General features: G+C 34.3%; 4 protein-coding genes, 1 long non-coding RNA gene and 3 other non-coding genes across 11 annotated transcripts; 4 read left to right on the top strand and 4 right to left on the bottom strand.

The window, feature by feature from the left end:
• The first annotated feature begins 1,872 nt into the window (after window positions 1-1,872).
• Trnas-uga lies at window positions 1,873-1,954 on the top strand. Its single transcript has one exon. It is a non-coding gene; the product is annotated as a tRNA-Ser (tRNA).
• A 1,947-nt stretch (window positions 1,955-3,901) lies between these two features.
• Trnas-uga lies at window positions 3,902-3,983 on the bottom strand. The gene has a single exon. It is a non-coding gene; the product is annotated as a tRNA-Ser (tRNA).
• Window positions 3,984-14,080: 10,097 nt separating this feature from the next.
• LOC124533440 (probable GPI-anchored adhesin-like protein PGA55) lies at window positions 14,081-60,278 on the top strand. 2 transcript variants are annotated; one of them, XM_047108695.1, is made up of 6 exons: window positions 14,081-14,282; window positions 40,258-40,334; window positions 55,143-55,187; window positions 55,553-55,732; window positions 56,217-56,408; window positions 57,048-60,278. In XM_047108695.1, the coding sequence occupies exons 1-6, from the start codon at window positions 14,275-14,277 to the stop codon at window positions 59,273-59,275; spliced, it is 2,730 nt and encodes a 909-aa protein (XP_046964651.1). In that variant the 5' UTR covers window positions 14,081-14,274; the 3' UTR covers window positions 59,276-60,278. The 2 variants fall into 2 exon arrangements, with proteins under 2 accessions (XP_046964651.1, XP_046964652.1); XM_047108696.1 differs by lacking the exon at window positions 14,081-14,282 and adding an exon at window positions 31,012-31,091.
• On the bottom strand, window positions 27,237-27,318 carry Trnas-uga. Its single transcript has one exon. It is a non-coding gene; the product is annotated as a tRNA-Ser (tRNA).
• A 1,352-nt stretch (window positions 60,279-61,630) lies between the features above and the next one.
• Window positions 61,631-66,392, bottom strand: LOC124533869. Its single transcript, XR_006966708.1, has 3 exons — window positions 66,254-66,392; window positions 62,240-62,311; window positions 61,631-61,820 (listed from the first exon to the last, which is right to left on the bottom strand). It is a non-coding gene; the product is annotated as an uncharacterized LOC124533869 (long non-coding RNA).
• LOC124533868 lies at window positions 66,319-69,177 on the top strand. Its single transcript, XM_047109415.1, has 3 exons — window positions 66,319-66,457; window positions 68,288-68,450; window positions 68,568-69,177. The coding sequence occupies exons 2-3, from the start codon at window positions 68,310-68,312 to the stop codon at window positions 68,709-68,711; spliced, it is 285 nt and encodes a 94-aa protein (XP_046965371.1). The 5' UTR covers window positions 66,319-66,457; window positions 68,288-68,309; the 3' UTR covers window positions 68,712-69,177.
• Window positions 69,178-80,594: 11,417 nt separating this feature from the next.
• On the top strand, window positions 80,595-94,637 carry LOC124533577. Of its 2 annotated transcripts, none has more exons than XM_047108950.1 (11): window positions 80,595-80,699; window positions 89,682-89,732; window positions 89,829-90,041; window positions 90,185-90,265; window positions 90,347-90,571; window positions 91,221-91,430; window positions 91,496-92,246; window positions 92,316-92,746; window positions 92,824-92,937; window positions 93,007-93,201; window positions 93,294-94,637. In XM_047108950.1, exons 1-11 carry the CDS (start codon window positions 80,645-80,647, stop codon window positions 94,265-94,267), a joined length of 3,300 nt encoding a protein of 1,099 aa, XP_046964906.1. In that variant the 5' UTR covers window positions 80,595-80,644; the 3' UTR covers window positions 94,268-94,637. The 2 variants fall into 2 exon arrangements, with proteins under 2 accessions (XP_046964906.1, XP_046964905.1); XM_047108949.1 differs by having other exon boundaries at window positions 90,338-90,571.
• Window positions 94,638-94,693: 56 nt separating this feature from the next.
• LOC124533578 (protein rhomboid-like) lies at window positions 94,694-113,586 on the bottom strand. 2 transcript variants are annotated; one of them, XM_047108951.1, is made up of 7 exons: window positions 113,375-113,586; window positions 98,068-98,172; window positions 97,271-97,639; window positions 96,894-97,046; window positions 96,362-96,537; window positions 96,063-96,241; window positions 94,694-95,960 (listed from the first exon to the last, which is right to left on the bottom strand). In XM_047108951.1, exons 2-7 carry the CDS (start codon window positions 98,095-98,097, stop codon window positions 95,836-95,838), a joined length of 1,032 nt encoding a protein of 343 aa, XP_046964907.1. In that variant the 5' UTR covers window positions 98,098-98,172; window positions 113,375-113,586; the 3' UTR covers window positions 94,694-95,835. The 2 variants fall into 2 exon arrangements, with proteins under 2 accessions (XP_046964907.1, XP_046964908.1); XM_047108952.1 differs by lacking the exon at window positions 113,375-113,586 and adding an exon at window positions 101,310-101,446.
• Between the last annotated feature and the right edge of the window lie 9,624 nt (window positions 113,587-123,210).

Genomic DNA, 123,210 nt, shown 5'->3' with positions numbered 1-123,210 from the left:
TATAATAGAAATTACTATTTTAGCGTACATTAAGATTAGTGATATGTTATATACATATATGGATAGACACTAGCTGACCCGGCGAACTTTGTTCCTTAGAAGCAATAAATAAGAAGATTTTGGATATAATTAAGTCCAAATATTATTAAGACAACAAATATAAATAAGAAAATTGAGTAATTAAATATTTTTTTTGCCAGGTATGTTGTGTTAAGGCACCCTTCAGTGAAGCACCTTGAAATAGACAATGTTTTATTAACCATGAATATATGTGTAATTGACCATGGGAAAAACAAGGGTTTTCTAGATTCAGACCACAATCTTTTAAAGATTGGCACTATGATTCAAGTTTTTCTTCTAGTATCGTTGCGTAAATCATATTCTTCATCTATAGACTTACCATCAAACGCGTTCCGTTGCTCGGTTTGGGTTGGTTTGTGTTTCGAAGCATGATTACCACGGAGCCAACTATTGCGGCATCCAAGGAGTTTATTTAAAAATTAAATTAGATAGTTCATGTTCTTTAGTTACACGGTCAATAGATTTAAATGGCTGCATTATTCCAATGATCTCATTCATGATTTTGTAGCCAGCTACATCTTTATACTAAGCTGCCAAACTTGCACCCTCACTCAACATGATGAGACAAATTTACAGAAAATCTGAGGACATAAGATCGATTCCCTCGATTCGTTGACGGTTACTCGGGCTTTATAGATAGTAATTGCGCAGACAAATCTTCACTAGCGCCACTTCACATAGTACCATAGATTCGATGATTTCAGGCAAGCGTTTATTTCGTCTTTATCTAGGCTTCACTTGCAGTGTTCGGCGGAAATCGTAAGTCAAACAGTAAAATAATTGCAAGTACAAAACGTCTTGCGTCATTGTGTAGATCTTTCAATGTTCGGTTAAGTGCTTCTATTGCATATTTATACGCCATTAAGCATTAAAATATGATTTTTGGCACTGATCAAATTTTGACCATTGTGGGGTCTTTTGCGATATTATATGTTGGTTCTTCAATAGTTTGGCTGCTATTCCACAGGAAGCACCTGCAACCGCAACTGGATCTCAAGAAGCAAGAAGAAGCTAAAACTACTGACATGAGAGTGAGGGCATTCAGGAAATATAAACTACCGTATCCATAATCAATTGCCTTTATTTATACAAACCACAAACTTCCATTTGTTTTGGATTTAACAGGGTTACATTCGTTTGAAATACTAAATCTAATTCCTGGTGATCATAATCACGTTCCTATTTCGAAACAGAGTAAAAATGTAATTTAAAGTAACAACCTGTAAATTTCCCACTGCTGAGATAAGGCCTCCTCTTCCATTAAGGAGAGGGCTTGGAACATATTCCACCACGCTGTTCCAATGTGGGTTGGTGGAATGCACATGTAGCAGAATTTTGATGATATTAGACACATGCAGGTTTCCTCACGATGTTTTCCTTCACCACCAAGCACGAGACGAATTATAACACAAATTAAGCACATACATAAAGTGGTGCTTGCCTGGGTTTGAACCCGCAATCATCGGTTAAGATGCACGCGTTCTAACCACTGGGCCATCTCAGCTGTAAGCTAAAGCTAAGCTAAATTCTAATTCAAAAAATTTAGAGCCAAATTGGTTCAACCGTTGTCAAATAATGTTGATTTGTGTATTGTATTGTAGTTTGTTATGTGGAATTTTTAATTCTATTTGTTTATGTTATTGTTTAATGAGCTGTCAGAATACATTAAATACGTAAATTAGTTGGTTTTAAATACGATATTGGTTATGCGTTAGCCACACTTGAATAAACACGAGACTTTATTTTATTTTATATAAATTTTATACTATATATTTCAGTGTAGTAGTCACAGCTGAGGTGTCCGAGTGGTTAAGGAGTTGGACTTGAAATCCAATGGGTTCTACCCGCGCAGGTTCGAATCCTGTCCTCAGCGAGGCTTTCGTTTTGATTTTAGTAATGATATCTTATCTTTATAATGACTCTGAATTGGCTAAATGGAAATAAAATAATATATAACTACAAATTTGTTTTTAATTGCCTTAAGTATCTAGGTAAATACGAAATACATTATATTTATAGCACACCTTAAAAATGGAACGATCGCCTTCAGACATTTTGTAGTAAGTAAAAATAAAAATACTACTAATGTTTATGCAGACCAGATTGGGTATTATAAGTTAAAACGCTGAGATAAACCTACTTTTTTAAGTATATACCTATCTATAGTTAGACCTTCATGGTTAATAATTAATTAATCGTCTCCGTTAACACCTAAGCTATTAAACGTGATAATGATCATTCCACTGTAAACACATATGATACCAACTTATTGATTACACGAGCTTGCAAGCAGGTACACAAAAACTTATTTGCGCGAGATTATTATACAATACACATATGTGTCGGATTAACGGAATGCCTACAAAAAAGGATTCCGTATACGAGTTTTTAGCACTTCGCACTTCTTTTTAATCACATCATTGGAATATTTAAGAAATAAGAACTCATTTTTGGTCTCAAAAGTAATTTAGGACATATTCACAAACATCACGAGTGCAAAACTGTGACTTGATACTTATGTATCAAGTAACAGATGTATATACTTGATCACAAACCATATTATGTCAGATTTGGATTAATTTATGGTGAAATGAAATGAAAAGCATTCGTAAACATTTAAATACACACAATCAGATAGACTTCTCGCTTGCATGAAGCTTGTTGGATAACAAAATGAAAAATGTTCAAATTAACTTTTAGAAGGGGGCCCATTCTATAACTACAGGGTACCTTGAAATCTGAATTTATTTCTTTTAAGATAATAATTTGCCAAATCAATTAATAAACGAACGTACTGACGAACTTCGTTTTTAAAGTTGGTTACAAAAACATTGTAACACGCAAAGTAATATGATGGCTCTAATTATGATTACTAAGCATTTTTGTTTATTTTACTAAGTCTTTCACAATATTTCATCTATTTAATAAAATCGTTTTGCAGAGAGACGCCAATACAATTACAACGTCAGTAAAAAACTTGGTAACGATAGGAAAAATATATATTTTAAAAAACGTTTTGAGAGTGTTAATATTTATATTAAAAGGAAAAAGTCGCATTGTAGATCATTCTGTGAAATTTACTGAGTCATGTTTTAATAGCTTCTAAGAAGCAGCGGTCACAGGATGCTGCGCGTGCGCGTGTAGGGTTCCCATCTTTTGATAACATACGATTTTGTTGATTCTGTTTTATTTAATTTCAATCAATTGCTTTAATGTTTGGTTTTGTGACAAATCTTTAATTTCAATTCGGAAATAATGCTTATCGCACTATTTTTGAATTGTTTTCGTATTAATAGAATTGTTTTCGGTTCAATCTATAATAATTATATGTTACTAAGCTTTAGCACTACTGCCTTTCGTTCTGGAAAAGTGCAGCGAAACATTTCTTGCTCATGCCTGTCTTTTTAGCTTTAGAAGTAATGGATAATATCAAATCAAATCAAATCAAATCAAATCAAATCAAATAATATCATATCATCGTAATACATTTATATATCCTCCGTGAATCTCCACGATTACTAAATTCATACTTTTTATCATACATCAGATATCATATGAGTAATACGCATTATATTAAAGGCCAAAATTCAGGAGTGGAACCTAGTAACGACATGTGGGAAACCCGCTTACATATATCGACATATACCATGTTAAAATTGTTATACAATTTAACATATAATATAAAGGGATGCCTTTACATTATAAATGAAATTTTACAATCTATCCTTTAAGCCGGAAAACAACTGTACCAGTTTCGTAGATTAGAAAATCATTGCTACAGTTTTCCATATTGACATCATTTTTTCCAAAACGAAAGCCTCGCTGAGGACAGGATTCGAACCTGCGCGGGTAGAACCCATTGGATTTCAAGTCCAACTCCTTAACCACTCGGACACCTCAGCTGTCGACGGTACAACACAATTTAGATATAGCATGCTCTTAGTTAATTGTTTGTACAAGTGGGCTAATATATTCAATGGGCACATATTACAACAAGCATTGCTAGTTTTGCCAATATATGTGAAAAAATTTTGAAAAATTTTATATGTTATAAAGGCTATGTATGAAGTTATATTTCAAAATTGCAATGATTCTATTTTTAGATGCAATGTTTAATACACATTCACTCATAAATAAGAGCCGCATATACAAAGTAGGGCAAATCCTTAAAATGGCATCGTTTCACTTAGTTAATAGTATATTATAATATTTTGGCTTCATTTTGGTAAGAGACCGAGAAAAAAGGACTCGAAAAACTATCCGTCACTGCTTCCGGAGCTCCTCTTAGCTTCATTACGAAATAATAAACGCCTCGTTGTCACTCCTCTCCATCTTCATTGCCGCTAAAATACAGAACATATAAAACACTTTTAATAACATTTTTAGGATAAATATCAACATCTGAACATACTAATCAACTGGTTTTTATTAATTAATTGTACTAATAGTTTGTTTGAATTTAGACTAAATATTATACTTAATTTATAACAAAATATATTTAACATTATTACATACATTACATTTCATGTAATGTCGTAATTTAATCCATGTTTGGTGGTGTAGTTTGACACGGAATCCACGTTTTGAAGATTATGGTATATAAATATTTTCATGTATTAATTCTATTATTTTATTTGATCAATTTAAGCTTCTAAGATCTAATTGATAGTTCAATTCCCAAATCTAGTCTTTTTTCTTTCTCTTGCTCTCTTTCTGTGTGTAAATGTTTTTTCTTAAAAATATTGTACAATATTATAAGATATCGGGCTGGTTACGGGTTATTTGTAACAGATCTTATTTCAACGAAAACGGTTTAGTTTGGTTTTTCCAAGTCCCGCAAAACTCCTGCGATTCGACTCGATTCGTTTGCAATAAAGCATCGATCCTTGTCAAAGTCAATGGCATATACTTTTAAAATATTTTCCTTAAGCAAACATATCCGGTTACATCGGTATTTAGGCCAGTTTTGTTAGCGTTGGTGAAAGAAATTTTAAGCAACACATTAAGAAAAAAACGCGGATGGTGTACATTGGATATCTGAAAAACACTGCGTGGGCATTTCTTTAGCCCTTTCTTGTTTAGTTGTTATTAAGCTATGAAGTTTTCTTAAATATATATTGTTTAAATATCATCTGACGAAATATTTTAAGGTGCACCACATGCACCATTTTGTTGCACGTTGTTAGCGAATCTCATATGGTGACACGTCTTGAAAATATATTTGTATTATTGCGTAATTAAAATAATCCAAAAAGTGATAATATGTATTTATTTCGAGGGAAATCCCCCTTTTATTCTAGATCAGCAAATTACACTCTGGGTATGCTAATTAAGTACAATCGGCAAAAAAACATATTAGTAAATACGCAAACACTGATATTTAATTAAAATGAAAACGAAATACGTTGGGGTAATTCTAATCATAAGTATTTAGTGTTCACATTAATTTGGTGTATCTGTCGGCAACTGATCAGATCGTATCGATGGAATTGGTAAAAATCGAAATCAGAATTCAATCACTTTGTTTTACAACAGGAAAATTTTAAAGACGGTAGGTATTTGTATAACGTCACGGCGTTTTAAATTTCATTAAATACTATATTTTGACATTGTCCGTTGAAATATAATTAAAGTTATTTGTACGTAACTGTACTTGTTATGACAGAATTCGTTTCATGATTGCATATATTTGAAATTCGACTCCAAGAAATCTGTCTAAGCGTGCGTCAGCGAATAGACCGTTGATAGGAATAGCAAATGTGGCTAAAATGTAAAATTAATCATCGTTGCGTAATCAGATCAATAATAATCAATTTATTTAAAATTAAACTTACCTCAATACTTCTTGTAATTGTGATATAACATGCTATCGCTATTCACTTTACCCTTCTCGTGATTTCTTAGGTCGTGGATCGGGTTACAAAAATGTGTCTTGAATTATGCGATTTTTTTTTTATTTCTTTGAATAACAGTTTGTATTTAGTTATGTCTTAAATCTTTCTATGCTAAATAAGGTTACGTTTACCAAGAAAATATCAGCATCGATTGGCAACTTAAACTGGATTTCAACCAAAATATACTGTTTTTTATGATCGTATCTTTACAGACGTAGTTACTGTACGCTTTCAGTATAGGCATTCTGAAGGAAGATACTCGTACTCGAAAGTCACCTCAGAACACGTACAAGAGCGTGAGATGGCGAGATACAACTATAATTACAATTTTAAAATGTAAAGGATGCACGTATCATTATGGCATATCACTGTAAGTCAGTCGTCAACATTTCACAAGTGAGATATGGAGTGAATTCCTACAGAATCGCACTGCAGCTTTCAACTGGTCAACCGATCATCATAATATTTTGCACACACCTTGTCCGGGGTACTCGAAAGGCAACGGATACGCAAGACTTGTTTATCCTCAGGCGCGGGCGGAGTCGCGTTCGGAAACTAGTATAAATTTGAAAACTTACACAAGCGTACGTGTTAATGATTAAATAGCATAACTCGTCTTGAATCATAATAATTGTATGGTCGGTTTGACGTCATAGACGCACGCACGCACACAAATATTTCTATTGTTATAAGTTGACATGCTTAATCGATTAATAAAACTATAATAATTAGCAATAAATGAACTGTAATAAGACGCAAGATGTTTCGAATACGTAATACGTAACTCGATTTTAAGTTCTACTTCAATGTTGAAAGAAAATACCAGAAAAGGGGAAGCGTTTTAAAGGAAATGAAGTTTGGATACGCCATCTTACATCAGAGATCTTTTCTCAGAGAAAATGTTTCCATAGAATGTATGAAGCTGCTTCTTTAATTTTGACTTCTGGCCTTAAAAAGTCATTGACCCTCGATCCTTAAGACATTGATAAAATAGATTCTAGGAAGTACTCATTACACGCAAAAACTGAACTATGAAAACGTTATCTATTGTTAGCTGTTCGATATTAAAAAAGGTTGCATAAGATTCAATGCAAGTCAGCGTCAACGACCCGCTGACTCAAGCGGCGGTCACGCCACCTCTCGACGTCTAAACAATCCTATTTCTAAAATTATATTTATGGCCTTAATGCGACATGTGCATAATTATTAATTAACGCTTTATTCTTATTTGTTATGATTAAATATTTTTATTCAAATGTACTTTAAAGTAAATGATGACTCAGTCTATCTGACAATATGTATATCATAATGTTTTAATGTAATAAGTAACTTATATTTGGTAAAATTAGAAAACATATAATTTATATGTATTTTAACCCAAACATGAGGAAGAAATACTTTTTATGCTCAATTTTGTTTCAAATTTTCATTTTCACATTATACAACACGTTGTTTTAAATTTCAAAGCGGACATGATTAAATATATTAATAAATAATATTGGCGTGATTAAAATAGATAGGTATATTTATATATAGATGACATTTTGAGATGAAAGTTCATCCACTTGCCGAGGCGTGCTCTCATCCTGATCGTTTAGCGCCAGTTCGACCGTGAAATTAGCTCTCTAAATAGTCACCTGCGTCTGAGGCTGACGTTACTACGTGTCACTACGTTATATAACCCGTAAACCCGTTAACTTTATCGCAATTTGAACTGTTGTGTTATAGATATTAGTTTTTATTAATAAAAATGGCGTGCTAGGAAATCAGCCATCTGTCGGAAGATCAGTTGTCCAACGCAACAACAGTCTGTAAATTCCCACTGCTGGGCTAAAGGCCTCCTCTCCCTTTGAGGAGAAGGTTTGGAACATATTCCACCACGCTGTTCCAGTGCGGGTTGGCGGAATACACATGTGGCAGAATTTCTATGAAATTTGTCACATGCAGGTTTCCTCACGATGTTTTCCTTCACCGCTGAGCACGAGATGAATTATAAAGACAAATTAAGCACATGAATCAGCGGTGCTTGCCTGGGTTTGAAACCGCAATCATCGGTTAAGATGCACGCGTGCTAACCACTGGGCCATCTCGGCTCTTCTCTTCTCGGATCAGTTGTCCATTTGTTATTAATTTAAATAATTGTATTAACTAACATGACTGCATTTTTTTAAATGTTGAAAAGAGTAACTACTACATTTCTTGCCGGTTCTTCTCGGTATAAACTACTTTCCGAAACGGAGGTAGCTTCAATAAATTGTTAAATGACGATTCAAAAGTGCTTGTAAAAGCCCACTTGAATAATGTTTATTTTGATTTTGATAGGTTTTGTTATCGGCGGATTTATAAATTTGCCGCTAGTAGTCTATTCAGTTTTTTCCGCCCCTACTGATTTTTGGAAATTGTTGAATTTCGTTAGTTTAGTACCCAATCATATTAATTACATTTATTCTGAAATTGCAACTTTATGATCTGTATTCTATCGTCCTCATTAAGCCATTCCATCGGCTTTTTCCCGTTATTATAGTTACTAGATATTTTTTGCAACCCGCTATTTAGTGACTAGTAAACGGATTACGGACTTAATGTGTATTACATATAATTATAATTATTTATGTAAGATAAAAAAAATTAGGCTAAATTTGCCGCCCCTCTAAATCTGCCGCCCTAGGCTCCAGCCTACATAACCGATTGGTACATCCGCCACTGGGTTTGGTAGTTGAGATTGTATGTTTGTTTCGTAAGACTAAGTTCTACTGATTATTATGTATGTAAGTAAATCCTCTCACATAATGCAGAAACATCGGTTGAGCTGCATATTAGGATACGAAGTTATTTTTTTTTCCCATACACAATTATGCCTATTTTCATGTTATTTCAATGAATTCCTATACTCATTAAATATCATATTAAAATGGTAAGTGGCTATGAAATACTTATTTGCGTCTAATGGAATTTTTAACTTGTTTACATTTTTTTATAATATGCATACGTAACGCATGATTTACGTAAATCGCGGTACTTATCTCTGTTTTTAAACAAAACATTAGGTGCGCGTGCGCAGGGGTCGCGTGCGTCCTGCGGAGCGTGGCGCGAGGCCGCACGCGCCGGTAGCGTAACACTGACGAAATCAATTTAGAAACAAATTTTACTCACTTTTGGACGAACTCAGAATGACGGTCAAAGGTTAATTATTTTTACTTGTTGATTAAATAAGCAACGTTCAATTTCGTCTACAGATTACAATTTAAACTCTCAAGGCACGGGGCGATAAATTGTGACGAAGTTTGTTTACCCTCGTACTGACTGAGGCTTTGTATAATAAGCTTCAGTCAACTTTAGTCGGAAATTTGCAAATATTGGAAAATTTCACGCACAAATTATTTTCATTTCTTCCTCGAAAGTACGAGTACATATAATAAAAATAATACAACAGCGGCTAGAACACGTGATCTTAGCTTAAAGTCTGTGGGTTCAGCTCTAAATTTTCATGTGCTCGGTGGTGAAGGAAACCGTAAATTTACAGGTGACCGATGGTTCTACTACACGTGTATCCACCAAATTGCAGAGCAGAGTGTCAGAATAAATTCCAAACCGTCTCGCCAAAGAGAGGAAGCTATAGCCTAGCGGTGATAAATTCACGGACTGTCAGTTTAATTATTTATAGGTATATTTTATTTATTTCTTATTATTTAACATAAAAAGTAAATTTAAATCTTTAATGTTTAGTACATACATATAATAAACAACCACAACAACACGAACATCCTGTAAAATTCCCACTGCTGGGCTAAGGCCTCCTCTCCCTTTGAGGAGAATGTTTAGAGCATATTCCACACTCTACTCAAATGCGGATTGTTGGACACACATGTGGCAGAATTTCGTTCAAATTACTCACAAGCAGGTTTCCTCACGATTTTTTCCTTAACCGCCGAGCACGAGATGGATTACAAACAAAAATTAAGCAAATGATAATTCAGTGGTGCTTGTCGGGATTTAAACTCGTAATCACATGTTAAGATGCATGAGTTATAACTACTGGGCCATCTCGGCTCGCTAATAAACAACATATGATTATAAAAATGTAAAAGCTCAGTTCTCAGTATAATAAATTTATAGGAAAATACTTTATTTGTGTCGATTTACACAATCTCTTGAATCCTAGAAGTCGTATATGAGAAGATCCGGCATATAACAATGCCGTTTTTTTTTACCTTGCATATTGATAATAATTCCAAGTCCTTTTATGATCTATACAATTTTTATCCGGTAATATTGACTGTGTGTAGAAGAAGTAAAGTTAAATTATTTAGTAAATAGAAATTATATGATATACGACTACTTAAATAAAAGCACAAGTTTACACAGGCACCATACAAGTGTTTCAGATTTATTTTGCAACCATTCGTCATGTAACTCAAATGTAACTGTAATAACTAAGTATATTAATACTCCTTCTGACATCCAGACTAAATAATGTCCTATTCTTTACACAAGTTATATTTTTCTAGCTCCATCTGGTCTCCAAAAGGAGTATTGTTGCCAGCTGGTCAAAGCCGCCTCAGCAACGTGCACCCGATGTTTTTCAAGTGTCTAGTAAAGTAAAAAGTAAAGTAACAGCTTGTACATTTCCCACTGCTGAGATAAAGCCTCCTATTCCATTAAGGAGAGGGTTTGGGACATAATCCACCATGCTGTTCCAATGCGGGTTCGTGGAATGCACATGTGGCTGAATTTCGATAAAATAAGACACACACAAGCACGAGATGAATTATAAACACAAATTAAGCACACATATATATATATATATATAGTGGCATCATCGGTTAAGATGCACGCGTTCTAACCACTGGGCCATCTCAGCTCATTTCAAGTGTCTATATAATATTTTTATGTACTTCAGCGGTTAGTTGATAACATCTAATACTACAATCTTAGTAACCGCCTATCTTCCGTTACAGAGACCTAGGCAGACCTAGGCAGAGATGTATCAACACACATTACAGACGTGTTCCGCGTAATCAATACGGATGGGCATCTCCGCTGCGACCGCACTCGAGATCACATTACAAAATACCCCAGTGGCATGGGAATTGCAATCTATACATAAAAATGTAGCCCTATCTCGGTGTCTGCATTATACTTGCAAAATATTTAACGTGGTGAGGTGATAACATGATACTACCATAAGTCATTACTAGACAAAGTTAAAATATTATTTTACAAGTAAAAGATGGGAGTGGAAATCAACAAATATTTAGCTGTAATTCCATTTTATTTATTCATCATCAACGGCAAGGCATATATGACGAATTTTCTTGGACCATTTCAGTAGCTGAAAGGCGTGAATTTTAATCGAAGATGCTAGGTTGAACCTCTCAGGCACCATTGAGTCTTCATAGGTTAATTTTTATTCAAAACTCTTCCTGAAGTGGCTCGATATCTACATATCTCCACTAAATGGCATTAGAGCAGCATGCTGAAATAAAATCAAAAAGTCACCCGAGAACTTGGCTTAGCTGTTGATGTTGAAGATTCAACTCCTCGTTGAATGCTGTTAGGAATCTTGGAAACAATCCACGCCATCATTGTTTGTATCGTTTTTTAATTTTTATTCATATATAGATACCTACCTAAGGCATCGTATAATATATAATAAATAATTCTTATGTAAATAGATATTCATAAAACTTCTCGTCGTTACATTTGCGTCTTTGCGATCCCACGTCAGCAAGGCTTACGCGAAATTATATTTCCCTACATTGTATTTGCGGTTGAGCTGAATGAGCCGCAGGGAAGTATATGGTGTTTAATCAGTAGTACGCCAAGTTATTAGAGTGATTTCCATCGCATGTACTCACGGTAAGCACATACTCGCAACAGAGTTACAGCCCCTTAAATTGTTGTACGCCGGTTAATGTTAATGCAACACATTCCGATGTCTAAGTCACTCAGAGTTCTTAATGTGTAATTGTGGCTCTCAATTATATACACCACCGCCATGGAAAAAAATTAATAGTAGTAAGTAACTAATCCTTTTTTATAAGAAAGTAAGTCATTAAAATGTTAGTTTATTCGAAAAATAGAGAGGAGACCTTAGCCCAGCAGTGGAAAATTTACAGGCTGTGGTCGTTGTTGTTGTGTAGGGTGTTAATTAACTAATATCCTTTGGATCCATTCCGGACGCGGCAGCATTTCTGAGCTTAGCCAAATGCGCTCGAGATAATATTAAAGTGCACAAGTATGTGCGTAAGATCGGGTGTAGTCTTTATAATGGTACTGACATCATACGGTGGAACGGTTATTCGATAAGAGTGAAGAGATTTTTAGCGCAGGACCAATGTCTTTGCTTTCCAAAGGCCAGGGGAATAAACCCATTTGCAAACACTGGCGAGAGAATCTAATCAAAAAAAAAAACCCTTTTTCTCCTTTGATGTTAAGCTGGTCTCTGCCGTGGAGAATCAATATATTTTTCTCTCCAGAATCTATACTCTTAGGTAGGAGGAGCTTTTATATTAATTTAGTGTAATTGTGTTTATAATAAAATGTAATAAACTTAAAAGCAGACGTGCCTGAAAGAAGTCATATAGCTATTATCATCATTATCATTATACATAATAAAACAAAACAAAAACAAAAAGTCGCTTACCGCTGTCTGTCCCTATATACTTAGATCTTTAAAAATTCGCAATTGCGGTTTTTTTTGACAGATAGAGTGATTCGAGGGGAAGGGTTTTGTATATAACACATGGACAATATAGTACATAAAAATAAAAAAAAATCTTTAGTATATTTAGTATCAGCATTGCACCCGTGCGAAACCGGGGCTGATCGGTAGTAGTATATAAGTTATAACGAGACTTCTGGTTTCCAAATTATGAAAATCAATGATACTGAGATTGATGCATACATGGTACATTTGCCTGCCTGCGAGGGAATGCGATCCAGTCGTCACTAACGGCTGCTGCTGCACTTGAACTAGAAGTCGCAGAGCTTGTTTGTGTCTAAACAATTTATGAGTATAATGACTTATTCTACAGTTGCAAATATTAGATACACATAATGTGTTGAAATATTTGTAATAATACAAATAGACAGTGTATTTGTATTATTCTGATGTCGGATACAACATTCCATTGCGGTCGGTTTACTTTATATTTTTAATAAAGAATGCCTTTTAAGTTGAAAAAACATACTTGGTATTTAATTCAAGTTAACTGCCTGTACTAATGACTGTACTCTCTGGCCTAGTGGATTTTATGAGGTTTTGGACGGTACGTTCCCAGGTTCGAAAAAAATAATTAGAACAATTAAATATTTATTTCGTTGGCTTAAACAATATGTTAAGTAATGGGATCGAATGTCTCGAGGTCCATTCGAATAAATATTTTTTCGTCATCTAATAATATAAAAAAAGTTTTTAAATACATATATGAATTTGTAGATTAATGTCTTTTTCTCCTTTATTTTGCCTTTAAGAATGGTGGCGTTTGGATAAATATATATCTATTCTTTGGTAACTAATGCGCAAAACATGTTTAGAATCCAACTGGAGATTTCCAGAATTCGGAATTAAAAATCGCGCCTATTGCAACAGCAAAAATCATAAAATATTCGCATAAGAAACACGGGTCAGGCCAAGCGTGTTTAAATAAATATATTTTCAATGTGTAAATTACTTATAAATAATTTAAATTAAATTTGATACTGGGAGATAAAATTGAAATATTTTCGATACATATTAAGTAATTATGTTTTTGTGAACTGGATTCAGCGTACAGACTCATCGCGTGAAAGCTTTCTGTTAACCTTATGTTGATTCCGATCAGTCACTCTTTATTTAAATAAATTATACTGTAATTCTGACGAGTGAAAAATACTTATTCAGATACCTTAAAGCGCATCTAGCAAATGATTGCAAGGCAATTGAAATAATTTCCATATATCCCACGTTGCTTTAGCTTGCATTCATTTACATCAATATATTCATTGCAATTAGAAATTAGGTAGGTGTCGATGACCTCCGTAGTGATGAGTCTGATCGCAAAATCCGCACTCCGCAAAATGCAGGTCGCGCTGCATGGAAGGCCGTTTCCGCGCAGCGCACTCGGCCTCAGCGACCCGCGGGCCCGCACTCGCGCCCCAGCTCTCGCCGCGCCCGCACGCGATGGCCGCGCCCTGATCGAACCGTCGTGCCACTCGTGCCACCCGTGCCACCCGCGCCAACCGTGCCAACCGCGACACCCGTGCCAACCAGAAACGCGTGTGCTGTGACTTATAAGCCATCCAGTACCACTCGAGCATGAGCCGGTAAGTTGACATTTCACCTTGTTTGTGTCCCCGGCGTCCCGAAAAATCGCAACTGCGCCTCTCGATTCCGGGCTGATTCTTTTTCTACAATGATACATTTTCACATGCAAATACGTATTAGGAAATCGAAATGCAAAACATATAATTCTTTAAACGAATACTTCGCGCGGTTAAATATTTCGCTGCACAAATTGTTAATATAATTTCAGTAATTGGACGCTCGCTGTCACAATAGCTCATGTTGTTAGTCTCGGATGACAGGAAAATGTGATGAAACGGTTCGCGGCATGCCAGCGGCTTGTATGCGACCATCAATATTAATTATTATCTATAAACCATTAGCTTACGTGTGACAATAAGACGAGTGCATCGTTTGCAATTGATTTGATTGCTACGTCCAACGAACGACTGACGATATAAAATTTTAAATATTTTAGATGAATTAAGATTACGCGTAGACAAAAAGATCTGTGACGTGAGGATATGTTGCTGTTATCATAAACTCGTGATTAGCCAGCGATCTCGTAAATCACGAAGGCTGCGCCGGCGCACTGCGCACGCGCTGCAGCGGCGAATTTTAGCTAGTGATGTAATGACCTCTGACATTTTTTGTGAAGAAAAAAGCAATAAGGATTGACGACTGACGGTATTAACACGTCTCGATTATGTTCAATACACTGTTTCAGTGTGAGTCATAATTCCTATAATATTGATTACGATTCACGTTTCAATAAAAAGAGGTTCAACGGTGCGCCTAAAATATGTTTTTATTTAAACTCGATTCAATTGTATCAGATATTTTTCTATATTTTTATTTATTATAATGTTTAAGTTAATAGATAGGTACTTGGCTTATTTTTTAATTATATTTAATTCGTTTAAAAATTTCGAACAGTAAAATATTCATAAATACAAAATATACTTTACAGAAACTTAAAAGTTATGGATTAAGTGCGTTCAGTTTATATATTTTTACTTCATTATAATTCAAATTTATGAATTTGTTTAAAATGCTTTCTGAATTTATAAGCTGAATTTATTATTTAAAGTATCTATTATTTAACCCCTGACAACACTAAACTGCAACAGTTGTCTGAAAGTAAAATACTAGATTGATTAATATAGCCATATCTTCATCTCCCGACTATTATCGCGTTTATATAACAGTCGGCCAGCGAGCCGTAGGATGTACGCGACCACTACATAGTAACGTGACAGGCCCTCGAGATCGGCTATGACGTTGATCTCCGCCTAAGGAAGGATGCATCCGCGCACCATTATTGTATGCAAATAGACATTGCATATCGTATTTAATGCTAAAAAGAAATTGGCCGTGACGCGCACAACTGACATATGTCGATAAATCGCTTATGCAATTAAAATAGTACAATTTAACGCCGGCGCGGGCGCATCGCGAATACCAAGTTTTGGTGCGCTGCAGAACGCGGATACTTGCGTAATGTAATTGTTAGCGCGCCCGCTGAATCGCGACCGGCGGCGCTGTAGTCTAAGAGATGGCCGTGCTACGAAATGCTATTACTTTTCTAATTAATCGTGATATTAGGTATGTTTTGTTAGAATATTCCACACCACTTATTCAAAACATACTAGGGATTATAGGCAAAATGGAACTGATGTTTGCTTGGTAAGATTTGAGCACTAGGTACTTTGATTTGGGTGCTTAAACAGCCGACCTAGTGCTCAAATTTACCCTACTGGGAACGACGCTTGACCTGGACTTAATTGTTAGATTTAATACATGTGTTATATAACAGAAACAATTGTAGTTTTTAAATGAACCCGGCATTTAGCACACGTATTCCCAGACGCGTCGTCGCTGGAGCGCGGTGTCGCGCGGATGTCGCAAGTCGCGGCGCTTGTCTCGTAGCTGCGTCCGCGCACTCGGAATTGCAATTAGACGACGACCAACTCCTTAGCGACAGATAACGACGACCACTCTCAAGTCGCCGCCACTCATGAGCCACTAATTGTCGCGACCCGTACTGCACTTTGTTTTTAATGATATGCCTCGTTATTTTGTTGTTATATATTCTAATATTTCACAGTTCACAATAAGGTAAGACAACGTAAGTTTGGTCGTTGACTTGATGTAACCGGTATTACTCAATTCTGCTAACATTTTTAGCTGAAGAGCGCCGCGGTCTTTCCTTTGAAAAATTAATGTTAAAAGCATCAAAAGTATCATTTTTAAAATCTTTTGCTTAAAGTTCCCTAGTATAGTCGTAATTGAATAATAGACGAACAAAGTTATTTTAGTAGACATTGGATTGGAAAATTGTGTACTTTGGTAGTTTTTGCATAGGTAAAAATATGATCACTTTGTTTCTCAAAGAGTCTCGTAACAGACCTGGATGAATATGAAAATCCGAGTCAGGAAAGCCTGTCGTCGAAGCTGGTTCGCCTTTGGTCTCGGTGTCTTATCTTCATCAGGCAGATTTAAATGAGTGCGTTACACGTTTATGATGAATGTAATTACAAATGTAAATTATTGTGTATTTATTGGATAATTTAATCTGCATATGTGCAGTCGTATCGTTAGGCGAAGAGTCTGCGGCGCAGGCTGTGAACTCATTACTTAACGTTCCAATAATTTTACCTCTAAACAATTATTATAAAATTTACATTATTGCAAAATATTTAATGTTACTTAAAACGTATTTATATAAGAATTATTAACATGAATGCCTTAACTATACACGTTACGTTAGTTAATGTATAATAGTTACTATAATATTTAATTTAATTTGATTACTTACAGTAAATATTGAAGTTTGAATGTTGAATTAAATATTGAATTTCGTTTCCCATATCTAACTGGTTATTGCGAATTTCCACCATCAAAACCGCGAGTAAAGATTCGAGTGGTATTGAATTAAAGTCTTTTTTCATTGGGGTTTGTTGAATAGGAAAAGTTCAGTCGAGTAGATGGCGTATTCGTCTGAAATCTATCAGGAGTGAAAGTACGAACAAGAGGTTGCGTAAATTCATGCTCGGTAGTTTGGTAATGCGACAATTATATGATTATCTGGTCTCGCGAGATGTGGACGATACCTTAATGCCCTCGCCGAATGGAATTTCAACGATAACCCACTTGTAACGTATATTTATGTTCTATTATTGCTTAATTTTACTTATTTTTGCTTCAAAACTTGAAGATAAGGACGTTTGTTGCAAGTTTAATCGTTCAATGTACCTATACAATTGCTTTTGCTGTTACGAATTTAATGGAACTTTGCTGTTCATATGTAATATATATATAATTTCTAAAAAATATCTCTTAAAATAAACACAACGAAGATTCAGATAGTAACATTTTTTTTAAATTTTTTTTTTATAAAAAATATGCATTTTAATATTCTTTTACTGTTGCCTGGACACGTGAACTTATTATGTGTGGGACAGACATAACGATCAGCTGGTTACCCATCACGATTATTGATTTCGTTGTTGCTATATATAGCCTATGCATTATAAACCGAAAACACTATTTATCTAAAAACAAACAATTATAAGCTTTACATGCTGAGATATAAGACTTGAAATTGAACAAACGAATGCATAATGTCTCTCAAATCGTGAAGCTTCTCCACTTTCCTTGGGCACACGATTGGAATAACCAATCTCCGTGTTGGTATGCGCGTACGCACGCTGCTTGACAGACACACATTCAAATACAAATGCAGTGTTAACAATCATACATAAATAATTGGAAAAGTACAACTTATAATTTCTTTACATTATGTCTAAAGTCAATCCTCACGCAACTATATGTGAGCGACGATTGATACGACTTAAAGTCAATAATTACGTTCAATATGTGTCTTGAATCAAGTACAAGTGATATATAATAGGCTCAAATAATAATGTTGTATTGTACAACGATTATAACCGAAGTGTAGAGAGAGTAGCCAATATATATTCTGGCGCACTCTTTCTCCCTGGTCGTTCTATGGGGGTAGTTCGACAATCAGCATGATAATTTTATTCTAAATATGAAGGTCTTTTATTTAATATTAAAACTTTTTAACTTATTAATAACAAATAAAGATCAATTTAACCTCTTTTACTGCTAAGCATTAAATATTGCCTTCATAGGTTTGGCTGAAATGTATAATCATATATATTTTTAAATAGACGTTAGCAAAACAGCTGAAATTAAATCTGTTTCGATAAGGAGATGGAGTCGGCCCTTTGTGCAGTACATGGTCAAAGGTCAATTCCCTTATTTGCCGCGATTTTGAAGCGCGTGAATAAGAGGTAGTATATTTACGTATTTGATAGTTCTAATAATAGTTGTGCCGGCTGTATAACAAAGTAAAATCACAAACCATTTTGAAGTAAGAGTTCCTCCGATACTTTCTTTGACTATTACGTGCAGACTTTATGGGGTAATTTAGCGGTTTAATGGTTTGTCTGAGTTGCTTTCTCACCGGCCAGAGTCAGCTGATACTGGCGAGTAGGAAGAATCTGTCTAATTTTTTATAAGTTTTGAATGATTGAGTCGACGCTGTATACGTACATATTATACAGCGTATTATTCAAGAGTACATATAAAATATCGTGTAAGCTTCTTCTTGAAAAATAATAAGGAAAAATGTAATACAATGAACTCGTATACTTATATTCAGAAAGATATTTCTGAAAATTACGATTCTATTTAAATGACAATAACATTAATTTCATTATATGCAACTCAATATTCATTGTAAAACCTTACACCGAAGGAAATTTGCAAAGTATAATACACGCCGGCTCATCTCTCCACCGGTCGACCTCTCGTGCGACCGTGAAACCGCGGCGTGGCGGACACCCTCGGTCAATGCACACTCGTACTTTATCTCGGTAATCGATGACGTTGCCAACAATGCCAGACACTACTGTTCAGTTGGCATGCCCTTTTTTGTGGAGTTTCCTGGGCGGCATGAAGAAACGCTTTCGAATTTATAAGTTTTTTTTTATCCAAAATATTTTAAGGCTCCAATCATTTATTTTACTTATAAAATACACATATAAATTTTAACGCCAAGTAGCAATACTTGGTATTCTTGTGTTTCGGCTTGAAGAAGCACGACTTCGAGAGAGTGCAGTGTAACTACAGGCACAAGGGACCTCACATGTAACGACGAAGTAAGGAATGGATAAATTATATTTCGGTCTATAGGTAGCGGTAACAACTTACAGTTCGAATATTTATAATTTAAGAATCGCATAGCAATTTATCCTGATACGTTTTAACGTCAATCATGTTTAAATTAATCATTCAATGAACAAACGAAATGAAAGGCTCAGTCAGACAGAGCCATCCGAGTGGCTGTGACAAGAAAATGTGTGTCATAATGATTCATAAGAGCTCAGGCTGCGACCGACGTGACTCACTCCGGCGGACGTCCGACTGTGTCTGTGCTCGTAATAAGCCAAGGGTTTCAAAACAAGGATTCTCGGAGCATTCGTTACCATTTAGGTATAGGAAGATATAAATTATGGTTCAAACCATAATATATAGCCATAGAATAATATCTAACATCAATTTTATATCGAAAGGTAAACATATATCGGAATAACAAATATCAAAATCTCTGTACTTACACTTTCACATCAAAACATTGTACACACAAAATATTCCAATAACCCAGAGAAGCTAATCGCTATTTAATAAATAAAAAGATGACTGTTCTTAGGCTACAACTAAGATTTAATGAGCAGAAAGGCGACCTGGATTCCTAGATACATGTTTTAGTTCAAGGTGAAGTTTGAGCAGGTGGAACGCACTGGGTCATTGTGTTTGAGAGACATCCACGTTAGACTCGTTGTCCATCAGAAGCAAAGCGAGACGCATTTATTGTTTAAACGTTAGGTCTGCATCTACTATATACTTGAAACAAAAATCTCCGTTTGTAATTAATGTTAATTATATAAATTATTAATAATGTGTGAAGTAATTTTTCGCATTAGTGAACTTATAATATTAATACTAAGAACGTAGTTTTATGCATGTATACGGTTTTAAAGCAGGATTTCTGGAAAACCGTCCACCCTGTTTCGTGCTAAAATTTATATATAAAAAGAAATAAGATGTTTCTGTGCAAAAGGATATAATAGAATAAAGTAAATGCTTCCTGGATATTTTTTTCTCATCTATGAAATTGAAAACCGTTATGATTTTACAAAAAAAGGTCCGTTGATATTCTCTCGCTAAACCTTATTATCCAAATCGGTGGAAGCTTTTACTACTAACACCATCAGCATTTGTCAGAAATGAAATAATTAATATCTTAATGTCACTAAATTTTGGACACCAAAAATAAAATACTTAATCATCACATTACTTGACATCTATCAAACAGTTAAGCATTCCTTAACTCAAATCAAATCAAATCAAAATAAACTTTATTCAAGGAGTCTTTTACTAGCAGTTTTTAATCGTCATTTCACAATTAAGTGAAGCTACCACCGGTTCGGAAAGTAGATTCTGCCGAGAAGAACCGGCAAGAAACTCAGTAGTTACTCCTTTTCAACATTTACATCAGACTTGCTGTGCTCACAATATACAAATAGAATTGGGTTATTTTCAACGTTAATCATGAGATGGCATGCACCTGTGCTCATGTGCCCTGTGACCTGTGACCTGCTTCCACATCTAATCACACGCTGAAACGAGCACATTAATCAGATGGAGTTTTCATCTGCTTACCAGCCTTTTTATGGGAAAGCATTTTTAATTCTAGATATTTTTAAAGGAACGCAACGTAAAATGATGTTTTTAATTTAGATGACTCTTAGATGTCGTTATGACCGCACACTCTGATGTCGCTTGGTTTACTATCCATTTAAAACATATTTTTTAAAAAAAACTTTAGAAGAGCTTGTTATAAATGTAGTGCGTTTCGACATGACATATATTATCAACGTCATTAAAAGAGCCTCTTTTGAATAAACGTTTTATATAAAACTTTTTTGGCGACATTTATAACTCAGTAGGAATATAAAAATTAATTAATAATTTATTTCATAATTACGCTAGCAATGGTCGTACTTTGAGTCCAGTGTGAAACTACGAGGGTGTCTTTTGGTGTTTGGTATATATTCTAATACTATATACACAATAGATACTCATTAATATTAGTAACGTAAACTGTCGACTTACACGTAACAGTTACGTATTTATAGAATACTGCCATTGTTTTGTCCTTAGACAATGTTTGCTTATTCCACACATAGTACGATTTGTTATTTTCCTAATTTATTCCCATGCTTTTAAATGTAAAATTACTTTTACGCTTCATATGCTACAATCTTTACTTTCTATTCATGAGAATTAAGTAGAATTCGTATAGAAAATAAAGTTTTTGGGTTATCTTTGAAGTGGACATAGTTATCAATTTATGTGTAATTCAAAATATTGTTTCCATGTCGAAGTTATTGACCCATATATCCAGTAGGTAAATACATCAAATAATTTTCAATGTCAGAGATCAGTTGTTCGTGGTTTTAATTTAAAACCGTTACGTAGGTCATTACGAGAGCTATCAATCAATGCATCGGGGGTACCGTTACGGGCAGTCGCGGGCCCCGCGCCCCGGGCTGCGCTGGCGCTGGCGTGTGAAAGTGCGACACTTTCGCGTCTCGCTGCGCCCGCGCCGCCGCCGTGACCTTGCCTCCATGCCGCTGAACTAATAACCGAAATTATTTATGACTTTTATATTAAGTCCTATATACAGAATTATGATTTTGGCAATAAAAATAGTATTCTTAAGTGTTGTAATCTACGGCGTGGTCTTCGTTTTAATTAATTAACTGAAAAAAAGTTATCTAATATCTCAATCAAACTTAGCTGTCAGGTAGTTATATAAAGAATTGCTGTTATATAGGAATGTTAACCTTGTTCAAGTATGCGTTATTTATATATCATATTGTTCATTTGTTTTGGATAATAAACCGATAAAAATGAATATAAGTTTTTATACATTTGTATATAATCAGCTTATAAACCTTTATCTACATTGCTTTATGAAATAACCATACCTTACAAGACCAATGCGCTGACAGCTTCGGGAATTGAGATCTTGTGCCCTAAACACAACATCACAGCATTATCTTTAGTTTCATCCTTTATATACGAGGACTTGTATAATGCGTGCCGTTTAATCTTTGCATAGACATATTGTATTCATACATACACGAGTATTTTGCATCGATTTCTCAGATTGATTCTGAGCGCTGAGCATCTATTAATAATCCTTCGCATTAAATGGCATATCTAACGTACAAATAATTATGGTAATCGCTTAGTTCCCGTCCGATTCTCCGATGATAACGATACAAGCTTTGTACTTTTTAACCAAGCTATTTATATTTATAAAAGTCTCCATCAGTTTTAAATACGATTGAGGTTTTTGCTACAAAATCTGTTGATTAAATATATAACATAATCTTAACCGACATCCTCGTTGATTTTCATACGATGCATATAAAGATGTTAATGAGAAGTTACATATATGTTAAATAAGTTACGAGTCAAGGTTTGAGCGAAGACTTGTCACAAACAGGAACAGACGCCGCGTGCCCTGACTCGCCAATGTAGTTTATTTGCTCTAACGAGCTGACGATCAGCCTCCGACGGCCAATTAGTATGTTTAGGAGCGTCCCGTTAGAACGTTTTCAGGAAACTGTGACTAACGCTGGGTTTTCCTCACAATTAGCGTTCAACCTCAATACATATCAATTTCAAATCTTATTTTGATTTATATCGTACTAAATGAACTCGCCTTGACGGAACCTTCACTCATGGTTATAATTAGTGGAAAACACGCACTATATCGAAATGAATTTCGAATGCAAATCTAAGCTTGTATAACAATACTGGCATAGTTTTATCTTCGTTAAATACCGACCTTGGTACTTTTTTAAATTTATTTATAATAGACGCCTATATTTTGAAACAATGTAAAGCATCTATAGAACACATAAAGTAACATTTTTTTTTAAATGTAGTTTAGTAAGGCAGCAAATTGTCGTACGAGACGGGAACATGACGCGGAAGTCGACATATGTTGAAAATCTGCCGCTCGTGTATCCAGCAAACTAACCCAAATTACAATGCGTGGTTTATAAAAAGACCAGCCCAGCAATGGGTCATTTACAAGCGATAATTGTTTTACTGTATTCGCATTGTTATGTGCATTTCGCAGTTATTACGATTACTTAATACGGTGCTCATGTAGCGTGTCATTACATATAGTTTATTTTTAACAGACTATAATCACGATTCCATTTAATAAATAGAGATACAGATACAATTTAACTCCTTTGCCTCCTGTGCCTCTCTGTTGCTCAGCACTCTTACAAAGCACAAAGGCCTACGGGCATTACAATTCTGTAATTCTGCACATTGTAATGCAGTTCTTGTTAAAAGGCAAAGCAGGCTCCGGTAAGAGCTATGCGGAAGATTCATCTCAGGAAGTTCACTTAGTGATACGTTGTTTATTGTTAAAAACTTATCACTGTGCTGTATTTTACGATACTTTTAACAATATTCAGTTTTTTTACAACAACAAGTTACCAAAATAAATAATATACTGTTTTTTTTGCATTTCGAAGTAGTATCTTGTAAATTGAGTTAATGCAATTTGAATTATATTTTCCCACAACATATTTCGTGTAAAACTGAAATACTCATACTATACTGACAATGTAGTGTAAAACATTTTGTCGATTGATCTATAGTTATTAATTTTTTTCACCATAGTTTTTCTTTCCGAGATTTTAATTGCAAAAATACTTTTATTTTTATATTATATCCAAATTACAAACTACAAATTGTAGGCATAGAAGTGGAACCAGTAATACTACAAATAACTTGGTTCTTTGGTGATAAAATGCCGCTCTACTCGCACTATCTGCATCTCGCAGACTTAGTCGCCTGGAATGTGCTCCACTTCGATGCCATCAATATCGGTCAATTAGCTTTTAAGAATAACTGTGAGTCGCAGTCACGACTTTTACTGCAATCTTTTTAGTCATACTTCTTTGTTGTTTTAAGCAATCATTTACATTCTTATTTACCGTTCGATTTTACGTTTTCTTTCAATATAATTTTGTTTTTCAACTTAATCTTACTTACAATGGCTTGAAGGCGATATTTTCTTTTTAATTTTACATTAACGTTCGTTAACGAATCATATAATGCGTTTGCTTTATGCCATAATACCGTATGTATCGCTATATAATACTAATACTATGTTACCTTGTTTGATCAGCGTTTTCAACTTTGTTTTTGGGTAGTCGTTTTAATAAGCCATATGTCATAATTTCTGCAAAATCTTTTACGTTTTTATGGTAACACACATCAATTTATTGAGAATAGTGGTAAATATTATTTATTTTCTAATAAATCAGAATTGCGATCTTCTCCAGGACAAATATCGTATTAATATGAGCTGCATAGTTCCTGGGTAGTAAGCCACAGAAAAGTAGGCATCTCTTTTTATTAATATGATTTAACTATAATAATTGGTAAATGCAAATAAAGCTTTGATTGAACGTTTGTCGATGACACTAGTGTGTTTGTGTTGTATGTGCAATAGGAAAAACCTAATGCGTAATTTCGGTTAATTATATATTCCTTATTCGCGCCGGTGAAGGTCGAGACGAGAAGACACTCGGCATACGGCGTCAAAAGGGTGTGAGATATGTACTAATTAAATTCGATCTACGTAACAGTACACCTTGGTATATTCTGGTGGTGCGCCCTGCGTTCTTTTCTATTTTACATTATATTAATGTTCATTTTGGATTGGATGGACCCGAGAATGATTTATTAATATTGATGTTCTAAATTATTAAAAATATTTGGTCATATAAACAACACACATACGCACAAACACACACAATTACTTCTATCGAAATGCAACTAAGTTTATATACCAATATTAAGCCTAAGATTAGGTCTGATTATTGTAACGGATTTTGATTATCAATAGCTCATGTACAACAGAATGTCTGAAAAAAAAGTCATCGCTGTTTTGACAAATTATAAGGAAATCTAATAGGAGTCCCACAGGGCTTAGTTTTGGGTCGTTTTATTAATAAAACCTATATTAATGACCTTATGTTAAAAAAAAAAAACTTTTGAGTGATATTACATTCTGTACACCATGTTTTTTGCAATAATAATAATAATTCATTTTAAAAGGCAAAATTGCTTATTGTTAACAATATTACTCAGTGAAATGGTCATTAGTCACACCCTGCTGGTAACATTACTACTACTAAATAAAAATAATGGAAGTTTAGGGGGAAGAAGGTCCTAGAAATCAAACAAAATTCGAGTGCAATTCCTTTACCAAACGAAAATTTAATAGATAATTGTTATAAAAGGATTGTTAGCATAATGATATAGGAAGGATATTTAAAGTTATAAGCACGCCGACGTGAGCGACGCACGGCCGCCATGATTCACGCTGCAGCAGACTCGTTGGCACGCCGGCCCGCCACGTGACGCTGTTACAATTGACATTGTTTATAGAAATACCGCTGATATCGCGTCAGATTCCAGCTTCGTCTGTCGTAACTAAGGCCCCTGTATATACTGTTCTCCAGGTATAAGTATGTACATTAACGACGTTTTAGTAATAATAAGATTTCTTCAATATTTGTGCCATTAATCATAGCATATGATGTAACAGTGGAATGTTGTGCTTTGTAACCTAAAATTCAAGCCCGGTTAATTTGGCATCATGTAAATGCTGTCTGAAATTTCGGAATATAATTAAGGCAGGAGATACTTTGTAACTCTTTCACTCGAAAATATGTCGCATATCAGAGTTGTAACACAGTGGCATGTTAGTGCTGATGTAAATATACACATGTTTAATAAAAACTAAATATGAATGAAATAAATAGTGGTACTGAAGTTAAAATGAATTCAGGAAATGTTATGATATATCTAAATTGTGGGAACTGTTGAACAATGTAGATATTCGTAGTTAAATGAAATTACAAGCTGCGTAATTCCTTGTTAAACCGCACTCAGATTGCTTAGGTGTTAGGGTCGAAACGCACTTGTACTTGTTTTAAGAATACTCATTGTGTGAAAGTCACTATATGAATTTATTGCATATAAAATGTGAACACAGCCTATTATTAGCATTAAACTTGGAACCTATCTTAAGTACAGCTAGTCAGGACCAAATTAATGACGATATTTTGTCAGTTTTTTTTCTGAAGCTTAATATTGCAAAGTATCTGAATACTGTGTTATTTAAAAAAAAATTGAATAGCGAAATTGGATCTTCATTTTTAAAGGTTAGATAAATTGAATGTAGAGCTAATACCTATATTGTTCTGTATTTAACTCGGTATCTACAGCACCGAGTAAAATTAAATCAAACTCAGTAGTTGCTCTTCATCTCAATTTTAATGGAGTCGTTTGTATTTGATATAAAGGAGGCGGTATGATAGTTTAATGAATTCATGACTAGCTGAACTACCCGTACAAAATTAACAAAATTTTATAGCACACAATTCGGGTGATATAACCAAATGCCCTTTCCCTGAACCCGAGCTATCAAGATTATATTGACGATAACGTCGTCGGCAAAAACATCACATTTGGCCGAAGTAAAAAGTATTCATTATATTAATTAATCATGGGAGCCGTTAATCGCGTAATTAATCTTGCGATTGTTGTCGAAGTCCAGATATGTCATTGTTAAGCAACGCGTGCTCATTCACGTGTTAAGTTATCTTTATTGAAATATTTGCAAACTATAAATACCTATATCATATTACATCAAGATATTTAATACTTATGGAATACTTTCGTTGTTGTCATAGCGCTGTGGGTGACTAATAGTCAATAAAATAACGATATCGAAAAATAATTATTTAAGTGATTTCTAATATTAATAAAAAAATAAAAAACAGAAATTGCCTCGCTGAGGACAGGATTCGAACCTGCGCGGGTAGAACCCATTGGATTTCAAGTCCAACTCCTTAACCACTCGGACACCTCAGCTGTGAAGAAAGCTGCGAAATACCGCAATCATTTCTACGTCACGTTAAGCAGTGCGATGACATTGGGCATGACGTCATACAGAGATAACTGAAATGGCGTTGGTGTGGCGTGAATGTTGAATACGATTACTATTTATTTTGTGTTCGCTATTGTGAGCATTACAGTTACAATGTCTGTCTAGCTATAATAACGTACTGTTCGCGAGCTCTTCGAATGAAAGAGATAACAAATCTGTTATTCTCGTGCAAATTTTGATTTGGTTCACTTTCACTCGCATATTGTTCGATGTAAAGTAATTTTATTGTATTGCTATTACTTTTACCGGAGGGCGTTACCAATAGAACGAGCACATATTGATGTTAACGGTTAGGGTGATTACACACTAGATAACCGCCACCTAATTCGCCTGGCTCGATTTTTTGGCATATTTAGGCGTAGGGAGGGATCATGTAATCCTGGTCGCTACCTACGCATAAATATTAGCGTTGTATGAAGTACTTTTATTATTTTCTGATTTTTTTTTCTATTGAATCTATACCGTTATTGTAGAGACTCAGGTACTCCTTTACCAACCAGTGATAGATTATTCAAAATCAATAGAGAACCATAACACTTCCATATTAAATAAAAATTTTGATGTTAACTTCGATAACTTTATTTTACTGTACAATTAATTAGTTAACCTAAGTAAGCAAATGAACAAAAACAAACTATTATATTATATATTAATACGTATTTAAGAAACGATTGTTTAACTCTTTGTTAACATATTTTATTCAAGATTACTTTTAAAAAAATATTACGCGATAAATATTACTACATCGTAGCAAGGTTACTTCGATATATATAAATAAAAATGAACAGGACTAAAAATTTAAGTAGGACGTCTTTTTCTAATTATAGGTGTTGAAAAGGGACAGTAGGTCTTCCAAGCCAATCTGCTACAGTGTATGGATTATACAGAACTATTAATACATACTATAGATGAGACAGCGAGTTTTCTTGTTTGTTTGTTACGTCTCCCCTAAACAAAAATCATGAAACGCTGTGTACCCGGTACTGAAAAGCACACAAGCTACCTGATGCCTGCCACCGCCACACGTGGGAGAATCCAATGCTGTTAGTGTGTAATTATGTGAAAATAATACATTGGATTGGTTGGTTGATGATTTCGTTTAAATATGTTTCGGGATTATTGAAACCTTGATAATGAAAGTGGAAGCCTTATTCCATCCAATAATTATCTAGTTATTAGGAATAATATAAAATTGTTAAAAATGTTAATTGTCGTACAGAAAGATGGATGATAATGGCTTCGTATTGTTTTAATATATTTAATTAGTTGATCGGAATGTTTGAACGCAATTACAAAAAACTGGAGATGAGGAGCATTCTTAACACTTATTTACTATCATGTGGTTCCGTACTGTTTTATTATACTTTAATTCTTTCGGTAGAGGTTCGATTAATCTTAGCTAGCTATCGGAAGTTTATTTTAATAAAACGGTATGTGGGTTAATTTATTAAAATGTGTTTTTGATATCTTAATTGCGCTTACGTTAAATGAAGTTATTGCTATTAAATTCGATTATGCTTATTACAATTAATTCATTCTTAGAGTGGCGTTGAGTAGGTACTAATTAAAGCCTTGAGTCTAAGAAAAGGTCGTAAGGCTAAACCTTCTTCGATTTCAAATTTAACACGCTAATATAACAAAGTGATTCGAGAATAATAATTTTATTAACTGATACATTGTTAAGTGTTTGAAACTTTACGGAGCCTCGCAATTAGCAGGTGTTAAGTTAGCCTAATCGCAAAGACAGTTATTGTCAAAAACTGGCAAGCAAAATTGATCCATCAGGACACGTACCAAAGCTGGTAATGCCTTGCTCTTTTAACGGATCATATTATTTTAAAAGCACGGTTGACAGACTACGGTTAGGCGCAGGATACTCCGGCTATTATAATTGCACATGAGAAATTATACTCTGTTGTATTTTAAAAAGGACGATAATGGCTTGGATGATTTTTGCTTGGATTGTCATTGCGCTCGGGGTTCAAGCTGGCAATAATAACATCCTAACTGGGTCATTGACAACGCTGCAGCGGACGTTAAACCTGCGTTTGTGACGATACCGAAATTGCAAGCGAAGGGATGTGCTGTCGTGACGTGTTTCCTGGATAACGATCTAAACGTCCGAATATTGAAAGTCGCATTAGTATTATTACCTCTCACATTATATACTCGTATAAAGGATTTTATTAGTAACATTTAAAATAATACCTTGAAATCAATTTGACAATGGACTTAGTCAGGACTGTAACCGTGACCTTCATTGGGTAATTTAGAATTAGAATTGAGATTAGTGAGTAATGTAATGGTAAACATTTGTTCCTTCTGTTTTAGTGCAAATTTGATTCAAGTAGGAGCAGCGAGCTGAATCTACCAACTGAACCCTAGTCTGCAGCAAACATCTAGTTAAGAAATAAGTTATTTGAACATTTTGAATTCTGTCGATGCGGCGAGCTGTGTTCGACTTCCTCGGTTTATTTTTAGTCATAAAAAGATCACGTTTCATAAAGTTTTTGCCATTCGAGGATGCCTTCGACATTCATCGCGATTATTGTTCAATTATGCGCATTGTTTCATCTATAATGGTTTATTAAAATAGGAATATGAGGTTTTCGCTATTTTACAAAAATTCCGTGTATTCAATTACGTACGAACGTTGGTCTCAAATAAATAGATAAAGTTCAAGGTTAGTTTCGTTGTGACAATAGTTCGATTTTATATTAATTAAGATTTGCTGATTAGTGAAGCATAAAAGGGAATTATGTATACATTTGTACTGAATGTAAGCAGTAAGAATTTAATTAAGCCTAATGCGATATGGGTGCATAATAACGGTGCTGTGAATTAATAACAGTGGAGCGTGATGATATAATAATTCAGCGATAATACTCCTAGTGTATATATAATTAGAGTGGCTTTGTTTACACTTAGCACAAGTTGTCGGGACGACTGTCACGCTGTAAGCTGGGAGGCCTGAGCTATACGAAGTAAATACGAAATAAAGCGAACGATTCCGAACGATTCACAATGCGATTAAGAGAATGGAAGACAATAAGTATTGTCTCTGAGCGCGAGCAAATTCGATATTGTTGACGTTCGTCACAGACCTGAGGGCATTGTGGAAGTGGCAGAGTTCAGCAGTACGGGTACATCATATGTTAAGCCTATACACCGATAAATAATCAATTACGTATTTAATATTCAACAAAAACTGAGATCATATATACAAGTAAGTACGAATTAGTTTGTTACATCGCCTAAATCTACAGCCTGCTTAGGCTGCGATGCGTTCCCGATTGAACTTCAAATATATAACGCGGGTGAATCGTTGTGTTATAAGAATAGGAAAAAGGCAACGAACGTACGTTTCAATTAGATCGCGATAAGTGATAATTTTTTAGTAGAATTGATCCTCGGACTAGTTTCGTCTTCCAATGTGTCTGACAAAAAATAACTACATAGAGGTCGACGAGTCAAACAAATAACAATATGAAACTTCTCGAATATTTCCAGTTCTGAGTAGTCGTCACCCGACGTCACAATTAAATATTGCAGAAGTATTTGCTCTACGTATTTTATTTAGTCAGGTGTGGAGAATCTTCAGTTAGGAAGTCCTCATTTTAGGTTGTGACGAGATTGTCCGGGTGGCGAGAGCCTTCCTAGACGTGTCGTGTGTCAAGTGGATTGAAGTATTTGGAAAGTGAGTCGTTATTTTTATTCACATATTTGCGACAAAATTATTAAAGCTTCTAGCATCAATTGTCAGATAAATAATGACGATATCATTGATTGAACGAGTGAATGAAAACCTGGATTGATTGTTTTATTGTTATCATCAACATGTTTATTTATACTTGAAGCGGTTTGTTTTATGACACAATATGAAAATTGTTTTAGTCCAACGATACTGGTAGCTATTAGGTGTCGCTACGCAAAAAAATACGGATGAATAATCAAAGGTTTTGAAAAACTTAATCGTCTATGAAGTATTTAGCTTCGATAGGTCATTGTCACGTTCGGTAGTCTTCACGGGTTTGACACATATTAAAAAGAATAAATTATCTAGTTAGAGAATTTTACTTTTAACTTCTGTATGAGGAAGTTAAATAATGTTGATTATGAAAAAAATATAATTGGATTTAATGATAATAAATTGATAATATTTATAATCTTGTAACTTCAATTATCTTTAAAATAACGTAGTTTTACCAAAGTTATTTCATCTGATGTAAGAATGTGAAATATTACGCAAGTTAACAAGTGATATGCTTCAGGTCAATCTTCGTTATATTCCAGATTGTAGTTTATTCCCCACTCGACCATCATGTTATTACGAGCCTTTGACCTTAATAGGGGAATATAAACTTTGTCAATCAATACATTTAATTTATGTTAACGGACAAAGCCTCAGGTATTTCGTTGATTTGTTTTAGGGTATGCAAATGAAATTAATAAAATACCACGCTTATATATGCTACCATACTATCTACATTCCGAAGCGATAGTGGCTTTAAAAGTAACACAAAAGTCATAACTTTCTGCGCAAGGGAAGAGGATATGATATACAAGGCGATAATTTTTAATGTCGTATATTTACCTAAAATATTTATACATGAGGCAAATCAGCCATCTTTTGTTAGGCACCCTTGATAGTCCATAGATATTGGCCCTGTAAGAAATGTAACCCTTCCCTGACATCGCCAATGCGACATAACCCAGAAACCAACATGTTACATCACTGTTAGCTCACTCACCCTTCAACTGAAACACGACATTCCTTAATATTGCTATATGGGGGTAGGTATGGGCTCGCACTAAGCCCTATCAGCAATTAATATATATTTAAAATTAGGGCGAATGGGTACGAATCCGTAACCATCGTTACAGCAATCCTCGTTAAAAAATAGTTTCAAGTATGGATACGTGCAAATACCTCGGAGCTAGTTCAACCTGTTGCAAAAAAGAGCTAAAAAACCCGTTGCGATCATGAGATGAGTCAGACGGTCTTCGCGATCGAGATGCGTAATCGCCGTGCATAACAAATAAAAAAACATATTATTAGGTAGGTATTTATAATATCTCTCAAATTTATTCGTTTAAAGGAATGCATACCCAATGTTTTTTTTATCTTTTTATTTAGTTTAAAACATTCAATCACTGATGTTTTTAAACTTTGCAACTATTTAATTTTTTTTCTGAATATTTAATTAAATATAATCTTGTTAATTAAAATAATTTACTACACTAATCATGATCAGCGTGGAATTGTGTCAAGAGTAGTGGGGTATATAATTTACCCGCAATTCACAAAAGTAACCAAACCTTTCCGTTCCCCTCAATAGGAATGACATACTTTAAATTAGTTTCCAGATAAAACTTAGATAATTACACATATTAAATATTTCGAAATATACGAACTACACGTATATTATATGAAAATGAGGTGAAGTCAAATTAAGAACGGTGTCACAAATGTGTCAACGGTAGTTGGTTTTTATTATTAGGACAATTACCTATAAATAATATTTTACTAAAATAATTATTTTTGTTTTTTCGTAAAGATCGATAGATTATATTGAAATGTTGTGTTTATCAAATATAATTGTTCAATGTAAATTATTTTTAATTTGACAATTAATAAGATTTAAATTAAATCAAATGATCTATCGATAAAAACAAAGCGTGGCATTAGAATTAAGATTTACAACCGACAATTAATTTAAATAAAACAGTGTGTCTTTCACCTGAGAAGAATGGTACCTTTTAGAATATACGTTTCTCGGTGGTAGTTTTATCACTATAATAGTATAACATTATTCGTTGTGCTTTTATGAGCATATTTGAATAAAGTAGGTATATCTTTATTTATTTCGGAATATAATTTGACGAAGTCTTATTAACGAAATCGTGGACAAACTAATACCAATATCTATATCCCTTAACAACAACGAAGGGACGAAAGGATATAACAGAGGTATACGATTTTGTCGTAAGTACTTACTCAAGGTGTATCACTATACGGCGTCTCTTTAGTTTCCATATATTACAAGAGTGCAAAAAATAAACAGACACTTATCATGTATCGTGTAATCTAAGGATAGAATCATCTCGGAACCAGTCGAACGTGTCTCAATTATAAATAAACCAATAATAAAAACGGTAGTCAGTAGTCCGGCGTCCGTCCGCAGACGTAACGCAGGTAATGTGCCGTGACGTCATCGAGATGAGCAATGCCTTGCGAAAACATTTATATTACCTTCTACAACCTTATTATTGGCTAGACGACTAGTATGGAAGGAATTCCATATTCGATCGATCAATCAAGATATACTTCGATCAATTAGTCTTAAGTAAGGCTTACAAATTACAAGATTCAATCACAGGGTTAGAAGTAGAAGAAGAAGGGTTAGTGTAGATTATTTTGAGTAGGACTATGATGGATTGTGTGTGTTCGGTATTTATACGAAGTTGATTTCGTTTTGATAGCATTGGAAAATGAAGTTGCAAGCTTCGCCAGACTCTATCGATATGATACTTTATTGAATTTCTAACTTCCCGATCCCGTTTAATAACTTTTTATGTAACAAATTCCATTAATATTAAGTTGAAGAGGATATGTAATGAACTCTGTTTTTCAAACATTACTATACGGAATAGTCATTTGCAGGAAATAACGATCATTATTATGTTATCGTCTGCTGTTTGGTCTCTCCGATGGCACACGACTGAGCTTGAGGTTCACCTATCTCTTTCCATTGACCGCCAGTCATTTTGCGTATATCTGCATACCACCTAGTTCGAGAGCGACCTACGTACGCTTTTTACGACGTTGTCTCAAGTCAAGAACACTTCTACTCCAAAGCTGAGGTTTTGCGACACATATGGCCAGACCACTGACACTTCAGCTGATGGCATCAGATGATATAGATAATAATAGGGTATTATTGTTACTTTTATATTATTTACTCGCAAGCAAACATAACATAAAATGTGTATTTTAGCATTACAAGCTTGTTCATTACCGGCAAATATATATTTCATGGACATATGTACATAGACTTATAACAACAATATACGAACGAAAAATTAGGTCAACGAAAGTAAATAAATTTTATAAATATAATAAATAAAATCAAGGAAACTATAAGAGCAAATAAATTATATAATCTTGTTTAAATAGGAAGTGAACAGTTAGCTGGTACTCATGCTAAGCCCCTACATCATTTCACTACATGACATGACTACGCGGCTGTTTGCTTACGTTTAAGCTGAAAGCCAGGATACATGGGTGTCGAGACATTGTCGAATAAACCGTTTAAAGCTCAAGTGAAGTTCGCCGTAAGTGTCGTTCACGCAGACTTTATACAACATGTTTAGGCAAATAATGTTATATTGGTTTTCGTCCTTTACAAATACGCGATTTTTTATCAGCAATTGTGGTTTAGTCGTTAAATTATATTCTTTAAATTTTAAAGCCATGATTTATTTGAAAAAATGAATTACCTAATATCGAAGGAACTCAATACTCGCTTCCTTTGTTTTTACTAAAATTAATGTATATTGTCTAATGTTATGGTAACTAGACTAATATTATGTTAAAATGTCCATACAAAAGTGAGTAATATTGTCGATTTTTAGAGGTTCTTACGGTTAATACACAGATACCTATTAATTCAAATATCTCCGTAATTTATGAGAGGGACAATTATTCAGGAGGTTCAATATTTTTAGCGTATAAAGGCTAACAATATTGAAGAAGTAAAAGAATGTTATAATAATATAATCTCAATACTGACTGTGTAACCAAACAACGGTTACAAAGTTATCCCACTCCGTGTTCGTTAAAACTTTGAGAGCGGTACATACTGTAGATTAGCACTATTCATGCGCTCGTAAATTCATAAATATTAAATACCATAAACACTTCGTGAACGACATTGTCGTAAAAACTAAAGTATATTTATGTGTCAAGAAAAACAAACAGTATTAAAATATTAGCACATTAAACAATAGCAAAATGTGTCATTATTCTTAACATCTTTTGTGTGCAGGCTTAGCTATTCGTCTTGCGGTAATTCCACAGAGTAAATACGATCTGTTTGTTTGGAATATTATCTTTGATCTTCTATATTTGCCGGTTATACTTCAGAGTTGTCAATATTTGGTGCCGAATCATACAGACCCAATATAACGAATCACAGCAATTTTAATTTTAAAAGTTTTTGAAAGCTTTAATAGCTATCTGAGTTCGTATTTGCGATGTAAAGGCTGAGCATACCTAATAAAATATAATGTATATTATATATAAATGTAGCTGCCTCTGTTTTTTACACTAAATTTATTTAAAGCGCGTGAATAATTGGATGTAAAACTAATTACGGAGCTGATAAAATGTCATTATTGCAGTATAATTGGAAAATATCAAAATAGACTTTTTCGCTATTGTCACAGGATGTCCAAACGAGTCTGCAAAAAGCAAGACCGCAATTTCTAATCAAGTCCTGAAAAAAAAAATCATGATGGCAATTGGTCGCGCGCTCGATTCTTTTTCGATTTCACGGTGGCGCCAAAACCGCTAGCTCCGCGTCGTTATTCATTTTTTTTCACACTTTATTGGGTCAATGATCGCCGAAAGCGGCGACAATCTCGGAATGTGTATCGCAAATTTTCCGGTTTTAAAAAAATAAATAAACGGTCTCTCGAAAACAGGTACAATATAATGTACGGTACCTTTCTTTATCATTCCGGATCGGAATTTTATTTTTCATTTAAGGTTTAATTTGTTTACATTCTTTTTTTTATTGAAATGATAGTATGAATCGAATTTTATAACTGACTAACTCTTTAAGATTCGTCATTTATGTTTGTGATATGTAAATAAGTGTGTGTGCCAACACAGACTAACTTGAATTGACTTTGACTCATACTCGATTGGCTCTGGCAATAGAAGATCAGAAAAAGATCATGCTAACGGTTTGACGTGCTTTCCGAACTATTTGAAGTGTAAAAAATCCTGTTTGAAAAAAAAAACATCGAATCACATTAAAGCTAAATTAAATCTCGTCATAATAGACTTGAATAATATAATTATACTTTTAACTATCGTCAATGTGTTTGTATACAATGCGATTTGAAATAATAACTCTTAAATCTATCATCGATCTGTTATGTAAACAAATCAATGTATGATAACAAATCTATGACACACAACAATGAGACAATAATGATGATTTCCTTCACTAAAACAAACTCAGTAAATGTGTTTATTTATATTCCGTCGCCGGAGACTGTGTCTCATTGAAGGGCTATTCAATCATTCGGATTTCTCTTCTATTCAATACGTTTCCTAGCTGCCTACTCTTTAGAATGACTGGGCCGGGCAAGTGGATTAAATGGAATTGTTGTTTTGTGTTCATACAATAACTGACGAAGGCTTTCGTGTTGTATAATAACATAGAGGCTTAGGAATCTCGTGTACCATTTTGTAGATGAAGCTTTATCATTTGCCATGTAAGTCGAAAAGGTAAATTAGCTTCTTGTTGTAATCCGTATTTTATTGAATTGTATTGTAAATTGTACAAGTGTAGTATTGAGCGGATTCTTATTATTCTGATTTTGCCCAGCGGTGGAAAATTTAGGTTTTGGTACTAATGTCTTGTAAATTTTGTCAACCTAAAAAAATATTATTCGTTTTAGTAATGGAATTCAATGCTTACATTTGATAGTCACATAATGATGACCTGATGGTGACTCAAAGTTGACCTAACGGTGACCAATAAATGTAGATAGGATAACCTAATAGTTAATAGAGCGTTCAACTTACTAACAATAATGAAGAAATGAGAAACGTAAACCGTCGATATTATCTTATAAAATAAATTATTTCTGTATACCCAAATGTAAATACTTATAATCATTTCAGATTTACAATAATAGGTTTGTTTGTGATACAATTGATTGTCCATGCAATATTTATTAGATTTACCTATTCTACACGTGTACATAAGAATTTTATAAAATGTTTCGTAACTATTCGTTTTTGATACAATATTCTTATTTCAAACTTTAAAGTATTCTTTTATTCAAATTCTATTCAAAAAATTGCCAGTAACATCAAAATTAAGATTTATTAACTGTTAAATATGCATCCTATTTTACGGCTTAAGACTCTTTTGTAGAGACGTGACCGTTGAAAAAGTCCACGCAAATCTCCTGAACTTTCACACGGAAGACCGATAGTGAGTGTTAGCTGCGATTATTCAATTGGGAGCGCGCATTGTAGAGATTGGAAAATGACAACCGGTCGGACACCCGCGGTCAGCGCGCGCCGAGCACACACCGGAACATAGGCGATCACAAGATATACAAAGATATATTCAATAGAGGTTAACAACAAAAAATTCCTTATCGTTGTAAAAAACACTTCATCGAGCAATAAACAAGGTTTTAATTATTATTTAAAATATTATTAAAAATAATTGCAAAGAGTATGGGCTATGGGACTAGAAAATGTTGATTGCTATTATATAGAATATTATTTCTGTCCGATGTGAATATCAAGCTGTATCTCTATCGGCGTCCCTTATCCACTGTTATAATTTACATTTATTTGCCGAAAGTTACAGTCTGGTCAACATGTTATTTATTAAAGAAGAATACCCATACCCCATAGACAACGAAATAATTGCGTTTAGCAATTTTGTTATTGATTGATGCGGGTACAAGTGGGTTAGGTTTGACAACACTAATATATCCATTCATATATGTAGATTTGAAATAAGTCTTAAATTTTAAGTGACCTGTGCGACCTGCACTGTTGGCTAAGCAGGCGTTGCCAACAGTGCAGTTTTTAAATATAATTTATTCGCTATTTATGAAATCTATGAAACCACCGATTCTAAGTACTCCAATATCGCTTTGGGTTATATTAGTGCGTTTATTGAGATATTTTATTTATTATACTCAATAATTATGATGAGACATCAGGACGGAACATTGATGGCGAGTATAAAATAAAAATTGTTATATTTTCAGTTAGTATGATTAACATTATTTATTAAATAGTAAGTCATATATAATATCACGTAGTTGATAGTTTTGCATCGCGTATAATATCTCAAGCGTGCAGTATAAACGCGGCTTCTTCCGCGTAACACGGTTCCCCCATTGTGATCGATTTGTTTCCATCAGATATGTGGGACATGAGATCGATCGGAACGAGGCTGATGAGCGTCACTCTTCATTCGGCCGTCTGGCCGGCGAATTGATGAAAGTGGAGTGACGGATGTAACTGTCAATTGACTTTTTTTGATAAATGTACTTTCTAATATCGTGTATCGGACGTGCCGTGAGCGCGTCGACGGGGTTGCTGTCTGTCATGATTAATATCAATGTACGCGGATTATAAACAGTTTAAACTAGTTTTGGACGTTTTGATGAATCGCCCAGTGCTCTTTGCTAAATTAATTTTTATTAATGATACCGAGTAGGAAAGCAAACGGTCGCATGCGTACTGCGGATTATAAGAAGTTAACCTAGTGGTTTTTCCAAAAAAATCAAATATGCTATATCCACATGCCTGTTGTTACACTGGCTCACTGATCCTTTTGAACGTAAAAAAACAATCTAATATCATGCGGTAACTGATGAAGCCGATATTGATCCAGTCCGGCTATCATATCCTCATTCATCCACCTGGAGTGAGCTCAAATAAATAAATTGAGTGTAAAATTTAATCCATATTTGTCCATTACATATACATATGCAGTTTGTTTTAAGACTAAATTATAATCACCTACGGAACCTTAAAAGGTGCTACAAATCGGAGAAGTGGTTTCTGCGATTAGTGCGTTTAACCACAATAACTATGTAATAATTACTCGCATATAATGAGCTGTGTTATAACGAGACTAATGACAGTTCTATGATCTCGATTAACGGACACAACAACCTGTTATAATTAGTGCGACTGGTAGTCGGATTAACTGCAAGCGGATGTTGTATTTAAAAGTAATTTTTGCGACCGTATTCATTCGATATTATTCTTCTTATGACAGTTCGCAGACTGACTCGTATTTTCTCAAATTCAGGTCTTGAAATCGAATACGTAAATGTAAAAGTAAATAAAAATGTAAGCGGAGATCTGAGTCTAGATAAGACAGTTATGAAATGTGTTGTTCTATAACCTGAGCCGAGATGCCTTCGCCCGCAGACTTGCTACGTATTGTTGGCCTCATCGCCTACTGTGGCGCAATTTTTTTGTTATAAAATATAATACGAATTTTGTAGGGTATTTTTCAAAATCTGAGTTTTAGTTTTGCTTGCTTTGAAACGCTAATTAATTAATATGAAGTCGATGGCGAGTAAGAAGATTCGTTATTTCTTAACACTTTTTGTATAAAACGTAATTTCTCAATATTTGAAGTAAGAATTTCTCGCTCGCCTGTGCGCTCCTCGGAGGTACGATACTTATCTGTATCTTGGTTTACAATGTTAGTTGAGTACAAAGCAATCATTACGTGGCGTTATAGACGTGCCTGGCACAGGAGCGCGTTACGTCAGGATAGGCTGATCTAGGCGGTCAGCCGGGGGTCAGCGACCCCGCCCTTGCCTGCGCCTGCGCATCTCGTTAGCCTTTTTTTGCGATGCATCCTTTCGAATCCAGTTTATCTCGAAGCGATTACGTCTAGAATTGCAATGTTGTTTTATTATTGCATACCCACGTACTGACTTATTGATTGAGTAATTAGATTTTGCAATAATACTGGCGATTTTAACTTTTATTATTTCTTTAATGTTTATATTCAACTCGAAGGTAATAATAAACATCCATGGCTTTATCTCAAGAATGTTGTTCATTGTTTCAGGTCGAAAGGCGACATGGCGTCGCCTGGACATTTGATTCTGATACTAGCTGCGCTTTACTTCAGCTCGTGTACTGCAGGTGAGTTAATGTTCCAATATTACAATAGTGTATCCGTCCCATCTCTGTTTCAATGTTACTAGGTTATTTGGCATTCCAAATTTGAAACATTTTAAATCTCGAAATCAAGACAATTGGCAATTTGGATTTTGAATTAAAACGTGTTTTATGCGTTTGTATTAAAAAAATCTATAATTAAAGTTTATTTTTTGATTTTCTATCAAAATTAAAAATAAGTACATTATATTTATATACTTTGACTATTACAATGAAGCTTGAGATGTATTACGGTGAAGAAAATGATATTTATTTATTGATAAAACGGTAAAATACGCTCATAATAATTTAACACTAAACAACTACCCTAGATAATCCAGCTCAATCGTTAGTGCATATTTAAATGATCCATTCTCGTTAATTAGAAGCTGTGAGATTAATGCCGGCAGGTTCAGCCCTCTTATATAATAAAGAAATCCAATCCAGATCAACATTTTAAAAATAACTCGTAAGTTTGTTTCGAATATCAGATATAATATATCACGTTACATATGTATCATCTACAATCCGTATTTAGCAAAGGAATTCGTGACATAACAAGAATGAGTGTTATTTCGAAGATTAGCGTACTGTGGGAGTGGCGTGGGACGTGGGCCTGACTGACGACGCCGGACATCTGACGTGGGTCAAGGTTAGCTGGTTTCCTCGGTTGAGGAATTGAGCCGTCAGTCGTCATTCGACCTCATCCAAACAAAGATGACATTTCACGTGTTGCAGCGACTTCCTCGTGCACTTGACGTCGGTTGTAGGATCAGTATTTTCCTGTTTGCTTTCTAAAAAAAATAAAGCCGGTTGGCATAATTTTACATACAGGATAAGGCATCGTTATAAATATACGAAATAAAAAGGCGGTTAGTTTATTTTAAAAGTAATGAATTATATTTAGCACGAGCTGTCCGGCAGAGACCTAAATATGGAAATGCCGATTTTAAGTATCTGTTTACATCAGATAAGCTATTTCGTAATATAATTATACTTCTAGAACTGTCACCAGGCTGACGTCAGGACCGAGAGGTTTCTTTAAGTTATGTCTGAACTTTTCGATTACGCACCATTTAAACGTATTTTATGAAGCGACATATAAACACAATATGAATTTAATATTGCATAAAAAGATAATATGCAATAAAGTATTATTAGACAATATTCATAATAATAGCATAAATAATTGATAATTACACGTAAACCATTTTATTAATCGATTCACAGCTGGTCTATTGTGAACGATATGAAAATATAGATGAATAATTAAACTACGAATATTATGTAACGCGAATTATGAGTCACCGTGCGATGATTGTGTACCATGGTGATTAGTGTGGGAATCGTGACTCGTGAAGCGTGAGCAGCGGCATGCGATTCCCATGCTTACTAGACAGTGGACGCGGACGGGCTCGCGGCCGGCCGGGCGGCATTCCGCGCGAGGCTCGGGCAGCGACGCGGTATGTAGCGAGGCGACCCGCGCACGGGCTATCATTTACAGACCTTATATAAACTAAATACTGAGAGCAGATCTACTTATTCGTCATTAAAGGCGGCGGCCGGCCGTAACGTTACCTAATTTTCTTAGTCAGCGTAAATGAAAGAAGGCCAAGTGATGACAATGTTAATCAAATCCTCATTAATATATCTGTGTCCACGTCTATAAAATATTGAAGTGGTACTATTATCGTTGGCTGTATAAAAATTGGTTATATTTAAATATTTGATACTTTAATTATATAGATAATTTCCAAGTTGGAAGATTTCACATAAATTTCATTTGTTTTGTAATACTCACACTTGATAAATGTTTACGGCAGAGACTTGTGTGGATAATCGCTACAACGCCGGTAAGTGCGGTAATTGTCGGTCAATTTTACCGAAGTTATTGCCGCTACACGTGCCCTTCGCTGTAGCAGTGGATATTAATGTAATGTTAAAATGTAGTTACCTAGTTGCCGATACCTACTTGACAAGAGGAGGATGTATCTATTGAATTATTTGTAAAATTAACATTGATGAAGCAATTTCCATGGAATTTGTAGTGTAGTTATATATTTAATCTACGTTAAAATGTGATGTAGACGGATGCGAGTTATTAAATGTCTGCCGTATACATACCGTGGTGCGTCCGCGGCTCGTAATGACCGCGCACATCTCGCTATCGGCCTGGAATGTCTTGATCAAAATTGTGCCGGCAGCGCCACTTCCAGTCCACTCGTAGCGCTGTAAACAAGGACGTGCTAATTTATTCACCGTGAAGGTCATACGGTCGTTTGTATCGTACATTTTCAGGGAATGTTGTAACAATGAATTCGCTTTCAAGTCAATTCATTCATTTCATATTCATCGTTCAACGGTCGACTGTGATTGATGCAGTATCAGTATCTTGTCATTGGTGTTACACATGCCCGACAGTTGTTTGTCAATCGCAGTGGTGGCTCTATTTATTTTCTATGTGTAATCTTATCGGTGTCTGTAGAGTGGAAAAGAATCACCCTTAAAAACTGTCGGTGTAGCAGTGAGATGCAAGTCGATTTCAAAAATACAATAGAAATGATGTTATGTGGTAATCCCTATGTAGACGGAAAGTCACCAATGAAACCATTTATTTTGTAATTTAACGTAAACTTGACTGTAAGCCTGCAAAAACCTTCTCTTCTTGCATGGGCAAGTAAATAATTATGAAGATACCATATTACAACCTTAAATCATAATAAATTAATATTTTGCAAAGTACCATTGTTGATAACTACACTTTCTATTAATATATGAATATTAAATTATTCGCTTGAGATAATCGGCTTCAAAATATAATATTTATAACGGAGATACTTTTTCTTAAAGCAATCGTTAAAAGTAACGACCGGAGTAGACCGTATCGTAGCTGTTTTTATAACTTCTCTTAAGTATATCTTTAATTAAGGATATTTTATAGGCCTTAAAGAGCAGGTACAAGCGGGTTTAATTACAGCACTGTCAGCTAATATTAGCTTCCCTTCAACTCGTGTAATTAGTGTTAGTACTGATTAAGGAAAACATTTAATTAATATAATTTAGAAAAGTAAAGAACTAATAAATTTTATGTATTATTTTCATTGTATAGTCTACCTAAATATAAGCCTTGTCGCTTGTGCTCTCTGGGTTGGTACAAGTAGAAATACGTAGGTATTTTTATTGGTGTATGTTTGGTTATAACACACTATATCTGAGATTATAATTATAGGGACAGTTAAATAACATATTCGACTTAGTTGGTGGCGCGTTTGTAAAAATATGGTAGTATGGAGTCGAGATAGCCCAGTGGTTACAACGCGTGCATCTTAACCGATGATTGCGGGTTCAAACCCAGGCAAGCACCGCTGATTCATGTGCTTAATTTGTCTTTATAATTCATCTCGTGCTCAGCGAAATATGTTCAATAGCGTGGTGGAATATGTTCCAAACCTTCTCTTCAAAGGGAGAGGAGGCCTTTAGCTAAGCAGTGTGAATTTACAGGCTGTTGTTGACAAATATGGATAATGTAGATTGTATTTAGAATGTGATGCAAGTGTACGTCAGTTTTATTTTCTTTCACCGCTCGATTGAGGTTGGGTCTGGTTTACATGAACTCAAAACTTTTCTTGAGATTATTTTAAAAACACGTAAAAAAGTCTACCTTTTTTTCTAAATTTCCATCAATCACGACGATAAATTATAACGAGAAAATGATAAGGTCAATTATGCAGTACCGACTGTTTATTTTAAATTCGTAATGGTTTCCTTAAGTAGCGGACTACAGATCACAAATAGTATGAATATGAATCATCGAAACCTAAAGCAATATAACAGTTGTTATTTATTTAAATTACACGTACTTTGCTTCGACGTTTTATCTGAATACAATGACTTATTTCGAACAGCTCTTAATCTTTTTACAACTAAATTGAACGTAGTTTACTGTATACAATTCCAAGCAAAGAAATATTAGATTAAATAAATAAGGAAATAAATATTGGATAGCATCACATTACACATAAATTACTCTGATCCCAATGTAAGTAGCTAAAGCACTTGCGTTATGGAAAATCAGAAATAACAATGGTATCACAAACACCTAGACCCAAGACAACATAGAAAATTAATGAACTTTTTCTTCATCGACGCGGCCCAGAATTGTACCAGGGACCTCGGAGTGGCGTACCAATGAAAACCGGTGTAAACACTACTCGACCATGGAGATCGTCTTTATCATATTTATAGAAAACTAGAGATATAATAAAAAAGTATGTTGTTACAAAAGGAATATAATAAATTATTTAAATATAGTTTTTCAAAAGACAAACACACTAAAGATTCTATTCTTGACGTTTTAATATTGAAAGAGGTTTTAAGTGTAGTATTGAAAGAAATGTCTCGGGAATCAAAAGAACTGCGAAACGACTGAACATTTCCCCTAGATAACGTCACTTCAAGCAGTTCCTTTGTGACAGTCGCAAGTGTGTCAAGACCCGGTGAGTGTATGGAGGAACGTGGATATTGTCTGTCCGCCTTATCGCGTCAGACGGCTTCTGTTTGAGCTGTTACGTGAACGACAATCAAATAACAGCGAGAAAAGAGCACACACAATACGTTCGTTCTTTGAATATTGTTAATATGTAGTTTTTAATATTATTATTTGAAAAGTAACTAAAGTTATATGCTAATTAATAAAAGCTTTTTATAACTTTTGAGTTTCTTGTCGGTTCTTCTGAGTAAAATCAACTTTCCGAACCGGTGGTAGCTTCACTTAGTATAGTTGTTAATTGACGATTTTAAAGTGCTTGTAAAAGCCTACTTGAATAAAGTATATTTTGATTTTTTGATTTTTATTGATGGTTTATTATGAGGGATCTTCCTTTCAATTATGAGAGAAAAAAATCGGTAAATAACAAAACAGCTGATCAGCACTGTTATAAGAAAGTTAATAAATGTCGTAATAAAAATAATGCGTTTGAAGTAAGGTAGTGTTTACTGTGAAATGTAGAGCTCGTAATTTGTACCTTTCAGGGATAAAAACTTGTATTTTTACTGCGATATATATTTCATTCGGAATGATACGTTGAGGAAATTCAAGCAAAAACAGGCTTCGGTTATTGCAGGGAAAAGTATCAAGTGTAATGTAACGACGGCTAATGTCTTCCGCGAGTTCGGCTCCATGTTTGATTGTGAAGAGATCTTAAATATGTAAAATACGTTTTAAGTTTGGCTAACTGTTATAAGAAGTATTAAGTTCTTTATATACTTTTCTGCGCATTATTGTAGTTATTTGAAAGCGTTGTCATTTTAATGTATCAAAATTTCTTAGATATGTCTATTAGTCGTTTTGCTGTGTGTCATTTATCAAGAATTAAAATATTGTAAAGGTAAATAAAGGTCATTAAATGCTTAGTATGTCTACAACTGCATCACGATCGAGAGTCATCGATTTGTATGTATAACAGTGCTCATTGCAGTTGTCTTTTAATATTTGCTGTCGTTTATGTATGCCATATACAAAAGTACCTAAATGATCATAACTTGTCACCATCGCTTTATTTGGCAAAGATAAGGCAATATTCTCTCCCCAAAGACGATGTCGTGTTGGAAAATACCTTTATGCTTTCTCCCAAAATTGGTAACTTATATGACTGTCACTCGCTTTGCTGAACAGGACCAAGATCAAGACTACCAAATTAGTCATTTTAAATAATCGGAACTTTCCCCTTCACTTTTCCACATACCGTACCATCTTGACCGCTAGTCTTTTTTGTGGACCTCAAAATTGAAAGCATCTTAAAGTTTTGAGACACCCCTAGCTAGGGTCCTTGAGACCTGTGCATCTTATATTTCATTCCTTAAATTAAAATTAAAAGGCATTTAGATTCTATGAACTTTTAATTTATCGACTTTATCTTTTACTAAATCAATCTATAAAGCGCTGTCTACGAACAAAGCAAACGAAAGACATAGAACAAGCGTAAAAGCTACAAAAACATACATACTATACTGTATTCGAAGACGGACTCAGGGGGCGGAGGGTCGTATCGATCGGGCGTGACAGCCTGTATCTAGGACCTCCCTGATATCCTTTCACATATCGAACGCTATCGCCATGTCGATTATTCATCGCTGTTTTGATATGAGCTGCTCAATAAGCATCCAAGGTTTCGCAAGCAATGAACATAGAAGTATCTAAACAGTTTTATGTCACATTTTTTTCGCTAACTAGATATCGTGAACAGAATATTGGTAATATAGAAACAAGTGATTACATCGTTAGATGTTTATATTCGTGCAGCAGTCGTAAAGTAATCCGAGGAGCTTCTCATTATTCTTTTTATATTTTCAGTTCTGACTGTTTGTATATGATGTATATGAACCTTTTTTAAGGTTTTGGTTATTACTTTCGCGTTGGGTTCAGTACAGACCCAAGGCGAAGATTTGATTAGTATTGGACCTATAAAGTTTTTATTTGAAGCGAGGATAGCAGGAACTCAATTGGAGAAACCTTTGAAACTGGAAATATACATATAAATTTCATGTGTAGATATGATATGATACGTAAAATTTATCGTTAATCACTTAAAACTTTAATGACACTATTGACACAGGTTTAAGTGTGTGTAAAGGGTACATTATAGCGAGAACTTCAGAGTTAAGAAGACATCTGTATGACGTAATTTAGTGAGTGTATAAACGACTTATGTCTCGCGAACTGATGAATACATTACGGCTTAACCCTGAACTGAATTACTCATCCTCAACAGGTTCCAGTAACTTCGACACATTCACAATCCGATCACTCGATGAGGAAATATAGTCTTTAGTAAACAATAAATTATAGTCTCAAGTACGTAGTCACCTGTGCTACGGACAAGATAGTTTTTCCTTAATTTTCTAATCTACTTATGACGTTATTTAGATGTATTAACCGATAAATAAAGTTTAAAGATCAGAAGCCGAAAATTTGTAATGTTTTTATTGTTAAACTTAATTTCTAGTGTACTGTGAGGAATTAATTGATAAACGTAAAGTTATAAAAGCTCTTCCGGCTATAAAAACGGTCTATTAAAGCTTGATCGACGACTTGGTTAATGCACAAAATTAATGTTACTCGTAGAGTCGTACTTCTGAAACATTTATTAGATCAATACCAAAACATCTTATCGCTTGAAAGGGTTGAAAACTTTTGACCCTTCCTCGGAAGATTTCTCTCGAGATCTAACCGCTTGCTCGAGTTCGGAGCTAAATTTAGCACTCCACAAATTGTTTATGAAATCTGATTGAAAATGTTTATAGATATACAAAGCCAAATGTAATATTTTCCTTGACGAGTCTTCATATATTTATGTATGTATAGTATATACTTATAGGATGTCTGTAAAATTTATATAATAATAATAGTCTTATAGTTATTATATTAATTCTCTTCATATGAGTCTAATGTCAAAATATATTTATATTGATTCCTCTTTAAACGAGTATAATTATTTTTTCGGTAAATATTTCCGAAGGTTGCTATTGTTGCAATATTCTTATGTCATTATTTGGCTTTGTAAGCTTAGCCGGGAGACAATACGAGTGAATCATTGTTTGTCTTTCTAGTACAGCAATGTGGCTTGTGGTTTACAAATACAGCTTCAATTTCCTATATAAACTGCATCTATCTCTGGGTAATTGCGAGGGATAATATATAATATTACGATTTTAGAAGATATCATCACTTATATCTATCAATATACTAAAGTTGGCTTTTGAATCGTCATTTACAATTTTTAATTAAGAATAAGCTACCTGTCAGAATCCTTCAAACCCACCCACAAGGTGCACGCGTTACAAGCGGTTAACAGGAACTGCGAGAAAATTAAGAAGTATGTATATTAATATTATATGTATACATATATCTAATTAAGACATTTGATATATTTAAATAAAGGTTTACTCGTTTAGACATTTCCATCACATTACTTTCTATTAATATACTTCGGGGACATCGGCAGTTGATGTTTTCTCTTTATGTATTCATAATAGTTATTTTATTTTTTATATTTTATCAAACGTGAAGAGTGCTCGTGTGTGTCATATCTCGTATCAGAGATAGTTCTTCCTTGGACACAAGCCAGGTCTTCTTAGTATTCTAATCTAGATCTAGAGAGACCAACCACTTCGAGTATTCACACAAAACAAATATGTTGATACCCAATACAAACAATTATATCGTCGTTATTAAGGTAAAGAAACACATTCCTATTTTACCCTAGGGTCGTCATCAAACTACCTGGAGTATTATCCTAATAAAAAAGATGGTATCGTCTAAATTTAAGGGGAATCAGAAAATAGCTGAGTCAATTACACCCTCGCTAATGTGACCGTATAACATCCTGTCCATCTTCCACTTCGCTAACTACAGCTGGTCACGTTTACTTGGACGGCTCAGCTCCGTTTTTACAAAATTCAATCTAAGCGTCTGCATATAAGGTTATTTTTACAGTGATGTATTGTGTATATTTTATCATGCTATACGTATGGCCTTTATATACACATAAATACCTATAACGACGATCACTGGATTAGATAGTAATAATAATAAAAATATGTGCCAAAAAATATTTAAGTAAATTTTCATCATTGATTTTGTAAGTTAAGTTTGTGATGTTGACTTTTTCTTTAAAAGATCTACAATAATTACTTACTGTATACATTTTTTTTGTATTTATTTTTCTATAATACTTAACTGTAAAAAGAACCCTATAGACAATAAGTTTCTATAACGTAAAATGTTTCCAATGATTTAAGGCGGCTTTCAGTCTGTGTGTGTGCATATTATTCTATATATAAAAAGATAAAAAAAAAATAATAATAACAAAATATTAAAACTACATTAACTGTTCGAATACGAATGATTAATTCGTTACTTAAACAAATTATACACTTATACATAGAATTATTTTTAAACGGCGAGACTTCATCTGTGTTACTGACTATGTATTCTTTGCAATGAATGTCTTAGCAGTTGTCTTCCATAAGATGATGTATATCTGTCACTAAGTAGCTCAGATATATTCAACCTGCGTCACCGTGAAATTACATATTAATACCAGCACGGAAGCTAGGCCCTCCTCACTGGAGCTATCTGTTTTCATTACCATTAATTAGATCCCCCACTAATATAACTACGACAAGATCGAGCTAATGAACTTCCTCGCTTTATCAAGTATCATATTATGATATATTTGTATATCTTCGGAACTTGGTATATAACTGAATTCCTCGTAAATGGTTCAATCGATTTCAGTAAAAAGTTTTAATAGTAGCGCTGCGATCGGGAAGGAAATAAAACCTTATTTTACCCGGACGAATTCGGGAAACGTAGTTAGTCTATATTATAACAACAACAAGAGCATGTATATTTCCTGGGCTAAGGATAAGGCCTCCTCTCCCTTTGAGGAGAAGGTTTGGAACATATTCCACCACGCTGTTCCAATGCCGGTTTTGGTGGATTACATATGTGGCAGCATTTCTATGAAATTAGGTACATGCAGGTTTCCTCACGATGAGAATTATAAACACAAATTATGCACATTGAATTTAGTGGTGCTTTCTTTGAATCCGCATTCATGGGTAAAGATGCACGCTTTCTAACCACTGGACCATCTCGGCTTAAGTCTATATTATTTTATTAAAATTATATGATATAGTATTATTCAATATAACTATGGTTTAAATAAATGTTCAGTGATCGTAGATTAAAATATAATCGCTGTAATAAAATCTAGTACTTACATCACTCGACCGTTTCCTCCGCAACAGTTGCCTGGATGGTATCGCTCTTTAGCGGTAAGGCTGCCTTTGTCAACAGCTGTTGTTTTGTTTCATTTGTTTTTCCACTAGATGTGTCATCGTGTTTAACAATAAAGTATAATAATAATACTCTTTTATTAAATTTTAATGTGTTCATTTATTTATTTCTAAATCTATTCGTACGGTATTTATAAATACTAGAGCGATTAAAGACATTGAAAGAAAAAATAGATTTGGTACCTTCAAATGACACTCGTTTGTTGAAGCGACATATGCCATTATATTCCATTTTCGAATTTTAAGTGTAAATAATACATGCACTTTATATATGATAACGTTACTCTATATACAAATTTTGTATTTAAAAATGGAATTTCTATTTCACAATTAGAACATGACCTGTAGTACGAGTAAAGTCGTTAATTATTATAGTTCACTTGCTGCTGCACTGAAGGCTGTATTTGTTACACTGGAAGTTTGCGATGACAATAGTATTCGACCTAAATAAGTTCTGTATACGTCTATATAAGTAGCCATATTCGTGACTTCTGAATTGTTTGAGTTCGTGGAGAGGTCAGGGCGGCACTCCAAGTTGGGGCCTCGAGGGCCGAGGGTCTGTGTCGAGGTCGAGTCAATGTCGGCCGACACTCGACACCGCTGCAACGCTTCGATAGCGGGCACTGGGCACGTGACATAAGGAGCTCCTCAAACTGAGATGCGCGCCTCACAAGTCACAGCCTGATTTATCGAGATACTTTGTTTTATTGACTTCCTAACTTTCGGTGTTATGATTTTGGTATTATCTCATTTTAAACAATAGTCTAGAATATGCTCTTTAACTTGAAGCCTTTTAAGTCACAATTATGTTTATAAATAATCTAATGATCATCCACCTTTAGAGAAGCTTTTAGTTATCAGTCAGATCGATCTGACAATTAATGAAATACTTCTATTCAGTTTATATTAAAGTATGTATGTTAGCTAGATTTACAAAAAGATATCCTTATAATTTACCGGAGCAATTTCTGTTTTAATATTGTCCTTCCTATATTTTCTTATTGATAGAAGTAAGAGCAGAATATTATAATCGATTCTAAATTTACCCCTTTGGAAAAATGTTTGACCATCGATCGTTCGGTAAATGTATATATTTCTTATTAAAGAGTGACGGTGCCGTTTTTCATTTTGACATTAAAAAGTTTCAAATACAATAAAAGCTCAAGCTTTGAAAGATCAAGGGAACATGTTAATTATCTGAAAAAAAATTTTATCATTCGATATCGTGTGCGTATGTATACTCTATTAAGAGTTTGAGTTGAAAGTTTAAGCTGACCAAATGGTCACACTCTGTTTAGTGTCAGATATATGAATAATGTTTTTTGAGAAATTTGAAATGTGTCGTGTGTCAAATTCCTTATGCACTTACAGCTATGTACCTACCGGCTATTATGTTAGCGTTGGCTTTTTCCGTAATGCGATAGTCTGGTGTTATGCCAACCGATTATGAAATACGAGACTGAAACATATTTCGAAATATTCACGCGGTACTTAGGAAAACATTTTATTGATTTTGTAACTGTTTCTGATCGACAAATTTATATTTCCTTATATTTAGAGAAGGGTTCAACACGGAAACAAATTATAACGGGTACAATTTCGGAAAGGCTCCTTACGATATTTTACTACAGCGCCGAATAACACAAACACAAAAAAAAGCACTTGAATACCCCTGTATTGAACCCACTTGTAAACTCGCACTGTTCGGGAGACCGACGTGTTTTCGACTCAGCCATAGCGAGAGTTAATCAAAGTGTTTTATCATCAATATCATTGAATATATAAATGTTAGTGTTACTTAAATCAGTAGTGTTATACATAGCGAGTTAATTTTGGCAAGTCAAACTAAAAATAATAAACTTTGCTTGTTAAGGTTTACAACACGAAACAAACTCTCGTCGAGTATCGTCGAACGGCTGGCCAGAGCTTTCTGTTCCGCCGAAACAAAGCATTCGACGCGCGCTCCTCGCAAATATTCCATTCACACTCTAAATATATAAATTAAGTAATAAACTAACTTATAGTGAACCAATCAAAATTGAATGTTTCTAGTAAGATTTACAACCCAAAATCTTTGGTTAGAATCTGATCACTGGGTAAAAATTTTAGAAGTGAGCGTCACGCACGTATCCTTGCTATCGCCAAAGTTAGTTTTTAGATTTTTGTATATAATACACTATGTACAGGCTCACTTCCAGCTGATTTACTCTTGAAGTGTCTATATGTCGACCACATACCATCAGATTGTCCATTCTACAGGCTTCGGTAAAGGTATATAAAATTATGCATGTAAAAGACCCGTAACCAAATCCTATGTTTGTTCGAAAGTCTACGAGTTTGCGTTAATGAGCGCTCGCGGCCGGAGATGTTTCATCCTGAATAATTTCCCGTCGGTTTAATTTTTTTCCGCTGGCGTCGTTATTTCTTCACGGATAATTCTCATCTCCTGTTTACGGATTTTTTTCATTGTTTTCTAAGCGTATCTTATTAATTACTACCAAATACTATATTGTAGCTTTCTGATTTATTTAACGCATAGTTATACGTATGTTAGATTTTCTCTGAATGAAAAATCTTTAATTAAATATTACGGCTTATAGAAATATTTAGGTTTTTAAAATAATAGTGTAGAATAATTATTGAAATTCTTCACGAACTCTATAATATATAATTCCTCTCCGACTAAATGATATAATATTAGCTAAACATAATTATGCGTAATATTTATTACAAATAAACTTTACCGAATACATTAAACACACACAGCTAGAGAGTGTTCTACTGTTACAAAGTATCTTGAATATTTTCTTCGAAATGAAAACTGTTATACAACGACGTACATACAATTACATTTAAATTTAACATGATTATTGAAACAAATGTACTCATTTATTCACGTTTAGGAGAATGTTGGAACAATAGCGTATTCATATAACCGGGCACGCTATTATCATATTACAGTGAATTGATAAATTAACTATTTTCTCATTTCGAATAATGCGTTCCTTAATTCAAATGGTTTATTGTCGATCGATGACTAATATTTATCATCTATCGAGAATATTGCAGAATAAATGTCGTATGTACAGATATAACAATCAGATCAAAAAATCTGGACCATAATTATTTGAACACGGATGTAATTTAACTGTCGTCAGCCGTCTTTTTTTTCTTTTGAAGTAAAGTTTCTATCCCCTGCTATAAAATTAATCTCCATAAACTATATAAGTATTAGTAGTCGCTCGTTGTTATGTGTCAGGCAAAAAAGTAACCTACATATGTCCTTACTTGGGAGTCCGAATTTGCGTCATACCAAATTTCATCAAATTCGGTTCACTGGTTTAGTCGTGAAAGAACGACAGACAGCTTGATAGGCAGAGTTACTTTCACATTTATAATATAGATATGAGTGTTAATTTTAATTTGTATTTTAAATATATTGTTACTTCATATATTTGTATTTATATGGTAAGGTTTATTTACTGTGATTTTTAAATAGATACCGCATGTTAGGTAATTAATGGCTGCGTAACACTCGCACACACACACGTGCAGACGTTGCACGCCGCTCACGCTTGGCCGGCCGTCCGTGTTGCTGGTGAACTATTTGTGTGTATTTTTCATTTTTATCAATGTTTATATCATAATATTACATTGCAATATAATTATAAGCAAGTTTTAATGGTTATCATTTATCAGAATTAATTCTCCATGTTTTAATACTTGTTGACTTCCAGGCAGGATACATTACGTGCATATATAATTGCAATTAACTAACATGAAGTATTTTTAAATGTTGATAAAGAGTAACTACTGAGTTTCTTGTCGATTCTTCTCGGTAGAATCTACTTTCCGAACCGATGGTAGCTTAATATAATTGTTAACTGACGATTCAAAAGTGCTTGTAAAAGCCTACTTGAATAAAGTATATTAAGGTAGGTGATATGTAAGATACAAAATACTTGTACAATAACAACAAGTCCTACAGTTTTTGTACCTTATAAGTCAATTTTGTCCATTGAGAAAGAGAGGGGAAATGGACCAACTAGTTTTAATTGGTTATCACGCCGTGCAAATATATTGGTAGTACATGATATGTAATCACTTCGAACACTGCCAATGCGTCGCCAGCCTTGGGAGTTAAGATGTTTATCTCTTTTCCCTGTTTAGTATCAATGTCTCCTATCAATGATTACATGAGACATAAATTTCGGGAATAGTATCATAAAACAATATAAACAACATAAACATAAATAATGTATAGCTTCATAAAACGAATTCAAATCAACGCGGCGCTCCAACGTGAAGGAGATCCAACCCTTACAATTTGCATCATTTCTCCGATGACGAGGACGGGCGAAGGGTGAAAAATGAATTTCCAAAAAAATCCCTCTCATCCTAATCCTTTGCATAAATCATGCCTTGGCGATGTGTAAAGGAAATATTCACCTCGTTTACGTTACATGGGTGTGCTCAAAACGATTCGACCCAAGGATTAGTGTATACTAAGCATTCAATGGAAGACAAACAATTTTTCTGGATACATGAATTTGGTAAAAGGAAAGATTACACTCGCATCGTATAAACAACCTCATTACTTATTCAGGCTTCACGAAAGTGTTCCCGCCGGATAAGAACCATCTTTTATTTTTGGAACGTTGTAAGAGGAGTTTTCTAAAGGGTCGTTTGTAATATTGATGTAAAAACATTTCGTTAGTGAACTTGTTTATGATGTATTGCGCTCAATATATTATAAATTGACTTGTTTGTCTAAAAAAATGTCTGTAACTTAAGTACTCTTCTGCTTCGGAAGCATAAACCAAAACCTTTGTCTAGAGTCTCACAAATCGAGTTGTGTGATAACTATCCTCGTATGAGAACAGACATTGTTGTGGCCAAAATATTTATTAAGCATGTAATTATTTTTTCCAGGTCCGCTCCCGAACGTGACCAGTGTGGACATGGGCCTGAAAGAAGGTAATATTATCATTATTTTCTTTTTTATACACGCAACATTATTTCTGTAGAAAAAAAAACAGCAGCTCAACAGCTGGAAACATTATAGTTTATTTTAATTTATTACAAAAATGGAATAGACTCTTTCTAGATCATAGTGTACATATCTGCTGTGTAAAGTTTCAATCTCATCTTTCGTTTAGATTTCATTGCAAAAATACTTTCATAAGGAATAAAATTAACGAATGACGATTTCTGATAATGTTCTTTACTGTATTATAAGACCAATTGTAATAATATTTTCAATAAATTACTAACAATATTTTCAATTGAATTTTCTTTGTATGAATAAATGATTTTAAAGAACCTCTCTTTGGACATTCCAGGAAGCTGTGCCCTCGGTGACGTAGTCTACATGCCCGGAGACCAATTCCCCGGGACGAGCCCTTGCGAAAGCTGTAAGTGCTCTGACGGCTACGTTGACTGCACCAGACAGACCTGCGAACCTCGCCCTGGCTGCAAAGCACTGCACAGGCCTGACCACTGCTGCCCTACTTACCAGTGCGGTGAGTAATTACTATTTCTCGTGTATACGTGTATCCTATATACCTACGATAATATAAATCAAATAAACCCGAAACAATTAAAATACTAAAATTTTAAGTCCGTCTGAAAGACAATTTGGCCCGTATAACATTTTGGTTCATTCTTGATAGCCTTGAAGTGCTTGAGGGAAGTTCGGGGTCGTTTCATTAGATTTTATTGTAATGTTGGTTCCGGTAAATTATAAAACTATAAAGCGTTTCAATATTTTAAACTTAAATTTATGCAAGCGAAATCAAGCGTATTATTTTATTATTCATCTCGATTTCGATCTTTTGTAATTAATTAATAGTAATAAAAGTAATTATTTGCAAAGAAGTCATCGAGAGGATATAAATCAGCTGTAAGTCTCAAGGACTTAGTTGGCACATCGTGCCAAAATGATCAATTTCTAATACTTGGTGACTGGTGATGAATTATTAGTTAAATGATTTTTTATAATTACAGAATGCGAGCAGGAAGGCCGAATCTACGGCAATGGAGAGAAGCTAGTAGATCCTCTGGACCCCTGCCGCGTGTGTTACTGCCAGGGAGGAGAAGTCGTGTGCCGTCGTATAGCGTGCTTCGTGCGTGATGACTGCCAACCGCGCCTCGTGCCCGGCCGCTGCTGCCCGGAGTACGATAATTGTCCAGTCAGAGGTAAACACTTTATATTTTATATTAACTTCAGATTTATAAACAAACTAAGGCGAACAACTGAAAAAATAAAATGACGCTAGATGCTTTTCCAAATTTTGTTAACAAATAAAATACCTGGTGTTGTTTTTTTACTTTGAGAAGAAAACGCAAGAAACTCGCATAGCCTCTCTTCAAAGTTGCAGATTTACGATGCCGTAACTCGCAATCACTGTTCAATCAGTTATATGATAAGACTAGGGCTTAAATCCAGGCGTTTTATTATAAAAAGTACTTAGTCTTAATAAAAATCTTAAATTATAAACTGATGTTCGTTTATAAAAACGTTACATATTTTAAAGCAGGCGTTAAAACACCGTTTCAAAAAATGGATAGATCTTTCAATAGAATAACATTCTCGTTACAATAGAATAAGTAAACCCGTAACAGAGAATGAAACCATTACTCACTATGACTTCTTGTATCGGTGATCTGGTTTATTGATTCGACGAGACATTTGCAATCTCTAATTAATATATACATGTAATCATCATGTAATTATTGGGACTTACAGAACTCTTTGTAACTCTAATAAAAACTACATACAACATTTTAATATTTAGTTGACATAATTTAGTATCATAAATATTTTTTATTTTCCAGATGGCACACCACTACCTGGTATGGTTTCGTCGGCTCCGAGCCTACCTGTCTACGATAATGTTGAAACGAGTGCCATTCCATCACCACCAAGTGAACCGATCAAACCAGAAATTACCATAAAGGAAATCACTCCCGTATCAGAAATCCCAGTTATCACCGATGTTAAAATAAAGGAAATTTTGCCATCTCCCAGTATCGAAGTCTCTGAATATTCGTCGTCGAAATCTCCCCTAATTACGCGAGAGGCGACGACGGAAAGGAATCTCTCCAATATGGACAAAGTGTCAAAGGTTGATACATTTGACTCAAAGGATGGCCTTTCTTCATCTATTACACCAGAATTACCTACGAATGAGCAATCATCTGAAATTAAAACTACAAATGACATGCCTCCGTCAAAAATAACTCTTTCAACTGACGATTCTGTTAATGACGATATGATACCGTCTAAAATACCTAATATTGTTTCAATGATGGGAGCACCTTCTATTTCGGACTCGGGAACTTCAACCACCAAAGCCCCTATTCTTGAAGAAGAAGACCTGGATCATAATCCAGCTTTTCCACCGATACCAGATGACTTGTTCTTGGTTTTAAGCAATCATGATGAGGAGATAATTTCCGACCAATCCTTAGATAATGAACACGTGCCAATGGATCATGAGATTGTCAAAGTTGCAAATGTGCCAGTTTCGACGCAGGAGCCAATTTTTAAGGAATCTCTTGCTACTACGATAAGTTATATTTCAGACATTGTTACTATTACTAGTGACAATATACAAGATAACTCTGCTGAAACGAGTACTTATAAAGATGCAACTGTTAGTACACAATTTCCAATAACAAAAGAAAATTCGATGTTGAATATGAGGTCAGTAATTCCAACAGAAATATTAAACGTTCCTTCTCTTATATCCGATGACATTACAGGTGACATGTTAGACGTGACTCAAAGTTCAATTACAGCAGTTGTGAACGACGAATCTTCTCCCACTGAAAATTCGGCAGCAGATATATCAACCAAATATACTAATAATGAGCTCCAAGATAAAGGTGAAGAGTCTTATACAAACGTGAGCTTCAATGAAACACAAACAAGCAAAATGGACGAAACTACTAATACACTATCTAAATCAACAGAAATTATATCAGAAACTGAATTTAGCTCCATACCCATTGAAACTAGCGACCAAAATCCACATGACGTTGCAGAAAAAGAGAATAAAGACAAGTTAAGCGCATCTACGGTTAATCTTGTAATGACTGAGTCGTCTACCATTAAATCGTTATTTAATGATGAAGATGCTGTTACCGTATCTAAAAGCTCTGAAAAAGAGGACCAACCGTTTGAAAATTCTGAAACGACAGAATTTTATCTTACGTCGTTTGATTCACAAGAAAGTTCTACGGACATTGTTGAACTAATCAAGGCTTCGTCTAATAATGAAAAAAGCTCAGCTATAATCGAATCTTCCCGTAAGAAAAATAGCAATGTTCTGACCGATCTCATTAACTTAGTAGGCGATGTGGCGTCTATCAGTGACCACGCAGAAGGCCAAGATCCAGAACGGCAGCAAACACCGAGCCCTACTACTATTTCTGATTCTGAAGAATTAATTCCTGTGAATGTCGCAGCTGGGTATAAAAGTAAAAACAAAAATTGGAATTTGAACTCCATCACAGAAGTACCTTTGAAACATAAAGTTCCGATGATGGTTAGCAAGCAGAACGTTGTGGAAATCGAGAGTGATGATTCGGATGCCATAACAGACTCACCTCCACCGAATGACAAAGTGGAACCAACTACGCGGCGGCCTATCATTGACAATGTGTCTGATACTGACAACAAAACCGAAATAGCGGACAAAAAGGACATAGAAATTATAACACAATCTTATGTGCCAACAATAAATAGGCGGCCGAATAAAGTTGTTATGAAGAAGAGCAACGAAAAGCCGATCTCTGAAGAATCATTGAGTGATGTTGGCGTTACTACACCAGAAGCTACGGTTGAAGCCATCTCAAGCTCAAGCGAGCTCACAAATATACCCGATTTAAATACGAGCTCAACCAAGGACGTCACGAGCACTTCGGAAGTGGATGTTAGTGCCTCCAGCGACGTCAAAAACTCTCCTGATGCTATCGAGTCCACTTCAGAATTGGAGGACGTGTCCTCCCTTCCCGAAAAGGAGCAGTCTACAGAATCGTCGAGCACTACGACTCAGTGAGCGCCCGCTCGAAACTGTCGACGGAACCTCAGCTTATCAGCATTTTGTAGTTATTAAGTTTCGTTCTTGAAACTATAAGTTACATAGAGACTACTAGGTTTATAGTTTACGTGAACATTATCAGATTAATTAATCGTCAATTGGTGTCCCTGTAGCGTAGCGCAGCTGGACTCGTAACTGTAATGTAGGTGACAGACGGTCGGTTGAATTTATTAATTGTATTAGCTGGACAAATTATTTATAATCGTTAGAATAGTGAAGCGTGAGACAGCGGTAGTGCGCGAGTCGCGCGTTCAACCCTTAAAAGATTAAACGAAGTAATAGCTTTTCGTGTTAGCATAAGTTATTTATTTTAGTGAGAGTAACGTGAGTAGAACGATTGATAAGTAAGCAACCAAGCTAGTCAACTGGTGACCCTCCTCTCGCCGCCGCGACGTGACGATGCCATTATCTTACTATCGAGGTCACGACGAACGCTTCGGCGCGATCGTTCCGCATAGACGTAGTTCCTTTAGGATGGAATAAGAACCTGCTCCTTAGCCGATGGACCGGGAGGCCCCTTCGGGAACGAATGTAACAAACTTGGTACAAAACGAATTTGATATTAAATATTCAACCTTATGAACTAGCTCTAGTTGTATTAGTGTATGTGGATGCACATAGACTTTATTTACGCACTTTATAATATTTACCCAGATATTGAGGAAAACGTTTTATTCCTGAGAAGGCTCAAATTGTTCTAAGAATGTCTTATATGGAAATATATTCACGATCATTGAATTGTATTCAGTCGAGTTTAGGTTATCGTTCAGTTGCTCCGAAGTGAGGTTAAGTTCGGTTGTCCAGCGCCAATGTCGGCGCGGTCAGTATCGCTAAGTTGAGATCCTGGAATGCTCCTTCTTGCTCCGGAAGACCGTATCTTTTCCCGGGCAATAAGCGCATGTGCTCATTTGTATTTAATTTAAAAGTATTGTTTTTTTACAAATAAAACAAATTAGACTGATTCTTGTTTTCTTTCGCACTTCACCCAAAATTTAAATAAATGATATTAATGCTTATTCACATCAAAATAGAAAAATTAAACCAATCAAAACTCTCTACACTGCAACGGAAAAACTGTACGATATTAACTGTACGTTGAAATAAATAACACATAGGAGACATATAAATATTTAGACATATGACTGTGTTTCCTTAAAATAAAAAAATCTTAAGATTTACCTAAATAAAGTTCTTAATATATAAATACTTCTCACTGACGTACCACATCACCACTAACGCTATAAACTTGTTACTCCAGTTACTCGACTATACAGAGCAATTATTATTTTATGAGGCATTAAAAAGTTTTTACAATTTCACCAAAAAAAAAAGACATTTATATTTAATGAAATCATCGTTCATTTTTTTTTATATTTTCATTAAAATCTCTAAGTTATTGCTCAAATCAAATGATATGAATACATAACAAATCATAATGTGAAGTATTTGGGAATGTTATGTTGAAAAAATTCTAAATCGTTTGATTATGCTTGTCTATTTGTAATCTAGATCGTCACTGCGTGCAAGCTGCAAAAAACAGGATCGCACTTAACAAAACTTCATCAACCAAAACGTATCATCTTTACAGCTAATATCATGGACATGGTAACCACTGCCATATATCTTAAGGACTTCAGCACTCACTTAGTACTTAAACAGGTGGCCAAAATGTCGTAGATCCGACGAAACAGAGTGATAGAGCCCGATAGAGAAGGTGATTTCCAACAAAAAAGCTTTTCACAGCATGTTCATAAATGATCATCATTTTTTATGCAATTATGTTATGACGATGCTGTAGAAAGATTTTTTGTAGGAAATCACCTCCTCTATCACCCCGATTCATTTGATCCACAATATTTTGGCATTTCATTTCAAAGCACAGACTAATAACATACCTAGAACAAAAAAAATATTTAAGATTTCAATTTATAATGAAATATTAGCCTTGTTCGGTTCCAAAGATTAATAACACTATTTACTGCTTAAAACACAACAATCCATAAATAAAATATTAAACAATATTTTCAACACGTTTCGCTTATTCAGCAAGGGTTTTATCTATGGTAAGCTATGCACTTACTTCTGGCCCGTGTACGTATGATATTTATATAAATTGCCATTCTGTACGTATTTCGTGTGAATTATAAATGTAAATATGTTAGGGAAGAATGCAACATGCAACAAAATTATCAGAGCTATCAATAGTTAAATACAAATTATGTAGTATACTTTCTACTTCCTTCTCTTTATATTCAAACTATTTTTTGAGTCATTCATATTTATTTTTAAATAAGCAATATATTATAACACAAACACATGAATACAATAGAAAATAATTTATATATCATAAAGAAATCGGGCAAAAGTTAGAAGTAGACGGTTGTACGTAACGCAATGGTACGTGTAAGCCGGCTTGTGTCGAGTATGGTGCCAGCCAAATGAGGAACATTGCTAAATAGTGTCATCATGGCGACTGCTCCCTGACCTCCGCTGAGTTCGTGCCCTTGGTTTATACCAAAAGTAATTTAGAAAAAAAAAAAGCATTAATAATGGCATGTTGAATATCAAATCTCACTTAATATATTAGTCGTTGGTTGTATATTTTCTAAATAATATTTTTTGCATTGATTTGACACTGAAGTGTAAATGATTACCCATAGTTTTAGTTATTTTCATAAATATCTTAGTTTTGTATAAGTTATGTCTAAATTATAAATTGTAGGAAATATAATAATTATCATGAAATAGAGGTAGGTGTATTCTCTTATGTTATTAAAGGTAAATTTCAACTGTTACGTTTGTTGTGTTGCTGAGATAGTTGTCTTGTTAAGTAAACGAAAGTTTACATCATTAGCTTAATTGGCCTCATTTAACAATGAACAATTTGCAAGCAAATAACCGTCAAACAGGCATTGCTCTTACCTCTTATCAGTGAAACAGCGCAGCCCGTCTCTATGCAGCATCTTGACCCGTTTCCAAGGCACGATGATGTAACTGCAAAAGAGGTTTTATATATTATGTATATTTATATATCTGACCTTAATTTATTTTATTGGTAATGCATTTAGTTATGTTTAATATAATCTTTAATATTATTCTTTGTGAATTGTTTGCTTTCATATTTATAATTGTACAGTTCTGATTCACCAAATATTGGACAAGCTGATGGTAAGGCAAACAACCATATTTATATATTCTGAAATATTTCGTACATCATTAGTAATACTCCGACAATCTAGCACAAAAAATGACCAGTAACTTAAACTATAGAAGTTACTTAAGTTATAATTATAACTGTTACCATGTTACTTAAACTTAATATATCTATGATAACACCTTTGTCAAACTTGATCGAGTTTTAGACGTAATTTTTAAGTTTCTTGTAGTTCAAGTAGTTTTCTCAAGACTTTTGAAACTATCTGAGCGTCAAAACACACTTAGCACTTTGAGCAACAACAACAACAGCCTGTATATTCCCACTGATAGGCTAAAGGCCTCCTCTCCCTTTGAGGAGAAGGTTTTTGGAACATATTCCACCACGCTGTGACACACATTACACACGTGGCAGAATTTATATGAAATTCGTCACATGCAGGTTTCCTCACGATGTTTTCCTTCACCGCTTAGAACGAGATGAATTATAAAGCACCGCTGCTTCATGTGCTTAATTCGTTTAAGTACATGAAGCAGCGGTGCTTGCCTGGGTTTGAACCCGCAATCATCGGTTAAGATGTACGCGTTCTAACCACTGGGCCATCTCGACTCAACTTTGACAAAACACACAACGCACTTTGAGCAAATCGTATTAATTGAGTTTTTTGACGGTTCTTCTCAGTCGAATTTACATTTCGATCAGAGCGCATACAATCGCATTGCACTTTCTTATGAAGCAGGTAGGCAGACGGAAAATATCACATTTGATCGTAATTGGTCACCACCCCTATAGGTTGGCGCTCAAGGAAAAAATCAGCATTCCTGACATCAATATCGACCCAGACGACACAAAACCCTACAACCAGTTATCTGGTTGTATGAAAATTGTTTATTATAATTACAATTGAAAATTACGTTGCATTAAAATTAGCCTTGTAAATTATTTAAGATAAATTTAAGATTCAAAAGTTTTAAGAGCCTACTCGATTAAGTTAATATTGACTATGTTAAACAAAGTTTTTAAGGTTAATTAATTATTGTAATAACTAAAAAACACATTCTTATATTTTTGTTTGAGTACAAATACTAACGTTTATTTAAAAAAAAAAAAAAAAAAACTTTGCTCACTAAACTATTAGTACTAAGTATTATGTTGTTGTCTTATTAGAATGCAGTGTTGCTTATAATTAGGGCATCATTTAGTCTAGATCTTCTTTTGTTTATTAGCATGTACAATTGTAAGAATGTATGCTCTGTTAGCGACCTATGTAATAAATAAATAAATAAATAAATAAAGTAGTATTCGTCGAGTTAAGCGGTTACCGTTGGGAAATAATCATGTATTCCATGTACATGGACATTTTGGTGGATATGATAATAAAAGTACGGTAATTAAAAATTCTGGCCAGCATATTATAACTTTCGTAATGTCAAATTAAAAAAAATCTAACTCGGTAAGCAACGTCCGAGCGCTCGTGTCTCATAACACACCGGCACGTCTCCGCGTCATGTTAATGATTGCGGAAACAATCATCCGATGGTTGCACAAAGTACATTCGGCGCATGCGCCTTCACGCGCAAAAGTTCGACAATTAACGTTCTACCTTTCTAACTCACCTCGTAACCCGCGCCCGTAAGCAACTAAGCACCGGCCCTCGATTGCAAGAGAGTATTTACGCAAACCTTTACGCTATCTTAACAATGTATGGCGAGTCTTTTGTGAAACGGTCAAGATGGACGAGTCAACTTTGTATTCTTCAATAACAGACATACTTCAGATTCTATCCTGCCCTCATCTATTAAAAAGAATTAGGGGCTTGATCTACTATTACAGCACCAATTTCAATTAAATATTTAACAAGATATTTTCCTATAAGGAAGTTACTATAAACAGTGGTAAAATCACTGTAAAAAAATTTACTTTAAAATATAAAGTTAAAGCTATATGTTATACAGCGTGCGTCTTTTTACTTTCTGATACTACTGGTAGGAAGAAATATTTATCACGAATAAATTATATAAATATTTGCCTTTATATTTACACATACTAAAAATATGACAGGTCTACAGAAGATTTTGCAAACCGGTTTCCTAATAGTTGCTTCGGCTATTAGAATATGATTAGAATGCTATTTGACATATGAAAGTATCGGAGACGTCACATTCGTCAGGGGGCCTTAAGACACTCGTATCCGGTTTTGGTAATTGCTTTAATCAGACGATATCATATAACTTGTTTTTGTTTCTTGTTTGTGGATATTTTTTTACAATTTAATGCTTTGTGTCGGATGCAGGAAACTTTCTGATTTATTAATTCATCTACTCCAAATGTTTCCTCTCGACTTCAGGAGCTTCGTTTTCGTTTATTTGGTGGGTTTGGCCTCGTGTAAGTCCTAACCTACCTAAGGTTACACCAATACTTGATGTTACTATGTTTTGATTTGAATTAGAATGAGTCAGTGTAATCCTCATGGGACATATCATCTTAGTTACTGATGTTGGAAATGTATTTGCCATGTAAAAGGTTATTTCTAACAGCGCCAATATATATGAGTAGGAGTGAATAATGAGTATACTGGTATGTTGGCTTATTTGCTGCCAACTCATCTATTTTTACTAATAAAAGAGGTAGATACCACTCTGACTTTGAACTTGTACAATGGACGTCATACATTCTTAATAATATAATGGAATTTCAAAGAACAGAAAAAGAGAATTTATTTAATGATGATTGATTTATGTGAATAAATACATAGATGCATCGCTAACTGATTATACTTGAACATAAAAGCATTTATTGTAACTTATTTTAGACTTATAACAGCCAGTCAAAGGCTTGGCTCGCAAATTGGAGCAAATAGAATCAGTGCATCACGAAGCAGCTCCTTTGTAAGGTAACTGGTTACATCCGATGTCGCATGCAGCGTGGATTACATTAAGACTAGATCGTAATCTCTAGAAATGTTATACCTCCGCTATAGTTATACAATAATATTCTAAACTTTATGTCTTGAGTTTTCTTCAAAAAGAAGATTTTGCTCATGTTAGGTTACGATCATTTCTTAATTATAAGAGTCGGTATGAGGGTAGGAGAGAGAGAAAGACTAGCACGCACTATTGACATTTTTGTTATCGGTCGGGCGGGTCGGATGAAATTATTCCATGTATAAATTGAAACAGTGAAGGGAATAAAATATTTCCCTTTCTCGCAATCCTGTGAGTAGCAGTGGAACATATACGGGTTTTATTTAAGTATGACACAATCGTTTATTTCAATAAAGTAATTATAGAAATAATAGGCTGTTAAACGTAATGCATTAAATCAATTACATGTATCTAGGGATCGGGGATCGGTGCATCAATTTTGGCGAGATCCACTTCAGATTCGCAATAATTGGACTTGATCCTTAATCGGCGCTGAGCCACGAGCCGAGCGACCTTAAATATCGTTAAACGTATTATGTATAGCGCTTGAATAAACGTTGGAACTTAGTAGACATTATTTTGCAAAGTTGATGCTATAATCTAACCGAGTGTATCTGCAGGCACAGGATATAAAATTGTCGCTCCGAAGGTTTGACGTATTGACGATATAAGATGTGATCAATAATTCTGTTAATATTTTGTTGGGTAGAGCCTCTAACAACCAGTTGGTGTTTAAATAAATAAAGCCAAAATTATTTTAAATTCAAAAACCATTTTAATACTAAAGTGCGTAATGCCTCGATTGGTTCGTTCATTTTTCATTTTCATATATAAGTTACCAATTATTTGAGTACTTACGATTACCATCTATTATCAGTAATTATCATATATTAAAATAAGATGAGTATATTTCGTAGCTCCGTATGATGAGGAGTTGCGCAGGAGTCGGTGGTCGTGAGACGCGGGGAGGGGGCGGTGAAAGTATCGTGAGAGGGGCGCTATATGAGGAGGCAGCGTGCGCGCGCGCCGCACTGCAAGTGACTGACGACTGCCGACTCGCAGGTGAGCCCTTACGCAAAAGGACGCAGTCCTGAAGTATAGTATACACATGTTCATCAATAATATTATCGCACACTATTGCTGAGTATTGTGTTTGTTGTGTTTTGCATGTTGATTAATATATGTTTTGTAGTTTTTACTAATTATTGCCCGGTGGTCGTTAAAGATTGATTCTCGAATTTTACATTTATCAGTAAGTTTTTTTTTTTCTGTAAAAATATTTCATTATTTACAAAGGTAAAATGAGCTTAATTCTTTTTTAAATATTATTACCGAAGTGTAAAAGTGGTAAAAGTGTTTTTAGCGTTTTTTTATGCGCATGCGCATAACACGATACAAATCAGCACCGTGTTTATATAATCTCGAAGGGAAGTGATGCTCGCATCGAGAATCATCCTAAATGTAACAGTATGAACGGGGCTTTCGATGAGAGCCTTTCCGTTAGTTCTTTTAGTGTAGTTTAGTTTTGTATAGAAGGAAACGTATGAAGTATTTAATTTAGTTTGAATTAAAGTTATTGTTATATTTTGGGTGTTTTATAAATTATTTCGTTAAAAATTATTAGAGTTGTTTAGAATTTACGCATGAACACGTGAACTTTAGAAGGTAGCAAATGTGTGTTAATTATTTATTTTTAAAAATACTGAATTTATATAAAAATACGCATATCATTCAATTTAAAAAATAAATTGTTGATATTCCAGTAAATTGAGTCTTAAATATCATGATTGTAAATAAATCGTAGCGCGTGCGGTAAGATGTTTAGAGATAGGTTTGAGCTCGTCGCATGAAATTATTGACAAAAGAACTTGTGATCATAAAAATATTCATAACAGTCAATTAAAAACACAATTGCGTCCATACATTTTTGCTATTCGAGTAGCGATATATTTTTGTAAAATTATACATTCGTGTGTCACGATACGTCGTTTTTCGCACCCTAACGCCGAACTTTCAAGTAACGACTCGTATCCATATTGATGAAGAGAACGGCGAACGAAACGCTTTGAATTCGTGAGACATGTCAGGATCGTGACTTCACTTTCTCTCGTACGCATTTGGCAAAATTATCAACTCTCCAGTTCCGACTTACGTCATCGAGATGAGTCGCTCTGATTGTTTTTAGCTTCTAAATTTGTGTTATACAACTCTTATTTACATTTAACAAGAAAAACATTCGTGGGAAATTATTAATTCTATTCCATTTCGATTTCCATCTATGTATGTGATATTTTTAATTATTTAATTACATTAAGAGTTCATTCGTTGTTTGCAATGCAAGATAAATAATAATAGTATTGTATTTTATTAACATTGTAACTTATTAGATAAGAGTAACTATCTACTGAGTTTCTTTGTGGTTCTCCATGGTAGTAGCGACATTCCGAACAGGTTTTACAATTAATTTAATCAAATAAAACGACGATTCAAAGAAGCCCACTCTAATTTACATTACATTTGAGTTAGATTTATATGTCCACATATAGTGTTGGTTTACTTTGGATCCGTTGTATAGTGTTATTAAGTTACGAGCGCGGAAGCTTTTGAAGCCCCAATTCTCTGTCGTTCACTAAGTTCGTCGATATTTTCGTGACGCTGTTAGTTCATGAAGATATAATTTTCAACGGTTAAATTGTTGTATATTCTGTTCCGATATTTAAAGGTCACAACGTTATTAAATCAGCTCAACATATTATTTTGTAAATCAGGTTTAAGTTATTTTTTAATGTTTCATACCGTCACGCGTGGGTGACGTTATCTAATTATTATTGTTATTAATAAACCTTTAGGAACCGCTTTCAATTTAATTAATGTTTTATTTTTTTTGTTTAGGTATATATATCATTCGTTGACAATGAGGTCCATCGTGCTCTGTCTGATGGTGGTGGCGATGGTGGCTGCGGCCCCACAGCGCGAAGGAGCTGCCTACAGCAAGGAAGCTATCAAGCAGGCCCAGAGCACCCACCTTATCCCTAAGGATGCTGTCATCCAGAAGGTAAGTCCATTATTACAGTCCTGACATTATTATAAAAAGCTCGTAAAAGTGTAAATAGTAGTATTATTAAATATATTCGACAACCTGTTTCTCATCTACGTTTGTGCTATTCGTCAGGTACAAGAAGGCGTAGAGCTTGCAGCTTATGAATCTATTCCCGGCAACCAAAGAATCAACCTGTTCGAGATCCTCGGTGACCAGCTGCCCTCCGAGGTCATCAACAACCTCCAGTCTCAGATCGACCACGTCGGCCACCAATAGACCATATAGCCGTAGAAGAAACTTATAGCTCTTCGAAACCAGTAACCAGGAGACAAGATATGATAATAAACGCGGGAAATCTGACAAAAGAAACAACACTCACCATGCAAGACGTTGAGGTCATCTCTTTGCAAGAGGCAACAAAGCAGACCAGCTGTCCGGGAGGCTTACAGCGCGTTGTCGTGTAGTCCGTAGCCTTTCTCAATAAATGGTCGGTCTATCGCACAAATCGGACTGGAAGTTTCTGAGATGAATGCGTTCAAACAAAGGATTCAGCTTTATAATATTAGCATTTATATAAGGTAACGGCGTGCCTGTTACTGGTTTCGAATTGCGGGTTAAAAAGCCCGATTGTTATATAATATTTAATTTATTGGTGTCGCAAGTACAAGCAGAGTGTGATATTGTAACATCTTTATATGTTTGTAGATAAATTTCAATTATAATAAATGGTCGTTGTGTCCAATTATCGTTTTTATTGTGTTATGAGTCAGCAAAGAGAGTAAAGTAATAGCCTGTAAATATCTCAGAGCTGAGCTGAGATCCCCTATACCTTTAAAAAGGGCAAGAGTTTAGTTCACGTGGGCAATTTTTATCCAACATATGTACATATATAGCTCTCATGTTCCTCAATTCTTCAAGAAGTTTCCCTTTATCGTAAAGAATAACATCAATCATAAACACAAATTAAGCACATGCATGGTAGTTTACAATAATGCATCATAAATTGGCAAAAATAAATTATAGGTAGAGGTAAATAGATAAAGAAAAAAAATAATAGAGCCTACATTCGACATTCAATTTAAATCAATAAAATCAGAAATATATTATAATTAAATAAAATCTAAATATTTCAAATTTAATACTATTTAGGAAATTTGATTTGTTACTTTTAAATATTATATTTAATGTAAGCTGTACATTAATACTCCATTGATACGGAAAGTACTACTGTTAAGAATGCAAAAGGTAATGTTTTAACTAATGAAATACATTCGTTTTCATCGTTTACAATACGATATAAGTAACGATAAGTTTGTAATACAAAGTTTCATACTTATAACTTACATGCGAGTAGACAGTAAACGTCTACATTGTGCGTTTGAAGGCATATTACGAAGCTTTGAAATCAATCGATCTTGACCCGGTGATAATCGATGGTACTCGACCAATGAAAAATAATTTATCGATTTCCCAATAAAATGATTACGTACTTCAGTACCAAGCAAATATTGCCGTATAACAAACAGCATATCGTCTTCTGGCCTTAGTTGAACTATGTAAACAGAGTATGTGTACAAAAGAACGCACCTTCTAGTCCTTCAAAATACAAAAGTCAAAAAGATAAGAAAATCTTTATTTAACATAGAGATATTACACGAATGAATCAAAAGTCTAACACTGGAAAGTAACATAGCAGTTTTGTTCAGTTGTTGTGACTTCTTTGAACGTTAAACTAATTAGGCATGACTAAAGGTATTAATTTAGGGATATTTACAATGTTTTTTAATTTTGTTCGGTGGAGCTCGATATTTCGCTATTATCTATAAATGTCTTGTTCAATCTCGTGAAAGTAAAAAAAAATGGTTAATATCCGGAAATTAATACCTTCAGTAATAAAAATAACTATGTTAATTTAAAATCTTAAATTAGACATTTTCAAGAATTAATAAAAAAAATTAAAGCTTTATTAATTACTAATAAAAGGTGTATTTATTTCATTAACGCAGTAATAAAGATAAGTAAATTTCTCAAGGTCTTATTGCATCACATCACAATATCATATTGTCGTAGCATAATAAATCATATGGAAAAATAACAAAGTTCGACTTAACAGCCTCTTGTTATATGATGCAATTTATATTCAAACAGAAACTTCGTAGGTACAATTAATGTGTTAATAGTCGACTATGAGTACGATGAATGCAAACTAATGATTTGTAACAGTTTCGGCAAAATCTATTATATTCATAACAGGTAACTTTGTATCGAACTTATGACAAAGTACGGACAATATTTTACCTTTATTAATTTTACTTTTTCGTACTTGAATGACATTCGGAGTTTTCTAATTTTCCCCTTTTTTATTTTAATGGTAAAGTTACCTTAGCCGTCGGTGCCTAGAATGCCTATATGTAACGTGGCACACCAGAATACCCACTAAAACAGCGGTTGCAGACCAGGCCTACTGATGGGGACCCCAAGTTCTCATCCCATCTGCGAATCAGAATTAGTAGAGAGTAGTCAGCCTCTTTGCACACCTCCGCGGATCTCTACTTATAACTATGCAATTTTTAATTTTAAAAAAAACCTTATTAAAATTCAGAATCCTGTACTAACCTATTACCTACACATTAATTTTTAAATGAAAAACTACCACTTATAGTAAAATATACTTTATTTAAGCAGGCCTTTCAAGCAGTCTTGAATACATTTTACAATATTAATTTAAAAGCCAGCGCAGCCAACAGCCGGCAGAAAATATGATCTCTTGAAAATATCCTATAAATAAAAAAACATATTAGGTTTTCTTGTTCATACATGTAATTACACTTTTGAAAACAAACGAGCATTTCAATTTCAATTCAATATTACCTTTTTTATCACGTAAATAAGTTTGATTTTTTTTAAATCTATACTTATAATAAATCTGTAGGGAGGTCAATTCTGTACATGGAATATTTTTCCAAAATAACTATCAGATTTTGAAAAGGGGTCGATACTGATGGCCAAAATGCAATCAGTAAAATTTTTGTCTGTCTGTCTGTCTGTCCGTATAACCGTAATAGAAACAAAAACTATTCGACGGATTTTATCGAAACTTGGTACAATTATTTTTCATACTCCTGAGCTGGTTATAGTATACTTTTCATCACGCTACAGTCAATAGGAGCAGAGCAGTGAAGGGAAATGTCGGGAAAACAGGAGAAGTTACTCCATATTTTAAGCTCCCGTCGCGTGTACAACCTTAATGGTTAAAGCTACATAGAAATTGTCTATTACGGAAATGTTCTCCTTAAAATTATATAAAAATATCCCATGACAGCCTTTGTCTATCTTTTATGGTTGACTCACAAGAACACGTGTCACTCCTAATAGCTTAGTAGTTCGAAGCTTTCTGATTATATTTGTCTATTATGTGCGTTTATAACACTCTCAATCATCCCAAATTAAAAAAGTTAACAGTATTAGCTATTCCATAAAAAAGAAGCATAGAAATCGGTATAGAAACACCAAAGTTATACATGAAATACGCTAATAATAAAGTTATCGCACGTGAATACTAAATCTATACTACTATATAAATCTCTAGAGTCTGTCTGTACACTTATTTTTGTCGTAATTAAAATATTGACTGAAATAATTTTTACCATTTTTGACATTTTTGTCTGTCTGTATGTTCTGCTATAACTCGAGAACTGATGCACCGATCTTTATAAAAATTGGTATACAGGAAAAACACGTGCTTGCGCAAATGATAGGCTATCTATATAATACAAAAGTGGATGTGTGTGTATATGTGTCATCGATAAATTCAGAAACTATTTGATCGATCATTAAGATTAAATAAATAAAGAGATTATCCTATCCCCATTGATGTAACTCGCCACCTGCGATATAAATATATCTACACCGTTCAACCGATTGTCATGAAAATTAGTACGTACAAGTATATTTTCACGGAGAAAGTGATTATTTCATCCGTATCATTAAAAATAGCCAACAGTTGGTCCTTACGAGTATCACGATGCATTTCTATGCCGATCAACCGATAAGTATAAAATATGAAATAATAAATGCAAATCATTGATCATCATTGAATAAAATACTTTATATAAATAGAAACTACCATGCCATTGAAGAAACAAAAGATCGGAATATCAACAATATATGCGTAGCGTCATCCAAAAGAGGACTACGGAAACAACACTTGGTGTGTTGTTTTCAAAAAATACGTTTGGAAGCAAATAGAATCCGAATTTCTTCTTTGAGAGCTGCCGAAACAGTTAGTCAACGTAAAGATCAAGTTCGAGATCTTCGAACAAGCATCTTCGTCAAGAGATACTGAAAAACCTGACGAGCGAGCCCAAAGACTGGATGATCAACGATTAAATCCATTTTAATCGTTGATCATCCAAGTCAAGCACTAGAACCATTCTCAATAAATCCCGATGTGATCATTAGTTCAATGGATATAGTATGCCCACATTGTCACGCTATGATGTTTAAAATAAACTGCTGGTATAGTGCTACTCCACTGGCAAAATGTATTTGCCACAACTGGTTGAACCACCAGAACCACTTCTTATCTACGTTACGAGAACTACTGAGGAGTCTGAATATTTCCTTCAGCATATCAGAAATTACAATTCTTGCTTTGAAATGACATCATTTGGAGCAACAAATATTGTACAATACAATAATTTCGCGTCTACGTTTAAAGTGCATCATATGATTTACGATTATTCAATTATGTTTATGCGAGCAGAAGATGGATATCATCTCGGACTGTATCAAAATATTCTCACGACAGGCTCTGTGACATCGAAGAGTTAGTTGTATGGATTTTTATGCGTATCGTATAATGATTAAAAATAATCAATCTAACCATATTCTGAAGTGTCGTCAACTGTTTTAACAATGGTACAGTGGAAGTCCAAGAAATTTGCACGAATATGCTCAGGATGCTTTGCGTTCGCAAGTATTGACAAGGTTGTAAATGTAATAACATCGATCAATATCGAGAACATCATTGAAGAAGATGAAATCGATGACGAATATTAAATATTTTTTTTTTAAGAATTTGATTAGATCTCGCATGTTTTTTTCCCTTGATTTGTTTCTTTATTATTTGTTCATTTTTAATGATCAGTAATTAATTAAAAAATGAATAATTAAAAAAAAAAAAATTCTGCGACTAATGCCCAGCGAAGCGGGCGGGAATAGCTAGTATTCAATAAATCAATTAAGTTTTTAATCAATAGTTTTTATCAATCAATTGTTATAAGATATAATATTGGTATTTATTGAACAGCAAACGTAATAGTGTCTGCGGGATTTAATGCAGATGCAAATACCTTGTCCCAGAAAGAACGTTTTGACTCTGCCGAGATGGAAACTTGGTGATACAAGTTTAGCATCAACTTAAGGTTAAACAGAATTTTTACAATGAACGTGAAGCGGCTGCTCTTAGTCGGCTATAAATGATCATTACAAAACAATGCGCTAAAAAAAGTAAAATAATGACAAATAGTATAATTTTTGTATATATATCTGCGATATCGTGAGTAATGTAATCTTACACTCTGGCTTAATTTTTCTCACATATCCAAGGTGCTTCTTGTGTTTAACGAATCTGTGGTAGTTTTCTCGAAAATAAATAAAGAATTTAGAATTTTCTTTAATTATTTATAATATAATTTTTTGGAAAATACCACATTTTAATTTAGTGCTTAAGCCTTTAATCCACTACCTACATATATAATTACTTAATTTTGTTTGCAACATTTGTCAAATGACCCTGAATTCAGAAATATCACAGTCCCGTCATTCCAATTATTTGAACTTTCAATAACTTCTATGCCCAAGTTCAATAATATTTGTGGCGATTTATTCAAATCGCATTTCTAGTATCTATAATAATTTCTAATAAGCGTTTAGAAGATTTTGTAACAACTATACGATATTATAAGCCGATTGTGGGAATTTTTGAAAGTCATAAATCATGAACAAATTTTAATCTTTTAGTACTTTGACAGTCTTGTCAGATTTAAAGATATCATTGCATCCGAGTGTCAAAGTCTTTGAATAAAATATATTGTACTAGAAATGGCATCAATGTATCGATTTTTATTAACATTGTTGCTACGATATCACTTCTGGCAGTATTTTTTTACTAAAAATAGGTTGGCAGGATCCAAAAACAGTACTTTATTGAATATTAATTTAAAAGTAGGTGAAGTGAGTAATGTAAGCAAGTAATACCATTTGACTGTGGGCTTGCAACAAATTTTGCCACTTTATTTTTATAGTGATCAATTTATAAAGTATTTATTTCAAAAACAAATTTAGTTACTTATGTATATTATCAAATAATCTATTGCAAAATACCCTTGATGTGTCAACTATAATATCCTTTAAGTTAGATCGTGTTTAGATCAGTGGTTAGATCACGTGCATCTTAACCGATGACTGCGAGTTCAAACCCAGGAAATTACCACTACATATATATATGTGCTTAATTTGTGTTTATAATTGATCTCGTGCTCGGCGGTAAAGGAAAACATCGTGAGGAAGCATGCATGTCCAATTCAATTTCATCGAAATTCTGCCACATGTACATTCCACTAACCTACATTGGAACGGCGTGGTGGAATATGTTCCAAACCCTCTCCTTAATAGGAGGGGCCTTATCCCGGCTGTGGGAAATTTACAGTCTGTTACTTTGTTACTACATTTAAAAGGAGCATATGTTAATCGTCTGCATTTCTACAATCCCTTTTATTCTAAGGTAACGTCAATGTCGCTCGCGCATCGTCGATTACGCGACAGGTTGCGCCATTCGCCGCCCGAATAATAATAAATTTATATCGTTACGACTATAGAGAAAGTATGTGTGGGCACACTTACGCCATCTGATGTAAACTGTAATATATTAATGTATCGATATCCCCGTCGACGTCGATAAGCAACGTAAACAATAGCGTAGGAAGTTGTAAGCTTGTTTGTCTGAGCGAGTTATGATGTAAGAAAAGGGCTGCGCTTGTCACGGAGCCCGGGTTTGTTTGGGTTGTCGTACAAACAAGAGTAACATAGAAAGTAAATGGGAAGCATATTTTCAACAAGTATGGCTGTTTAACTTTGTTACAAAATGAGGAACTCTGAGGAAATATTAGGAAGTCTCGTATAATGTTTGTTTTCACTTTTCCGGATTATTCCTTATTATATATTCGTAAAAAAATACGACGCTATTTTTGTATCCTGTTTTTTCTTTATTTATTAGTAAGACTTTGCAAGTGATTAAATATTATAATTTGAAATATAATCACTATTGTTTCTAATATTCTCTCCAAGTATGATACTGAGATTTTATAAAAGAAAGAGTAAAGCGTTATTACAAATGTTGCGCCTGCGCAGCGCCATCTGTTAAAACTTGTGCAAGTTATTTAGAATGGTAAGCTTTACTTTTTTGTTTCGAGACTCTTTGATGTCATCTTTAAAATATAAAGAAGAGGGCTCTGTTGACGAAAATGATGTTCAAAACTTACTTTAACGCTACTTTTAAAACAAATATAAACGAAAGTTTGACAAGCATATGTTTCTTTGTGTAACACAAAGGCTAGCTAATCAGTTTGACAGTTATAGTTAAGAAAATAATAATTCAAAAAATGTATATTACATATAAACTTGAAGATACAATATAAAAATTTAAATCTGTGTAAGAAAAAAATATCATGTTACATTGCTTGTAGAGCTGACAAAGTATGAACTATGAAAAAACTTTTAAAACTAATTATATGTTAAAACATTTTATTATGTACCGTCAGTGTTATTGTAAAGTAACTTAATATTAAGCTATAATTATAGTGATATGGTGAAGCTTTGATCCCGATCGACAGAGGTTCAATGACCTCATCGTTCAGGGCTTAGGAGGAGAGACAAACTGCGGTACTTTCCGCATTTTTATCTCACATGATTAGCTACATTGACGCTGAACAGAATCGGATGGACGTCTGACTCACGATCTAACCACAGATATTAATAACACAATACGGGCTCCATCTCTTTTACATTCTTTCGCGTGTCAATAACTTTTTTTTTTATTGTGCATAGCTAGGCAAATGACACTCAATCTTTTGTATCTTATAGACTTTGGTACCGATAAAAATATTTACCACTCTATGGTATAAAGATGTCAGCAACCACTACGAAATACAAGATAATGACTGATTCAACTTCCTAATAAAATCCAGTGACAAATGACCAGAATACTCAAAGGGCCTTTGAAAGTTCTCTCGTCGTACGTAGAGTTCCGTAAACCGAAACAGTAAGTATGTGAGACTTAATATAATAATTTGACTATAAATATCTATAGTAATTTTTACATGGTCTGGCTAAATTATTATTGATATAATTTGTATTAGTGTTCATTACAACTTAAACAAAGTAACAGTACGAGTTATAACTTATGTTTTATATTTGTTAATGCCTTATTTGCATGTATCTAAGGCATAAAGTAAACGCTGATTTCGTGCGCATCGTGTGGTGTGTGCTCTGTTGGGGCCACAGTTATATGTATTTACACAGATGTCTGGACTGCTGTATTTTCGCTGGTATTTTATAAGTTGCTTACGAAGCCTTTGAAATAAAAGTTGAAATGTTTCGCCACTAATTATGAATGTGTGAGCGGATGTTGGCGCGCGTCGTCTCGGAATCTAACGGGACGGCGGCGTGTGTGTCCTGCCTTAATTGTGACTCGAGATTAGAGATAAGAAATTAATAAGTAGAAAAGTACTAATGTCGAATTAAATACTTGTTCGTATTTTCGTTAGAAGTGTTCGTCTCGATCTCTTTATTACAAATTTTAATGTTACTTACTCAAATGTGAAATATATATTTTAGTAAGAATCATTTAAATTTGCGCGCTTACAAAACTGTTTTATATTGGTCTAATTTTATTAAATATTTCAAATGTAATAACATACATTAAATAAAAGAACAATAATGTTACGAGTATGCATTCTTAAATGAACTGTATTATAGCTAATTGCTAAATATCAATTCTTATCAGAAAAACCAACGGAATAAAATTAATAAATTAATTAAGTAATTTGTCATCAACCGATATAACTACGAGTATATCTGTTGACGAGATGATTATTTTCTTATTGTCATTTATTTTAGTTTTGCTATTTATACAATGTTGAGTCGATTACTAAGAGTAATTAATTCATTACTTTAACTTAAATTTGATTGACTTTTTATATTATTAGGTAAACGTGATTACTTTAGTTTAATTAATTAACACCATTAAAAGGGTTGTTACTTTAGGGTATTTTCGTTTTGATTTATTGAAGAATCATTGTGAGTTATTAGTATATTAAAATAAATTAATCGAGCCGCGGGTGGAAACTATTGTGCGAAGTTAATATAATAGTTTTAATGGTGGATCTTTAGAGTGTTGTGTTTTAAATATTGATGGCACTATGTTTTCGCCTGTTCCGCTGCATATACTTATATAAATATAAAATTATGTGATATTAAAGGTATGTAACAATAAAGGAGGATTTCTGAAAATACCACACACAAGAGCATTACTGATAGGTCCTGCAGCCGAGCAAATGTGCCACCTGATGGTCAGTGGTCATCTAGACCCGTTTGTTTCGTTCCTCATCTCGATAATAATGTGCTTCTCACCAAAATGAAGTGGCAGTTGTGATATCTTTTGCTGCCCGTCTGCCTGTGATGGCCTCAATCGAACCTCAAACCAAATTATTGCAATATGGTAATTATTATAAAATAAAAAGAAGGAGACAAGAAAACAAAATCATATATATACATACATATATACATTTATGTAATTTAAATTTTCTTGTTTTAATATTATGAAAGCTATCGTTTATAACATTATTAATGTATAATTTATTATATTTTCCGACGGCAATAAAGGTTTATTTATAGAGTTCACACGAAACACGGTCCGGTGTTAGTTTTTACCGCGGAATACCTCGCGAACCTTACAGATATTATGACCCTTCATGAAATAACTCCGGCCTTTATTAGCCTTTAATGACACATAATGCCACCTATGAAATGTTTCATTGGAATCATAACAAATTATATATGAACAATGAACATTACACCTATAAAGCGTACTGGTGGTGCTTTTTATATCGGACCCGCTTCTCCTTACATCTCGCGCGCACGTGTATTTAAAAAAATATTGTAAATTGATGAACTACAAAGTTCAGAAAATATCTTTTCGATGTCTTGTCGATGAGAAAAATTCAAATACTATATTATACGATATTCATTAAACCTCTAAATCTTAGGCCTATGATTTTAGGAAAAAAAAATTCTTATGATTTAACAGCGTGTGCATATGAGTGATTTGTACGATGATCACTGAAATAATCCTGATGCTCTGTATAGTTAAGGTCTCGAGCTCTGTGTAATAGACGTATAAATTATAATTGTACATTTTATCTCATGGATGGAAACGGAGAATAAATACTGTTATCAGGCAGCTTCAAGGAACTGTACGCGCCGAGAGGCGGGCGGCCGGCGCGCGGTTCGCAGCTGTTTTTTCCTGCGCTTTGCAACATTGCTGCAACATCTAATTACGGACATATTTTTATCGCCTGTCTACACTTCCTTTTTTCTAATTAACTTCAAAGGCCTCACTAAAGACGGCGCTTTGTGGTAATCATGGCGATCCTGTCTCATGAGCTGGATCAAAAACTTAAACAGTAATTCTTGAATGCAATTAAGGGCGTAAGATTTTTCTTAAGTTATTCTAATTGTTGAATTAATATATGATATCTGTACGTTGTGTTTATATATGTTTACCAAGTTTATATTCAATTATATGATGTCTCTTTATTGGTGTCAAAAGTTTCTGAAAGTTTTTAGTTTGTAGGAGATAGTTTCAAAATGCGATATACATTCATCTTCACACATTCCCTGTCCAAACGGCAAAGCCGTGTGGGATGGTGAAGGCGTTATTAAGGATGAAAAGGTTAATCTCTTCGATTGTGTGGCTTTCAGTTCTATTTGTTTATATATTTTCATCTATTAAGTACGGAAGAGGTATTCGTATCGACTTTTAGTAAAAGCAAAAGGATAAAAATCCATGAATCTGTGGCCGATAATATCGTACACGAAATGCTGTTTGCCGCCATAACAGCAAAGCATATCGAGTGAGTACCACCTACACACGAGTTATATTACTACCAAATAGCAATTTGTATTGGTGTGTTAAGGTTTCAGAACATGTAAAATCATAGGCATCGGTCAGCGCCCATAGACCTTAGCACCGTGGGAAAGTTACAAAAATTGTAGAGGTGTATTGATGTAGTAAAACTTAATAAAACTATTTTAAAAGTACAAGCAAGGTACAAACCGCTAAATACAATCGTGATCTCTCAGAAGGTTGTATGCGATTATAGTAATCATAAGTTAAACAACTATCGCATAAGTCGATCAGAATTTCACGAGTGAAATATGAAGTGGGTTCTCACAGAATGGAACTGCGCGCTGTAAACTTAACTTGAATAATATACATCCGATTTGATTTGATTTTATTATTATAAACGTCATAAGTAATGGTTGGGATAGCCTATATGGAATGGATATACATTTTTTTGATAACTAATAATCTTCTACTAATAACAATGATTGTACAGATTTATACATGGTTTTGTAAGTTTTTGTCTGTCTGGCGCAGACGCGCAGAACTTTATCACTGAACGGGTTTACCGAATTTTCATTAGCTTGTTTAAGTTGAAACCGAAGATTAACTTCTTGTTAAGATTTTATAAAAAATCTTCTGTGATATAAATATATGTCATAAAAATTATTTATTTAATAAGTACAATTATTAATTTACAAGAGCAGTATTATATACATAAGTACAGAGTATTTGGTATTGCAAATCATGAACCACATTATTGACTCATTCTGTTTCCTCAACCTTTGACACAGAAGCAAGAAGTAACATTAATAGTTCTCGGCTAGGGATGTGTACACATGGTCACATACATCCGAGATGTTCATGAATTGCTTCGCAAAGCTCGTAAACAATAGCGAGGGTGTGCAAGCGCACTGGGCGGCGTGTGAAGATCAAGATCGAGTTATATCCCAGCATCCAGTAGCCGTCTGCGCGTCTGGTCGCAGCCAGTACAGCGCGGAGGAGCGTCGTAGACGCACGTGTCATGTCGCCGCCCGCACTCGTGATCGTGCTGCTCGCGTGCGTCGCCGCCTGCGCAGGTCCGCGAACCCGGTCGATGACCCCTGTGATATATGTCTCAGAACATCGTTTATTAGAACTGGCTTTAAATGTATTATTACCAAAGTTCAATATGTTACAAGTTATTTTTAAATTATTGCTGAAAATGTGACAATAATGCTAATTCAAATGAATTAATTTAATAGAGGCCCGTACTCAAGTAAACTGGCTCATAGAGCCAAGAAACATCGGTAATACCAATCAAAAGTCCTATTCAAAAGTTATCACAGCGGTGCTTTGAGTAATAAAATTCATGGCAGTTCTAATATTCGCAGCTCTGAGGATATGGAGGATAAGCGCCATTCCTTGATCCCGATGTCATTTATTTTTTCGACGGAACCTGGATCGCGGATTTAGCCTTGAGACTCTGGGAACTTGTATCTTTTATTTTAAATGAATTCATCGACCGTGAGTATGTGAGGCTCGTAATTATCCCGGCCGCGTCCTGTCGTAAAAATTGCTTTTTGAAATAGCCGTCTTTTATGCGAATTTAAACTGTATGCGGGTAAGCTGATGTAACTTTATTTAAAATTAGGATTTGAATATAGATAAACCTATTTACATATTTTAATTAATGGACCTTCCGTATAAAAAATAATATATGATTAACTTTAAATCATCATCCGATCGAAGCTTTGTTTTTTGTTCGTGTTCGTAATTATAATCTCAATTTACTTCAAGAATATTTTGTCATCGAAAGCTAATTGACTTTATATAAGTGTGTTAGGTGAATCAGGCGTCTCGTGGTGTTCACTCATTCACGAAAAAGAGTTCAACGCGCTTCGAAACAGGCATTTTTTTATAAATTTATATTTATTGTACAATCTTATTTTCTTATTAGTTTATCTCTTCACAATAGATTACAAGGGAACAACGTATTCTGGAACAGTAATTAGCTCTCTAAAAAAAACAAACAAAAAATGAAATGACAGTCATTCTACTCTTTTTGTAAACCGCTTTACAATCTTGGTCAGCGTAATATTTATTTTTGTATAACATTTTTATCAAATTTAACACGATATATGTAAGACGTTGCTTGTAAGATATTGCTTGCGGTCGTTTTACCAAAAATAAAACTGCAATGCCGGCAAATGTGTATTATTTATTTTAAAAGTATCTTTGAGTGAAAATAACATTATTTTTACTAAAGTTAAGCATGGGATTTATTTTCTGTAGAATAACATTAAATATTCACCGCACGGCGGTTATTTATTTAAAATTTGAGTGAGCGTCTGCGAATTCGTTTGACTTTGAACATGAGATTCGCTTCGCCGCAGCCTCTTTTGGGACTATTATTTTTTTGTTTGAGGTTAAAACTGTAAAAGGCATCCAAGACCTTATCGACCAAAGTGTAACTTAATCCCAAATAGAATTGTAATAGTTATTATAGGTAAGAATGTGAACAAGTATATTTTTAATTCAAAGTGGGCAGGGTAAACCGGTCACCTCCCACTTAAACTAAACATTAGCATGGTAAATAATATAAATTTATTTACAGCATCAATGTTATGTCTTATGCCTGTTATTTTAGTATGTAATAGGTATAATAATAGGGCGATACCCCGACTACACACACAACCTCACACACATACTACCGTATACAACCTTACCGCGAGTAAACAAAATAGAATAATTACCAAATTCTTTTTTTATAACCTGTATATAAGGTGAAATAAATTTCACCATTTTTACAATTAAAATTCCAGCTTTGCACTACACATTATTATAGTATCATATACATGATATATTCTATTGATGCTTCCAATTTCTGATGAGATGGTATTTTTTTTAAATAATAATATAAGGACTTACACAAACTCATTTACGTCCTTATAGAGGAAGTGAGTTAAAATTCTAAGCTCGAGATTGCTAATGAAAATATATTAACAGAAAATCTGAATAAGTTTTTATTGGTGCGATGTCTAAACACATTTTTGGATATCTACATAACCTTATAAGCAAGTCATAAAACAAGTGAGAATAACCATTATTACGCGTAAGAACTTTTGCGGGTCATTACTCCCTCCTCGTAATTATTGCGAGCTTTTGACTAGGTTTCCTCTTCTAGTTACTTTGACTGTCATCTTAATTGCTACTTTATAAACACTGACAGTCAAAAGGAACGTTCAAGTGTGTCAACGGCCCAGTTCTCCGCGCTGACGCCTAATTACCACAACAAAACAGAATGGGCTCAGACAAAGTGACTCTACTCTCTACTGCCATTTCTTTTTCACATGGACGTACGGTATATGAATTTGTTTTATGTATAAGCTTTGAATACATAATTTACCCAAAACTGAATTAATATTTTTTTATTAAATACATATAAAATTATAAATAAATTATACATGCGCGCATTTATTAAAATTCTAATTATTCAATCGAAATTAGAATTGTTATCTTCTAAGGCCCGCCATACGTTAGAATACAAATGAATATTGTAACATATTCGTAAAGTAACGAATTAAGCACATGACATTTATAATGATATAGTAAGAAATTTCTACTAAAAAATATATATTTTAATGTCCAGCGTGGAAAGACACGTGAAATAATTAGTTCAATTTCAGTTTCGTTTAATGAGGGAAGAATGACTCCGTTAATGAAGACGAGAACCATAGCCAGTCGATTCAAATTTTCAGTAACGGTGAGTGAGTGAGGTGAGTGTGGGAGCGGGCTCATTGTCTCAAATTTCTATCGCTTTAAGCCCGTTGTGTGGGAACAGTAATCATTATAGTATTTTGAATTTTAATTTTTTCCTTGCTTAGCGTACTTTTTATGTACTGTATTTTAGTACAAAAAAATGCGTTTAATATTGTCACATATGAAAAATTTATAATTAATTCCTAAATTGCCCTACCGATAATACTACAGTTATAAGGATTCTGCATCTGTAATATGCTTGGTTCGTCAACTGTAAAAAGCAGTACTCCGCTTTAATGGGCCTTTAAATTAGAACAGTTATTATTTAATTAAGAAAGTTAAGTTTACATTTTTAGAAAAAGTAACATTCATTGACGATAAAAAGTAAGGTAAGCGTACATAATGAAAGCAATTCAAATGAATCCTAAAAGTGCACGAATTCATCGGCACTTCTTGTAAGTTGTAGAGCAAAAAAACCATCAATGAAGCGGGTCAGTTAAAGACGTGGGCGGAATCGTAGTCGCTTATAAATAATACCCATTGTTTGAGCAACAATTATTCTCATAAGAACGGAAAGTGCGCGGCGGTTGAACTCTTTGAGGAATACGATCGATCGGTAGATTGTTTTTATCGTCTGACTGTAATAATTAATATATACCGACTGATATCCGTACAGGAGCACGGAGCAAGCAACACTTGATTGGTTGGGTTTGCCCGACTGTGGAACAATTGCACAAGGTTAAAATATTTGCGTGTAAGCTGACAAGCAAATATTTAAACATTAAATTAGTTTAATAACCGTGTTTCATGAGTTGTCTTAAGCCAATGTTATTTTATATTAAATTCGCTAGTCTTGAGAAAAGCGTCTTCAAACGAAGTAACTCTACATTTATGATAGATAAAGTATATTTGGTGAGATTTTGACAATTATGATTTTGAGTGTTTGTGGGATGAATATAAATTTGACGCAGAATTGTTTATTAACGCGCGATCGAAGTCGAACTATAACTATCAAAGTATATGTCTAGCTTGTTTCCATTCTGAAAAATAGATAATATACCTCTATACGACTGGCGCGCGTCCACCCGCGGCGTTTATCTATGCAAATGTGGTGACCGCTTTTCTTGCTATCAAGAGTATTGACAAACAATAGATTCAGTTCAACCTTATTCCCTTGTGATAAGAGTCACCGGCCCCGCGTAGGACTAGTGAATGACAATTACTACAAATATTTATATTCAACCGGAATACTAAATTCTAGTTTTAATAATGCGGCTCCGTACGCGTCATTGATGACAATTCTAGGGCTGATTTATAAAATATTCTAAATTCATACCAGCTGGTCCTCCTGGGTTTTATATGGTTGTTTGTTTATTTATTTATTTTTTGAAATATGACTTATTTGAGGGTTTCTCGTCAATAAAAATTAAACCACGACACCCGAAAATTTTAAATTAAAAAATATTTTCAATATTTTAAATATTTAATTTTGTTTAATAATTTATTCATTTTTTGGCCTGGCAATACCACTCGTTTATCTAGGCGTTTATGGATTAATACAACCAACTACTATCCATTGTTTATTTTTAATTTATTTTCTGTAAACTGTCGAGCAAATTAGTACTATGGTAAGTGCCCCCCTTCACTCATAGAACACTCACACTGTAAGAAATGTAACCAGTTCTGACAAAGTCGACGCGCCGCCACGGGATCCGAGTCCCTTGTGTAATTACATTGGCGGTGAGAGGCGAGCTGGTGAAGCCCAGAGTAGTGTGATAAACGATAATTGTAGTTACTTACAGACCAAAGAGGCGTTACAACTTTGCTCCTGTACTATATACATTGTAAAGATTGTGCTTTTTTTTTAAATATTTTTTTGCCATCAATTTTGCGGCCGCCTTTTTTCAAATAGTTTTTGCTAGGTTTGTTTCGCTCTGTTAATTGCGAGTTTAACATATATATTTACATTTCACATACATTAAATATAACGTTTACGTTTCATGAAGCATGAGGATGAGTTAAGTTACAGTAGTATTTTAGTAAACACTTCCCCTAAAATAAAGAGCAGAGATATTGGATCTCTATTCTTTAGGCATGAACATAGGTTTTGTACTTTATTTAATATGGTTGTTTTCATTTTTGCAGGGGAAATGTTAATTTATTTATAAACATTGTAAATTGATCGCAATACCACAACATCCAACGCAAAATGCGCAAACGTGTTTGTAATTGTATTTCTAAGTTGACTCGTGTACGTTTCATCTCTATAGTAACTTTATATAGAGCCGAACTCGGCAAGTGTACGCCGACACTTGCGACATAAACTACGATAGTAAATTCATTGATCTCTTCCACGTTTTATAACTTTGGCCCGACACGCCGATTGTCAATACAAACCGGTTAGTGGTGTGTGATAAGAGTCGGTTCGGGTTTTCCCGATCAGTAAGAAAACTCGGTGATAGAGATGCTAAGTTTATCGACACCGACGCGATCTCCATAAAATAATGAATTATTGAACATTCAAATAAGTATATTTAATTATTGAGATTTTATTTAAATATACTCGATTCGTGAATTGTAAAACAGATAAACACTAATAATAATTTGGTACACATCAGACTTTTTGCGTCTACCACAAGCACCGATCGTTTTTATACAAGTTCTTACAAGTAATTATGTTCAAATCATTCGTAAAAACTGTCGATGAATGGTTTTTATTAACCTGTATTTAAATAGTCCATGCTGTATGCGCTGGTTTAATGATTTGTACGCGTTTGTAGGAATTACACTCTCCTAATTTGTTTATTTTATTCTGGTATTCGGCTTCAAAGCACATCCCGTCTAATGCATATAAACTTACTCCAACTGATAAAAAAACTTGGCGTTACAAATTTATCTTTACACTTAGCGTTTACATAATTTTTTTCACTGTCACTATCAAAAATTTTTATTAAAATTTTATCTGTAAAACCATACAATTACATAAACTTAATTTACTTGGTGGTAGGCCTTTTTGTAAGCCCGCCTGGGTAGGTACCACCCACTCGTCAGATATTCTACCGCTAAGCAACAGTACGCAGTATTGTTGTGTTCCGGTTTGAAGGTTGAGTGAGCCAGTGTAACTACAGGCACAATAGCATCTTAGTTCCCAAGGTTGGTGGTGCATTGACGATGTAAGGAATAGTTAATATTTCTTACAGCGTCATTGTCTATGGGTGATGGTGACCACTTACAATCAAATGGCCCATATACTCGTCCGCCAACCTATTCCATAAAAAAAAATATAATAACAACAAAAAGCTTTCTTTGTATTATTGTCATGACCGTGGTTCATTATAATGATACTTGTACACATTATTGTCATAATTGTAATGTAATTTTCAGTCGTTTATCAAATGGTACATCTGTAAATAGACACATGCGGGCGGATCCAGGGCTCCCATGACGACACTAAGTCGTACTCAGATAGTAAAATATGCGACAGATACCGGTTCCGCTCTGGTTATAAAATGCTTCTATTCTGTAATTACACCGTTACGTATATGTAATAAAATAATAGAGAATAACCAGCGATTAAAAAGGCTCTTACTTTTGTTAAATATAAAGCAACCGTTTTTCGATATGTACCACCGAGGGTACCCTGCAGTCACGCTCAGTAGTAATTATTCGATAACGTATTAGTTTTATCAAAATACCAATACGATTAAGAAATATCTCACAGTCGAATTAATAAACGCATGAAAAACTTTAATTCAATGTTAATTCGGTCATTTTTGTATTTTAACATAATTCCGTAGCATAATGGAATCGTTTAGCGGCCGCGAATGCATACAGACGGAAATCAAACTGCTCACATGGCCTCACAGAACGAAATAAAAATATGAGAATAATCTATTGTCTTACAAAATATATTTTTAAATTACTCTAAGTACAAAAGCATAATAAGATGATTAGTGTGAAGGAAATTTATTTTGAACTAGCGACCCGCCCAGCTTGGCATTGGTACAATACTCGTATTAAATATACTACAGAATTTGTTTATTTACGACATCACATTAAAACTTCTAAAATTGTCAGTGTTTCTTTACTATATTGTCTATGTATTCTATACAAAAACCTTCCGTTTGAACCACTCTAACTATTAAAAAAAACCGCGTCATAATCTGTTGAACAGTTTTAAAGATCTAAGCATACATGGGCACACAACGGAAAGCGACTATGTAAAAATAAAAAAATAAGGAAATATTTCGTATGACAATTTAAAAAGCTTTCAAGACTGTTATTTAGATTAGTTATTTTATATCACAAACCAAAACGTTTTTAATGTAGTTTTTAGTGTAGTTTCCCACGTTGAGTCAACTCAACATTTTGATAAAAACACTTCACACGCTTACAGCCTCGTCTAAAGCGCATCAGGCGTAAGAATGTAAGCAGAATTCTAGCAATTTCCCCCTCATCCTCCAAGTAGGGCACTAAGGGTTTCCTGGCACCAGTTACTCCATAATTACGACAAGCTGCTTATCGATTGTAGAATCAGATCCCGTGAAGGTAACTATTTAAGCTGCCTTAGATTTGTCTTAATATAGAACCAGACGCGTGAATTGAGTTTTTATAAATCATTTAATTCTGAGAACCTAATTTGCTATCAACGATTGTTCGTCGCCGTTCAAAAAACGGGGAATTTATACTGAGAACATTCATTAAACATTGTAAAGCCAGTTCTTTGTTTCTATTCACTTTCTTTTGAAATTTCTCAAATACATAATTACCGAATTAAATGTGTATATTAAACTCACTTCTTTAATACAAAATTATACTATTGCCGTTATTGGTGCAGAAGGTCGTAAGTACAAGATATACATTTTACAATGTTTTTACAATACATTCATATCTTCTCTCCTGTTATCTGAGTGGTAGCTTATGTGTGAATAACGTTGCTTTAAAAGCATTATATTCATTAATAATAAATACATTTGATTGATAATGGAAATTTGTTTTTTAAGTATAAAGAAATTTTTTGTATGAGTTTTTCAATTTAAATACCTCATTGAAAATTACAGACTGATGTAATTTTATAAATGCATCTTGATAGCAATATCATCGTATTAATTGTTTGGGTTAGATAAAGTATTCTAATGATTTCGTTAAAATATAGAACTTTACACGCCCGATGTGTAAGAGTAAACTTGATCTTAAAAATAAGCTCACTGACATGGCGTTCGTTTGGTCAATAGGTATGGTACTGTTACGCGTTAGTAACCCGAGTGGCGGCATTTTGAGCTTTATTGGTAGGAAATAAAATATACGAGGAAATGAATCAGGAAATAACCAGGTATTCCTAGCGATCCATTCACGGCCGCTGTTCCCACGGCTCCTATTTATTAATGATATTATTTGCAACGCAATCCTAATTCCCGAACGCCTGTTATACTCTTTGATTTATGAACGAGAGGTTATAGCTTAGGTGCATTAATTACAATGTAAGCATTTATTTAAGAATCAGGTAAGGCCCTGAAGCGTGGAGCGGATTTAAGGTAATTATTGTTACCATCGCATTCAGAATATAATTTTTTAAAAATTGTTTAGTTAGTGGCATTCGTATAGGTAATTCTATACAAATAATTTGTTATTTCAGTACAGTTCTTGTAAGGTATTCGATGTCTTTCCGATTCGGTAAATTACCATTGAATTCAGTGTAATTAATGTTATAAATAAATAATAATAACTATGTAATTAATGAATTCGTATTAACTTTTAAAGATGATTATTTGTTAAAAATATAAAATTTTGAAAATTATCTTAGCTTTAACACAACATACATATATTTCTGACTAAAATTAAATTCATGTAATACATTAGCATTACTTTCATTTGAGTGATCACTCTGATGGTAATGGTGCCGTAAAATTTATCACAACTTAAAGTGAAAGAAATTAAAGAAAGTATCTCAGTGAGATACTTTAAGTGGTTAAGTCTTCTATATTTAATACTCGGGCTTGATAAAGAGATTTAATTGTATGTATTTAACATAATTAGGTTTAATTTTAATTCGTACAGAAGAGTCACTACTGAGTTTGTTGCTCCGTTGGTATCAACGTAACTGCAAAAAAATAATTAGAAGGTAGTCTAGTGAAGTTGGGCATTATTTATAACATTCACAACATTAAACATTTGTCGGATAAAAAGCAATTTTTACGAATCGATAAATTGTATATGAGTGCGTATGTAATTTGATAGTTTTGGCGCTTATCCTTATCCATGTTTCCGTTATTTAATTTTTATCTTGAATATTCAGCTTTTATATAAAATATATATTACAGAGAGCTCTGGAGACACCATTCGCGTTAGTCGTAAAACTAGGGGACCTATAAGTAAGTAGTTTTACTTCATACGACACTTCACAAAAATAAATCGTTACTCATTACATCCCTTTTCTTATATATTATGCTTGTGTTATGGGATTCTAGGTAAAGAAGACACACCAGCAGGATGTATGTACGAGGGACGATGGTACTCCGCGGGAGCATCCGTGCGCACACGCGAGGCGTGCTTAGCTTGCGTGTGTGCGCACGGCGCTTTGTCGTGCCGCCGCCGCACATGCGCACCACTGGCCGAACCACCGCCGCGCTGCCATATCGTACACCAAAGGGGCGAATGCTGCCCGGAGCTACAATGCCCTGGTAAGTTACACTGTTAAGATATCCAACTTACCTGCAAAAATTACCAGTCTGTACGCAATGTAATGAAGTTAATTAACTAAAAAGCGTATAATTATGTATTTAGCTCATATTTAATATTCAAACAACACGTTTTGCAACTGCAGACGGAGTAAAGGCGATGGAACTAGGCCAGTCTGCTCGACGTGACGACGCCGAGACGGAGACTCCCTCATCAACAGGACATGGTATGTCATCGAGAGTAGTAAATAAATATTATATTAACAATTATTTTAACTAATAAACTATTGACTCGTGAGTGTTTCCAGCTTGCGTGGAGGGCGGGACGGTGTACGCAGCGGGCTCGGCGATGAGTTCGAGTACAGCGTGTGAGCAATGCTTCTGCCTGGGCGGCACGAGGCGGTGCGTGAGGCCAGTCTGCCTGCCTCCGCCGCCAGGTTGCAAAGCTCGTCCAGCGCCTGGCGCCTGCTGCCCTCAGCGATATTATTGCGAGCATGCCGTGACTAAGCCTCCCAATGAAAGAAATCCTCATGGTAAGAAAATATATTTCTGAAGAAAAATTAATACGATATTAACAATTACCTATTTGCGAAAAGTAAACTTTGTATAATGAAATTATAAGCTGAGATGGCCCAGTGGTTAGAACGCGTGCATCTTAACCGATGATTGCGGTTTCAAACCCAGGCATGCACCGCTAAATATTCATGTGCTTAATTTGTTTTTTAATTCATCTCGTACTCGGTGGTGAAGGAAAGAATCGTGAGAAAACCTGCATGTGTCTAATTTCATTGAAATTCTGGCAATTGTTCATTCCACCAACCCGCATTGGAACAGTGTGGTGTAATATGTTCCAAACCTTCTCCTCAATGGGAGAGGAGGCATTAGCCCAGTAGTGGGAAATTTACAGGCTGTTGGTATTGTTGTTGTTGTTGTATAATTAATTTATATAATTAAATATTACCTTAACATTTATTACATTAGTATAATAATTGATTACTATTCAATTTTTTTTGTTGTCGTCTTATAGTTATTAGTTAATGTTGTTAGTTAGTTAATGTTAAATATTACCTATGATTTTTTTTTGTGTTTTAATTTTTTTATAATTATGTTTGCAATGTATGTTTGTCCTGAATAAACCTTTTCTTATACTTAATCATAAATAAAATTATGTTCGTTTTCCAGATTGCATAACTCCTGAAGGGAAATGGGCATTTGAAGGAGAACGAGTGAAATCCGCCGAAACAGCTGCCGACTGCATTCAGTGTTTCTGCCTGCGGGGCTCTATCCGCTGCCAGCATCTAGCATGCGCGCCCACTCTGCAAGGTTGCACGCCGTTAGTACAGCAAGGACAGTGCTGTCCCCATCAGTACCAGTGCGGCCTCCACAAGAACGGTAAAACACAATATAATCTCTTCAAATAACATATAAACAGATAATTTAACTTACCATGTTTTTAGGTACAAAAATACATAACTTAAATAAAAAACGAATGAATACATTGATGTCCTTAAAAGACGAAGAACGTTCGCTCCACTCTTCAAAGTCAACGAAGCGCGAAACAACAATCAAAGAATTGACGACGGACAAGAGCACTTCGGCCATTACTAAAGCACAGTCGACCACTACGAAGATAAAAAGAAACACCGACGAACCGTTGATCGCTAATCCTAAGATGGACAAAGGGAGTTTTTCAACATTACAAGCAGAACAAACTACTCAAACACTAAGCGATGTACCTGAGTATACTACACTTGAAGAATCCGTGGAAATGACAACTGAGCAACCCGAAGGGTCCGTAAAAATAATTATAAACGGTACCATTAACTGCACAGCCGAACTGTCCTCTACATCTTTACTGTTGAATGTTTCAAATGACGATGATAGTGTATGGATTAAAAACGAAGGTCAGCCTCGCATACCATTGACGAATAAAATTGAAAATGACACCTTATCATCCACTGATATAATAACGGAAAAAACCTTCAATAGTGATTTTGATGATGAAAATAATTCTTTTACGATCAACGTAACGAGTTCACTTCGAACGAACACCACTCGCGCGACTGCAACTTCCACGTCGTCAACGGTTAATCCCAAAACAGTGGCACCTGCGCTGCTCGGCGCTGCCAATATATCTAAAGTGAAGAAAGACGAACAGGATTACGACTACACCGAACCCACGCTTCCTCCGTCGCTGCCGAATTTGAAGTAAATATTCATCCTTTGTTACATTTTGTATTCATTTATAAGTAACTATAATTTAATGTTTGATTTCAGAATTATTCCCTTTGTAGCCGCTGATGCAGTCGTCGACGATGAAGTATCGTCGAAGGAGAGTCTCGATTATCCTGAGTTGGAAACTGACGACAAATTCCCTGTTTATTATCCGAATAAGGAGACATCTCAATCAGCTTATGCGATGCGAAAAGAGGACGTGTATAACCCAACGCAATACCCCGTATTCGTATCTAAAAAAATCGAAACTCAGTACCCTAGTTTAACCCAAGAAGGGAATTCTGCTAATGTAAAATACTCCAGTTTAAGTAATGAAAAACCGGCAGAAGTGCATGAGTATACCGTGACAGCGTCTTTGGGGAGTTCATCTAAAATAAATCATGACATTGAAGAAAAGTCCTCCTTCGTAAATAATAAATTTGAGGTGGAGACTCCCGCTGTCAATTTATTTTCGCCACCAGTGGAAACGGAAGGTTCGTTTATTACACAATTACACCACATGTTTTAATGATATTTGTTATTAGTAATTTAATAAATTGAAATATTTCAGGTGGTTTTGTTCCAAAAGATCCAGGTATTGATGAGTTTTATTCTGTGTATCAAAGCACACCACCAGCGCCTGTTATTCACCATTTAACAACATCAATGCAGTTGGAACCAAAAGGTAAATAATTATTAAAATAATTTTATACAAAATTTAATTTCTCTCCTTCAATGACTGTCATGGTTTTAGATGAATGTGTAACCAGCGATGGAAGACACCTCTCCGAAGGTGAATCAATATCTCTAGCGTGCTCGATGTGTACGTGCGCTTGGGGTGAATTGCATTGCTCCCCACGGGTGTGCAGCACACCACCAGGTTGCACAAGGCGAGCTGCGACATCAAGTACCTCTGATTTATGTTGCGGAGAATTAGTTTGTGATAAATGTGAGTATTATACAAAGAATATAGGGCATTAATATAACTGATTATTTGATGTTATTGATATATTAATAGAATTACTATTTTTGATCTTTTAGATAATGCAACCACAGCAGTTCCACTTTTCTCAACACAAAAATTTGCTCTTACATTGAGTGAGACAAAAGTTCCACTGAGAGATAAAAACGATGTATCAACTCAACCGCAGAGTACGACTACTTCGAGTACAACTGTTATACCCAAGTACAACAATTCAAATCCTGAAAATGTTTTGATTGATTTAGCAAAGAAGGAGTTCGTTACATCTTTAGAATCAAATAACTCTACACAAACACTTGTCACGAGTGGACCAAATGTGTACGAGTCATCCACCGAAAACTTAGATAAAGAAGTAACACAAAACAGCAGTCAGTCCATAGAATACGACTATGAAGACGATGAGGGAGGGTTTTCGTTGGGTAATGTTTTACAAATGTTGCTGAGTGAAACTTTCGAGACTACCACAACAAACTCGCCCACCACCACACGAAAAGCAACAACTGTGACGCAATCACCGACATACTATACCAATAGGCCAGTTTCAACACTTAAAGATAAATCAACGCCCAATGACGAAATTGATGAAGATTTCGTACCCGTCACTCATCGTTTCCCTATAATACCTCCAAAGAAAGTATATCCCCAAAGTCCAGTCAACAGAATTGATCACCTAATACTTGGGGAATCAAATTCTATTAGAAAAACTACCCAAAGGCCCATGACTGTGTTTAAGCCTATCCCGTACCCTACGACTCGTAGGCCGACTTCTTCTCCAAAAACAACGCAGAGACCGCTCACTACGAAATTACTAGAAATAACGAGTAAGGAAGGTTTTGCTGGGCAGTCTGTAGAAATTCGACCACCTAATCAGATAATGCTGCCGGGGTTGAACTTAGGTTTGCCGAAACTCGCTGGGTGCAATATCTACGGGCGCATGTATCGCGTAGGCAGGATAATAGCGGAACTGTCGTCACCGTGCCAAGAGTGCAAATGTACAGAACTCGGTGTCCAGTGTCGCTCTCTAAGCTGTTGAGAGTGCATTTTAAAAAAATTGGATGCGAATCTGGTGCAGACTGAAAAAAATACGATTTAATTCAAGCAACGCTGGGAACGAACGAGAGAACGAACCGTAAAAAGTTTTCAAGTGTAATTGTACAGAGAATGATTGTGTGTGATTTGTAGAATAAGTATAATGTAAGGTATTAACAAGTAAGAGTATTTATACATTTGAAAGTAACCGTTAATTGCAGTCGGCTTTGATCTCAGATAGTCATAAAACTGAACTCGATTTTTACCGTGACCACATTGATAGTTACTTTGATCATTTTAAAACGAACTTGCCTCAATAGTAAATAGTATCTTTAGCCATCGAATAGGACACAATAAATAAATATTTAGTGAAATTTTCTTTCATTTATCTGAATCTGATTGCGGTTTGAGAAACAAAATAAAAGTCTTTGATTGTTAAAAAATGTTAGTTTATTAACGAACAATTGCATAACGCGCGAGAATCACAAGAAAGATATGAAATGTTTAGAACAATTTTAATACAAAAGTGGTAAAGTACTTTGTAAAATTTAAAATTTAGATTAATAGCCCTAACCTACGAACACTTTTGGAGGTCTTTTGTATTTTATCAAAAACCTTAACCACAGAACTTGGAACTTATTTATTTACATTTCTAAATATCATTGAACAAAGGTAGTAGAGTACGTTACGATTAGAAGTCGGTACAAGCGACAACAATTTTGAATATTAAAATTCGCACCAATTTATACTAAACAATCGTTTGTGACTAGACAAATAATCTCTTTGGATAAAAACATAACTTTTAAAACCATCGTACTTTTTACAATAACTATAATAGAAGATTAACAGTAATTTCCTTAAAAAATATATGACTTTGTACATATTTAGCATCATTACGATGGTAAAGATAGTTTGACTAAACAATTCCTAGGTTGTTGTGAAACAAAATTATATCTAAACGGTTACATTCTTAATTCTTAATACAATGTTTTGATACAAAACAGAGTTATCAATTTCACAGAAATCGTCGTCACTAGACTTGATTACTTTAACAATAAGTTTGTTATGTTCGTTAGATGTACTAGTGTTACAGCTATTAAAATCACTTTGATTAGTATTTATACAATAGTAAGTACATGATTAGGTAACTTGAGATCCAGTCAATTCATCGTCTCTTTGGTCGGAAGACTTGTGCGTTTATCTTCGGCTTAAACTTTAGTTACAATAACGCTTTTTTAAATTTAAGAACACTCTTTTTGTACTTTTAAAGTTTAGTAAAAAGTATAAATTCGTTCAAGCCTCACTGTTAGGTTGCGTTCATTGCTTACGTCTAGTATTATCTTCTTCAACTTCTATTACTTCTTTGGTTATTTTAATTCATAACCTGCACCGTCCCTCAGCCTAGCCTCGCTGATTATTACAATATATTTGTCTATATCAAATGCATTATGAGCATATAATTGTAAAATATTGGCCACGAATTATATTTCGAAGACTCTTCATGCATTGATAGTTTAACGTTATCAGTTGACATCAATGGCGAATCCTGTAAGACCGCTGTCTACTCGTATATCAAGTGAAGTGGTCGACGTCGTACCAGAACACGTAGTGGGCCACGGCCGCGATAACTCCCACAGCCAATATGATGCAGGAGGCTACGCGGCACACCACGACGATACGTTTCGATGAATTTTCACCTACAATGAACGAAATACATTTAGACAATTTTAGACATTTCCCATTAATATAAACTATGTTTCAACATATTCTCTTAAAACAAAAATGTTAAATAAACGTACCTTTAAAGACGACAAAACCTAGTGGCACGCCGACAGCAGCGCCCAGCGCATGCGCGGCCCACGCTACGTTATACGTCACGTTCGGGTCGGGTGTTCGCATGAGCGCCCAGCAGCCTTCCGAAGCCCCTAATACTAGTACACTCAAGGGACGGAACCACCACAGTGGAATATGACCGAATCTGAAACAAAATATGTAGTATGAGTATATATTTACAGGAGCACTGCTTCTTTTATAAAGCTTATGTTTAAAGTCATTAAAAGTATACTAAATAGTAATTTAAAAAAGTATTGATATATACCTAAGGCACACATTAGGAAGATGTGCAGTCAGCAAGGCGTACACCGCTGCGGAGGCGCCCACCACGTGCACTCGCGGCTGCAGCGAGCCGGCGCCGAGCGCGCCCGCCGCCACGCCGCCCACCCAGATGATTCCTACCCGCGACCAGCCTTGTTCGTGTTCGAGCCGCCAGCCAACCTAAGAGACGAAAACATTGTTCATCAACTGCTGTACAACAACTATATGCATTAAAACCGGTATCATGATTAACTAGAGACGCGCCCCGGCTACTCACGGGTACTTGAGGTATATCGTTAAATTATGACCAAATTCAATAAAATCATTACAAATTGTACTTCGTGTTATAAGTTATTATATTAATGTTAAATTTCATCGTCAGTAGTTTTTTCGTGAGAGGTAACATCCTCACAAATTATCGCATTTATAAAATTAGTAATAAGTAAGATGTATCTTGTGCACATTGTATCTCTCAAAATAAAAATAAAATATTTTGGAAATGTGAAAATAAACATAATTGAAAGTAGGAAACTTACAGCTAAAGCAACCAAGGCGTTCAGTGCGAGATGCGCAGCGCCAGCGTGTAAGAACCCATACGTGAGCAGCCGCCAGGGCTGGCGCCACCACGCGCCCGGAGCCCACTCCAACTTTGCTCGCCACTCTTCTGGAGCGAAGAAGTGAAACAAGCCCTGCGGAAAAAACATTGTGTCACAATGGAATCAAATGAGTCCTGAAGTTCAATTCAGAAATAACTGACCGATTAAAGCAAATGAAATTAAAAAAATAAGAAAAATGCTATCAACGACGGATTCAACTTTACGTAATATTTTATTCTTTTCAGTATAGCAATGTATCGAAAAAAATTGAGTTTTTTTGTAGTTGACATAACTTGTTTTTGTGTAGCGTGACTTACAATAATATACAACATGGTGATGATGAAGTAGGGCAGCCTTAGCGCTTCTATTAACTTCTCCTTTCGTTTCTGGAACTTCGTCTTTGCTTGTGGTTTTCCGTTTTTCAAGGCCGCCGTGCATTTCGACTGCTTCCTGGACACGCCCCACACTCCTAACGTTAAGCCAGCTTGGAGACGGGAGCTGGATTTCTGCAGTGGCTTATTTCCAAGAAGTCGTCGGTTCTCACCGGGGCTGTTAGTTCTGCTATCGTTTCCTGGGCCCAACTCCTCGTTCTCTGTCCAGGCCTGCGCTGGTGGCGGCTCGTCGGGTAGGATTCTCCTCCCTTGATGTACTTGTTCTTCCTGATAGTCCCCATTCAGCCGTTCCACCTAAAGAACAAAAACCAATCTTATAAAAACTACTCAAAAATATTTAACATTTCTATTTTAACCGTCCGCGTAATTGCCGCACTGCGTGCTTGGGTATATAAATCATATTTAACATAAAAAAATACTATTTCGTGACTAAGAATGTCTTTAATTTATATTCATGATTCCTATCATTCATTTATCATTTATTTCATTACGAAATTAAAAAAAAATGAAATTCAAATTTATAAAAATAAATAAATATAAAGATTTTTGTCTGGACTTTTTTATTGCATGTGATGGTTATGTAATTCATATAGATTGTTTGCATATAACGTCAAAATTAATTATTGTGTCCGATAAAAAACCTATTCTTCTTAGGCTAATTAGTCGGTACGTCGTATGTAAATGTCATATTAGATAAGATTTTGAAATGATTTCATTCAAACCTCTTCGCAGTCCTCCGCGTCCGGAGCCATGGTTCACTGCGATCGATTCCTTTGTCATCTTCTGAATATCACAGCGCTCCGGTCACACCATACTCCCCGTGAATTCTGACAACAGAGTGATGCTCAACGTAACGTCGCCGCTAATTTATACCAAACAAGAGGAAAACGAGATATTACATATAGATGTTTAATTAGGGATTCCCTTTAATTTGCACGGAAATTAAACTTATTAATAAATTATTGTGGTTTTGTATCGAGTCTCGGATACAGTGATTTGTGTCGATGCGTTTACGTGAAACACTTTATCCCTGAAACTAACAGATGTATGAGATTTCCTTAAACAATTAATTAATTTCCTGAAATTACGTGGTGGGTTTCCGGACATTTTATGAACTGGAACCTCACTGAGATAAACAATATTCAAATTGATTATTAATATAAGTCAAGTTTTCTTTTGCTCTCTTTCGTAATCTTTCTGGGATTGATATTAAAGATTTGAAGATTATTACTGACTAATTCCTGAAGCTTTTCTATGACAACTACATAACATTTTCAATTGCCAAATTAAAGATTGCTAATATAAAAATAATTATTTTAATGTAATAAATAATTTTGTGATAAAATACCCGTAATTATTCATTCGACTCTGGACTTCAATCTAGACATCAGTATGACGATAAGCGACTACATCACTAATATAATACTAATATATTTTTTGATACGCACAATAAACAAAGAACAGTGTATATATTCTATATATAATAATAATTACATTATAATATTAACACAAGATATACAGTAATTAAATCTTCACAGTGGGAAGGCCGCTATTGTTTTGAATATTTAATTGTACGTTGTACTGCACATACCATACTAGTAGAAGAGCGTAGGATATTGAAATTCGTGCCGAATCTTCGAGATATAAGGTATATTATGTATATTATATGTTTTGTATATTATTATTATTTTAAACATTTCGATATCTTTAAATTATCATCATCTTTTAGGGTCGACATTTTAAGTTGTTAATTTAAAAGTGTCAGCTTGACGTAAATGTCAATTTTTATTTGGCCGTATGTGGTGTGATCGTTTCCATTTTATGTATAAGTATGTGAAATAAAATCCTAAATACTATTGTAATACTGTAGTCATAATATAGGTAATTTGAAGGTTGTTTAATTGATTTTTTTTATATCGAAATGGAGGAATTTTCATGAGACCCTAAATCATTAAATCGGATATTAGAGCACATGTATCTTAGTCCCGAGGCATTTTAGAGGGAATGATTAGTACGATAGATAGATGTACATGAAGGTATCCTTAAGATGTTTTCGTGCGCCGCCGAGCACGAGATGAAAACACAAATCAAGCAAATGAAAATGTATTGGCGCTTGTTCGGATTTCAACCCACTATCTTCGGTTATGATTCTTTCAACACTGGGCCATTATATGATATAAATATTTTGAAAAACGTTTCGTTTACACCTAACGGGAAAACCACTGGATGGATTTTATTGAAACGACATTATATTACATATTCTAGGTCAAAATATTTTTTATCCTGTATAATAATCGGACTACCTTGATGAATCTTTATGCTTGAACTTGCAAGCAAAATTAACAAGCGATATGTCTGCAACTTAAGAATTAATTACTAATTAAAAATTTGAAACAAAGAAGGTAACCAAATTTATTCATCGTTATTCTTGTTACGGTTCGCAAAATAACGGGAAAAGATATTGTCATGCGATGCATCGGCGCAGTCAGTCTGTAATGAGTTATTTAATTCTACGCCTTATGTAATTGAGTGTGAACATTGAGTATGCAAGCGTTGTGCGATAGCTGACAGTTACCATTTTTGTTAAGCCCGGGTTGGCATGTCTGTCTGTCCGCCAACAGATCCGCAATTGATAGATATGCATTTAAACAGCAAGGATTTGCGATAACATTAAGTTCATGAATATTTAGATTTGATTAGCGTTTGTTGTTTAGACTTCGCTATTGTGTGCGAGGATTTGTTTGATCGTTTATTGATGTCAAACTTGTAAAGCAATTGTAGGTCGATGTTTAGCTGTTTAGAGCCTATTTGTGTCGGCATTAAGCCGGTCACACACAACACTGAGCGAGATTAAGATTCCCACAGGCGACAAATATTTAGTTTATCTTTAGGGTTATCTGCGCCAGTTTTTATCTTATTTACTTTAAAACTATCAATGTATTATCTATATTTAAAAAGCCAATATTTCGAAGAAGAGGCAGGATTCGCGCTCGGCGTAAGGATTATATACGAGCATATAAAAGACCATCATGTCGAGACAAACCAATATTTTGACCACAACAAAATTAAATTGATATCAAGAAACTCAACGGACAATTGATAAGAATATGGGATTGATTTCTATTAATAAATTAAATATACAATTAAGAATTAAAACTGATCATTATCTTGTATCGAATAGCAGTAGGTTCGGACGGGACAAACACTACCCAAGATAGATAATAATAGATAAATAATAAGCTACTCCATGGTACTCGAGACGGCAATAGAAGACTAAGAAATGAACGAGAAAATGCGAAAGCATTCTGAGCTGAAACAAAGAGTAGGTAGGTAGTAACACGAGTCAAAGTGCGCATAACACATTTTATAAATATAAACAAAATTACAACATATAATACAACTCTGAAAAGGTACAAGTAAAATAACGTGAAAATCCACCGGAAATAAATGGCAATTATTATTATTATAGTTGCTTAATTGCGCTTCAATTAAATTATATACGGCGGTTAATTACTAAAGGCATGAAATACATACATTAAATAGCATTGCTATTTTTCTAACGATTGACTTTTAAAGACTTGATTGTGATTCTATACAAATACACAATGTATAAAATATATTGTTAACCAATATGTATGGTTTAAAACCAAAATAAATAATCTCATCATTATTGTTTAATCAGAGACGGCGCTAATGTTCCCTAAACACGTCGCCACCCACGACGACGCTGAATCATCAACAGCCAATATTTATTTATTAATTTATGGAATCTAAGCATATCTATAAGATTACTTTTTTTATTTCAAATCATAATAAAATTTAACTAACTGCAAAAAAACTGCAATAATATATAATAAATTTAATAAAAAGAATAAATCGTATATGACGCAAATACAATATTGAAAAAAATTATAATAGAAAAACGAATATCTTATAAAAAGAAATACATGTACAATATTCTTACATTCGATAAAAATATTATTTTTGAAATATTCACAATCACTTAAAAAATGTTCACAATATTTATTGAATATAAGCAAATAAGCTGTTAAAGATAAACGCGCACTTACGGCGGGCGGCCTGCGCACGCGCCGCTTATTCTTATACTGAAATGTACAACCACCTGTCTCCCATTTTCAAAGCTTTGATGTAAGTTCGAATTAAAATTATTTATAGCAAACTTTATTCCGTGCGGCGAGTTGTTAAGTTTGATAGGAGAATGATTTATACGTAACACATTTTGGTCACATATATAATATTAATTCTTACTTTGGCTAAGCCATAATTCTGGGTAATTCTATAAACAAAGAACATAACTTACGGAGATCTCATCTTATGTTGTTATGTTTGAAACAATACAAGTTTTCTTGGTATTGCTTTTGTGATTTAAATGAAATAATTGTATAAACATATGTATGGCGCCCTTGGTCATTGGCGCAAAAGAAATATTAAAAACCTTTGGAGATAAGTCACTTGTCCCTATTGATACACGAACTCAGTAACCCTTCAAGCTAAGTATTGCTGTTAAGCGGTAATATTTGATGGTGGTAGTGTGTAGAGGTGGTAACCAGACGGACTAACACAAAGTTCTTCCATAAAGTAGGAATTAGTGTCTCAACATTGACATTAATTGAAGATAAACATGTCTATATTAACACGAGATATACTAAAGCATAAGGAAGAATTTTTATATCTACGGTTTAGTAGATTATTTAGATGAATTTTGAACCTTGTTAACGCCGAAAATGTTTAAAAATGTAAAACGTCAAACCTTACTTTAATCTAATATGTAATATTAAAATATCAGGATCTCTCCAGAGTTCCTTTCCTGTTATTATGATGAAAACCCGATTAGTTTACAATAAAGTATGAAAAAGTGTGATTTACGATTTAATATTTACAACCAGTTAATACACAAATGTTTGTTAAAAGCGGTAATCGAACCCGCAACCGCGGAGATTCCAGTTGCAGTGAATTGCGCTATTGCGGCGCTCGTGTTACGTTCACAGCTATCAGCACCTATTACTCTTGGCATTGACTTATGAAAGTATGTCAAGATCGCCCTAATTAGTCATTAAACAATTAATTAAATGAACCCATTTAATAAAAGTGTGTATCGTTTTTATCTTATCGGGTTAAGTGGCGCATGGCATTTTATTATACGAAAAGTAAATTCAATTCGAACACAACGATAGCGTTACCGAGAATTAGTGCTCCGTCTGTTTATTATGATAACAATAAAATGATGCGGTTTTGTTTTTATTTTATAAAAAAAAACAGAACAAAATTAAAATTATTGTAAAAAAATACTCAATAAAATTTTATTTAACATTACAATATATTATGGGAACAAAGTTCAGTTGCCCAGTGGTTAGATATTAACCGGTCGAAGGTGGGTCCAAATCCAGGTGAGCTGTACTGTCCATGTGCTTGCGGTGAAAACACCGTGAAAGAAACATTTGTCTTATTCAAATGAAATGTAGTGAATTCCAAGCTGGTACTACCTCGTCGGACACATATGTGACACAAAATCACCGGCACGAGCTCGAGGTAAATTATAAACGCACAGTTCTGCTCCAATCTATGAAGTCCAATTGTTAATCGAGTGACTTTGCAGCTTTGTGTAACAACTAGGTAGACGAGGAGCAAATGTGCTACTGATAATAAATCATCACCGGATATATGCGTTGACTCTAAGAAATATTCCAACGCGCTACTATCTTTTTGAGCTAAGAATTCCTTGTGCCCGTAGTTACACTGAGTCCTCTTTCAACCCCGATTACAACAAGATTCTGTATTGAACTTTTGTGGTAGAATACAATCATAATTTAAAAAATAAACAACTACAAGATTGAACTATAATCACGCTTTCATAATTTTGGTTTTCTTTCTACTTTTTTGGATATTTGTTTTCCTTGTAAGCTTTCCGTGAAATAATCGATAAGTTTACACAAATATACTGAACATTATTTTTGTACTGATAACTCGGGAATGCCAAAAGCCCTGTAACTAGATTACGGAAAACCGCAATAAATTAATATTACCTCGAATGGAGTACATCAGTAGTAGTGAGTACATCAATACATAATTCCTCAAATTCATTTGTTTGTTTACGTATAGAGATACCGTAACATACGTCAACGTTAATTTTATTAGATAAACTGTAACCTTCAATTTATCATTCAATTTTTAGTTTTTATTACAACATTGACGACCTCCGTGGTCAAGTGGTGTGTACTACGGTTTACATGGGTACGCCTCTCCAAACTTCCGGGTTTGATTCCCGGCCGAGTCGGTGTAGATTATCAATTATCGGTTAGATTATCAATCTAGATCTATATGTTGTCTTGCGTCTGGGTGTTTGTGGTACCGTCGTTACTTCTGTTTTCCACAACACAAGTGCTTTAGCTATTTACATTGGAATGTGATGGTGTCTCATATTTATTTATATAAAAAATTATTTATGTAACATAACATTGATACTATAAGTTCTATTACGAGCAAGCCTAGCGTCGGAATATGTCAAAAATTTCAGGCAGTTGAATGGACGAATTTTATTCGGTTACAAAACAATACCTGTCACTCGCTGTTGAAATACACATTGCTAATCTGAAAAACTAATGTTATTTCTTACAATAGGAGATTGCTTATGCTATCCTTCAAAAACCAAAATATATATATTTTTTAAACTCGATTTAAATTATTAGTATTTACTAATTCGCAATTTAATAAATTTAATTGAATACTCAGGTTACTTTCATCTATCATAAATATTAACATTTTATCAAGTACATCTATTTGCTTTCCTATAAAGGGCGAAATGTTGTATAAACAAATACTATGCCATAACATTTGTATGATAATATATAACATCACGCAAATATATGAATGTTATTATTAACTAAAAAAATACTAAAGTAAATATTTTGCTCATTATTTCCGTCGTGTGGCGTTGACACTTCCATCATTGTTATTGTGGTTTACGTCCTCGTAGATACGAAATAAGACGACATGACATCACTTAGAGGTCAAATATTTTGCTCAAGGCGAAGGCCAGCTGAAACGGCCCAGCAACGCCCTTTATAAATAGCGCTTAATGTAAACTGTTTTATTGCGATATTTACGATATTATTTCAATTTCTTATCTATGACGCGGTACTAACACTCGAAATAATACATTTTGTTTCATGTTCAAATTCCAGCCAATATATGCTATTATTACTCGTTGTATGGGTGTGTATAACGCTTAAACCTATGTTAGTCTCAAAACTATACACCCGTTTAACAACGAAACAGGAAATTGTCGTTCTATATATGACTAGTAAAAGGTTATAAAAATGCTTTAATTGCAGTAATAAAGCGATAATTTCGTTATAAAGAAATTATTATTTTAATTTAATAAGAATGTGTTTATTAAAATTTTATAATTTACTTTAGTTATTAAAATATACGTAAATTATTTTGTGTTTACCTTAATCTATCTCTAACTTTTTTTAATTTTATTATACCGACAATTATGATACTGATATTTGTTTTCAATATTGAAAATAAAAAAAATAACTCGCTGAATTTCTTTCGCCGTTTCTTATTAGATCTTCGTATCGATAGGAATTTTTATTCGACAGTCTGTACACAATTTTTTTTCGTCTCTTAGAACGAATGCTGCAATTGTGAACTCGGGCACTAAATAAAGCGGCGAGCCTGATAGCTCGGGGTAGGTAGCTCGAAGCGCAGACACATTGTTCAGGCTGTGCCTCCAGCATGAAAAATTAAAATAGCCAAGGCTTTTGTTGTTGTAATCAAGGGGAGTCAGTGAACTATCGATCGCCGGCGGCGGCGTGCTGTGCACCGCAAGTCTGGCCGCCGCGCTCGAGCCTCTCGGTCTCGATGAGCCTCGATGCCTCATTACGTATCGCTGTTTCGCTTTGGATAACTAATTGTTTACAATTCAAATAGTACACTACTTACAATATATACATGTTTCTTAACGAGAATCCATCATCACTAGAGTTATGTACGTATATACTATACGCTAGCTGTCGCAGTGGCACCCGCGATTTATATCTACCTATTAGATTCTCAGATTCATATCACATTTGAAATATTGCATGAAGAAAATATCATTTTTTTTAAACTGACATCAAATATAGTTTCTCAAATAATCTTATTTACGGTTATTGTGGCGTAACAGAATTGTTGATACAGTATAAGAAAGTTTCGTTGGTGCAGAGTTAACCGTAACCATCAGTTAATATTTACATATCCTAACTGCTGTACCATCTCGTTTACATACTAACTACCATATACTTGTACAACGTACATTCATCAACAAAGTAAGCATGCTATCATTATATGCATTTAAGCTAAAGTGCAAGCATCAAGTTATTTTTCCATGATCGATAAATGAATTACAAAGTGCATGTAACAGTCTGGCGGAGACAGGAGGGCGCTCGTGCGCCCTTCACGTCTTAATGAAGCTCGCAAAACGCAAAAAACCGTTCGTAACGAGAGCCGATGTTTATGCAAGTAATTATAACGTATGCGCAAACATCACATTCGCTACAACTATCTGTACAGAGCGAGCTTTTAATCATTGTTGTAGCTTTACGGAAATACTTTTGATTACTGCTATACTATACAATAATTAATACCTATTGTTTGAACGTAAGAATTAGTAAGCAGTGTATTGTTTAGTTTATATTGAAATGTAACAGTTATTATACAGAAATATGTATGTCGGTGGAAAAGTAAATCATTATTAATTTAAATAATTGTATTTACTAACATGACTGTATTTTTTTTAAATGTTGATAAAGAGTAACTACTGAGTTTCTTGCCGGTTCTTCTCGGTAGAATCTACGTTCCGAACCGGTGGTAGCTTCACTTAATTATTATTTGACCTTTCATAAGTGCTTGTAAAAGCCCACTTGAATATAGTATATTTTGATTTTGATTAATTAGAGAGTCGGATGACCTAGTAGCCCCAGATTATTAGTGCTTGATTCAAATCCCAGCTTACCACAGTATTTGTACTTAATTTGTATTTATATTCATCTGTGCATGCGTAGCTATTAATTTGAACTTCATGATAATACTTGCATAAATCAAAAATCTTTCACTTGTGTGTCCACCAAACCACGTTGAATAAGTGTGGTGGAATGAGATACAAATCTTCTCAAAAGGGAATAGAGGTCTTAGTCCAGCATTTACTATAATTTTAACTTATAGTAATGTCAGTCACATCATGGCTTATATGATTAGGAATAAGCGTATACAAAGGAATAATTAAATATAACCGAGGGCATTGACACCATCGCGTAAGACCTACTTACCGTATAATAAACAAAAACCTGACTCACGCCGCTGTTAGTCTAGGTCTAGGCGTCTATTATCAATGGCTTAATTCAATTATATTGTAGTCATGGCGCTTGGACTTAATGGGGGTAACGATAACAAATAAAGATGACGATAAATGTCAACGACCGAAATATTGTGACCATTATATTTATAGAACGCGGCCCAGTGGTTAAAACACGTACATCTTAACCGATGATTTCGAGTTCAAACCCAGGCAAGCACCGCAATATACATATATATGTGCTTAATTTGTGTTTATAATTCATCTCGTGCATGGCGGTGAAGGAAAACATCGTGAGGAAACCTGCATGTGACAAATTTCATAGAAATTTTGCCACATGTGCATTCCCCCAACCCGCATTGGAACAGCGTGGTAGAATATATTCCAAACCCTCTCCGTAATGGGAGAGGAGTCCTTAGCCCAGCAGTGGGTAATTTACAGGCTGTTACTTTTTACTTTTATATTATAGTCTCAATAGTTCAGTATAGTACAAATCGAGTCTTGTAGTCTTTATATATATATAAAATAAGTAGAAAAGTCATATTTTATGGAATATCGAATGGAGAGGTATTACGAACGTGTAAGACTAGACTTATATTTCGAATATCATCATATCTGATAACGAGTTGATGCCTAACTACTCGTTATATGTATCATACATAATATTATAAATGATAAGTGATGAACTCTGAGCTTGATCTTCAAATTAATTTTACTTCTGTACCGCCGCGCTTTTTTCCATTTTTATGAAACTGCAGTTAAGAGGTTGAGGTTACGACTCAGTTCGGGTTCATAAGAGTTTGGAAGGTAGGTTTGTGATCCGTGAACGACATCGATCAGGAAATCACCAACGTCATTTATGTTTGATCTGCAAGATATACGGTCGGTATTAATATCGACGTTCAATAACTATCGTGTGCACATTATGCGGTTCAGCACGGCCAGTCGCCTGCTATTTTGTAAGCGTCTCTGATTAACCCAAAATATTGTGTCACATTTTTTCTTTATAATCAATTTCAGTTGAATAAAGATTTATTCGCGATCCTCTCTCATCTGTTCATCATGCCAGTAAATATAGTAATGTCATTATATAGGTATTGATAAGGCTTCTAATGAAATAATAGATTTCCGCAAAGTAACATCTCGAAATGAATCATAGTTATAGAAAATACGCAGGAAAACAAACATTGCAGGAGTCACGTGTAGACACACGCGGTCGGTTGCCTTACGCCTTCCTAAACGTACCTAAATGTGCGCGGGGCTCATACAATATCCATGAGACATGGAACAAGATCATTGTTACTGACAATAACATAAAATACTCTTTATCACATGCTGTCTCATAATCTATTTGCTAATCTCAAACGCTGCTGGCCATGAACTCATGTGTTAACTCCGAGTTGGAGGACTGAAAGTTCATTGTGTTTTGTCTGTGGATAAATCTAATCTAATTTTATGCACGTTTTGCAATTTGATATATTAAAAGTTGTGTCAGAAAGGCTTTAAGGTAAGGCTTTGCGTAAGCCTGCATTTGTGGTTGCCTACATAAGCCTGCATCTGTGGTGGTTTGTGGCACAAATATAGTAAGTAAATATACTTAGCATTGTCGTGTTCCGATTTGAAGTGAGTAAATATCTTAGTTTCCTACAGAGCCAATGTTAGCCACTTACCATCATGTGGTCCGTTCATCACCAACGCACAAGCCTCGTCTCACGCCCGTACCCTCTCTGGTAGTTGGTCCTGTGTTAGCGTACGCGATGCAATGAGCATTACATTACATACAATTTCGTTTTTGAGCGAAATTATAGTGATTAATGGGTACTTAAATACAAAGCGCACTATTTGATTACTGTACCAAATGAAAAGTGGAAAAATTTTGCACATCTGACGTCACAAACCTGTTTAAATGAATACAAATCGAAAACCAAACGACATGTATGCATCGCTCCGACATACAACTAGTATTAGTATTGATATATTTAAAAATAATTCCATTTTTACCGTATAATGGCGCCTCAATCACGTCACTCTGAGAAATATATTTAAATAAAAACAACCGCTTCAGTTCCAAAGCTAAGAACTTCTGTCGTCTATGGCAGAATTATTATTGCTTGATTTATAGGTTTATAATGATTTCAAAGTTTATCTTTCACTCACTTAATTACTGTTTAAACATTAAAGTTCAAAGTTATTAATAAACAAAAGTCAACATTTATAAACAAATTTTGTACGTCATTTTAAATATAAATCAAGTAATTTTAAACATTTAAGTAATGCTTATTTATATTTAGCTATTTAAGTATAGCTTATCTTTAAAAATAATTTATTAATACATAATACATAGTAGTATTTCAAACACGAGAGTACAAAAGCTAATAAGTACCCATTTAAGAATTCTAGAAATGTCAAGTTTAGTACGTTTACTTTTCCTGTCTAACACTTAGGGTAAATTGAGTTATCAAGAGAATTAGTTTTTGAAGTTACCATTGAATTATTGATACTAATTTGATTGTTAAATAAATGTACAGATAACATAGCAAAAATATCGATAAGATATGTAGGAGTTGTGAAAACGCTGGAGTTAGTGTAACTTTTGATTGCGGGGTAAATAAAAATGTTTTTGTAGGTATTTCATTTATATTCATAACCAATTAGCGGTAAATAGCTATAGACTTATTTTTATTAAAATTCTTATTTGTAAATTTATTTTTTGTTTGAATTTTTTATTAAATTAATGAAAAATATCATCCAAAAAAATTTTCCACAGAAACTGATGTCGAGTTTGAAACTGTCGTTCTATTGAAAAAGTAGAGTCATTATTTTAAGCCGATTTAATAGTGGCTGAATTCGTGAACGCATATTTTTTCCCGGTTTCTATTGTGCGCTGGTCCGGAGGGTTGCGGACTGAATAGCTTTTTTGCAGACGACATGCTTGTTACTTTGTAAATAAATTAATTTATGTATTTTTATTAGGAAGGCAGGCAGGCTACCTGACAAGCGGCCATTCGTCGTCCTTGATCACAGTCAAATAATTAAAAAAGTTTCTTGACAATGCATCAACGCGCTGCCAAATTAATTACACTGGATCACTCACGCTTTAACCTTACAGCAACATGGTAATACAGAGTAGTTTTGTTTGTCGGTAATTTAAATAATGGCCGGGTAATCCCAAACAACCTGCACAATGCTATACTATTGTATATAAACTCACGTGTAAGGAGACATTTGTATACGTATGTTTAGCTAGCTGATACACTGATCGTAGTCTCTGTTCATTGTTAACGATATTATAATGACATAAATATCTTTTCTGTCTAGTTAATTAATAAAATCATTAATGGGGAATTACATTACTAAACAATATAAAAATGTGCTTTGTTACTTGCCTTGGTAGGTACCACCTACTTATTATATATGTCGGAGACGGTCCGACATATATTGTACTGGTTCTCAGAACCAAAAGTGGCGCATTGTTTATTAAAACTGGTAAAAATAAGATACGGTGCCCCAGGCTGGGCGACTAGTTCACATTATCAAATAAAAGGACTGCATACGTCCGACAATTTCAGTAAAATGAATTTGAATCCCTTTTTTCCAATTTTCATCCAAGAGGCGTCGATACCCTAGGCACTTCCCTAGACTGCCTAATGGATAATCCGGCCCTGCAAATATTGTGATGGTTTTATAGATTGAACACCTTATGTTTAGTATACAGTATTTCCGTAGATGATGAGATTAGATGCTATAGAATTACTATTTATTTTACATGAAAATCATTCGACACTAACTCCGTGACTCCGTGACACTATCATCTAATATTCATAATATTCTCAGTAACCATTTCAGTATCGTAAATACAATAAATAAGTAACTACGTTGACTTTAACACGCAGGTCACTTCAACACGCACGAAGCTAATTACGGGCATGTTAAACTTCTTTTTTGAATAACAAAATGCTTACAAATCAAATCACACAAAGTTATAATCAAATCGCTTAACGAAATACGACTAATTATTAAGGCAGTATAAGACGATAAGACGACCTCCCTGGTCGAGTGGTGTGTACACCGGTTTTCATGGGTACGCCACTCCGAGGTCCCGGGTTCGATTCCCGGCCGTATTCGAGTCGGTGTAAATTATCATTAGTTTTCTATATTGCCTTGGGTCTGGATGTGTGTGGTACCGTCGTTACTTTTGATTTTCCATAACACAAGTGCTTTAGCTACTTACATTGCGATCAGAGTAATGTATGTGATGTTGTCTCATATTTATTTATTTACAAGTAATTCAATCGTCACTTTTGTTCCACTTATATACAAATACAATTGACAGCGATTCGTCGTAACAGTTACCTACTGTGTTGTTGAATGTTTACAGTACTTAGTCTAATTGTCAAATACACTCGTAATCATGTTCGAACTGAAAGCGATCCCGATAACGAGAGATCCGAAACAATGGCTCTGTATCTACCTCAGCTGTCAGAACGAACCCCTTTGTGAGGCATCTCATTGTGTCTAACTCTACCTAAATTAATATAGTTCATAAAACACTGACTACGAAATAGTTAAATCATCTTTAAATAGGTTTTTTCTGTTTAATTTTTCATTATAATACTTAAGATGGTTGTGTAGAGTATTCCAAGTAATTACACAATAAAAAAATGAAACTATTACACTCCTCCCCAAGTACACATTCACATACAAAATCTTATTAAGTACATAAATCGGAAATAATATATTCCGCGAATAGAAACTACTATTAATCTTTAATTATTCATTTTAGACTAAAACCTCCCGTATTTGAACATATTATACAGTACTTTAAATTATAGATAAAATGTATACCAGATAAAAAAAAAATTAAAACTTTCAATAAGAAACATTATTATAGTAAGATACTCATTACACAGGAAGATTATCATACTTGTTTTCTAAGTAATTTACTTGATTCCCGACCACATATTGCAATGCCGTTTAATGTCACACTACTTACCGTACACTTGCAAAACAATAAACTTATCTAATAAGTTAACTTAAATTGCTATGGCACTATACGAGTAGTCCCTCCCGATTTTCCTTTGAATTAGGAATTTTATTTTCGATAGTTAGGTCACCTACCGGATCCAATCAAAGCCATCTAGGATGCCCAACTCAAATATCACACAAGTAAATTGTAATCGGTCCAAACCTATAAGGGCTTACCTACCGACACGTACATTTTTTTTTAAGCAATAATATACAAGATTAAAATACTTTAAAACGGAACGATTTTAACTTGCTGAGGTAGGTGGCAAGTACTCAGTAATCTTCGCAGGCAGTTTTCGTTGAATGAATTTTTAAAACACAAAAGAAACGTAGGTACGTTAAAAAGCGTAATTAGTCGCTTTGAACGTTAGCAGGTAATGCGAATTAGGCAGAAAGGGGACGTCGCGGCCACATTGAACCGAAGCAGAGTAATCCTGCTTTTATTCATTTCAGCTTTGGTACAATCAAATCTGAGCTATCTTTTGTTTACCGATCGTAATTAGTAGCTTTCTAAAGCGATAACATTCATTAGATATTATCGTTATGAACAGATTACAATATTTGTCTCTCTTTGTTTAAATAGACAATGATTAAGACAATGATTTAACTCTCGACAGAATTACAGTTTAAAAACTTGTATTCTCCGGCATAGCAACGGCCCAAGATGGATAGAATTTGCGTATGTTGCAAGTTCGTACATAATCGGGGTTAACGTTTCATTAAGAATCAGAAGGATACTTTAATAATTTTTTAGAAGCACTTTTGAATCGAATTGATTTACAATATAAAATTTGAGTAACCACCAGCTTAGAATGTAAACGAATTAGAAACATATACAATTAAGTAAATACATAAACAGATAATATATTTTTTCATAATAAAGGTACTACCCTACCTAATTATGCTGTCCTAGGTTAAAGTGTTGCATTCGATCATGCTTAGAAATTTATTCAAATCAGTATGAAATTAAAAAGAACAAAATAAACAATCGTGTATCGATTCCCTTCAAATTAATCATACAGACAGTTCATAGTACTCGTATTCGTTATCTGTTAATCTGGTGCCAATATTATAAATTGTGATGAGAGTGCTAAGCCGCTAAGTCGATGTTCATCAGAAACAAGACACGAGATGTATCGACTTCATTGCGTCACTTTTATCTGGACTTGTTTCAACTTGTCTTTAGTTGAGAGTTCATGTCACCTTCATTACAACTTGATGACTAATGTTAATTGAAAAGATTCTGTCATAGCTGATAAGCGATGGCGATAAAATATTTTATTATATCTTCTACAGTCATATTACATAAATCCGTAGACACTAGTAACGCTAATTCCCATTTTACATTTTGTCACTAAAATCTTGAAATATCTTAAGTAAAATATTTAGGAATGCTAGTTTGGACACAATGTATGTAAGAAATAAAATATGTGAGTGTAAATTTTGCGTGTCAATTAAAACTATTCATTAATAACTCAAATTTGAATAAAAGGATATATGTAGTTATTGATTCCGTAATTGTCGGACGTCAGGAAATATATTGATATTTCTTTCTACGACAATATTTTTTAAAGAATTTCTTTCTAAATAAATAAAAAATAAATTATTTATTGGTTACTTTGTTCTAAATAGGTACATGAACTTACTTCTTATTTTCGCCAGTTGAAGTCTTTAACGACACACAGCACAATCTTCGATTAAAAGTCAAAAATTTATTAAAAATGTAAATTCCTAAATTCACAAATATAATATAAAAAGTTGTAGTAACAGCGCGTGCAATATAAAAATAAACTATAGGATAGTTTGACAGTAGAACTTGAGACCCGAATTTGAGGAACACGTGCAACGCCGCCGGGCGTCGCGGTCGCACTGATAACACGACACGAGCGAGAAAGCGCAGCGCATCTGATAAAAAACAGCTGACTCGCTGATAACAGCGGCCGGCATCACGCGTGCAGTCGGGCGTCGGCTTTAGTTATTGCAGAATTTTATATATAATATTTTTGATATTTGATAACATTGTAAAGAGGGAAGGTGAGATTTACAAAACACTACTTATGTCAAACTTTAGTTTATAGTTTAAACGTTAAATTTTTTAACCAATCCAAAAATAATTAAATTCATTTTTATCATCGACACAGACGGAGTATCAATTCGAAGCGAATTAAAAGAGGAACGCATTAATATAATGTTTAAACAATAGGAGGTTTACTAAAACTTTGTATATAAGAGCTTTTGAATTTTTCTAAAATTGAAATCGTTATATCGATTTAGAACTTACAACATGGTATAACCTTTGTATATATGGACAAAAGTATTTGCAGGTGTATATAATAGCTGAAGTTCTAAATTGATGGACCGAATTCCATGATTATGTTTGGTTTTGAGTGGGTAGGTGGCGCTGCGACCGGAAAGTAAATCAGATTATTATTACTCTCGGACGAACAGGTAATTATTGTTTTAAAACCGCTTATAAAAACATTATAGTCATTTACAAGTCCTTCGTTAAAATGTTCGTTTACATTTTGTAATTTGGATCAGAGTTTGCACAACAATAAGTCTCAATTAATTAGTCATGGGGAAAAATATTAAATGAACAGACAAACATAGCGATAAATCAACGATATTATGTGAACGAGAGACATCGATGTCACATGTGCTCGAGTGCAACAGATAACAAACATCTGGGCGTACAATGTTACGACCTATATCTTTACTAGACGTAATGTTTGTGCGAACAATAACAACACTCAAATGAACTCTAGACCGGATATAGTTCGAACTTCTATATGTTTAAGTTCGCAGGTAGAGCTCTGAAGGGTTCCCTACCTGGTATTCTACCGAAAGAGAGAAATGTTTTGTATTCCTGAACGGTACGAGGCTTCCAACCCTCCGCCAGGGTTATTAAAGGCACAAAGAGGTATAAAATAAAATTTTTCGGACCCAGCTCATCGGTAATGTGAAAATGGGCTTCTATCGATATCAAAGGCACAAATTAGATTCACTGTCAATTGAATTACTTCTTATTTATTTTTATACAGAAGAAGGCATTTAGTCGTCGGTAGTTTAAACATAAAGCTACCAAAAGCTTCTTCGAAACGCGCTGCATGTTTATATATTTTACGTATGCTGGTATTTTATGTTCATCAGATTCACGCAAAAAATAGCTTTCATCATATCGATGTTGATAATTACAATAATTAATAAAACATCCTTAAGTAATGATATATATACAGTCCTTTAATATTATCGAAGATAGTACGGCTTAATGGAAGGAAGTCTGTGTTCGGTCTACTTACGATGTGATAGCGATTCTTAACGTTGGAACTTTGTCCCGCTCGAAACATGCTGCATCGAATGTTCAGTGATAATCAAGACCTGCTGATAAACTACTGTGGAATTCCTCGATGATCTGGAGGACCTAGCTTAAGAGGCTGCAGATAAAAAACGTTGTACTTTCTCTCTAATTTATTAAAAGATTGTAAGCTGTGACGTCATCCCCGCGCCTCGGAGAGCACGTAAGGTTGTCGGTGTTAAGCCTCAACCGATCCGGTCGTGTCGGATTGCCGTTCTACCGAATTAGGAGAGTGGTGGAATCAGGAATGCACCGGCTGTGCATTTAGATACGCCGTGCGCTCTTATATACAAATAATAATTTGAGGTAACTTAGCTAATTTAATTTAAGGTAATAATTAAAATTTTATAAATGAAATATTTATTTATTAAATAAGTGCAACAACAAGGCTCACTTATGATAACTTCTAAAACGACCACCAACTTTCTACCAAAATCATCAACGCATTCCGATATGTGTTTTTTTTTGAAGGCGACTTAACATTCATTCAGAAGATGAAATTATAAGATTTATTTTTCTAAAATATAAAACTTTTTTGTCAAAATATTTTATACCTACTATTATTATGTAAAACTGATCAAATGTTTAAAATATATAGGTATATATGTTCAAAATATATTTAGGTACAGATTTATAAATAGCATTTATATTTCGGCTATCTAATTAGTGTTTGCAATGTGGGTAACGATTACAATGTGACCTCCATGCAATAACCCGATTAAGTTAGTGTAACACCATTAACACTAACACAGTGGCGGGGGTCGGTGGCCGTTTATCGAGTGATTACTGCGAGCGCTGATAACGATCCGTGACGTCACTAATCGTTCTACAACGAAATATTTATTTGTTTGGACATGTAGGATTTTTATTTTTGTTTATAAAATTTGTTGACGGACGGGCTAATATACTACCTGATAGTAAGACAGTGTTGACACTGGACACAGAAATTGAGGCCGTTAGAAATGTTAACTATTCTTTACATCCCTAATGCGTCACCAACCTTGACAGCTAAGATGCTATAAGCTATATGCCTGTACAACAGTAGTGAATATTGCTGATTGGTGGTAGAACATAAGAAGAGTAAGTGGCAAACTACCCAGGCGGGTTTGCTCAAAAACCTTAATAATATAACTTAATAAAACATGTTGTTATTTATGCCCCAGAGGATGCTAGTTTTTGTTACTATTCATTCGAACACGTTAGTTAATTAACATGGATACAAATATCAAATGAAAAGGAAGCTACAAGCTTGTTGCCGATTATTTCCGATGAGTTATGTATGTTGCATGTTACATAAACCTGAGCGCTTATCTCCTGGTGTATCTGTGTCGACAGTTTCAGGGCGGTGAAGCGCGCCAGTGACTGCGAGACAAATAAACTCGACTGTGTATTTGCGAGTATAACAAAATAAAGAGGTCCTTTAGATTTATTTAGTCTAGTTCTTGATATTTAATTATTGTCTCATGAAATGTGTAAAAGACTTATTAGTTTTTTACAGTTAAATGATTCGTATTTCCTAGTGATCGTAATATAAATTTTGCATAACTATAATTTGCATCACTACATAGTACAAAACAAAGCAGCTTCCCGCTGTCTGGTTGTCCCTGTGTATTCAGCCACATCATAGTAGAGAACAAAACATTGTAATGATACATTGTAATTACATACATTTCTTTGATTAATTAAAAATCATTACTTTCAGGGGACCGTTGTACGTGCTGATACATCTTGGCAACATCGTCAGTTCAGCGCCATTTAAATTTCAGTGCATGTATCCTTCAAACCGATACGACAATTAGACGAAGGGTAATCTACCTACACTGTTTACATATAAAGTTTATGAGTTACAAGTTAAGCTGAAAGACTGAAAAAAATTCTACGTTGAAATGTATTTCTCATTTCGTCTGCTCTTTGTTGGAAGCATTCGCGCACCTCGCACCGTCAGCGCCGCCAAACAGTAACTACGTTCGTGTGTCCCTCGGGCTTTTTAATTAATTATTTCTTTACAGCAAAGTGCTTTGTCGCGGTAACTTTTATATTAATATTAATGTATGTTTTAAAAAAAGAAAATATAGCTTTGATGTAAATATACTGGCAACACTTTTTAAAAGTTTGTCAATGTTCCTACTGCTGGGTTAAGGCCGGCTCCCTCTTTGAAAAGAGGGTTTGAGCTCTTACCAATCCAACGCCAATGGTGGAAGCACAAGCCAAGCATGAAATGAACCAAAAGGATGAAATGGAAGTCAAGAAGCAAAAAAATTGTTTCACATGTTAGCAACTTGCACAAAATACAAATTCATATTCATTGTATTGGGTGGGTATGTAATTGCATATATTGATAATTAAAGGGAAAACCAATTAAAGTGGTCGCCGCGCCTTCGGTTTGGAATATCCAGGATAATAATTTGCTAAATGGTGCTCTATCTGACGCGAAAGTGATTGTACTTCGTACAGTCGAACATATGTCGACCGTTGTCTGTGACTATTGTTCCAAATACAGGAAATAAACTTTTTAAAACAAAACAATGCAAAAATATTTGAGTGGAGACTTTTCGTTTTCCCGTCAAAGTTTTCGAATATTTTTCAAAAAACTTTTGCCGCATATTTCATTATGTGCATAGGTATTTCGCTTTCCTGCAATATGTGGTGCAAGCTTTATCCGTATTAAAAGTTTTTGTCGACACCAATGTTATAGCTACGCAAATAACTCTGCCTGTCTGAGACTTTATTAAGGCCAAATGACTGAACTGTAATTGATGAAATTTATTTACAGTAGATCTGATGTGCCACCTTGGTAACAACATTCATATTATTTTTTTTGGAAATGCTTGCGCTAAGATCTGAAGAATTAATCAGCATTAATGACGATGGACTGTACTTACAGTTGGGATCGATAGCACCTTCAACTGTGGCTTTCTTTTTATATGTCTGTCGTATTATATACAAGCAACAGAAATATTTTCCCATATAAATACGTAATAACTAAATTCTAATATCATTAAGTCAGTAAGTTGCGGGTTGTGATTCCGAAAGCAAGTAAAGTTCAAGTCGGTATATGAATTAATTTCGGTGGTCCTTCGATTTGCCGTTTTGAAGTGAAGTTGTCACTTTCATGACATGCTGCGTGTCGGCCCATGAAGATCACGAAGGATCTAGTCGGAACTTGGTTCCACTTTGATATTAGGTGTCGTGGTCGAAAACGGCGACGTGAACATCGTAACAATGATGTAAAATATATTTCCAATAATCAATTCACCAAATTGCTGTCATTTGTAACTCTAATGAGCACAAAGAACAAATGGTGCCAATGAACTTATCGAAGCCGTCCGAGCGACACTCATTGATTTTCTTATTAATAAAAAAAACATAATCCTCCTCCGTATCCTTATTTGTACGGTAACGTTTCATACGTACAGTCGGCTTACTTTTAATCTCGCGTGTTTTAATTTGATTGCATTAAAGTACTGTCAATTAAAACATTTGAAACCTTTTATAGGTTTGGACGATGTCATTTTGTACACAGCAAACTGGTTATCACCCAATCACCAGCCATATCAATGCGTAGCAGAAATTTAATCAAAATTTAACACTAGCGAGAGTGTCAGTTTAATTACAGACACAAAGGAATTTGAAATCGACATACATCAATCTTTTTTTTTTCTTATATATATTATCTTTTGTACAATAAATAAATAGGGGATAAAATATCGTAGATTTCGTATTCGTTTAATTCTATGCCATGTTTAAGAAACATAGTGATGTGAAATTCATTTATGTATAATAGAATTTTTTTTATACATGATACCTGTTTTCATCTAGTGCATACAATGGTTGTCTCCAAGTGTATCAAAATCTTATACTTTTGTAAATATACATAAAATTGTATAATTCAACAATTGCTATAACAAATGACGTCTTACATAAATAAAAATTTTAACAAAAAGAAAAACCGACTTCAAACAAAACACTATTTTAAAAAAATGAATATGCACGAAAAAGTAAGAAAAATAATTGCGTATTCAACATATTTTTAGAGTCTTCCTAAGTTAAATGAAATGAAAAATTTTAGACTACTTAAAAGTCGATTAACGATTATATCATGTAGTTATAGTTATTGGTATATTTGGAGCCGGTGTCAGCCACGGTGCCCTTGTCCCAACAATCAAAAGAAAGAAACGATACGAGCCCCTTGATTGATCCAGTATATTATTGTGTAAGAGGTAATTTGGAAAAAACATATTTGTTAAAGTATTCTCGTATTGTTTTTTGATAGATATACTGTAGGGTTTTATTGGCTGACACCGACTCCAAATATAACAATAATTATAAATACATGATATAATCGTTAATCGACTTTTAAGTAGTCTAAAATTTTTATTTCATTTAACTTAGGAAGACTCTAAAAAATATGTTGAATACGCAATTATTTTTATTACTTTTTCGTGCATATTCATTTGTTTTAAAATAGTGTTTTGTTTGAAGTCGGTTTTTCTTTTTGTTAAAATTTTTATTTATTTTTTGATTTTGAGTGAAGCTGATGTTGACTAACTATTTTTTTTTAATATGGATAGATTAAGCGTTCCGTTTATATGAGTCAGAAACTACTTCGAGGACAATTTCAAAGGAAACTTGCGAATAAAGCAAAAATAGACTTTCGAAAATGCGGATTTAATACGTCACGCGGCGTAAACTACAAGGATCCCTCGAAAGAGCTGTAATCGAACTCAGCAAAAAAACTTTGAAAAAGACCAACTATATTTCGTACATCATATGACATCACATCACACACACAAAATTTGATTAAAGATAGTAAGAAATTCTGCCCCATATCGCACCCTAACTGCGAGCCATATAGGAGTTCCATCACTACATAGTATAAAACAAAGTCGCTTTCTCTGTCCCTATATCTTTAAATCTACGCAACGGATTTTGATGCGGTTTTTTTTAAAAGATAGTGTGATTCAAGGGGAAGGTTTGTGTATATAATACATGAACAATTTAGTAAAGAAACACTGATAATTTTAGAAGTTTGCGATGTGATGTCGTAAATAAACAAATTCTGTAGTATATTTAGTATCAGTATTGCACCTGTGCGAAGCCGGGGTTGCTAGATAGATAGTTAGCTAGTTGATTATAATATTCGACTATGATAATTACATAAACATAACCACATTACGGAAGGTGACTGAAATATCCAAATAACCTATAAATAAAAGATTCGACTGAGTATCGCTAACGTGCTCCTCAGAATTGTTCCGTTCCCTTCCGTTCCGTTACTTTGTCATGGATCCTGTGCTCAGAACCTTACCAAACTTTCACCAAATTACCCTTGAAGTATATATTTTATAATAAAAAAAAGAATTATCAAAATTGGTTAACGTGATTTTCAGTTATTCACCTATTTGTCGCGCATATACATAATGCAAAATTAAGACTTATGTCGTTTTCATATGGATACCATCATCGGAAAAAAATAAAAAAAAAATGGGACCCCACGGGAAGCACTACCTTTCAAACAAAAAAAAATTATCAAAATCGGTCCACAGTAAAAAGTTATGAGGTAACAAACATAAAAAAAAAAAAAAATACAGACGAATTGATAACCTCCTCCTTTTGGAAGTCGGTTGAAAATATGCCGTTCTGCATGTGTTGTTCCACTATCAATTAGTTAAGTTGAGCTATTGATAATAGATAACAGCTTGGCCATAAATTATTTGCCAAAGATGGAAGGTTTTTTAATATCCCTTCACAAAAAAACAGCTAACAAATATCAAACAAGTGATAAGAGTGTGTACATATATGTAACGACATCTAAATCCTCGTTACGGCCTAGAACTTTTGATTCATTAAAAGTAAGACTGAAAATAGTTTTCATCGACCGCAAAATCATTCTCATATTTTTTATCACGTGAGTGTTGCTTTGCACGCAAAGACATACAATGCGTACAAAACGACACTGTCACGTGTAGGTCACTGGATAAATAAATAGGATCAACCTTAATTATACAAAGTATTTAAAAATAAAAATAAATTTAATATTTGAAAAGAAAATGTGTTTAACAAAAATTATTTTGTACAGAATAAAAGATTAACTAACGAACATAATCGTCTGCTTTCCTCTGCAAGAGTCGGCCACATCGGGGTCACCCAGTTACCGCGTGAGTCACGGCAAACTTTGGGACAGTTCGTGTCGCGCCGCCCGACGCAGTTATTTACTCGATAAATCCAAACTCTGCGCTGTTTCCTTTAATTTGTTTACGTACTAACTTTTGCGTTAGTTCGCCGATCGGGAACGCCCTGTATCGTTCCGTTTGGTCGTTTCTATGCGATTACTTCGTTATTCATATGTGCGTTCTATGAATAACATGATTAGTTTCCTAGGGGATAAAGTAAACAATGTATATGCAATAATAACGGTATAAGTTGTGAATCGAATGAATTAGCTTTACTACCCTTTGAAAAGGCAAGCGCAAAGTATTTGTATCACGGATTCAAGTGTAATATTGCCAATTCCTTATAATTTTTTGACAAAGTAATTAAAGCTCCCAGTTCGCCTATTTTTTTCCGACATGCTCAAAATATAGCAGCCACTTTGCTCAGTAAGGTTCTGTTTGGCAAAATATTTTGTCATATGTTATAAACTTATAAACCTCAAGAATCACTCCATTCATTTGTGAAAACGATATGATGATAATTTTCAGTACTTTTCGAGTTTATCGCGTTGAGGTCGCCAGGCACAATGTGATAATATACCTATTTGTATTAAAGTATTTTACTTCAATATTTATTTTAATTAGACTTAATAATAAATTACATTAAATATAGGTCAGACTAAAAACAGTGTGAGTGTAATCAATTGTTAATTATTATTAACATAAAAGAGTTACAAATTGGTTAAATTATTTTGTTTAATATTATGTGTGGGTATTATTATATTCCTAGCGGTGAGACCTGATGCGCCGTTACTTTAATCAGTCTTGTTTAATTTGAAAATAAGTAGATGCATATTCTCTTTGTTTATTTTTATTAAATATAGCTTCACGGTTTTCCGCATATAATGCGGTTTATGTATTTACACGTCGAGCCGCGAGATATTTGTGTTGTCGGAGGAGGCTGGGTTGCGGTTTCTGTGGCATCCTCGAAACTCCTTGATCTATTTTTAAACTTACTATTATGAATATTAACACGCCACGACTGAGCTCGTCAAATATGATGTGACTCGTTGAGTTCCGCAATTTATTCCTGGTTTAATAAGTTCTTTTCATTCGAGATTCAGAGTGGAGAACGTAAATGTTAGTGTAGCAACGTTGTGTACCAACGACGTTATTTTGAAAAAGTTTTAGCGTGAGTACGTTAAATGTGAATTTGGAGTTGTATTCAACCACTGATGCTGAAATTATGCCTCCACTTTTGATTCTGGTCTCAACGATTAAGTTAAAGCCTTAACAAGATTTGTAATGTTTGGTAATGGATTAAGCATATTGTGATTGTTTTAACTACTTTTATTAGTACAATTCCGACAGAATTTAAGATAGACTTAGGTAATTTCTTTTTAATTATGATCGTTTTGTTGTTTCTTAAACTTATTTAGTTCACACGTTTTAAAGTAATATTAATGTCGAAATTTTACAAATGCTCGAGAAGTAAATAACTGAAATGTAAATAGCCTTATTAGAAAAACAATTTGGAAAGATCAGGAAAGTCACCAAATCAAACGATTATCAAATATCAGAAAGTAATGTGCAACGTTGAAAACAATCATTATAACTATTGAGTAAAGGATACACGCACCATGAAAGCGTATCAATAAGTCAGTTGTCAAAACACAAATGAGATATTCGAGAATAGCACTATTCCATACTGACATGATAATACTTTAATCATGAGACATGCCATACGCCACGTATACGACAAATGTGTAATTAATTATATATTACAAATATATAGAAATATTTAGATTTATTAATGCGTATTTGTAGTATTTATTCTATTTCTTATCGCAGCAATACAAGTTATGTTATATATGTTGTCAGTTTATTCGTCGTATTGTATAATAATGACCCAGTGGTTAGAACACGTGCATCTTAAACGATGATTTCGGGTTCAAACCCAGGCAAGCACAACTAT

This window comes from Vanessa cardui, chromosome 11, assembly GCF_905220365.1.
Source record: "Vanessa cardui chromosome 11, ilVanCard2.1, whole genome shotgun sequence".
Classification (NCBI taxonomy): domain Eukaryota; kingdom Metazoa; phylum Arthropoda; class Insecta; order Lepidoptera; family Nymphalidae; genus Vanessa; species Vanessa cardui.
This window is presented reverse-complemented; position numbering and strand designations above follow the sequence as displayed.

Bases quoted from the DNA above. Each gene is read 5' to 3' on its own strand.
- LOC124533440 (XM_047108695.1), top strand. The intron at 40,335-55,142 runs GTGAGTTAATGT...TATTTTTTCCAG, and splicing joins CTTCAGCTCGTGTACTGCAG to GTCCGCTCCCGAACGTGACC. The intron at 55,188-55,552 runs GTAATATTATCA...TGGACATTCCAG, and splicing joins GGACATGGGCCTGAAAGAAG to GAAGCTGTGCCCTCGGTGAC.
- LOC124533868 (XM_047109415.1), top strand. From the start codon at position 68,310: ATGAGGTCCATCGTGCTCTGTCTGATGGTGGTGGCGATGGTGGCTGCG. The intron at 68,451-68,567 runs GTAAGTCCATTA...GCTATTCGTCAG, and splicing joins AGGATGCTGTCATCCAGAAG to GTACAAGAAGGCGTAGAGCT.
- LOC124533577 (XM_047108949.1), top strand. From the start codon at position 80,645: ATGTCGCCGCCCGCACTCGTGATCGTGCTGCTCGCGTGCGTCGCCGCC. The intron at 80,700-89,681 runs GTCCGCGAACCC...TATATATTACAG, and splicing joins GTGCGTCGCCGCCTGCGCAG to AGAGCTCTGGAGACACCATT. The intron at 90,042-90,184 runs GTAAGTTACACT...TTGCAACTGCAG, and splicing joins CCCGGAGCTACAATGCCCTG to ACGGAGTAAAGGCGATGGAA.
- LOC124533578 (XM_047108951.1), bottom strand. From the start codon at position 98,097: ATGGCTCCGGACGCGGAGGACTGCGAAGAG. The intron at 96,538-96,893 runs GTAAGTTTCCTA...TTCGTCTCTTAG, and splicing joins ACGCCTTGGTTGCTTTAGCT to GTTGGCTGGCGGCTCGAACA. The intron at 96,242-96,361 runs GTATATATCAAT...ATTTTGTTTCAG, and splicing joins CTTCCTAATGTGTGCCTTAG to ATTCGGTCATATTCCACTGT.